The sequence below is a fragment of the Rattus norvegicus genome, chromosome 1, assembly GCF_036323735.1.
Source record: "Rattus norvegicus strain BN/NHsdMcwi chromosome 1, GRCr8, whole genome shotgun sequence".
NCBI lineage: Eukaryota > Metazoa > Chordata > Mammalia > Rodentia > Muridae > Rattus > Rattus norvegicus.
Window position 1 is genome coordinate 168,045,735 of NC_086019.1, and position 105,135 is coordinate 168,150,869.

Below are 105,135 nucleotides of genomic sequence, written 5' to 3' on the forward strand. Positions count from 1 at the left end.
TGTCAGTTAACCAATAGAAGTCTATAGCTGAAGAATTCTCACACAAAAATATAATACACAGAATTAGACAATTTGTTTATGGAAAAATCACTGAGTTTTGTGTGATTATCTTTCAGAGCAAAACAGAACATAGATTTTTCATCCATGATCTGATGGTGGAACATAAAGTCTGTAACCTTACATGCCAAAAACAGCCATGGATGAGGAGTTGTAAATCTGACCTTACAGGAAGAGAGGCTGGACTTTCTTTCTCCTTCAATAAAAAGTAAAGGGGCAGCAGTTGGAAACTATACTCTCGGTTTTCAAATTGACATATCTGAAGTAAGAGAAATAGCAACAGCAGTATAGACACTGACAGGGCAGCTAAGACGCTCTGCGAATCCAAACACTCTCCTGTAATGCTGACCCTACAAGGTCAGAAAGCCAACATTCCCAGAGAAGCTGATGGTTTCTGGGAGACCATCAGTTTTTTTTAAGGATGTGGCCCCTAGTAGATTGATGCTCCAGCAATGGCCACATATTCAAGAGTATTCAGGCAGCATAAATTGGACTCATGGATTTAAAAAGATAAAAGAACACATAGTTGGATTTGCAGGAGTAGAGAAGATGGGTGGACCTAGAAGCACTTGGAAGAGGGTATATATGATCAAATTGCATTGTATATGATTAATAATTAGTTAATTAATTAGTTAATTTAAAAATGTTAAAGGAAAGGTCACATATAAATACCCAGGCTCATATAGGTTTACTGGCAGAGGCCATGGAGTTATAGAAATGTACATTCTCTTGGGAGGGAAGGTAGAAAAATAATAGCAGTCATCTGGGCAGAGACAGAGAGTGGGAGGAGCAAGAGAGACAGTGAACACAATGGTCCCTTCTCTTCTTTGTTTTGCTTTCTAACTCCATTAGTCTTTCATGGAAGCCGTTCGTGCATGTCAGTGAATAGCTATGGGTTTTATTTCCTACCAACATGAATAGAGTGTGTACTTTCAAGTTATCTTAACTCACAATCTGTTTATTTTTTGAGTCCTCAGAAAGCTTTTAAAATATCAGCTCTTAGCTAATCCATGTTCTCAGCAACATGGAAATTACCAGAAAATTGCCTAATACCTGTGAATATTTTTAACAGTCTAGCACAGAAAGCAGAATCCTCATAGAGTATGATGGGCCTTGATTTTTGATGACTAGACTCTAATTGACATAGAATGAGAGGGTGGATACTGTTGGCTAGAGTGGCCAGGGGCAGTAAACAGGGAGATATGACTTTGAAAACAAAGTCTATAGAGCTAGACATTAAAAAGTAAATTCTGGGGGGCTGAAGAGATGGCTCAGTGGTTAAGAGCACTGATTGCTCTTTCAGAGGTCTTGAGTTCAAATCCCAGCAACCACATGGTGGTTTACAACCATCTATAATGGGATCTGATACCCTCTTTTGGTGTGCCTGAAGACAGTGACAGTGTACTTATATATAATAAATAAATAAATCTTAAAAAAATAAGTTCTAGTGAACTCACTGTAGTTATACCGTGCTGTGAAAATAATACATTGTATACTTCCAAATTGCTTTCTAAAGATAGATCTAAAACTAATACTGCTGCAAATACATAAATGAAATAAAATCTGTCAATTACTTTGATTTATCATTTCATAATATATGTATAGCAATGTACATTATACCCTGCATCTATTTATTTCTTTTTTTTCTTTAATCTTCAGAAAAGCTTCAATGCAAGATACATGACATCTTAATTTAAAAAATAGTAACTATACAATTTAAACTTTGAAAAGACACCTACAGTTAACAACAATAATAAAAACAGGCCCTGCAACTTCTGAGCATTTCCCCACCCTTAGTCTAGTTCTGTGACTCTGGGCTCAGTGGGAATGCCACCAAGATTTTATCCCAGCTCCCCATTAGTGAAACTTGCTAAGAACCTTAGAAAGTCTCTTCAAGGTGTAGGTCCTGTTGTTCAGATAATGAGATTTGGATAATGGCGGCTGGCAGAATCTGCTCCTCCTTGCCCTAGAGTGTTTTCCTTGTTGTTTTCCTTGTTGTTGCTGCTGTTGTTGTTGTTGTTGCTGCTGCTGTTGTTGGGAGAGGGAGGAGGCCTATCTCTGCATTTTATTTTCTTTTTGTTGCCTTTGCATAACACTGAGCTACTGCCTTAATTCCTTTCTTATTCTGTCTCATCTGCTTTCATACAGACCCTATCATCTTCTTTCCCCTACCCTACATCTCCTCCACTTAAGACCTCTATTTTTCCCAAGAGGCAATGAAATGTAGATGTGATAAGAAAGAAAAAGAGGTACTTCCAGGAGGATATAGGGAACTAGGTAGAGTACGGAGGGTAACAGGAGCGAGAAGCAACTGAGAACAAATCATAATGGCACATATGTAGGGAAATAGCATCGTGAAATTAAAATTATCCTGTGGAGCCAGGTATGGGGATGCAGGCCTGCAATTGGAGTCAGTCCACTTGGCTAGTGAGTTCCACACCAGCACTGGCTACAGAGTTAAGGGTTCCTCTCTCAAAAGAACAGGAAGCCCTAAGGTAACTATCTGCAGAAGGGGAAGAACAGAGACTGTATCCCAAAAGGAAGGCAGAAAGTGAAACAAGCCAGATGCTTCTCCTCCATAGTAAAGTGTCAACAGATAATAACAAAACTGAACATATGGCCCAAGGAAATATAAGTGGGTCATGCAGAGCCTGGGCTTGTAACTATCAGGAAATACAGCAAACTGCACCATGTTCTGGGGAGCTGGAAATGTTCTGGGGAAGCCAATCGGCTGGTTTTCAAAACAAGCCTTGTAGAAGAGAACTTCATCCGTGTGAGTAACCTGGACTTTTTAAACGTAATTCGATAATTAGAATTAAGGGGATAAGTCTCTTTTCCATTCTCATGACCCCCTTCCTAGTGTTTTTATAGACATACCACACACACACACACACACACACACACACACACATACACACACACACACACACACACACACACATACTTAAAATATTGGATCCACCTGAGAGAAATGCAAGGTTGCAAGGTTTGTCTTTCTGAATCTGAGCAACTTTGTTTACTATGATTCAATTGGTAATTTCATAGAAACGGATCATCGCCCGGCCCGCAGCAGCTCTCTGCTCCCAGACACCATGGGAGAGAGACCCGACCGCCTGGTCAGGTGGGCACTCCTGAGGCTGCAGAGCGGAAGAGACCACCAACACTGCCCACCCCTGCCCACATCCCTGGCCCAAGAGGAAACTGTATAAGGCCTCTGGGCTCCCGTGGGGGAGGGCCCAGGAGCGGCAGGGCCCCTGCCTGAGACACCGCCGGAACCTGAAGGAAACAGACCGGATAAACAGTTCTCTGCACCCAAATCCCGTGGGAGGGAGAGCTAAACCTTGAGAGAGGCAGACAAGCCTGGGAAACCAGAAGAGACTGCTCTCTGTACATACATCTCGGACGCCAGAGGAAAACACCAAAGGCCATCTGGAACCCGGGTGCACTGAAGCTCCCGGAAGGGGGGGCACAGGTCTTCCTGGTTGCTGCCGCCTCAGAGAGCCCGTGAGCAGCACCCCGCGAGCAAACTTGAGCCTCGGGACCACAGGTAAGACCAACTTGTCTGTTGCAAGAAGGCTGCCTGGTGAAATCGGGACACACAGAGGCAGAATTCCTCTAGCACCGGACACGTCCTGTGTTTACCAGAAGTCCCACACCCGCGGATCCCAGCCCGCAGCAGCTCTCTGCTCCCAGACCCCGTGGGAAAGAGACCTCACCGCCTGGTCAGGTGGGCACTCCTGAGGCTTCATAAGCTCCCGGAAGGGGCGGCACAGGTCTTCCTGGTTGCTGCCGCCGCAAAGAGCCTGTGGGCAGCACCCTGCGAGCGAACTTGAGACTCAGGACCACAGGTAAGACCAAATTTTCTGCTGCAAGAAAGCTGCCTGGTGAACTCAAGACACAGGCCCACAGGAACAGCTGAAGACCTGTAGAAAGGAAAAACTACACGCCCGAAAGCAGAACACTCTGTCCCCATAACTGACTGAAAGAGAGGAAAACAGGTCTACAGCACTCCTGACACACAGGCTTATAGGACAGTCTAGCCACTGTCAGAAATAGCAGAACAAAGTAACACTAGAGATAAGCTGATGGCGAGAGGCAAGCGCAGGAACCCAAGCAACAGAAACCAAGACTACATGCCATCATCGGAGCCCAATTCTCCCACCAAAACAAACATGGAATATCCAAACACACCAGAAAAGCAAGATCTAGTTTCAAAATCATATTTGATCATGATGCTGGAGGACTTCAAGAAAGACGTGAAGAACTCCCTTAGGGAAACACAGGAAAACATTAATAAACAAGTAGAAGCCTACAGAGAGGAATCACAAAAATCCCTGAAAGAATCACAGAAATCCCTGAAAGAATTCCAGGAAAACGCAATCAAACAGTTGAAGGAATTAAAAATGGAAATAGAAGCAATCAAGAAAGAACACATGGAAACAACCCTGGATATAGAAAACCAAAAGAAGAGACAAGGAGCTTTAGATACAAGCTTCACCAACAGAATACAAGAGATGGAAGAGAGAATCTCAGGAGCAGAAGATTCCATAGAAATCATTGACTCAACTGTCAAAGATAATGTAAAGCGGAAAAAGCTACTGGTCCAAAATATACAGGAAATCCAGGACTCAATGAGAAGATCAAACCTAAGGATAATAGGTATAGAAGAGAGTGAAGACTCCCAGCTCAAAGGACCAGTAAATATCTTCAACAAAATCATAGAAGAAAACTTCCCTAACCTAAAAAAAAGAGATACCCATAGACATACAGGAAGCCTACAGAACTCCAAATAGATTGGACCAGAAAAGAAACACCTCCCGTCACATAATTGTCAAAACACCAAACGCACAAAATAAAGAAAGAATATTAAAAGCAGTAAGGGAAAAAGGTCAAGTAACATATAAAGGCAGACCTATCAGAATCACACCAGACTTCTCGCCAGAAACTATGAAGGCCAGAAGATCCTGGACTGATGTCATACAGACCCTAAGAGAACACAAATGCCAGCCCAGGTTACTGTATCCTGCAAAACTCTCAAATACCATAGATGGAGAAACCAAGATATTCCATGACAAAACCAAATTTACACAATATCTTTCTACAAATCCAGCACTACAAAGGATAATAAATGGTAAAGCCCAACATAAGGAGGCAAGCTATACCCTAGAAGAAGCAAAAAACTAATCGTCTTGGCAACAAAACAAAGAGAGTGAAAGCACACAAACATAACCTCACATCCAAATATGAATATAACGGGAAGCAATAATCACTATTCCTTAATATCTCTCAACATCAATGGCCTCAACTACCCAATAAAAAGAAATAGATTAACAAACTGGATACGCAACGAGGACCCTGCATTCTGCTGCCTACAGGAAACACACCTCAGAGACAAAGACAGACACTACCTCAGAGTGAAAGGCTGGAAAACAACTTTCCAAGCAAATGGTCAGAAGAAGCAAGCTGGAGTAGCCATTCTAATATCAAATAAAATCAATTTTCAACTAAAAGTCATCAAAAAAGATAAGGAAGGACACTTCATATTCATCAATGGAAAAATCCACCAAGATGAACTCTCAATCCTAAGTATCTACGCCCCAAATACAAGGGCACCTACATACGTAAAAGAAACCTTACTAAAGCTCAAAACACACATTGCACCTCACACAATAATAGTGGAAGATTTCAACACCCCACTCTCATCAATGGACAGATCATGGAAACAGAAATTAAACAGTGATGTCGACAGACTAAGAGAAGTCATGAGCCAAATGGACTTAATGGATATTTATAGAACATTCTATCCTAAAGCAAAAGTATATACCTTCTTCTCAGCTCCTCATGGTACTTTCTCCAAAATTGACCATATAATTGGTCAAAAAACGGGCCTCAACAGGTACAGAAAGATAGAAATAATCCCATGCGTGCTATCAGACCACCACGGCCTAAAACTGGTCTTCAATAACAATAAGGGAAGAATGCCCACATATACGTGGAAATTGAACAATGCTCTACTCACTGATAACCTGGTCAAGGAAGAAATAAAGAAAGAAATTAAAAACTTTTTAGAATTTGATGAAAATGAAGGTACAACATACCCAAACTTATGGGACACAATGAAAGCTGTGCTAAGAGGAAAATTCATAGCGCTGAGTGCCTGCAGAAAGAAACTGGAAAGAGCATATGTCAGCAGCTTGACAGCACACCTAAAAGCTCTAGAACAAAAAGAAGCAAATACACCCAGGAGGAGTAGAAGGCAGGAAATAATCAAACTCAGAGCTGAAATCAACCAAGTAGAAACAAAAAGGACCATAGAGAGAATCAACAGAACCAAAAGTTGGTTCTTTGAGAAAATCAACAAGATAGATAAACCCTTAGCCAGACTAACGAGAGGACACAGAGAGTACGTCCAAATTAACAAAATCAGAAATGAAAAGGGAGACATAACTGCAGATTCAGAGGAAATTCAAAAAATCATCAGATCTTACTATAAAAACCTATATTCAACAAAACTTGAAAATCTTCAGGAAATGGACAATTTCCTAGACAGATACCAGGTATCGAAGTTAAATCAGGAACAGATAAACCAGTTAAACAACCCCATAACTCCTAAGGAAATAGAAGCAGTCATTAAAGGTCTCCCAACCAAAAAGAGCCCAGGTCCAGACGGGTTTAGTGCAGAATTCTATCAAACCTTCATAGAAGACCTCATACCAATATTATCCAAACTATTCCACAAAATTGAAACAGATGGAGCCCTACCGAATTCCTTCTACGAAGCCACAATTACTCTTATACCTAAACCACACAAAGACACAACAAAGAAAGAGAACTTCAGACCAATCTCCCTTATGAATATCGACGCAAAAATACTCAATAAAATTCTGGCAAACCGAATTCAAGAGCACATCAAAACAATCATCCACCATGATCAAGTAGGCTTCATCCCAGGCATGCAGGGATGGTTTAATATACGGAAAACCATCAACGTGATCCATTATATAAACAAACTGAAAGAACAGAACCACATGATCATTTCATTAGATGCTGAGAAAGCATTTGACAAAATTCAACACCCCTTCATGATAAAAGTCCTGGAAAGAATAGGAATTCAAGGCCCATACCTAAACATAGTAAAAGCCATATACAGCAAACCAGTTGCTAACATTAAACTAAATGGAGAGAAACTTGAAGCAATCCCACTAAAATCAGGGACTAGACAAGGCTGCCCACTCTCTCCCTACTTATTCAATATAGTTCTTGAAGTTCTAGCCAGAGCAATCAGACAACAAAAGGAGGTCAAGGGGATACAGATCGGAAAAAAAGAAGTCAAAATATCACTGTTTGCAGATGATATGATAGTGTATTTAAGTGATCCCAAAAGTTCCACCAGAGAACTACTAAAGCTGATAAACAACTTCAGCAAAGTGGCTGGGTATAAAATTAACTCAAATAAATCAGTTGCCTTCCTCTATACAAAAGAGAAACAAGCCGAGAAAGAAATTAGGGAAACGACACCCTTCATAATAGACCCAAATAACATAAAGTACCTCGGTGTGACTTTAACCAAGCAAGTAAAAGATCTGTACAATAAGAACTTCAAGACACTGAGGAAAGAAATTGAAGAAGACCTCAGAAGATGGAAAGATCTCCCATGCTCATGGATTGGCAGGATTAATATAGTAAAAATGGCCATTTTACCAAAAGCAATCTACAGATTCAATGCAATCCCCATCAAAATACCAATCCAATTCATCAAAGAGTTAGACAGAACAATTTGCAAATTCATCTGGAATAACAAAAAACCCAGGATAGCTAAAGCTATCCTCAACAATAAAAGGACTTCAGGGGGAATCACTATCCCTGAACTCAAGCAGTATTACAGAGCAATAGTGATAAAAACTGCATGGTATTGGTACAGAGACAGACAGATAGACCAATGGAATAGAATTGAAGACCCAGAAATGAACCCACACACCTATGGTCACTTGATTTTTGACAAAGGAGCCAAAACCATCCAATGGAAAAAAGATAGCATTTTCAGCAAATGGTGCTGGTTCAACTGGAGGATGCAGATCGATCCATGCTTATCACCCTGTACAAAGCTTAAGTCCAAGTGGATCAAGGACCTCCACATCAAACCAGACACACTCAAACTAATAGAAGAAAAACTAGGGAAGCATCTGGAACACATGGGCACTGGAAAAAATTTCCTGAACAAAACACCAATGGCTTATGCTCTAAGATCAAGAATCGACAAATGGGATCTCATAAAACTGCAAAGCTTCTGTAAGGCAAAGGACACTGTGGTTAGGACAAAACGGCAAACAACACATTGGGAAAAGATCTTTACCAATCCTACAACAGATAGAGGCCTTATATCCAAAATATACAAAGAACTCAAGAAGTTAGACCGCAGGGAAACAAATAACCCTATTAAAAAATGGGGTTCAGAGCTAAACAAAGAATTCACAGCTGAGGAATGCCGAATGGCTGAGAAACACCTAAAGAAATGTTCAACATCTTTAGTCATAAGGGAAATGCAAATCAAAACAACCCTGAGATTTCACCTCACACCAGTGAGAATGGCTAAGATCAAAAACTCAGGTGACAGCAGATGCTGGAGAGGATGTGGAGAAAGAGGAACACTCCTCCATTGTTGGTGGGATTGCAGACTGGTACAACCATTCTGGAAATCAGTCTGGAGGTTCCTCAGAAAATTGGACATTGAACTGCCTGAGGATCCAGCTATACCTCTCTTGGGCATATACCCAAAAGATGCCTCAACATATAAAAGAGACACGTGCTCCACTATGTTCATTGCAGCCTTATTTATAATAGCCAGAAACTGGAAAGAACCCAGATGCCCTTCAACAGAGGAATGGATACAGAAAATGTGGTACATCTACACAATGGAATATTACTCAGCTATCAAAAACAACGAGTTTATGAAATTCGTAGGCAAATGGTTGGAACTGGAAAATATCATCCTGAGTGAGCTAACCCAATCACAGAAAGACATACATGGTATGCACTCATTGACAAGTGGCTATTAGCCCAAATGCTTGAATTACCCTAGATCCCTAGAACAAACGAAACTCAAGACGGATGATCAAAATGTGAATGCTTCACTCCTTCTTTAAATGAGGAAAAAGAATACCCTTGGCAGGGAAGGGAGAGGCAAAGATTAAAACAGAGACTGAAGGAACACCCATTCAGAGCCTGCCCCACATGTGGCCCATACATATACAGCCACCCAATTAGACAAGATGGATGAAGCAAAGAAGTGCAGACCGACAGGAGCCGGATGTAGATCGCTCCTGAGAGACACAGCCAGAATACAGCAAATACAGTGGCGAATGCCAGCAGCAAAGCACTGAACTGAGAATAGGTCCCCCGTTGAAGGAATCAGAGAAAGAACTGGAAGAGCTTGAAGGGGCTCGAGACCCCATATGTACAACAATGTCAAGCAACCAGAGCTTCCAGGGACTAAGCCACTACCTAAAGACTATACATGGACTGACCCTGGACTCTGACCCCATAGGTAGCAATGAATATCCTAGTAAGAGCACCAGTGGAAGGGGAAGCCCTGGGTCCTGCTAAGACTGAACCCCCAGTGAACTAGACTATGGCGGGGAGGGCGGCAGTGGGGGGAGGGTTGGGAGGGGAACACCCATAAGGAAGGGGAGGGGGGAGGGGGATGTTTGCCCGGAAACCGGGAAAGGGAATAACACTCGAAATGTATATAAGAAATACTCAAGTTAATAAAAAAAAAATTGGTAATTTCAAGTTCCATGTTTCTTGAAATTTCTTGTTTTCTTGTTTGTTTTATGTCTGATTAAAAATTCATTTTACTTTTTGGGATTATAATATAATTACTTCATTTCCCCTTTCCCTTTCCTTCCTGCAGCACTCTTCTCCCCAACATGGTAGCATTCATCCACTGACGAAACTCAATGTTCATTCCTACATTTGGTTATCATGAATAGAGAGCAATAAACTACTTGTATAGCTGGTGCCTCTGTAGTAAGGCTTAGCATCTTCTTAAGCCCCAGAATATTCACATGTACAATCTGTAGAACAGAGATCCTCAAGTCCTCTGAGTAGCATGCATGAATTTAGAACTTTAGTGTCAAAATAGATTGGCTTGAGGTCCATGCACTGTGAGAATTCCTTAATCCCAACCAGTTTTCAAGGGTTTTATTCTCCAAAAAAGAATTCTACAGCTTACAATCTGAATGAACCTGGCAGCCCAGAGGCTGTTTTCTCACAGTGCCAAGCAAGCCCCCTGGCACTGTTATGCACGTTAATTTTCTCATCTCTAGCACTGTGCTCAGCTGTTTATGTTGAGCTAAAGGGTTTTGGAATGTTATGGGGGACACATTTTAAACTAGTCAGAAATCTAAAATATACAGTAAATATAACTGAATTTCATTAGAAGTATCCTATTATCTACCTGCTAATCCCTTAAATGAGTGATTTTTCAATTCCCTGTTCCATTCAGTCCTTTTTCTTCAATGTCTCTGTCTTAACACATTTCTCTCATTGGAATTGCCAATTTCAATTTTCAAATCATTCAAATTTCTCTCTCTCTCTCTCTCTCTCTCTCTCTCTCTCTCTCTCTCTCTTTCTTTCTCTGGCAGTGTCATCACACAACAAAAGAGGTTATCACAGATTGTTTTACATCCATGAGACTATGTATTGTATAGTCCTACCTGGTATACAAAGCATCTATAAACAGTTCTGACCATAAATAGAATTCTCTTTTGCTTTTGCCACACTGTTTCATTCTTGCTAAAACTATATGCACTGTGAAATACCCCTGCCTCTTCTGCAGATGAATAAATCAACCTTCTGTGCTCTTGACAGAGAATAAAAGGATGACCTTATCTCTGATCTGCTTGGTTTTCACTCCGTAGACAATAGGGTTCATTGCTGGTGGAATAACAATGTAGAGATTGGCGAACATGATGTGGAACGTGAGGGACACATTGTGTCCAAAGCGATGAGCAAGGATGGAGAAAAAGGCAGGTATGTAAAACATGAGGATGACACAGACATGGGAACCACAGGTGCCCAGGGCTTTCTGGCGTGCATCTCTGGAGGGGAGGCGAAAAACGGCACATAGGATGAGGGTGTAAGACACAGCAATGAGGACCACATCTGAGATGACTGTCATGATGGGGACACAAAATCCATACCAGATGTTGATGGAGATATCTGCACATGCAAGCCGGGCAACACCTATGTGCTCACAGTAGGTGTGAGGTATGATGCGTGTCCTACAGAAAGGTAAACGTGTCAACAAGAATACATCTGGCAAGATGATACAGAAACTTCGAAAGGAGATGCCCACAGCAATCTTGATAATAGTCTTGGGGGTCAAGACGGTAGCATATCTCAAGGGTGAGCAGATGGCCACGTAGCGATCAAAGGCCATGGCCATTAGAATGGCTGAGTCCAGGACAAAGCTGTAGTGGAGGAAGAACATTTGGGTGAGGCAGCCTGGGAACGTGATTTCTCGAGCCCCCATCCAGAAGATGCTGAGTGTTTTAGGCACACCAGCTGTGGACAAGATGAGATCGGTCAATGCCAGCATGGACAGGAAAAAAAACATGGGCTCGTGAAGGCTCCGCTCCGCTACGATGAGGTAGAGAAGGACACAGTTTCCCGTCATAGCTATGACGTAGATCACACAGAAGGGAATGCCAATCCACACATGGAATTGCTCCAAGCCTGGGATCCCCACCAAAAGGAAGGGCCCTGGGTTGTAACTGCTCACGTTATAGGTAATCATAGCAGGCCACGTTGTCACCTAGCCTAAGAACGGAGAACACTAACAGCATTCAGCATCTCTGGAATCATTGTCACTTCCCACCATGTATCACTATGGGTTCCTAAAGTAATTTATCATCCAGGATGACTTTGTGAAGCAATAACTGATGGCAGCAATGAGCTCACAACAGGCTATCACAACCCACCGTGGTTACTCCATCTAAGGAAACATCTTTTGTTCCTCCGGGTACCTTCTATCTGACTGACGTGCTTTCTAGGGAGCTTTCCAGATTACCCTTATTCCACATTATACCCTGTCTTCTGATGTAGATCCACAGACTACAAGACACACGGTTTTACAAGTTAGCAGACTGCAGTCTTTATTGACATATTGGTTAATCCTTGGTTGACCACCATGTCATTGTTCAATATGTACCTATGCTTCGAGGCAAACTACTACTTACTTCAAAGGGGCCTGAAGACTATGGCCCTTAGATTTCTAAGGCCGAAACCTTGTATTGCTACTTAGTAACCTGATTAAGATCAGTAAATTCTAGTTGAATTCCAACATGATGCTGGATCACGTATGTAACTAAAATTTAAGTTAGAAATTTGCTCAGCCGGAACTCAGGGGTCCTTTACCTCAAAATAAGAGGAAGGAGAGAGTTGGTCTCCACCACACTGTACTTATACAAGTATGTAAGATTTTGATTCTTGGGCTTAGTAACACTATATGGGCTAGGGTTTTTGATCTTAAGATCCACCGGCCTCTGCCTCTCTGCCTCTCTGCCTCTCTGCCTCTCTGCCTCTCTGCCTCTCTGCCTCTCTGCCTCTCTGCCCCTGGCTGTGCTAGGATTAACAGTGAGTGCCAAAATCACCTGGCAGAGGAGACCTTTTTAAAAAAGATGTATTTATTTTATTTATATGAGTACATTGTTACTGTTTTCAGACACACCAGAAGAAGGCATTGGATCCCATTACAGATGTGTGGGAGCCACCATGTGGTTGCTGTGAATTGAACCCGGAACCTCTGGAAGAGCAGTCAGTGCTCTTAACCACTGAGCCATCTTTCCAGCCCGAGGAGATTTTTTTAACAACAATCCTTCTGTTTAAACTGAGAACCTGAGTTTAATTCCCAGGACTCACTGACTCCAGCAAGCTGTCCTCTGGGTGCCACATGCACACCAGGTCACTCATGCCTACACACAAGTATACACAGATAAATATTTTTTATCATAATAAAATGAAAGAAATAGAAAGTGAAGAAATTTTAATGTGAACTAAGTAGGATTGGCTATTCCACAGTTTAAAGGAGTCTGTTAATTTCATGCAATGTGCCAAATGTTACAAAATTATAAGACACACATTCAGATGTGCCAAAAAAACTTATGAAAAAATACTCTCACAGAGTGTATGCTGTGGGGACAGAAAGTCAGGTTCTATAATTAACTTTTATCCTACTTCCAAGATTTTATCTGTGAGAATTTGGAAAGCTATTTGAAATACATACTTCTTAGACTCTCCAGTTTTTAAAGGATCTGACATCTCTGATTACCCCGGCGTATATTATGACAAAATAAAGCATGCTTCAAAGATACACTCTCTGGAGCACAGTTAGCTTGTAGGAAGCTTTGTCCCCATATGAGATTGTGTGCACCTCATATCAAGAATAGTTATTAACTGTTGGATGAAGGCAGAAAAAGACAGCTGGACAAAAAATTAACAAGAGCGTCTCTGGGCATGTACATCACATTTGACTCTGGTTTTTAGGTTACCCATGTGTCCCAGCACAGAAGTTGCCTGAACAACACCAAGTGTGGCCATGCTTAACTGCATAACTGTTCATCTGTTTCAAGCTTTAGATGTCCACTTAGTGGAACAATAACACAGGTGCTTGAGAGGTGTCCCCACAGTAATAAGGACACCAGAATAAACCTCTGCCTGTGGTTTATTTTTTCATCTATTTGACAAAACACTCCCCCCCCCAAAAAAAGCCCACATAAGAAAACGACCTGGCTGAGGTGATGCCTCAGTGTGTAAGATCACTGGGTGCTCTGCCAGAGGATCCAGGTTTGAAAGCCACCGCCCTAATGGCTTTATATTTACTCCCTCTCTCTGGCCAAATCCTACTTGCAGACAAACGGATTTAAATGCCAGCACTCACCTAATCTTGGGAATCAGGCCAAACAGAAAGAAAGTATGGTGGACGGATACACAGCAAATCTACAAAGGGGCAAAAATGACAAAAGGAGAAGGCAAGGACTTGCAAGGGGTTGCTACCATACCCCTTTATAGTGTGTTATCAGTCTTCAATGCAGGAGGAAAAAAAATAGGCAAAGCCTAAGGGACACACATACTTTCTCCTCTCAGTCCCAAAGGAACAGTGGAGACGCTTCTGTTAACTCTACACGTGACGCTGCTTCCAGGGACAGAATGCAGTTTTTTGGATTGGGGTTTGCTTGTATATGTATCGCAATATGCACGTGGAATGAAGTCCACACATGTATGTTTTTATGTCATACCACCTAAGTTTCAAACTCAAGACCTCACTCACCAGGTAGAGAATTTAGGATGATGTTCCGGATCTCCCTGTAATAATAACAACATCAGAACAAACCTCTGCCCAGAGGTTTTCATCTACTCAGCAAAATGGCAAAAGAAAAAAAACTAAGAAAAAGACACGGCTGAAGTGATGCCTCAGTGTGGAAGACCGCTGATTGCTCTTCCCGAGGACCTAGGTTTGAGTGCCACCACCCTAGTGCAGATCATAACCACCGTAACTCCAGTTCTAGGGCCTCCAACACCCTCTTCTGGCCTCTCCAGGCACAAGGCATGCATGTGGTACGCAGACATAAATGCAGGTAAAATATACATAAGTTAAACGAATAAATCTAAAACAAGTAAGTAAAAGGCTGTCTGAGGCTGGAGAGATGGCTCAGTGGTTAAGAGCATTGACTGCTCTTCCAGAGGTCCTGAGTTCAATTCCCAGCAACCACATGGTGGCTCACAACCATCTGTGATGGGATCCGATGCCCTCTTCTGGTGTGTCTGAAAATAGCTTCTGTGTACTCATATAAATAAAAATAAATAAATCTTAAAAAAAGGGGGGCCGTCTGACTCCCACTTTTGTCTCTCTGTGTCCTTCTTAGGGCATCAACACCAACAGATGGCTCTAGCTACACGACTATGCCATTTCTTAACTGGAATCTCTCTTTGAGTCCCGTCTCAGAGTCCAGCTATTGGCTGCCTCATCTTCCTTTAGTTAGCTATATCCAGACTTTATGCCATTGCCATATTTTCATTATTGGGAACTCAACTCAAACCGATGTTTCCATATGAACGTTTCATTAATAAAACATAATGCAGCTGTGTGGGGGATGGGAAGATAGAAACCTGGCGAAGGAAGGAGCGGGATGGAGAGGGAGGTGACATAAGTTCCTTTAACTCCGTGAAGAGTCTTGATCCACTGTACACAGTGTATGATCCGACATGACTTCTGGCACATGGGTGAGACAACACATAGGTCCCAAGACCAGGACACTGGTTGCTTCCCCTGTCTTCACAGAAATCTCCAGGGGGGTTAGAACCTCCGCCCCTACAAGCTCATGGACAGGTGAATCAGATTCTTCTAAACAACACAAGTTGAACCCCGATTTGCCCTTGAATACATAAACATACCCTAGTTGGCTAAAGCACTATACATAAGCTCATATAGTAAACAGTAAAGTTAGATCTGCACTCTGATGCTGGTCTCTGAAGTCTGAATCCTGGGCACTGTGGGCTCCGTCTCCACTAACCCCCAATTCCTGGTCCCTGTTCCCACACAATTACAAAATACATTCTAGTGAGAAGATAGGTCAGACTATTGACAGTGTTAGGAATTCCTGAAAGTTCAAGTCTCAAATTTACTTTTTTATTCATTCATCCAGCCATTCATTCACTACTCATTTATATTGAAAAAGCTCTTATTGACCCATTCTTTTATTCTGTAAGAAGGGTTTCCAGATGGATCTGCCCCAGTACAGAGGTTAAACCTATTTTGTTCCAAGTCTCTGCAAGTATATTTTTAAGATTATTTATTTTATGTATGTGAATACACTGTCGCTGTCTTCAGACACACCAAAAGAGAACAGCAGATCCCCATTACAGATGCTTGTGAGCTACCATGTGGTTGCTAGGAAGTGAAAGTCAGGATCTAGGGCTTGGAGAGATAGCTCAGCGGTTAAGAGCACTGGCTGCTTTTCCAGAGGTCCTGAGTTCAATTCCCAGCAACTACATGGTGGCTCATAACCATCTTTAATGGGATCCGATGCCCTCTTCTGATGTGTCTGAAGACAGTGACAATGTACTCATACAAATAAAATAAATAAATCTTTAAAAAGAAATAAATAAACAAACAAACAAAGGAAGGGAGACAGGACCTTCTTGAAGAATAGTCAGTACTCTTAACTTGCTGAGCCATCTCTCCAGCCCCTTTATAGACCAATTCTAGTGGCCATGTCAACATCCCTAAGTTTGGTGAACCCAGTTCGAATCAATAGCTATCTAGTATCTAAAAACATACTCAACGCTTCCTGGTTGCTGCCGCTGCAGAGAGCCCCTGGGCAGCACCCCACGAGCGAACTTGAGCCTCGGGACCACAGGTAAGACCAACTTTTCTGCTGCAAGAAAGCTGCCTGGTGAGCTTGGGACACACGGAAGCAGAATTTCTCTAGGACCGGGCACGGTCTGTGTTTACCGGAAGTCCCACACCCGCGGATCCCGGCCCGCAGCAGCTCTCTGCTCCCAGACCCGGTGAGAGAGAGAGACCCAACCGCCTGGTCAGGTGGGCACTCCTGAGGCTGCAGAGCAGAAGAGACCACCAACACTGCTCACCCCTGCCCACATCCCTGGCCCAAGAGGAAACTGTATAAGGCCTCTGGGCTCCCGTGGGGGAGGGCCCAGGAGCGGCAGGACACCTGCCTGAGACACCGCCGGAACCTGAAAGAAACAGACCGGATAAACAGTTCTCTGCACCCAAATCCCGTGGGAGGGAGAGCTAAACCTTCAGAGAGGCAGACAAGCCTGGGAAACCAGAAGAGACTGCTCCCTGCACACACATCTCGGACGCCAGAGGAAAAAGCCAAAGACCATCTGGAACCCTGGTGCACTGAAGCTCCCGGAAGGGGCGGCACAGGTCTTCCTGGTTGCTGCCACTGCAGAGAGCCCCTGGGCAGCACCCGACGAGCGAACCTGAGCCTCGGGACCACAGGTAAGACCAAATTTTCTGCTGCAAGAAAGCTGCCTGGTGAACTCAAGACACAGGCCCACAGGAACAGCTGAAGACCTGTAGAAAGGAAAAACTACACGCCCGAAAGCAGAACACTCTGTCCCCATAACTGACTGAAAGAGAGGAAAACAGGTCTACAGCACTCCTGACACACAGGCTTATAGGACAGTCTAGCCACTGTCAGAAATAGCAGAACAAAGTAACACTAGAGATAAGCTGATGGCGAGAGGCAAGCGCAGGAACCCAAGCAACAGAAACCAAGACTACATGCCATCATCGGAGCCCAATTCTCCCACCAAAACAAACATAGAATATCCAAACACAACAGAAAAGCAAGATCTAGTTTCAAAATCATATTTGATCATGATGCTGGAGGACTTCAAGAAAGACGTGAAGAACTCCCTTAGGGAAACACAGGAAAACATTAATAAACAAGTAGAAGCCTACAGAGAGGAATCGCAAAAATCCCTGAAAGAATTCCAGGAAAACACAATCAAACAGTTGAAGGAATTAAAAATGGAAATAGAAGCAATCAAGAAAGAACACATGGAAACAACCCTGGATATAGAAAACCAAAAGAAGAGACAAGGAGCTGTAGATACAAGCTTCACCAACAGAATACAAGAGATGGAAGAGAGAATCTCAGGAGCAGAAGATTCCATTGAAATCATTGACTCAACTGTCAAAGATAATGTAAAGCGGAAAAAGCTACTGGTCCAAAACATACAGGAAATCCAGGACTCAATGAGAAGATCAAACCTAAGGATAATAGGTATAGAAGAGAGTGAAGACTCCCAGCTCAAAGGACCAGTAAATATCTTCAACAAAATCATAGAAGAAAACTTCCCTAACCTAAAAAAAGAGATACCCATAGACATACAAGAAGCCTACAGAACTCCAAATAGATTGGACCAGAAAAGAAACACCTCCCGTCACATAATTGTCAAAACACCAAACGCACAAAATAAAGAAAGAATATTAAAAGCAGTAAGGGAAAAAGGTCAAGTAACATATAAAGGCAGACCTATCAGAGTCACACCAGACTTCTCGCCAGAAACTATGAAGGCCAGAAGATCCTAGACTGATGTCATACAGACCCTAAGAGAATACAAATGCCAGCCCAGGTTACTGTATCCAGCAAAACTCTCAATTAAGATAGATGGAGAAACCAAGATATTCCATGACAAAACCAAATTTACACAATATCTTTCTACAAATCCAGCACTACAAAGGATAATAAATGGTAAAGCCCAACATAAGGAGGCAAGCTATACCCTAGAAGAAGCAAGAAACTAATCGTCTTGGCAACAAAACAAAGAGAATGAAAGCACACAAACATGACCTCACATCCAAATATGAATATAAAGTGAAACAATAATCACTATTTCTTAATATCTCTCAATATCAATGGCCTCAACTCCCCAATAAAAAGACATAGATTAACAAACTGGATACGCAATCCTGCTGCCTACAGGAAACACACCTCAGAGACAAAGACAGACACTACCTCAGAGTGAAAGGCTGGAAAACAACTTTCCAAGCAAATGGTCAGAAGAAGCAAGCTGGAGTAGCCATTCTAATATCAAATAAAATCAATTTCCAACTAAAAGTCATCAAAAAAGATAAGGAAGGACACTTCATATTCATCAATGGAAAAATCCACCAAGATGAACTCTCAATCCTAAATATCTATGGCCCAAATACAAGGGCACCTACATACGTAAAAGAAACCTTACTAAAGCTCAAAAAACACATTGCACCTCACACAATAATAGTGGGAGATTTCAACACCCCACTCTCATCAATGGATAGATCATGGAAACAGAAATTAAACAGTGATGTCGACAGACTAAGAGAAGTCATGAGCCAAATGGACTTAACGGATATTTATAGAACATTCTATCCTAAAGCAAAAGTATATACCTTCTTCTCAGCTCCTCATGGTACTTTCTCCAAAATTGACCATATAGTTGGTCAAAAAACGGGCCTCAACAGGTACAGAAAGATAGAAATAATCCCATGCGTGCTATCGGACCACCACGGCCTAAAACTGGTCTTCAATAACAATAAGGGAAGAATGCCCACATATACGTGGAAATTGAACAATGCTCTACTCACTGATAACCTGGTCAAGGAAGAAATAAAGAAAGAAATTAAAAACTTTTTAGAATTTAATGAAAATGAAGATACAACATACTCAAACTTATGGGACACAATGAAAGCTGTGCTAAGAGGAAAACTCATAGCGCTGAGTGCCTGCAGAAAGAAACAGGAAAGAGCATATGTCAACAGCTTGACAGCACACCTAAAAGCTCTAGAACAAAAAGAAGCAAATACACCCAAGAGGAGTAGAAGGCAGGAAATAATCAAACTCAGAGCTGAAATCAACCAAGTAGAAACAAAAAGGACCATAGAAAGAATCAACAGAACCAAAAGTTGGTTCTTTGAGAAAATCAACAAGATAGATAAACCCTTAGCCAGACTAACGAGAGGACACAGAGAGTACGTCCAAATTAACAAAATCAGAAATGAAAAGGGAGACATAACTACAGATTCAGAGGAAATTCAAAAAATCATCAGATCTTACTATAAAAACCTATATTCAACAAAATTTGAAAATCTTCAGGAAATGGACAATTTCCTAGACAGATACCAGGTATCGAAGTTAAATCAGGAACAGATAAACCAGTTAAACAACCCCATAACTCCTAAGGAAATAGAAGCAGTCATTAAAGGTCTCCCAACCAAAAAGAGCCCAGGTCCAGACGGGTTTAGTGCAGAATTCTATCAAACCTTCATAGAAGACCTCATACCAATATTATCCAAACTATTCCATAAAATTGAAACAGATGGAGCCCTACCGAATTCCTTCTACGAAGCCACAATTACTCTTATACCTAAACCACACAAAGACACAACAAAGAAAGAGAACTTCAGACCAATCTCCCTTATGAATATCGACGCAAAAATACTCAATAAAATTCTGGCAAACCGAATTCAAGAGCACATCAAAACAATCATCCACCATGATCAAGTAGGCTTCATCCCAGGCATGCAGGGATGGTTTAATATACGGAAAACCATCAACGTGATCCATTATATAAACAAACTGAAAGAACAGAACCACATGATCATTTCATTAGATGCTGAGAAAGCATTTGACAAAATTCAACACCCCTTCATGATAAAAGTCCTGGAAAGAATAGGAATTCAAGGCCCATACCTAAACATAGTAAAAGCCATATACAGCAAACCAGTTGCTAACATTAAACTAAATGGAGAGAAACTTGAAGCAATCCCACTAAAATCAGGGACTAGACAAGGCTGCCCACTCTCTCCCTACTTATTCAATATAGTTCTTGAAGTTCTAGCCAGAGCAATCAGACAACAAAAGGAGATCAAAGGGATACAGATCGGAAAAGAAGAGGTCAAAATATCACTATTTGCAGATGACATGATAGTATATTTAAGTGATCCCAAAAGTTCCACCAGAGAACTACTAAAGCTGATAAACAACTTCAGCAAAGTGGCTGGGTATAAAATTAACTCAAATAAATCAGTTGCCTTCCTCTATACAAAAGAGAAACAAGCCGAGAAAGAAATTAGGGAAACGACACCCTTCATAATAGACCCAAATAACATAAAGTACCTCGGTGTGACTTTAACCAAGCAAGTAAAAGATCTGTACAATAAGAACTTCAAGACACTGAGGAAAGAAATTGAAGAAGACCTCAGAAGATGGAAAGATCTCCCATGCTCATGGATTGGCAGGATTAATATAGTAAAAATGGCCATTTTACCAAAAGCAATCTACAGATTCAATGCAATCCCCATCAAAATACCAATCCAATTCTTCAAAGAGTTAGACAGAACAATTTGCAAATTCATCTGGAATAACAAAAAACCCAGGATAGCTAAAGCTATCCTCAACAATAAAAGGACTTCAGGGGGAATCACTATCCCTGAACTCAAGCAGTATTACAGAGCAATAGTGATAAAAACTGCATGGTATTGGTACAGAGACAGACAGATAGACCAATGGAATAGAATTGAAGACCCAGAAATGAACCCACACACCTATGGTCACTTGATTTTTGACAAAGGAGCCAAAACCATCCAATGGAAAAAAGATAGCATTTTCAGCAAATGGTGCTGGTTCAACTGGAGGGCAACATGTAGAAGAATGCAGATCGATCCATGCTTATCACCCTGTACAAAGCTTAAGTCCAAGTGGATCAAGGACCTCCACATCAAACCAGACACACTCAAACTAATAGAAGAAAAACTAGGGAAGCATCTGGAACACATGGGCACTGGAAAAAATTTCCTGAACAAAACACCAATGGCTTACGCTCTAAGATCAAGAATCGACAAATGGGATCTCATAAAACTGCAAAGCTTCTGTAAGGCAAAGGACACTGTGGTTAGGACAAAATGGCAACCAACAGATTGGGAAAAGATCTTTACCAATCCTACAACAGATAGAGGCCTTATATCCAAAATATACAAAGAACTCAAGAAGTTAGACCGCAGGGAAACAAATAACCCTATTAAAAAAATGGGGTTCAGAGCTAAACAAAGAATTCACAGCTGAGGAATGCCAAATGGCTGAGAAACACCTAAAGAAATGTTCAACATCTTTAGTCATAAGGGAAATGCAAATCAAAACATCCCTGAGATTTCACCTCACACCAGTGCGATTGGCTAAGATCAAAAACTCAGGTGACAGCAGATGCTGGCGAGGATGTGGAGAAAGAGGAACACTCCTCCATTGTTGGTGGGATTGCAGACTGGTAAAACCATTCTGGAAATCAGTCTGGAGGTTCCTCAGAAAATTGGACATTGAACTGCCTGAGGATCCAGCTATACCTCTCTTGGGCATATACCCAAAAGATGCCTCAACATATAAAAGAGACACGTGCTCCACTATGTTCATCGCAGCCTTATTTATAATAGCCAGAAAATGGAAAGAACCCAGATGCCCTTCAACAGAGGAATGGATACAGAAAATGTGGTACATCTACACAATGGAATATTACTCAGCTATCAAAAACAACGAGTTTATGAAATTCGTAGGCAAATGGTTGGAACTGGAAAACATCATCCTGAGTGAGCTAACCCAATCACAGAAAGACATACATGGTATGCACTCATTGATAAGTGGCTATTAGCCCAAATGCTTGAATTACCCTAGATGCCTAGAACAAATGAAACTCAAGACGGATGATCAAAATGTGAATGCTTCACTCCTTCTTTAAAAGGGGAACAAGAATACCCTTGGCAGGGAAGAGAGAGGCAAAGATTAAAACAGAGACTGAAGGAACACCCATTCAGAGCCTGCCCCACATGTGGCCCATACATATACAGCCACCCAATTAGACAAGATGGATGAAGCAAAGAAGTGCAGACCGACAGGAGCCGGATGTAGATCGCTCCTGAGAGACACAGCCAGAATACAGCAAATACAGAGGCGAATGCCAGCAGCAAAGCACTGAACTGAGAATAGGTCCCCTGTTGAAGGAATCAGAGAAAGAACTGGAAGAGCTTGAAGGGGCTCGAGACCCCAAAAGTACAACAATGCCAAGCAACCAGAGCTTCCAGGGACTAAGCCACTACCTAAAGACTACACATGGACTGACCCTGGACTCTGACCCCATAGGTAGCAATGAATATCCTAGTAAGAGCACCAGTGGAAGGGGAAGCCCTGGGTCCTGCTAAGACTGAACCCCCAGTGAACTAGTCTATGGGGGGAGGGCGGCAATGGGGGGAGGGTTGGGAGGGGAACACCCATAAGGAAGGGGAGGGGGGAGGGGGATGTTTGCCCGGAAACCGGGAAAGGGAATAACACTCGAAATGTATATAAGAAATACTCAAGTTAATAAAAAAAAAAAACATACTCAACAAAATATGTAAAATGTGGAACACAAAATCGCTAATTATTTTCTCCAGGTTGTGTGTGTGTGTGTGTGTGTGTGTGTGTGTGTGTGCATATGTATGTATGTATGTCACAATCAAACGCAGAGCTCACAGATATGGTAAGTACTCCTAGCCAGCTTTTTCTGGAGATCCCATCTCTATCTCATAAAGCTGCAATTACACCCCACGCACCCGCCCAACATTTGCATTGGTTGTGGGGATCTAAATGCTGGTTGTCGCACTTGTGATATTAGCTGTTAAGCCAACTCCCGGCATTTTTTTTAACTTTAATTGAGTTTCCTTTGGATTAAATACATAGTATAACCAATAACTACATTTTAAAGTGCCTATTTTCTATATCCAATATAGCAAGATTTATTATTTAAATGTCAGTCAAATACAGAGGATTTTTTTTTTAAATACACTACCAGCTACGTTTTCTTGGGCCATTATTTTGTATGAATAGCAAGAAAGACTTAAGACTTGGACATTTGTAATTCTTTTTAACTTCTCTATCCCTTCATAAAATAGCCAACGTTCTTTCTTATTCTTTTACACCTGTTTACGTCAGGGCAAGCACAAGTCTGAGCCAAATTTTGTCCTTAGAACCTGAGCCAATATACATAAGCTCCTGGTATATCTAAATGGTGTTCGCTAGACTAAAATAGGCATATGCCTCAATACCCCACTCTATTCATTTGTAACTCACAACTTTAAAATATGCTCCAGACATTTGCCTCTAATTAAATAACATCAAGAAGCTATTGTTTTATACATAAATACAATTCTTTTAGCAGAATCAAGGAATGGGTACTCTGACAGGCAGTTGGCACTGTTCTTCCTTTTACTTGCAGAAGTTCAAATGAAGTAAAATATGTTAAAACAAAAGGTCCTGCAAATTCATTGCCATTTATTGTATTAAGCAATTTGTTTAATTTGAAAACTTGTTACTATTTTTGATGGTTAGGCACCTAAAAGACTAAAATGTCAATTTCCTTATGTCCAATTCAATCTTTCTTGTTTTATTATAGCCTTAATCAATCACTTAAGCTTTAATTTAGCTTTTGTTTTGTTTTTTTTACCATCTAGAATTAAGTTCTTTTATAGCTAGCTCCATGTTTCTAGAGAATGGTACTCTAATAATTTCTTTATCATTTTTCCTTTTTTAAAAAGACTTTTTTTATGTGTGAGAGTTTTACCTGCATGTATGTGCATGTACCATGTGCATGCTGGTGCCCTCAGACACCTGAAGAAGATGTCCAATCCCCTAAAACTGAAATTACAGATGATTGTGAGCCTTCATATGAGTGATAGAAATCAAACTCAGGTCCTCTAGAAGAGAAGCCAGTGTTTTTAGCTGGACCATCTCTCCAGTATCTCTTTCCTTAAAAAAACAACCAATATTGTCCTAATCCTCTCCTAAGAAAAAACATCTGCAATACTGATTAATAATTTCATTAAAATTTACTATGAATTTACTTGATAAATGTTGTTTATGTACCTTGTAGATAATAGGACACATAACTGATGTTGCCTAGAAATAAATAATAACAACCATATTAAAACTCTAGAAACTTGGGCTGGAGAGATGACTCAGCACCTAAGAGCACCGACTGCTCTTCCAGAGGTCCTGAGTTCAATTCCCAGCAACCACATAGTGGCTCACAACCATCTGTGATGGGATCCGATGCCCTCTTCTGGTGTGTCTAAAGACAGTGACTGAACTCATATACATAAAATAAATAAATAAATCTATTTTTTAAAAAAACTGTGCCATCAAGATGACACAGCAAGTAAAGGTTGTTGTCCCCAAGTCAGAAAACCTACCTTTGATCCCCAGAATTTACATAGTAGAAAAAGAGGACTAACTTCCCAACAAGTTGTCTTCTGGTCTCTATGTGGAAACTGTGTCATACACATGCTGATATTCATAGACATGCATACACATATACATGCATGTAAATGCACACACAAATTAACAAATTTAATTTTTTAATCCATAAACCCACAGAATAAGCAGTAACTCCCTACCTTACTATGATGCATAAATATGCAATTAAAGTGTGTGTAAAAAATATCTATGATTCCTCACAAATATTTTAAGTGAGAACAGAATAGCCAATCTCCATTGCTGTAAATGAGTCTTTATTACCTTAGTACAACCGAAACAAATGGCAAGATTCTTGTTTAAGATAAGTTGTTTATCTTCAGAAGTGAAATAAACACCTTTTATCCTCTAAGCTCTGAGATTCTTTTCCTAAAATTAAAATGGTTAGGTAGGCTTCTGCATAAAATAACTGAAGAAGCAAAACCCCAGTGGCTCCATATGTCCTCTCTCGGAGGTGGTGGTTGGTTCAGCCTTTTACCTACTGTACTTTATGAACTGGCCCCAGATCGAAGACTTCAGTCACTGAGATTATTTGGGAAAGAGCAAAAGAACGGCTTTGTCCCGGATCTGCTTGGTCTTCACTCCATAGACCATAGGGTTGAGTGCGGGTGGGATGATTACATACAGGTTGGCAAACATAATGTGAAAAGTGCGGGGGACATTGCGCCCAAAGCGATGGGCGAGGATGGAGAAGAAGGCCGGGATATAGAACATGAGGATGACACAGACATGAGAACCGCAGGTGCCCAGGGCCTTCTGGCGTGCATCCCGAGACGGGAGGCGAAAAACGGCATGTAAAATGAGAGTGTAGGAGATGGCTATGAGGACCACATCTATGATCACCGTCATGATGGGCACACAAAACCCATACCAGATGTTGATGGAGATATCTGCACATGCCAGCCGGGCAACCCCAATGTGTTCACAGTAGGTGTGAGCAATGACGTGTGTCCTGCAGAAGGGTAGACGGTTCACAAGGAAAACGCATGGAACAAAAACACAGAAACTTCGGAAAGAGATTCCCACTGCAATTTTAACAGTGGCTTTGGGTGTGAGAATAGTGGTATACCTCAAGGGTGAGCAGATGGCCACATAGCGGTCAAATGCCATAGCCAGCAAGATAGCCGAGTCCAAGACAAAGCTATAGTGCAGAAAGAATAACTGGGTCAGACAGCCAGGGAAACTGATTTCCTGAGGACCAAACCAAAAGATGCTAAGGGTCTTGGGGACACAGGTAGTGGACAAGATGAGGTCAGTCATGGCCAACATGGAAAGGAAGAAGAACATGGGGGAATGAAGACTGCGTTCCACTGCGATGAGGTAGAGAAGGATGCTGTTGCCCAGGATAGCCACCAGATAGATAAAGCAGAAAGGAATACTGATCCAGACATGGTATTGCTCAAGACCAGGGATGCCTGAGAGAGTGAAGGGGCCAGTGCTGTAGCTACTCATGTTGTACATGGCCACTGAGATCTGAAGAATGGTTAGTTCTTCTGTCCTAACTGTGTATGGTGAGCTTGAGGAATTGTGTGCTCATTCTTTCTCCACAACCTCTCTGGGAGCAGTTCTGTTTCCTGTATTTGAAGAAAGAAAATCCGATTACCATTAAGAGTAATACTCATGGGCAGGAAGGGTTGCCCAGTGGTTAAGAGCACTGGCCGCTCTTCTAAGAGACCCAGGTTTGATTTCTGACACTTACTGTTGTGGGCGTGGTGGCTCACAACCATCTGCTAAATCCAGCCCCAGGAAATCTGATACCCTCTTCTGATCTCTGTGGGCACTGTGCTTACACATAGTGCACCCACATACATGCAGGCTAAACATACAGGCACTAAATAAATAAATAAATAAATAAATAAATAAATAAATAAATAAATAACAAATAAATAAATTCCCCCATCCCAAAGAAAGCCGGGGCCATGACGTTGAGAAAGATCCATCAGACCCCTGGTGTTAATTCCCACATTTCATCAGAAACCAAGTCAAGAGAAATAACTTGTTCAGTGTATAAAACACTAATCCTGTTTAAATGACTGTATTTTTCCTGACTCCATATAATTCATCACTTCATAGATGTGTACAGGGAAAAATATTCTAACTGCTTTCAGGAATAGGAGTACACTAAAGTGAATGTCTCAGTATTGGGAACACAAGGTAATTTAACAATTTTGGATGCCCATTCTACTCCAACATCTCTAATATGTTATCTCATTTAGAAGCCCTCATTAAAAATGTATTTTGTCTGCAAGTGGGGGCGGCCCATGCCTTTGATCCCAGCACTCTGAAGGCAGAGGCACGCAAATATCTGTCATTTTGAGGCCAAAGGATACACAGTAAAACCCTGTTTCAGAAAAATAAAATAAAATAAAAGGATTTTTTCCTCTTTTGTTCTAATAAACTAAAGTCATCCTTCTGGCCAAGTAGCCAAATCATTAGCGTCCATGACCAGCACTCTTTCATGGCGTCATCCTTTACCAGGTGGTGCCTGCAGATTTTGTGGAATGGCAAGAATTCACAAGAAATTTTAAGATGTAAAAGAACAACAATAAGCAGAACCAAGAACTGTGGAAACACCAACCCCACCCCAGTTTCGATCATTGTCCTCCCTGGAACTTGCAGACCAAAAATGCTCTCTGAGACTGGAATACTGATGCCTCCTCATGACGAACTAGAGAAGAAGCTGGACCTCCTGTCTACCTTAAGGAAAAGGAAAACCTGTAAGATTGGAGAAAATTGAGTCTTTGAATTTTTAAAATATAATGCTGGGAGGACCTCTAGTGGGTAAAAGCAGATTTTTTTTTTATTCTAAATGCCGAGTTGAAGTAATATTGACCTCCAAAACAAACAGATTTGTTTTGAGAATGTTCAGTAAGCATTCAACAACAATGGAAAGATTTTAGCATGAAACCTCTTTCATAACTTTTCTAAAAGTCATCTAGGAAGAGTGGGGCCTAGCTTGGATGGTATAATGCTTGCTTGCCTGTAGGAAGAAGCTATGGGTTTTATCCCCCCTCCTCCCGAGTTGCATACATCCCGGCTACCACCACATGTCTTAATCCCAACATCAGGGAAGATCAGAAGTTAGTCATCCTGGGCTAAATAGCAAACTTGAGGCCAGCCTGGGATATCTGAGACCCTCTCTTTAAAACGAACAAACAAACAACAACAACAATGAAGCCTACAAAACACATCATAATATTGTCCATATTTTGCAGATGTAGAAAGTAAACCAGAGAGAAATAAGCTCTCTTTCAAAAGCTATGCAGTAAATTTATGAACAATAAATCTGAGTCAAAATTAAACATCAAGTCTTTTCCAAAACCTCTATGCTCACAAGCAAAATTCACTGGGCAGCCAGCAATTTTATGGAAAACAGAAAGTTCATGTTGTCAGCATAGCAGCAAACAGAGAAGCTGCACACTGCAAAGAACACACAGCAAACCAAAGGGTGCAAAACAGGCCAACAGTGTGACACCGGACACACCACGTCAGCCACAAGGTGGTCTGAACAACCTTTCTATTCTAAATTCTGAGTTCTCCATAAAGTCTTTCCAAATAAAATCCAATTGTATGTGGCTGACATGTGAAACACACAAAATGATGAAGAACAGATAAAGTGAAAGAATACATAAGTGTATGTTGGAAGAATTTAAATGGAACGAAAGAAAGCTTAGCAACTTGGAAATCAGAAAAAGCCACTTATGAGGTTTAACACTGGCCTCCAAGGCCAGTAAGTTAAGTTTGATGACTGGGACCCACAATGTGGGAGGAGAAACTGACTCCTGCAAACTGTCCTTTGACTTCCACACCACACACACACACACACACACACACACACACACACACACACACACACACACCACTAAAGCTACTTAAAAATAGTTTAAGAAAATAGTATGCAGTCGTAAAACAGAGAAAGGGGACCTGTGTCCTGTTGAAGGGAACACCCTTTAGTAAAGATGTAAGTCATGTCACTTACAGGCATTTCCAGAACTTAATTGTGTTTACTGTGCGAGAGCAGACCATTGCACATAAGTGGAGGTCAGAGGCAAAATGTATGCGGTTGGTTCTCTCCTTCCTTCTTTCTATGGGCTTCAGGGGTCCAACTCAGGCTTGTTCGGCAAGCACCTTTACCTATCACCAGCTCACCAATATCTTTGAATCTTCTTTTTTTATGTAATTATTTGAACTAACTGCCTCCTAGCGATGCAATGCCCATGAAGCCACTCTTCCTGTTTTACTATTATCCTCCAGGTAAATCTTCCCAATTTTTTGACATCTATTCATTAACTGTAGATGTCCTCTGTCTTTTTGTTCGTATTTTTTTATTGGATATTTTCTTTATTTACATTTCAAATGTTATCCCCTTTCCTGGTTTCCCCTCTGCAAACCTCCTATTGATTCCCCCCTCTCCCTGCTTCTATGAGAGTGCTCCCCCACCCACACACCCGCTCCCATCTCACCGCCCTGGCATTCCCCTCCACCAGGGTATCTAGCCTTCACAGGAGATGTCTGCACTCTTGTGACTCTCTAAAAACTCTTTTAAAAGACTTTCTTCATCGATTCTAGGAGCCAGAGAGGTTGAGAACACGCCATGACAACACAACCCATAAAATCTACTAAACAGGCTCATGAGACTGTAACAACATAAACCGTGAGTAGGTCTGAGTTAGGTCCTCCGCATATGTGTTATGGTTATTGGCTTGGTGTTCTTGTAGGATTTCTAATTGTGGCACTGGGGTGGGAGGTACCTCTGACTCTTTCGCCTGTGCTTGGAACCATTTTTCTTCTGCTTGGCCACCTCACCCAGCCTTAATATGACAGTTTGTGCCTACTCTTATTTTAATATTTTAACTTGTTATGCATTGTTTGGTTGATATCCAAGGGAGGCCTGCTCTTTTTTTTTTTTTTTAAGGAAATGGAGGAAGTGTGGATCTGGTGGAGAGGGGAGATAGGAGGTGAAACTGGGAGGAGTAGAGGTAGGAGAAATTACAATTGGGATGTATCAAATATAAAGAATAAACTAATATATACCCTTTCTTCATCCTGTGACTGAAGTGTCATATTGTGACTCAACTCCAGAGCCAGAGTCTGCAGCACTGTAACTCAAAACCAATCAAAACTGATAAAGAGAAGTCAAAGTAGATGACATGTGCTTTGCAAACACAGCAAGGTACATGTTGGGGCATGAGCAGTCTTCGTGAGTCTGAGCACATATGCCCCTCCATCTAAAGTGCTCTCCCAGCCCTGTGCTTCCAGCGAAGCTGCATTCTCTCATCACTGCAACCTCAGGCAAGCCTCGTCCACTCCATGCACTAAGAGCACTCATCTCTGGAAACAGTTTCCAGATTTCTCTGGATTAGAAAATTATATTTCTTCGACTATGAAATTCCAAATAATTATATTACATATTTAACATTTCTTTTTCAGGCTAGACCATAACCTCTATAATGACAAAATCATGTCAATTTTATTCATTTTCAATAACATCCTCACTGCCTAGACAACAGTGCCACTTAAGAACGTTTATAAACTGAATGCCATTAATTAAGCCAAATAAAATGAATATTCTCAAAGTCTTAGTGTCTCTGACAATAAATTGTTATATATCAAGTCCGTGTTACTTTCTATGTAGAGCAAAATAACCCTATGCAAATTGGAAGCCAGTACATACCAAGCCACATAAAAACATGGAAAGCATTTTCATTAGATATAAGTAAGGTCATAATTGTCATTTTACTGACACTTCCCAAGAGATTCTCACCAACAACAGAAGACACTTTTAGGACAGATTGCCTTTGCTCATTCCCGTCCTTTTAGCTTAGCTGACAATTTTCCAAAAAAAATGTCTTAACACTTAAGACTCCATGAAGTGTGCCACTGGTGTTCAGCGGCGCTCAGCGCTGTTCTGTTCACTGATTTCAGTCTTCTCTCTTACTCAAGGCTGAGATATTTCCACAGTCACAGCCTCGTTGTCTTACTTAAGGTTCAATTGCTATAAAACACTGATAACACTACGCTGACATTTGTTGACCTTTTCATAACACCACACCTCCATTCTTATGCTCCACTATAATTAAGGGGTGGGTAAAATGAATGTTTGAACATAAAATGAAGTAGAAATGCACCTCACAAGGACATATGTGCCCAATATATGTGAACTCCCAAAGTTTACAGGCACAGTCTCGTAAAGAGAGTATCTTAAAAACCAACTACAAGGGGGGTTGGGGAGTTAGCTCAGTGGTAGAGCGCTTGCCTAGCAAGCGCAAGGCCCTGGGTTCGGTCCCCAGCTCTGAAAAAAAGAAAAACAAAAAAACAAAAAACCAACTACAAGGATTCTGCTCAGCGTCGTTCTTCCTGTCCGGCTGCCATCGGAAAGCTGCAGCCATGGCCCTGCGCTACCCCATGGCCGTGGGCCTCAACAAAGGCCACAAAGTGACGAAAAACGTCAGCAAGCCGAGACACACCCGCAGCCGCGGGTGCCTCACCCAGCTCACCAAGTTCGTGCGAGATATGATCCGGGAGGTGTGCAGCTTCGCGCCCTACGAGCAGTGCGTCATGGGGCTGCTCAAGGTGTCCAAGGACTAGCGAGCACTCAAGTTTATCAAGAAGAGGGTGGGCACGCACATCCGTGCCAAGAGAAAGAGGGAGGAGCTGAGCAACTTGCTGGCCGACATGCGGAAGGTGGCGGCCAAGAAGGATTGATGACCCCTCCCCCAATAAAAGATGGTTCTTAAGAAAAAAACTACAGGCAAGCATGGTGACTATGTCTCGTAATCTGAGTACTTGAAAAGTCTCCATGAGTTTAAGGCCAGACTGGATCAAACAGTGACTTCCAGACCAGCCTAGAATATAGAGTAAGAACCAAATAAATAAAGTAAAATAAGTGATTTTTTTTTAAAACCTAACTTTTGCAGCTAAGTTGGATATGAGTTTGATCTATGTTTCCTACTTGTGTAATATTGAACACATGATTTGATAGCCCCCAAATGCATTTTTTTCCATAGTAGTGGGGAGCTAACAAGCTCTTAAATAGAAAAGCTTGGGGCAGCTGAATGGCTCAGTGGGTGAAGACACCTGACACACGAGTTCGGTCCCCAGTGTCCATCCCCACATAAGGTGGAAGGAGAGAACTGACCCAACAAGTAATCTACTAGCTTCCATAGGCATGCTGTGATACCTACAACACACACACCTTTCATACACACCATCATCCACCACCTTCCTCTCTCTCTCTCTCTCTCTCACACACACACACAAGATAAATTTAAATTTTAATAAATAGCAAACTTATGAAATACTTTAATCATCCCAGACATATCCTAATGTGCATGGATGTTAGAAATGCACAAAACAGGGAAAAACCCTCAAAGCCAGAGTCCGAATCCATCCTTTGGACCCAAGCTCTCCATCTAGCCTCATTGTTTCCCTGTCCCATTTACCCGTAGTCAGTCCATTCTCTGGAACCTTGTAATCTGACCGTCAGCCTCAAAATTTACAAGAACTAGCCTAGGCCCATCCTTCCGGCTTGAATCCATCTTCCATTCACTGCTTAGTCTCCGAATGGCACTCCGGCTTTGCCTTGCCAATCCTGTCTGCCTGGTCCAAACCCAACGCTTCCCAAACCTCAGACCCTTGATAAGGACTGAAGGACAAAGAGAAATAGCACTATTTAGAGGAAATCCTCTTATTTCTTTGCTGTAGACCTCAGAGAGGCCCACACTGAGGTTGCAGGCCCCTGAGGACCCTACCTATGAACCTCACAAGTGAATTGGGGATTGCACAGACACCCATCCCTAGGGTATATAGCTGGTGAGGGCCTGAGATCCCAAGGGCTAAGTCCCCACTGCGGTCTCAGATCTTCCACGACAGATTAGGTCCCAAGAAGAAAGTCTCAGGAGGATTTCAAACCAGCAATTGCTCTCTCCACTTTCACCACTACAACTTTCAGGGGCTCTGTGTGCCATATGCTTTTCTGTGCCTACCTTCTCACACATGATATGGCTCCAGTTCTGTGGAGTTATAAGGGAAAGAGGGGGGAAAGGGTAATATACTTGTTTTCTAATTCTTAAACACTTAGTTTTAGATGACATCAAAAGCTCAGAGCAAGACAGAATAAATAGATCCTAGTTTTTTATCCTCATTAAAACTTTCTCTAATATAATATATAATATAATATAACGTTTTTGAAGCTGATTTATTGATTAACCACCAAAGTTAGAATATATATATATATGTACATATATATATATATATATATATATATATATATATATATATATATAAAGAGAGAGAGAGAGGGAGGGAGGGAGGGAGAGAGAGAAAGCATGACCACTAGCATCTATGTAAGAAAAAGCATTTTTGTCTCTCTGGGTTTAGGTTAGATCATTCAGGATGGCTCTTGCTGTCATTTATATGTTTTTATCTCCATCCATTTACCTGGAGATTTCATAATTCCATTTCTCTTAGCAGCTGAATAATATTCCATTGTGTAACTGTACCATGTTTTCATTATCTATTCATTGGTTGATAGACATATTGGCTATTTACAAATTCTGACTATTATAAACAAAGGGTGACCAAGTATCTCTTTGGGATGATATAGAGTCCATTGGGTATATGCCTAAGAGTTGTATAGCTGGATTTTCTGGGAGGAAATTAATAATCAATCTCACCGAGCTACAACACTGTAAGGAGTAATAATAAGTTACCTGCAAGATATGCCCACTAGTACAATAGTGGCACAAGTGTTATGGGACTAAGCAACTACTTCTTCATTGAGTCTGAGGTCTCCTCCATGAGATAAAACCTGTACCTGATATAACTAACGAAGCTGCGAACCTGAGACCGGACCTAGAGGAAAACCTACTCTTATGCTACTACGTGGACATAACAATGAAATGACTCCTACGAACGAATCACCCTACACTTAGATCAGTGCAGCACTCCACCCTCGTCACGGAGGCTTCTTGCATTAGTTGGTAATTATCAGGGGAGACTCACAACCGGATAACATGCAGGAAAACGAGAGACCTCGAAACACTCAGCCTGAATGTGGGTGTTTCCACAACCGAGCCAATGCCTCACACTAACTCACGGAGACTGAATCAGCACACACAGACCTGCACAAGGTCAAGCTAGACAAAAATTCTAGTACAAAGGAAGCAAAGTGAGGAGAAAGTCCCACCCCCCATCCAAGAAACTGTTATTTACAAATGATAGCTTCTGGGCGATGGAAAATCAGTTTTTTTTTAATGGAGTGACTCTGTGTGTAGCAACAACACTCCAGGGCAGGCCATGTTCAGAAGTAGATGGCCGAAATAAAGAGGACCCCATGATTTTAGTGACTTTTTATTTACTTTTTAAAGAGAAAGACATGAAGTGAGAGGCGAGAGAAAAGGAAAGAATATGAGAAAATATACTGTATACAATTCTAAAGAGTATAAATAAATAAATAAATAAATAAATAAATAAATAAATAAATAAATTGTTTCCCACATCTGATTATTAATCCTGGAAAGGATACACTGAAGTCGAATGCCCTCCCCGAGCCCCATCTCTGGCATAGGCATGAAATGGAGAAAAAAGAAATAAGGAAAAAATTTCCCCTTCTTCTCCACATTTCCCATCCTCGAAGGTTTTTTGGTTTTTGGTTTTTAGGGTTTTTTTTGAGGTTTATCCTTTCCAGGGCTGTGGGTAATGTCTCCATACTTCTAACATCTGGTAAATCAATATCCATATAATTATAAACTAACTCTCAAGCTTTGCTCACAATTCAGCATCCCAAGCTCCTGATGAAATGAAACTTATTCCAGATCAGGACAAATGTAAAAACACTTTTTTTGCACCGCACACTATGTCAAAGATCTAAGCATTCATCTGGGAAGCAGTGGTATCCAATATTTGAGAGCCATGTAAAAAATTCCCTCAAAATCCCTTGGGACTTCTGAAGGATGGGACGAGCCTAGCAGCAACTGGCACGAACTGGTCAGTAGGTGGCGCTAATGGAGCGCTCAGTTAGGGCCGTCAATGCCCATCCAAAGGGGGCGTTGCACACCTAAGAGGGAAATGCTGTGGACAGGCCCTCCACTATAGCTAAGCAGTGCCTGATGGAGTCAAGAGAGAGGAGAGAGATAGACCACTCCCGCATTATATGTGAAATATGAGAAATGTGCTTTGGCTTTTTATCATAAGGAAAGGTAAACTCATACCAGAACACATGACACTAAAAATAACAGCACTGACTAGTACCGCATGTCAGTTGGGAGAATACCTGCCTTGCACACACAAGGCCCCAGGTTCAATCCTTAGTACCTCATTAACCAGGGATGGTGTCCTACCTCTGTAATCCTCCACTTCAAAGGTGGAGGCAGGAGGATGGATCAAAAATTTAAGGTTATCCTCAACTTTAAAGGTGATTTCAAAGCCAACCTGGGCTACATAAGACCCTGTCTCAAAAAAAAAAAGTCAAATGTTTAAATGAACAAAACAACACTTTCTATGTATGAACACACTGCTTAAAACACTGTATTGGTTATCTGGCTAATGCAATAAAATACCAAACCAAAACAAGATAACGAAAGAAGGGTTTATTCTGGCTTCGGTACATGGTGGCAGCTAGTCACATTGCATCCACAGTCATCCACAGTCAGGACACAGAGGGACATGAACACTGGTGCTCAGCTCACTTTTTTGTATCTGGTCTGCGAGGTATGGTGGGTCCTCTCACCTCAATCTTATCGGGCAAGCCCTCACAAACATGCCCAAAGCTGTGTCCCCAAGACCACACTGTATATAGTCAGTACACACCATGTAAGTGTAAGGGATTCTTCAGGTCAGGGAATGGGAAAGAGAGCACTGAAGTGGAGAGTCGGTGGCAGGGGGACGAGAACCTCCACTCAGGTGAAGATGGGAGTCTTGACTTCACCTCAGGAAAGGATTTCAGGACCAATCAGTAGGAAGTGGAGTTAGAGTTTAGCTGGATGGTGTTCTAACACCGATTTAAGCACAAGGGTTAAAACAGACACACTCAGGAGAGAGTTTTAGTTGTTTGTATAACAGCCTGTCTGTTTGTGTGTGTGTGTGTGTGTGTGTGTGAGAGAGAGAGAGAGAGAGAGAGAGAGAGAGAGAGAGAGAGAGAGAGAGAGAAAGACAGAGACAGAGAAAAGGAGACAGAGAGATGGACAGACAGACAGAGGGAAAAATTGGATGGGTTCTGAAGTTGTACCTTTAAAAGCTTGCTAAAAGCTTTAGGTGAAATCATAGGGTACTTCCTAGGGTGTGTTAAATAAAATCATGGCTATTAAGGTAACACAGAGATCAAGAGATTAATTACAAGGGAAGTTAAAATGTTTTTATGTAAACCAAAGTTGATAGTCTTGTTTGTAAGATTCCCAGAGAATGTCCAAGAAATCAGTAAGACATACTAACAGGTCACTGTTATTTTATTATTTTTATTTGAAAATATTTCTACAGAAAAAGAACTGTGTCTAAGGTAGGTAACCTTCCTAGAAAATCTTGTGAATTGTACTGGAATTCTTTACTCTCAGTGGACAAGAAACGTCAACCAGACTCTGGAACTGGGAGTTCCTTCTGCTCATGGCAATCTTAGTTTTCCCTGACTTTTTATCCTGCCTCAAAAGATACAAGTGGGCTTGGAAAGCCATGAGGACAGTGGCTGACAAAAGCCCTGGACTGGAGAGATGGCTTAGCAGTTAAAAGCACTAGCTGCGGGCTGGAGAGGTGGCTCAGTGGTTAAGAGCACTGACTGCTCTTCCAGAGGTCCTGAGTTCAAATCCCAGCAACCACATGGTGGCTCACAACCATCTGTAATGGGATCCCATGCCCTCTCTTCTGGTTTATCTGAAGACAGTGATAGTGTATTCATATGTAAAATAAATAAATAAAAACCCTGGAAGAAAAATGCTTCAGAAAGAATAACAGAAAAAGATGGGATGGAAGATCGAAGTCAGGAAAGAGAGTAATATTGACATAGAAAACCAAACAAACAAACAAACAAACAAAAAACCAAATTAATTAATTAATTAATTAATTAATTAAAAAATTAAAAATCACCAGAGGAGCCAAGAGCCTGAGTTATTACCAGGTTCCTTGCATAGTATGTTTGGCCTGTTTATCAAAAATATTCTGCTCCATTCAGCCCCACGCCAAAGCTACACCTGTGCACGCACGCTCATTAGACACCTGAGTTGAGTGGAACGGCTGGACAGAAAGGCAGCTGAAGCCGAGGAACAGAGGGACCTACAAAAACAGCAGAATGACTTCTCCCAAAGGACAGGAGAGGACAAACACTGTGTGAGTAAGTGAGGAAACTGGAGACCGTATTCATATATTTAAGAAGCCCAAGCTACAGATGAAGTGTGAGAGAAACTGAATCAGAAGGTGCCACAGGGGGAGGTAAGTCTTGAAGAGGTTTCTAGGGTGGAGGGAAGGGTGAAAAAACATAGCAGACGTGGGGTTCTTCAAAGGTGGATGGAGGGTGTGGGAAAAGGTAGCTGGAGTGAGCTGTATTTTCCTGAAAGTGGGTATGGAGAGTAGCTTCTGGGGTCACATTTCAAGTGAGGATGGAGAGACAAGTGGGCAGCCGATCTTAGCTCCTAAGGAAGACCATTTGTGTCAGATAGGGTCTACCATCAAACAGGAAGGAAGAGCAGAGGGACGGGCCAAACTGTGGTGGACCATTCCGAGAGGACACACACCAAGGTAGAAACCAAGCTGGTCCATTGAAGAATGGAATAGCGGAAGTAGAAAGAAAAAGCCATTCCAGCTGAAAGAGAACTAAAGGATGGGGGCAGTGAGGTAGCTCAGTGAGCAAGGGTGATTGAAGTCAAGCCTGAAGACCTGAGCTAATCACCACGACCCACACGGTGGAAGGAGAGAACCAACGCCTGCAAGTTGTCCTCCAACCTCCACATGTGAACTGTGGCACTTGTGCCCACACATTGAAATACAAAAGAATAATAATAATTCTGTTAAGGATAGAGCAGGATAAGCAGGACACAGAGAAAACAAAATAAACTAGGCTGTGACCATGTGACTAAATTTCTACTAAAAGGAGCCCAGGCGCTATAGAAAGAGCTTACTTAGAAAAGAGGGAGGACAGCTTTAAGGCCAATATACAGTAGTTAAGGAATCAATAAGGAAGAAGAGGGTGGCAGAGAAACCCCAGTAACTGCCTACATTTGTAATAGATGAGCTATAAACAGTTATCAAATGGGAATCTACACTCTACAGGAGGAAACAGACAAGAAACAGATTGAGGAAACGTTGGTGCCTGGGGAAAGTGTGAAATCGGGAGCATGCCCACTGCTTACTTCGGGTCTCAGGCTGGCAGAGTGGAAACCTGGAGCTAAGAGAAAGAGAATAAGATCAGTTGTCTACTTATTTAACTCTGCGGGGTTTATCTCTGTTCTGCTTCTACCTGAAGTGACGTGTTTAGGTAAAGGAGAAACACCGTAAGGAAGAGGGGGTTTAGATGTTACAGAAGGAGAAATCGGTACACAAAAGTGTTGGGCACATAAAGAGAGAGGATTTGGAAGGATTACTTGATAGATGTTTAAAGTGAGCAGTGTGAGGTGTGGGTGGGTGGGTTCCTGAAGCAGAGTGCAGGGCTCACTGGGCTGGAGAGGAAGATACAAGGGGCTCAGGATGCTCTCTGGAGCTCCTCATTCAGCAAGAAGAGCGAGCATCAAGGTGGAGAAGAATGTTGGTACAGGTGCTGATGTCACCCACAAAGTGGGCACCCACAATAGAGGAAGATCACCAGTACACTCTGGGGAGAGCAAGCTCACATGGCATCAAGCACAGATTTAAACAAAACAAACTGTTATCATCAATCTGCCAGTACTACGGGATCCATGGGTGTTCTCCTCACTGTGAACTTGGCTGACTGAGGGGAAACACACCTATTCTCACTTCCTCTCAACATAACACATAGAAATTCCATGGCAGAAATGGGTGAAGAAGACACAGTTCTGACTCAGGGAGCACACCATAAAAGACAGCTGAAAGCTGACCATTGGGTTAGGAGGAAAGAAACGAGGGAAGGAGGGGCCGCAGAAGGCAGAGAGAGACTATGAACTCAGGAGTATAAGAGACGATCTAATTCAGTCGCTTTGCGGATGAGAAAAGAGTTTCTGTATAAGAAGTCTAGACTTCCCTAAATAAGACAGTAAGCATGGAGGGGCCATAAGGCAAAGAGTGCTACAGAGGAAAAGGAGAGCAAATTCACTGGCAAAGAATCACAGGGAGAAACTAGTAGGAGTTTGTGTGCCTAAACAGGTAATGACTGCACATAAATGGTTGTGGGGGAGGGCTGGAGAAATGGCTCAGCAATTAAAGTGTGTTCTGCTCTTTCAGAGGACCTGATGCCATCCATGTCGGGCACGTACAACCCACTGTAACTCCAGTCTTAGTGATCTAACACTCTTTCGGCCTTTGGGTGCACATGCACTCACATGGTATACACTCACACAGATACACATTGTGAAAAACAAAGGAGAGAGAATCAGGATTCAGATGGTTGACTTCAAATAATGGAAGAGGACTGTGGAACGTTCAAGGAACCTAATACATAGTTAAAGATAATGAGTATAGATGGTCTTTTCCTTGTATCCTGCCTCTCTAAGCTGAGGGTGAAGCCACTAGACTCAACTGAAGTCTGAGCATGCTCTGGGCTGATGCAGTTGAAATAAACAGCGAAAAGTTAGTGATGCCCAGAGAAGTGAGGGCATCTAGACTCGTGAGGAAGAAAGCACAGTCCTTCCATCTGAGGTCAGGAACTTGGACTGAGTCAGGATCACTAAGGCACAGATTGCTACCCATCAGTAAGCCCCTGTACTCCAGGTCAGCAGGTCTCTATTCAGGCCAAAGAATTCACAAGTTCCCTTATGATGCCAGTGGCAGGAGTCTGGGGATTATACCGCAGGAACAAGACAATAGACCTCCAGTCCTGCACTGGGCAGAAGCACCACAGTGCACTGCGGCCATGCCAGATGCTTTGAGGGCAACACAGATAAAGGAGGGGGGTTTTGGAGGGGAGGCAGGAGGAGGGAGGTTAGTGCTGGAATTAAAGGTGTGAGCCACCACCACCCGTCTGATAAAAGTTAATTTAAAATAATGTCAACAGGGTAGAAATTACGCTCATCTTAGGAATCTGAAAAGTGGGAGCTGGGGAGGGAGCTGAGTTGGTAAAGTGTTTCCTGTGCTAATGTAAGGACCTGAGTTTGATCCCTATCTATCATCCACCTTAAAGAACAGAACAGAACAAAACAAAACAAGAACAAAAAACCCCGGGGCCTGGACAGACAGCTTAGCAGTTAAAAGCACTGACTTCTCTTCCAAGGGGCATGGGATCAATGTGTAACACTCATACAGAGGTTCACAACCAACTGTAACTCCATTCCCAGGGCATCGGACGTCCTCCTCTCCACAGATGCTCACACAGTTCACAGAAGTACACTCGGGCATACATACATACACATAAAATAAAAATGAAAAAATAAACAAAAAATACAACTCAAGGTTTAGAATCCCAGTTTCTATAAGAATTTTTTTTTTACCTTTTGTTTTATCAAGACAAGACAGGGTTTCTCTGTGAATCCCTGAGCTGTCCTGGAAGTCACTCAGTAGACCAGGCTGGCTTCAAACTCAGAGATCTGCCTGCCTCTGCCTCCAGGCTACTGGGATGAAAGGCGTGTGCCACCAACCGCCCAGACAATGGTGTTTTTTTTTTTCATCACACATAAATTTATTTTCAAAATAATGAAGTTCTCAGTCACTCCAAATATTAGGGATGTTCATTTAATTTTATTTTGTATGTATGTTTATTGCATGTGTGTATAAAAGTACACCGTGTGCATGGTAGTACCAGCAGAGGTCAGATGAGGTGGTAAGATCACCTGGAAATGGAGCTATGAATGGTTGCAAACCATCACATGCATGGAAAACAAACCCCGGTCCTCTAGGGGAAGAAAGTAGCGTGCTTAACCCCTGAGCTATCTCTCAGGCCTATCAATGGCTTTTTATCACTTATTTAAAACCTGATGTGCGATGCCTACCTCTGAGATAGCTGCAGCTCTAGAGATTGCTTTCCGGGCTCTAGATGTTGATGCCGTTCAGAACCCATTCAGCATGCCTTAACTCGGTGGCTGCCTGAATGTCTGACAGCTGCATAGAGTTCCCGAGTGAGCACGCAGAGCTGATCTGTGAGAAAGGCCTGCAACGGGACACGGTACGCAGAATCTGTGAGGTCTTGTATGTGGAACATGTGCTTATGTGCGTAGTCGTTGGAGGGCCCATGAGCATGAGCAGGGCTGTGTCTGTTTACAAGCCTGCTTACACTCTGACAAGTGTGGTCAAAACCTGAGTGTGTTTTCCTTCTTTGACACAGGCTCTGCACAATGCCATGGCTTTCTTACCTTCTTACAGTGTGGCTGCTGTGAACAACTCTGACACTCGAGCGACAGGCTGCCTCCTCACTGGCATCCCTGGGCTGGAGCACCTACATGTGTGGCTGTCCATTCCCTTCTGTACTATGTACATAGCTGCCCTGATAGGCAATGGTGTTCTAATCTGTGTCGTCCTCTCCCAGCCAAGCCTCCACGAGCCCATGTACATTTTCCTGTCTATGCTGGCCAGTGCCTACCTCCACGATGCCCAAGACCCTGGCCAACTTCTGGCTAGGTTCTAGCCACATCTCCTTTGACGGCTGCCTGACTCAGATGTTCTTCATCCACTTCCTTTTCGTGGCTGACTCTGCTGTCCTGCTGGCCATGGCTTTTGACCGCTATGTGGCAATATGCTCTCCTCTGCGCTACACCACCATCCTGACCAGGCAGGTCATGGGAAAGATGGCTGCTGCTACCCTGACACGCAGTTTTATAATCATGTTCCCATCCATCTTTCTCCTCAAGAGGCTGCACTACTGCCGGATCAATATCATTCAACATACCTTCTGTGAGCACATGGGTATCGCCCGGCTGTCCTGCTCTGACATTTCCATTAACGTCTGGTATGGACTGGCAGCTGCTCTTCTCTCTACAGGCCTGGACATCATTCTCATCGCTGTTTCCTATGTCCACATCCTCCGAGCGGTTTTCCGCCTCTCTTCCCAAGAAGCCAGGTCCAAGGCCCTGAGTACTTGTGGATCCCATGTCTGTGTCATCCTGCTTTTCTATATCCCAGCCCTCTTCTCTGTCTTTGCCTACAGGTTTGGTGGGAAACGCATCCCACGTTATGTCCACATCCTGCTGGCCAACCTCTACGTGGTCATCCCGCCTATGCTTAAGCCTGCGATTTATGGAGTAAGAACAAAGCAGATACTGGAAGGAGCTAAGCAAATGTTTGCGAATATCAGCAAGGAATTTAAATAAATGCACACAATTTGGCCTCAGCCGACTCATTTTCTGCATCTATCAAATCCCCCGTATTTGCCGAATCCTTGCATCTACACCTCTATGATTCTCGTCCAAACCAACCTCTGATTGCTTTTCTTAGAAAACTTTAATAGTACCCATCCTACTCTCTCATAATCTTCACGCGTGATCTCCTCCCCTACTGCTTCAGTCACGCAGAGGTCCATGATAATTTACTCTGAGTTTACCATCCAAACGGGACTTTACTCAGCAACCATTTGATCCTTAATCTTTCCTTGATTATTTCTGTGTAGTTTTGACATTTGTGTGCTGGTACAACATAATCCCATGGTGACTCCAGAGAACTGTCACAACCAAATTCTTATCGTCCCCTGAGATATTATTACTGCTCAGCAACTGCACAGGACATGAAGTGTCCACCTTTATCTAGTGTCTTTGGGTTCTGTATTATTAGTTACTAGTTAAAGAAATATGAGCTCTGATGTGTGTTTTAGTAACTTAGTCACCTATCAGTAATTATTTTTTTTTCCATATCTCCCACTGTTAGGAGTCTCAGTTAGAGTCACCACCATAGACACCCAGGGGCTCCCACCTCCCAGGTCTCTGGCACGTTCTAGAAATGTGCCCCTAAAGAGACCTATTAGTAATTATTAACACCAACCTAGCCTGCTGTGACGGATAACGACTCACTCTAAATTTTAGCTCAAAACTGACTAACTCATGCTTAAAAACACAGTTCACACCTCAGTCATGTCATTTGTGGTTGCATGCTCAGCCCACAGAGAAAGGCCCATCTTTAAAGATTTTATGCTACCTTTTATCTTAAAAAAAAAAAAAAAAAAAAAAAACTTTATTTTTCTCCCCCCCCCCCACTCCCACCCCTTTTACTGAGACAGAGTAGTCTCACTATGTATCTCTGACTATCCTGGAACTCACTGTGCAGACAAGTCTGGCCTTGAACTCACAGAGATTCACCTGCCTCTGCCTCTGCCTCCTGAGTGCTGAAATTAGAGGCATGTGTCACCATGCCTGGCTCTATTTCTTGTCTTATTAATAACTATTTCATGCATGTGCCTTATTTAGCTCCCATCTAAGCTGTATTCGTTGGGAAAGGTCATTTTGGAAGAATATTTTTCCTCATCCCCTCAAAGCATGACAACCTACTTAAAATGGGGACTTAGTATAAATTTACATATGCACCCAGGCAAATTTCTACTAAAGAATTTGACATCGCTGATTCTATTTTCCAGTCATTCTTCTTTGAGAGAATTCCCAGTTCTTGACTATTTTCCTCTATGATACAGGATCTAGAGAAAGCCATGTCTTACGTACCCCTACCTGCTAACACTAACTGCTCTGAACTCCGAGACTGCTCATCAGGCTGCTCCCTCAACGGCAGCCTTGGGCAGAACACCTGTATGTCTAGTTGTCCTGCCCCTTCTGCACCATGTACATAAGGCAATGATATTACAAGCCATATATGCAGACAGAAACTGGGAAAGGTACCAAGAGATGTGGATCTAAAACCCAGATGTACTGTTTATTAATGAAACTGTAAGTCTGTCAATAAATTTAATTGTCTACTCATCTGTAAAGAAAATAAGGGCTGGAGAGATGGCTCATCGGCTAAGAGCACTGACTGCTCATCCAGAGGTCCTGAGTTCAAATCCCAACAACCACATGATGGCTCACAACCATCTGTAATGGGATCTGATCCCTCTTCTGGTGTGTCTGAAGACAGCTACAGTGTATTCACATACCTAAAATAAATAAATCTTTAAAAAAAGAAAATGAGAATGATGTAGACACAGTATATCTATAGCAGAGTAAACAGTCTGTGGATCTATAGTTGATTTTACACCTTTTTTTGGCCATAATGCTCTACGTCCTTGAGATAATGACATGATTTAAAGAGAATTCCATTATGTCATTCTTATGGGAGGCAGAAAGCTGTAAACAAGTGAGGGCCAAGATCTTTGTTGGGACTCCAACTATTTTTCTAGGAACCTCCCTTAACCTCCCACGAAGAGGTTAAGAGAGCACACGCTGAAGTTCAGGATCAATCCCTACATCTTGTCTTAGCTCAGATCCCTCCCTACCCTTCTAAACCATCTTCTAAAATCTGCTTGCCTTTCCTCCATTTTGTCCTATCCCAGATGGCCTTGGCAGTCTGAACCCCAGTAAATCTCTCTTTCTGCCCACAGACTGGTCTAGTTCTGTAGTCTCTGTGTCATCACGGATAAATGAACCAGGTAATCAGCAAGAACAATAGGCACTCTTGACAACTGAGCCACCTCCCCAGTCCATACAACTGTTTTTTCGAAGCACTGAATATAATTCTTTCTTATTATACCCAGAGATATGCTACCTATTGCACATCAATTTTAGAGCAGTGTCATTAACTCATTTCCAGTCACACTGCCTCAGCAATCATTTCTGCTGCCACCCATCTCACAGACAGCAATCCTATTAACATTCCTAGGGAGCCTGTATTGTAGTTTGCATTTATTCCCACTTCGTTAGACTGGATAGAACACTGTTAGCTAGCACTTGAAAAATGAAGCCTAGAGGCTCAGGAGCTCAAGGCCAGCCTGCCCCTGTTTTGAAACAATTAGAAATACGAACTGAAAATGACTATATTGTATGATATTTTTATGAGCAACATATGACGGGCCCATTTTTTCAGCAACCTCATCAAAACCTATCACTGTGTGTGTGTGTGTGTGTGTGTGTGTGTGTGTGTGTGTGAATTCAACAATGGAAAGACTGCATTCATTAATAAAATACGTTAAAAATCGACCAAGGCAGAGTAGATTTTTAGGATTTTCTTTTTCTTGGAGCTCAAGTTTCAGCCTTTCCTACTTAATGGCTGAGTCCGACTTCCTCAGATTCCAGGGTGCAGATGCTTCTCAGGTTCACTCTCCTAGTTAGACAAAGAAATTAGACAATTATTCTAGATGTTTCTGGTGAACCTTGTGACCCTTAATTTTATAGGTCAGCTTGTCTTGGTATCTGACATGTTTGTGACTTTTTGGTTTCGTTGTTGGTTTGTTTGTTTGTTTTCTATGATGAGACTACCATTTAAATAGGTGGACTTTGAATAAACCACATTTCCCTCTATTATGTGGATGGACGTCTTTCTGAAGCCTAAATTGATTGAAAGACTGACCCTAGACCACAAGTAGGAAATTGTGTTTCAAAGAGGCTTTGAATTTGAGCCTATACATCTCCTTTTCCGGACCAGTAACCGGAAGGTCAATCTTGCATACGTGACCTTACCAGACGTTATAAACCTAAAAATAAATTCCTTTCTGTTGTGTATATATGTTACTATACAGGGGATCTTGATTTGGTTTATTTTCTCTGTCAGTTAAGAATGCAGCAAATAACAGTGAGCAGAATTAGCAGTTATAGAAAAGCTTTTGTTAGAGGTGAGAAGCCATGTACAAAGATGTACATGTAAAGGGTCTTTCTTTAAGACCCTTCACAAAGCATAGGTGGTGGGCAGGAAGCTAAAACTCAGATTCTTTTTTTTTTTTCTTTTTTCCGGAGCTGGGGACCGAACCCAGGGCCTTGCGCTCGCTAGGCAAGCGCTCTACCGCTGAGCTAAATCCCCAACCCCTAAAACTCAGATTCTTGAGGGCTGGGAGTTTTCAAAGTTTCTAAAGGGTTTTCCTCTCCCCACCCAACTCCCATTTAAGTTTGATTAATATGAGGAGAATGGGATAGTTTATTGGTCCACAACCTTGACTTTTTGAACTAGTATGTCATGGAGGACCACCTTGGAAGCTCACCATCTTTAATACCTAGTTGTGGAGAGCTTTTGGGCTGCTTCTAAGAATTTGGCAGGAGTTTGACATTGAGCTACGACAAGGAAGTAGGCTTAAAGGTAATGCAGCCAAAGAACATATTGTATTCCTTGTATCTTGGTCATTCTGATAAACCCCTAGACACAGGACTTTGTTTATTGCCTTGTTTGTTCCTTGATTACTTTGTGTATGTCTCAGGACTAAACATATTCTTTGTATGCACCTGAGATGATATAAAAGCAGACTGGAAAAAAACCCACTTCCGCCTCAGAACTAGCTGGGGTCGTGTTATCATGTTGTCTAATTGTCTTTTTCTTTTCCATCCTCCCTCCCTCCCTCGAGACCCTATTGACTAAGCTGGCTTGGTCACCTAGTCATGGCCTCTTATCTGTCTGTCTATCAGGAAGTCTGCCTAACTGTTCAGCTATCATATGTGCAAGACTTTTCATTTTGGATATCCTTAATTTACAAAATCACATCAGAAAAAGTCCCAACTTGGTCTTTGGCTGAGATCAATTGTGAAAGTCCCAACTTCACACACTACTTGTGTGTCTTGTGCTTTCAAGTCATTAAATGTTCTCAAGTCAGAAAGTCAGGGAAGGGTAGGCATGTATGTACTCACTTAGTGGAGGAAGGGAGAGAGGGAGAGAGGGAGGGAGGGAAGGGTAGAGGGAGGGAAAGAGGGTGGGAGGGAGGGAGGGAGAGAGGGAGGGAGGGAGGGAAAGAGGGAGGGAGGGAGGGAAAGAGGAAGGGAGGGGTAGAGGGAGAGAGAAGGGGAGGGAAGAAGGAAGAACAAGAGAGAGCCACAACACAACCCTTTTTAAAAGTTTGCAATAAACTTCTGTTAGAATTTGTCATACTCTAATCATTAATTTGTCCATTTCTAGTAAATAAATCTATCTTTCCTCAGGTTTGTTTTGTACATTCAGAGCTAAATATCAGGAGTCATCCCATCTTCCCCCTCTTCCCTTTTAAAGCATAGACACCCCTCATGCTGTCCATTTCCAGGTTTAACTGTCTCAGATCCAACCAGAGCTTAAGCTACACTCCCATTGATGAATCTACGTCATATATCGGCACTCCTTGTTAAATTGACTTCTTCTGAATGTTTCCCAGATTTCTGTGATTGTATTAGATTCAGTTTTCAAAGTGTAAGTCTGAAGTTTGACTTAATTAAAAATCCTTTCAATTTTTTGCCATTTTTTAATGTCAAGGCAAAACTGTTAAGATTTCTTTGGTACTACATGGCTAACCTATGTCTGATGTATCATGTACTAACTAACCTCCCCCTCATCATATCCTCCATCACACACACACACACACACACACACACACACACACACACACACACACTCTGCAGGTAGAGCCATCCTGTCTCAGACACAGAGAAAAAATATTTCTAATGCTGCTGATGTAGCTGGCAGACTATTCCCAGACCTTAGGTGAAACCAGAGTTCTCCCCACACAGAAAAGTTCAGTATAGATCACTATGAGGCCATTTTATTATAGATATAAGAACAGGCAAACAGAGAAGGAGGAAAAAGGAATAGAGGGAGAGAGGAGAGAAATAAGATAAAATAAAAATAATAAAAAATAATACTAAGAAAGCTAGTTGTGGTGACACATGCCTTTAATGCCAGCACAGAAGCAGGAAATCATATTGAGTCCCTGCATAGAGAGTTCTGGGCCAGCCAGGAATACAGTGAGACCCTGTCACAAACGAACAAACAAACAACAAAAACCACCGAGAAAGTACAATTAGGGACGATGGTTCAGTGAGTAAAATGTCTCCTGTGTAAGCATAAGAACCTGAGTTTGTATGCCCAATACCTGTGTTAAAAAGCAAAGTGAGGTAGCTCAGTGGTTAAGAGCCCTGACTTATCTTCCAGAGTTCCTGAGTTCAAATCCCAGCAACCACATGGTGGCTCACAACCATCTGTAATGAGATCTGATGCCTTCTTCTGGTGTGTCTGAAGACAGCTACAGTGTACTTATTTATAATAAATAATAAATCTTTTTAAAAAAAGACCTTCAGTGTGCACAATCCACAGTTGTATGCATAACCCATAACCCAAGAACAAAGCCCCATGATTTCCTCCAAGGATAATGGAAAAGGAGAGAAAGGAAGCTATAATTTGACCAGCATGGTGGCTTATTTCTTTAATCTCAGCACTCAGGAATGCAGAAACAGGTAGATCTCTGTGAGTTCAAGTCCAGTCTGGTCTACCAAAGAGTTCCAGGACAGTTAGGGCTGTTATACAGAAAAACCCTGTCCAAACAAATTAAACAAAGTTACAATTCTGAGAACTGATTTGGAATTTGAAGAGGCAAACAAGCCAGAAAACCCCCCTACGAAAATACCAGCAGGCAAAATAAGACTCCACAGCAGTTTTGTGTAACTCAACTACTGTCTGGAGTAATCAAGGCAATGTAGGAACACAGGAATCTGGAAGAACCACACATTCTGAGATCCTTTCATTCTACATTCCCTGACTCTGAGACTTGGCCAAATTCTTCCTCCATAAGGCGATGCCTCCTATTCGTGCTCACTATAAATCTCTTCTAGGGGCTAATCCCATTGGCAGAGTGTTTGCCTAGATGCACAAAGCCCTGGGTTCAGTGCCTAACACTGCATAAACCGGGGCAAGGTGATGCGGCACTACAGAAGCAGAATCTGGACCATCCTCAGCTACATAGCGCGTTCGAAACAGGCCTGGGAGAAATAGGTATGTCACATCACCCTATCTCAAAATCAAATAAACAATGCCCGTGGATGTTAGACGGTCAGTGTCCCATGTTCTTTGTTCTATTTTTCCAAGATTCTTAAGAATGCTTGGAGCATACTTTCCCACTCGTCACACCAAGCATATATTCCTAGTTTGACTTTTCATTTTATGTTTTAAATTTTTCGGGGCAAAAACACTCTGTAGCCCAGGCTAGCTTTACACTTACAGTAATCCTCCTGCCTCAGTCTCCTAGTGCTTGCTGAATTACAACTGTGAGTCAGCCTAGTTCATAGACTCCTGCAGGTATGTCAAACATTCCACCCGCTGAGCCACAGCCTACCCCATCCCCAGCTCCTTCCCAAGTCTTCTCCCCTCCCCCACCTTCTAAGATCAGGTGACTCGGGTTGTCAGTCTCTCAGGCCAGAAAAGTTGGCTTTCTTTTGCTTTTCAGAGTAGCCCTGTCTTTAATAAAACTTACAGGCCAATTCAGTTTGCGTATGTAAATGTGTAAGTACTTCAGTATAAAGGTATGTATGTGGTCTTTTGCTTCCGTGCGTTAAAATTGCAGATACACACAGGTAATTCAAAGTTGGCAGGGTTTTTTGATCCATCAAATGCAGTCACCAATTTCACCATTTAATTGTATGGCTAGACCTTTTCTTCTTTAGACATTTCTATATACTGGTAGAGAGAACAGGTGTATTAAACACACGACGGTAGAAAGCCTAGGTCTGTAATGATGGTATTCTTTTTTTTTTTTTTTTTTTCCTTTTTTTTCCGGAGCTGGGGACCGAACCCAGGGCCTTGCGCCTGCTAGGCAAGCGCTCTACCACTGAGCTAAATCCCCAACGCCTGATGATGGTATTCTTAAAGGCACCAACAATTGCTGTTCCCTGGACTTGTCGAGGGCGGTTTTTTTGAGTTTCTGTCCCCGGGCTTGGTCCCAGGAAGCCCAGAGGGCAGCCCGCCTCCCCCACCAGCCCCGCCTCTTTTGCCTTAGGTCGGGCTTTGGTCCTGGAGGGAGCGGTCTCCCTGGCTGCAAGTCCTCCGCACTGATCCAGGCCACGGATTCCAGGTTAGTGAGCAAACCCATTTTCTGAAAAGTCGTGCTGTCCCACTGAGTCTGTGCCGCCTTACAGGTTGTGTTGGGGCTCACGCGTGGAAGAAGAGTGCGGGACTGCAGCTTTGATTTTCCTTGAGTTTGGGAAGCATTGAATAGGCACGTTTGCGGCATTACTGTAGCAGTAGGCGGGTAACCGACATTGAACCTGGATTCTGGAGGCAAAGGCACACTACTCTGGGATTTTCTCGTTCGGTGTCCCGAGTGGATTCGGAGGTCAACATCCCCTCCCCCAGCTCCAGGAAGTAGGTTTATCCCCCACCCCCCCAGCCCCCCCCAACCCCCCAAGCAGGCCCAACTTCTTCCAGGAGAGTTGGGAGATGAGTTACTTGGCCGGCCCCGCCCTGGTCTACACCGGCTGCAACCAGTCGGAGGTAGGAGCCCTGGGGCCTCTGCTGAGGAAGCCGAGGCAAGCTGGGCGGAGTTAGGAACAGACCCCAGCCAGGATTTCTGACCCCTGGAATTAAAGGCTTCTGTACTTCCTGTGGAGAAGTTTGCCTACGGGGTGCTCTTCATCTGTGGACCTTCTCTAGGGGTGCCTACCGCCCCGTTACTCTCCTGCATCACTTCTAGTGGAGGCGGCCGGGGACAGTGAGGTGATGATTTATTGTGAATTGAGTTGGCTGAGATCGGGAACATTGGATTTATGTACTATTATGTATGTGAACATCTACTCTTCTTTTCTCTCTCTTTTTTAGACGTATCCTTCTATAGTCCAAGCTACCCTATAGCTAACGATCCTCTTACTTCCAACTCTCTTCCTTAGTGCTACAATTACAGGCCTGAGCTACCAACACAGCAAAGGTACATTTATTTCGTCAGTCATTTGAGACAAATAGGTGTTATAGTCAGATTGCATGTTTCAGTACAGGACACTGTGCTCTGAGCCTGTTAACCTCTGAGCTTTAACATTTTAAATATATAGCGTGAACAGAACAATACAACGTGTGGATTCTAGACTTTTGGTGAAAGATAACTGGGGCAGAGTTCTAAATACACGGCGAACCACCGGGCCTGGGAAATTCTCAGACGAAGTTATTATGGACAAGCACCATGCCCGACTTTTCAAAACTGCATTATTAAACCAATTTTGGAAATAATCTGCTAAGACATTGGGGTGTGTGGCTCAGTTGGTAGGAGCTTGCACAAAGCCCTGGGCTGGATCCTAGCACCAAAGAAAAGCAGAAGGGGTTGGGTGGGGGGGTGGTGATGCTGTAGGGTACTTGGGGAGTGAATGAGGGTAGGGTGGGGCAAGGTGTGGTGTGGAGGCGGGGGCGGGGGGGGGGGTCCAAACTTGGAGGTCATCCTCAGTTACATAGTTGCTGACAAGGCTGGGGTGTTTATGAACATGTCTCAGAACAGAAATAGCTAAAGGGGTAATAGAGGTTAAATTTGCCCTTTAAAAAAAGGTTATGGGGGTTGGGGATTTAGCTCAGTGGTAGAGCGCTTGCCTAGGAAGTGCAAGGCCCTGAGTTCGGTCCCCAGCTCTGGAAAAAAAAAAAAAGAAAAAAGAGAACAAAGTTAATGGAGGAAAACAAACAAAAAATAAAAGATATCTGATACAAATCTTAAAAAAAAAAAGGTTATGACCTCTACTTGTTATGTCTACACAAATTAAAATATAAAGATTTTTAACATTAGGAATTCCAAGTGAGATACCACAAGTTTAATACTTGCACAAAATTTATAGTTTATCCTTTAAAAACACAATAGATTATTTAATACTAACTAGAAGAGGAGAGAAATCCATACAGAGTACTGTAGTTTTAGGAATTTCTGGTGTTAACAAGCTTTTAAATTTGTAATGAATGATTCTTTGAAGGTAAACTCAGAAATATTTAAAACTAATTATATGCAAGTTTTATGTCCGCTGAGTGTTATTAGATAAATTCCAGATAATAGATCAAGTTGGAATGTAGTCCTGCATAAAGATAAAATTAGCCGGGTATGGCGGGAGAGGCCTTTAATCCCGAGCACTCCTGAAGTAGAGGCAGATGGATGTCTGTGAGTCCTGAGTTCGAGGCCAGCCTAGTCTATACCAAGTTTTTTCCCCCTTTCCCTTTTGAGTTCCCATCCAGCCTTGCCCCAGTGGTCCCTGAGTATTACTGATTTTTATCCTGATGGCCGTTATGGTACCCACATGAGCTTCTGTTCTAACAGGTACTTAAGATCTGAGTATCAGTCTGTATTCGGGCCCTCCTTTCACCTTTCCAGCTTTTTTCTGCCCTAAATTGTATCCACCCTGCAAATCTTTTTCTAAAGAATCCTGACCACTCTACCCTGCAAATCTTTTTTTTCATGTTTGAGGTCCTACACAAAGTTAAAGTAGAGGCCAGTGACTCTTTTGCCTCTAGTGTAGATCTTTGATCTTTTAAAATGTGTTGGGGTTTTATTTTATGTGTATGTGTGTGATCACACATGAGTCTACATGTCTACATGTATCACGTGCATGCAGGAGCCCACAGAGGCCAGCGGAGGCCATTCAGTTCACGGGAACCCAGGTTACAGGCAGTTGTGAGCTGCCCATGTGCCTGCTGAGAACCAAACCCAGGTCCTCTGCAAGAGCAGCCGGTGTTCTCACCACTGAGCCACCTGTCCAGCCCCTGTTCTTCTGGTTTAACTGGACTCCCTGGTCCTGGAGTCTTTTTCTTTTTCTTTTTCTTTTTTTTTTTTTTTTGGTTCTTTTTTTTTTTTTTTTTTTTTTTTTTTGGTTCTTTTTTTCAGAGCTGGGGACCGAACCCAGGGCCTTGCGCTTGCTAGGCAAGGGCTCTACCACTGAGCTAAATCCCCAACCGAGTCTTTTTCTTTATATGCTGCTAATTCCATCTTTTCACTCCAGAGTGTCCTAATCTATAGAAGAACGGACACCAATTCATTCAAGAATCATTATCTAATGTGTCCCATCAGAATAGGAAATGACGGAGATTGTAATGAAGTAGAAAATGGAGCCACTGTGTAATTTTAAGTATTCTGTTAGCTCCGTTACATAGTAGAAAGTCAGGGACATGTCCACCTACATCTGTAATTTCTGCACATGGGAGGCAAGAGCAAGAAAATCAAGTTAATGTCTAGGTTGGCTAGGGCTCTATAGTGGGATTCTGTTTCAGGAAAACCAAACAAAAAAGATGAAATGGGTAGATAGAGGTTTTTGGTTTTTATTTTTAATTTTTTATTAGATATAATTCTTTTTTTATTCAACTTTTTTTTCATCTTTATTAAATTGAGTATTTCTTATTTACGTTTCAAATGTTATTCCCCTTCCCGGTTTCTGGGCCAACATCCCCCTAACCCCTCCCCCTCCCCTTCTATGTGTGTGTTCCCCTCCCCATCCTCCCCCCATTGCCGCCCTCCCCCCAACAATCACTGGGAGCCTCCAGCCTTGGCAGGGCCAAGGGCTTCCCCTTCCACTGGTGCCCCTACTAGGCTATTCATTGTTATCTATTCATTTGGAGCCCAGGGTCACTTAGTCCCTGGAAGCTCTGGTTGCTTGGCATTGTTGTACATATGGGGTCTCAAGCCCCTTCAAGCTCTTCCAGTCCTTTCTCTGATTCCTTCAACAGGGGTCCCATTCTCAGTTCAGTGGTTTGTTGCTGGCATTCGCCTATGTATTTGCTGTATTCTGGCTGTGTCTCTCAGGAGAGATATACATTCGGTTCCTGTCAGCCTGCACTTCTTTGCTTCACCCATCTTACCTAGTTTGGTGGCTGTATATGTATGGGCCACATGTGGGGCAGGCTCTGAATGGGCATTTCTTCAGATTGAACCCAATACACGAAACAAATTAAGACACACAATCAATTAGAGTTTACAAAATACCTTTTTTTCCCACAAAACTTTAAAAGTCAGTGTGTGTTTCTAACTTGAATACATATTTCTGACAAGGCACACCCCAGGTCTAGGTAGCCATGAATAGCTGTTGTAAGTGTATTTGTTTATGTTCTGACAGCATTTTATTGTATCCTTAGCTCTCCCAGAACGCTGTACACCAGGCTGGTCTGGAACTCACAGAGATCCACCTGCCCCTGCCTTCTGAGCACTGGGATTAAAGATGCGAGCCCCCAAATCTGGGCATTTCCTTAGGGTTTTGTTTTGTTTTGTTGGTTGGTGTTTGTTTGTTTGTTTGTTTGTGAAGGGTCTTGTATAGCTGATGCAGGACTCCCTATTTTGCCCACTCTAGCTTTTAACTCTTAACAGGCCTCCTGCCTCAGCCTCCCTAGTACTGGAGTTTCAGGCACAAGCCTCCACGCCTTGGCGTACCTAGCTGTGTAACTAGCCACAAAGCCCTGATGTCCCTAGACATTTCCTTTACACTTCCACTATCTTTGTTCTGGTGTGCAGTTCATCCCCACTGGAACCCTGGGGCTTCACTGATGCTAATGACCTTGCTCTTACCAGCAGTTCCATTTAATTGGCCTATTGGCTTAAAGCTAGACGCCATCCTGTATTTTAAGTTTGGCTTAAAGGTTTCCTGTTCCATAGTGAACTGAAACCTAACTTGATATGTAAACAGATTGTAGCCTACTCTTGCAGCAAAGAGCCAATCAGAAGGAGCCATGTAAGTAGTGCCTGAATGTCAGTACCAATCTGGCTGTCTCTACCTCACTTCCTTCTCTAGTGTCTCTTCCTTTTCTCTGGATGTAAACAGCTGGCCTAGGTGGTTAAGGTAGAGTATCTATGAGCTCTTTTTTGGTTCAGATTCGTGTTGGATTGTAATACTGCACATAACTCCTTTCGGATTTTCAGAACAGGATGTGGGTGTGTCAGTAATAAAGCCCATGCTAGCAAGTGTAAGCCCAGGATTCCAGCCACAGCATGGTGGGAGGATATACACAATTAAAATTGTCTTTTAGTGGGGCTCAATAGTTATGAGTACTGGCTGATTTTTCCAAAGGTCATGAGTTCAACTCCCAGAAACCACATGGTTCACAATCACCTGTAATTGGATCTGACGCCCTCTTCTGGTGTGTCAAGGACAGCATGCTCATATACATGAAATAAACAAATAAAAAAATTACCTTTTTTAAGTTAGTTTAATGTGTATGAGTATTTGCCTGCATGAATGTCTGTGCACAGCTAGTGTGCCTGGTTCCCTCAGAGACCAGACAAGGGTGTCAGATCCCCTGGAATCGTTAGAGACCATTGCAGGTAGCCATTTAAGTGATGGGAATTGAACCCCTGTTCTCTGCAAGAACAGCCAGAGCTCTTAATCAATGAGCTATCTCTGCAACCCCAGTAATTTTGTCTTTTGATAGTAATATACTATTGTATGGATATACTACAATTTTTCTTGGCAGTTAACATTATCATAAATTCCCTCAGAGGGGTAGGGATTTCCTCAAGACATTAGTGTTTTGCAAAATGTGGTTTTGCCTGAAAGGAAAGTCGAATTTCTCTTGGTGGGGACCCAGGTGTGGTTCTCAGCACTCACGTGGCAGCTGACAACTAAGATCCAGTGCCATCTTCTGGTCTCTGTGGGCACCAGACATACATGAGGCACAGACAGACATTCATGAGGAAAAAACCATATCTATTAAAGGGGGGAGTTTAGTTATAAAAGTTATTGCCTGCATCTGTTCTGGACGTTCCTGTCTGTCAGTTTTCCTGGGAAGAAGTGGAGCAAGAAGCCTGAGTGGAGCAGACTCAGGGTGATAGCTGTGCTCCTGGAGACCAGGCCTGAGGGAATGACCGCCAAGAGGTGCAAAGAGCTCGTGAGAAGGAATGAATCATCAGCTAAAGGAGGGTTGTGGCTTTCCAGTCACCCAGGTCTTATGCTAACTGCTGTGGGTACAGTCATGAACAGAAAACAAGTCTCTGATCTCGGAGATTCCCATCTCTGAGAGGAGGGAGAGCATCAGAGATAAGTGGGTGATGATATGGAAAAAACAAAGGCAGTGAGTTCTCACCAGAGTGCTTGCCTCCTGAAAGACGATATGGAAGAGGTCATTGCTGCAGATGACAGAACGGAGGCTCTCACTTGCCACAGGAGCAGCAAATCCGAAAGTCCTGGCACAGCCATGTGTGCTGACAACCTGCCCAGGTGGGCTGAAGGAAGGCTTGTCAGATGCAAGACACACAAGGCCTTTGCAGAGTCCCCGTTTATCCTTCTATCTAGTAGGAGGGAAAGGAGGCCGATAAGCTTTGTAACAAGAGGGCAAGCTGGTGTTAGATGTTAGCTGAGAGGTAAAGTGTTGGAATTGGGGTGAGAGTATCCATTCCTTTCTCTTTCCTTAGCCTGTGCTTTTTTACTTATTTTTATTTTTCTTTCTACCCAGGATTCTATAAGCAGACCTGGAAAGATAGGAGACAAGAGAGTGACTACAATGACTTCAGCAGTCCTGGTGGACATCCGAGATGAAGTCACTTGCCCTATCTGCTTGGAGCTCCTGACAGAACCCCTGAGCATAGATTGCGGTCATAGCTTCTGCCAGGCCTGCATCATAGGAAACAGTGATAATTCAGTGCTCAACCCAGAAGGGAAGAGCAGCTGTCCTGTGTGCCGGACCGTCTACCAGCCTGGGAGCCTCCGTCCTAACCGGCACCTGGCCGCCATAGTGAAAAGGCTCAGAGAAGTCGTGTTAGGCCCTGGAAAACAGCTCGAGGTCATTTTTTGTGCGCTTCATGGAGAGAAACTTCAACTTTTTTGCAAGGAGGATGGGAAGTTAATTTGCTGGCTTTGTGAGCGATCTCTGGAGCACCGTGGTCATCACACATTCCTCATGGAGGAGGTAGCACAGGAGTACCAGGTAGGTCCTGAGCTTAACCTGACTTCATGTTCTCACCGGATTGCTTTATAGCTTGGGTTTGCTTTCTTCTTCTGGAAGATTGCAAGAGAGAATTTCTTTGTGTAGCCCAGGCTGGCCTCGAACACAGAGATCTACCTGCCTCTGCTTCCCAAGTGGTGGGATTAAAGGTGTGCCCCACCACTGCCTGGCTTTCTTTTCTTTTTTATATCAGACTTTCTTTTTTAAAAAAATAAGGTCCCATATACTCCAGTTATTGATTCAAAGGGACTATATAGCTAATGACGACCTTGAACTTCTGGTCCTACTGCCTTCATTTTCCAGAATTCTGTGATTACAAGTGTCCAGATGATTTGCATGCTGGGCGAACACTACCAACTTTGTAGAACTCACGATTACCTGGAAGTTGACCCTAGAAAGTATGTCTAGGCAGTAAGACAGTTTGAGGCTGACCCCTCTTTAACCGGGTATGTTCCCTCCAGGACATGTTCCAGGAGTCTCTGAAGAAGCTGAGGAGGGAGCAGCAGGAAGCCGAGAAGCTAAAAGCTCTTATCCAAGAGAAGAGGGAATCCTGGAAGGCAAGTAGGAGTCTCCTGAATGTGATCTGGGACAACAGAGGTGACCATGGGACTGAGGACCAGGGTGCCCTAGTGTCTCCTCCTCCTTGATACACTTGCTTCCCCAGATCTGGTCCTTTTCCTTGTACAGGGGAATTGGTGTGGAAGTTAAGTAACATGTCAACAACGTCTTCTTTTGTTGGTTTTTTTGTTTTTTTGTTTGTTTGTTTATTTTGGTTGGTTGGGATTTGGTTTGTTTGTTTGTTTGCCTTTATTATTGGGTTTTTTTTCTTTGTTTTTTGTTTTTATGCTTTTTTAAAAAATTACATTTTATTTTATCTTATGTTTATGGTTGTTACCTACATGCATTATTAGTATGCCTGGTGCGTAAAGAGATCAGATTTCTCCTTACAGACAACTCTGAGCCACCGTTGGAGGCTGAGAATCATACTTGTGTCCTCTGGTAGAGCAACAAATTTTCTTAACATCTGAGACATCTTTCCTGGCCCTCCCAGATTTTTAAGGCAATTGTAAGAGAAAAGTTGGCTTCCCAGACTTAGTCTAACACACCTTTAATTCTAGCACTTGGAAGTCAAGGACAGTCTGGTCTCTATGCATTCAAGGCCATCCTTATCTACGAAGTGATTTCCAAGCTAGTCAGAGTTAAACAGAGAAACCCTGTCTCCAAAAAAAAAAAAAAAAAAAAGAAAGGCCAATCAGTCTGATGTGACCCATAATTTGTAATTCTGAATCTTACTCTATTTCCACCGTGACCTCCTGGAAATGATGTTAATTGTGAGCCAGCTATTCCTCTCAGGACTCAAAATTAGAAGCAGATGGTGATCTAGATGCTTAAGAGGGTAGATGACTTCCTGGAGTCTAAACTCACCCAAGACTCACATAACTCCAAACTTTAGAGAGACAGCCTAAGGCTTAGAGCCTGAGAACAGGTCCTACCAGGTCTGTGTCCTCCGCTCTGACAGGCAGGCCCAGGAAAGCAGTATGCAGCTGCTTCCTGCACCCTCCTCCCTCAGGGAGAACCTTTGGTCCAGCAACCAACTGCCTGTTTTTCTCTGGTGCTGAAGAGTCAGGTGGAGCCTGAGAGACACCGGATCCAGACAGAGTTTAATCAGCTCCGAAGCATCCTGGACAGGGAGGAGCAGCGGGAACTGAAGAAACTGGAAGTGGAAGAGAGGAAGGGGCTGAGCGTCATAGAAAAGGCCGAGGGTGACCTGATCCACCAGAGCCAGGCACTAAAAGACCTCATCTCAGACCTGGAGCACCGGTGCCGGGGGTCCACAGTGGAACTGTTGCAGGTATAGAACTGTGAGGCTACAGGTCAAAGTCTAAAACGGTTCAGATGCAAATGCTAAGGGAAGCCCATTGTTACTTCTTCCTAGACTGGAGTAGCCCAGAAGTTTATCTGGAATTGTGGAGATCTGTTTTAGTCAGCATTGTTCTCCTCGAGCCTCTATGTTCTGATACAGATAAACCTTAGCTGTTAGGGACTCTTCTGTATCTTGTAGGAAATTTCCCCGAATTCCTGGCCCCCTCCCCACTACAAGTCTATGGTACTACCCCAGATAAAGCATTCCAAAGCCCTTTAACATTGTCCGATGTCCCCAGCTAACCCCAGCTGAAAATTTCTGTTCACCAGGCAGCTCTTGTGTCTATTGCTATGATGGGGATTTTCAGTTCCTCACAGGAAAACACATCAAAATCAAGTTAGAGTCGTCACTTCCCAGCCTTTCTCTGCTTTTACTCTCTTCAGTACAATCTCCTAGTGTGCTGTAGCAACAGATACTGTGTCTGCTTTTGTGCATATGCACAGAACATGACGTTTGAGAGAGAACTATGTTTAAAACCTGTGACTGTCTCAAAGCCAGGTACTCGCACACACCTTAAATCCCAGCACACTAGAGGCAGAGGCAGGCAGATCTCTCGAATTTGAGGCCAGCCTGGTCTATGGAATAAGTTCTAGGACAACCAGGGCTATACAGAGAAACCCTGTCTCAAAAAACCAAAAAATAAAGTAAAACCTGTGATTGTCTCAAGGATAGAAATTAGTTTATCATAACTGCAGGGTGCTGCAAGCTAAATTACAGGTGATACCTACATACATACAACACATACATACATGGGCCTAACATTAACATTTCAAACAGTAATAAGGAGATAGCTCAGTGATGGGGATTTGCCGACATAAAACCTTGGTTTCAATCCCAAACATTGCCAAAAAACAAACAAAACCCACAGTTAATAAAAATAAAGGAACTTACACAAATTTATACATGGGCCATTAGGAACTTTTGTTTTGGGGTTTCGTGTTTAGGCCTTTTGAGATGAATTCTTGCGGTATACCCCAGGTTGACCTCAAACTTATAGTCTGTTTGCCTCAACTTCCCCAGTGCTGGGGTCACGGGCGTGCACCGTGCAGGCTGTATCTGGCTGGCTCCAAGTTCTCATCTCTACTCTTTTGTAGCCCTCGGGCCTTTGTTTGTTTGCTCCTGGTCACTCCATGGGGTGGTAAAGGTGGAAGAAGATATGATCCTTAATCTGTCTTTTTTCCTTCCTAGGATGTGGGTGACGTCACAAAAAGGTATGTGAGAATACTAGTTAATTCCCTTGGGCTTTCCAAAAGTTCTTGACCCCTGTAGAATAATCCCGTGGGAACAGGGGAAAGTCAGAGGCGTGAGAGGCTTGAGACTGGTATATTAAGTTGTGTGTGAATTTAGAGATCTCAAAAGTAAAAGAGTGGGCTGGCATCCACGGTAGTAGAATTGGTATGGTAAGAGAACGCTAAATGCTAAAAGGAGACATGATTCTTTTTCACCAACCTCTTTACCTGCCTTTGACACTGGTTTTCCTGTTCTTGACTGTGCGTCTTAGAGGGAAATCACTATCTGTGTATTGTCAAGGCTTGAGAACCGGCTCTCCAGACGCTGTCTGTGAACTTTCCCTTCCTCCCCTGCCTCTCCAGTCCTGGTCTTCCTGCCCCATGTTCAGATTTCCTTATATGTCCGTTCTAGTAAGAACGTGGACCTGAGTCATGAGAGGGATGGCTTTGGCCCTGGGATAGAACAAGGTCTCTTCAGTAATGAAATCTACAAAGTCATCACGGAGGTGATATCTGAAGTTGCCCACAGACCCTTCAGGCCTCTTCGATAATGGACCTGGGTTTCTGGTGGCGAAACCAAGGCCCACAGCCTTGAAGCAAGCCCTTCTATATGTATTCTTTCAGTGTGACAGCAGGGTTCCTGCTCAGTGTGGGCATCTCCAGCACCCCCTGGTGGACATTCTGATGCAGCGCTGACATTTTTAAACATTTTGTTTCCTTTTTACATGCAGCAAAGCACTCCACCACCATTCCTCTTCCCAGTTGCCTACTGTCCTTTGGACACAAGTATAAAAAGTAAATCCACTGTATATTATAGAAGTTACAATAGGAAAGAAAATAGGGCTGGAGAGATGGCTCAGCAGTTAAGAGCACTGACTACTCTTCCAGAGGTCCTGAGTTCAGTTCCAAGCCACCACCACATGGTGGCTCACAACCATCTGTAATGAGATTTGATGCCCTCTTCTAGTGTGTCTGAAGACAGCGAGTGTACTCACAGACATAAAAATTATATTTTTTTTAAAAGAAGGAGACTAAATGAGGCTGTAATAAGTTAACATTTGCTGAAATGTATGGGGATAGTGAGCAGCTAGTCCAGGTCTTCTGGTCCAGGGCAGGGCCCTTGCTGCCTTTCCTCAGGAAAGAATGTTGAAATTCATCATTGGTTCTGAGGGTTGGGGAGACAGAGGCAGCACCCTGAAGCTCTTATAAGGTCTGTCCTCAATAGGAGTGAGTTCTGGACCTTGAAGAAGCCCCAAGCTCTCCCCACCAAGCTGAAAAGTTTGTTTCGAGCCCCGGATCTGAAGAAGATGCTGCGAGTCTTTAGAGGTAAGTTTGGGGGAAGTGGGCGTGGAATCACTGTAGAGGACATGGTTATGTAGAGAGCAGTAGTTATGAGTGTAGACGCAGAGGGACTGATAATGCACGGTGCCAAAGACGACAATGTAGTCCCTGTATCAGGGGTGATGTTCTTTTACATGTTTTACTTTTCTTATAGAGCTGACAGACGTCCAAAGCTACTGGGGTGAGTAGAATCCATGGCCTCTCTCGTACACCCCTTTCACACGCTTCTCAACAAACATGCATGGTCTCTCAGGTCTTAGGTGTCCACAACTCTCCTTTCCCTGCTACTCGGTCCCCCCACCACCACCATTTCCTTTGTCCCCTCCTCCCAGACTCATGGGACCCATGTGCCCATTCTTATTTGCTACTGTCGTGCCTTCTCCTACAGTGGACGTGACTCTGAATCCACAGACGGCTAATTTAAATCTTGTCCTGTCGAAAAACCGGAGACAGGTGAGGTTTGTGGGTGCCAAGCTGTCGGAGCCGTCTAGTCTGGAAGAACATTATGACTGTAGTGTCCTGGGTTCTCAGCACTTCTCCTCAGGCAAATACTACTGGGAAGTGGATGTGACCAAGAAGACGGCGTGGATCTTGGGTGTATGCAGTACCCCTGTGGAACCCATGTTCTCCTTCAGCCAGTACTCCAGTAAGCAGGGTGCCTACTCTCGGTATCAGCCACAGAGTGGATACTGGGTGATAGGTTTGCAGCGTAAGCACGAGTACAGAGCCTATGAGGACTCCTCCCCATCCCTGCTCCTCTCCATGACGGTGCCACCTCGACGCATAGGGGTTTTCTTAGACTATGAGGCTGGCACGGTCTCCTTTTATAATGTCACAAACCATGGCTTGCCCATCTACACCTTCTCCAAGTATTACTTCCCTACTGCCCTTTGTCCGTATTTTAATCCCTGCAGCTGTGTAGTCCCGATGACTCTGCGGCGCCCAACTTCCTGAGGCCTGCTGCCTCTTCCCATAACGAAGCAGATTCCTTCAAACACATTACTTTCCTCTTCGAGCCTCTGTTCTCCTAGTAGAACACTGCCCATTGCTGAAGTGATCACTCTTGACCCATCTCATAGGAAAGTAGTGTTTTGGGTTGGTTTTTGTTTGTTTGTTTTGTTTTGTTTTTTTGAGGTAGGATTTCTGGAACTCTCTCTCTAGGGCAGGCTGACTTTGAACTCAGAGAGATCCAATTACCTCCCTTCTGAATGCCAGGGTTGAAGTCATGTGACACCGTCCCAGTTTTGTGATTGAGAAAGTAACTGAAAATTGATCCAGAGTCCTAATGCACATGCCCATACTTGGCTGCGATTTTGTTTTAATGTTAAGATATAGGCCGCAAAAATAGTCCAAGCTGGCCACAGACTCCGTCCTTCTGCCTCACCTCCCAAATACTGAGTATAGGTTTATCTGACAACACCTGGCTAAGCATGATATTTGATGTGTATGGTCAAATGTAAAAAATTCTCTATAAATTAGATGGGAGGTTTTTTGGTTTGGTTGGTTTTTTTGTTTGTTTGTTTGTTTGTTTTTGTTTTGTTTTTTGGGTTCTTTTGTAACTATTGAATTTAATAGATTTTTTTCCCTATAGTTATTTAGAGAATTGTGTACCCTTTTTATTCTGCTCCTGGGTCAGCTACACTGAGTAGTCTAGGTTGTCAAGTTCACCACTGATTCCTGAAGTACATGTGTTACATTCAGTACTTCTTTTTTTTTCTGACTCTAGGTTCGGTTTTCATCGATCTTTCTAAACAAAACTACCTCTAACTTTGCATTCTCGTGCTTTCTGGTAATATATAAAAAAGAAATTATGGGCAAGGGATTATATGTATATTTAGGATTATAATAAAATAATAAAAATCGACTGACCACTATTCTTTCCATGGCTTCCAGAAGAGATTGTAGCTTTGGTTTGCACAGTAAATGCTACCACAACCTTCAGCCTTCGTCATAAAAATTTAAGAGTGGTAATAAAAAAATGGAAAATGCGCTTGAAGGGGAGATAAAACAAGAGGAGGAGAAAGCCTCAACCAACTGGTATTAGTTATTATCTAGGAGGAAGAAGAAATGCAGTTAACCACTTTCAGGGTGATTCATTCTGTCCTTCAGCCCCTCTTATTCCTTTCATAGCGCTAGGGGTTGAACTCAGGGCTTTTTATGTCAAGCAGAAACATTTTAGCACCAAGATTGGCAACCCCATTGTGTGTGTGTGTGTGTGTGTGTGTATGTGTGTGTGTGTGTGTGTGTGTGTGTGTGTGTGTGTGTGTGTGTGTTTTGTATTTTGTTACTATTGGGTTCTTTGTCTGGTTGGTTTGTTTTGCTGACACAGGGTCTTACCAAGTTCCCCAGGCTGGCCTTGAGCTTGCTCTCAAGTCCAGGCTAACTTTATTTTAAGCTTGCTTCAGCATCCAGAGGAACTAGGTGCATAGGCTAATGCTGACTTCATCTCAGCCTAGAACGTCTCTTTGTGCTCAAATTCAAATTGTAAAAGAGCGAGCTGCCATGGCTATGCTGAGAGGTGCTATAGGCTTTCCTGTTCAACTGGGAAAGCAGTTCTAGATGTGAAGATGGAGATGAATGTCACAGGAGACAGGGCTGGACTTCTGACACTGCAGCTAAGGGTCACTAGTGGCTTTTGGGTACTCTCCAATGTATTGCAACTATGAAATACACTCTGGATTTCCATAAAAGCAATGTAAAGTAATCTATTATCTTAACGATGATGACATTTTGGATATATTTAAATAAAACTTTCTTCAGTTGTTTTTGGATTTATTTGGGGATTCAGTCACACTCTATAGTCCAGGCTACGCTAAAATTAACCCTGTAGCCCAGACTAGCCATCAAACTGTAGTGGTGGCTTCCTGCCTTAGCCTTCCAACTGCTGGAGTTACAGGCATAAGCCACCACACGAAGTCTTCAGTTATGCATTGGCTCCTGTTACACTTCTACTGGATAACTGTCAAGATGAACTTTCCGTTCTTGAGGAAGCCCTAGAAGAAAACAGTCTTGGACTAGAGGAGCCCGGGAGACTGGAGGTACAGGAAGTACCTATTTATAAAAGAACCTGTCTGTACACTCATCCCCAAACCGTGAGGGCTTTTTTTTTTTTTTTTTTTGGTTCTTTTTTTCGGAGACCAAACCCAGGGCCTTGCGCTTCCTAGGTAAGCGCTCTACCACTGAGCTAAATCCCCAGCCCGGCTTTTTTTTTTTTTTTTTTTTTAAAGATTTATTTATTTACATGAGTACACTGTAGTTGTTTTCAGACACACCAGAAGAGGGCATCAGATCCCATTACAGATGGTTGTGAGCCACCATGTGGTTGCTGGGAATTGAACTCAGGACCTCTGGAAGAGCAGTCAGTGCTCTTAACCACTAAGCCATCTCTCCAGCCCAGCTTTTTTTTTTTTTTTTTTTTTTTTTTTTTTTTTTATGGAGGGCAGATTTTAAGATTTTGTTTTTCAGTCAGGTACATAGGTGTTTGTATGAGTGAGCACACCTCTGGAACTGAACCATGGGGCTGGGAACAAAACTCAGGTTCTCTGGAAGAATAAACCATTCCCTTAACTTCTGAGCCATCACTCCAGAAACCCAAGACTGGCAATAAAGACCACAATTGAACACAGCTGGGAAACATGGGCTTGGGAAGATGATTGGAAAGAAAATCGTGTCTGGAAAACATTTCTGCTCTTGAGCATTCTGGCCTCTGGTAAAAGCCTAGTGTGCGTTTGTTCTGGGACATGGCATATCTGTGGCATCCCAGAAGTACAGGTTCCACATCCTGAGCTGCCCTGAAGAGAGTGGGAAGATGGGCCAGCACTGGCAGAAGTTCAGAAAGATAGAAAGATCTGTCAGGGTATTTCCTCCCTTCCCTCTCTCTTTTTTTTTTTTTTTTTTTTTTTTTTTTTGTCATTCAGTAAGTTCCAGGTCAAAGAAGTTAGTCCTAGCCTCTAAAACCCTTAATTAAATTTGCTTGAAGGCTCCAAAGAGGCAACCAGAAAATGACCCTAGATACCGAAGTAACTGAAAGCCTCCAGAAAGACTGACACAGACAGCTAGAGCAAGCTTTTGGCCCCAAACCTTTTCCAGAAGAACTTAAGGTAGAAACTCAACCGGATGCTGTAGTGAAAGCTTAGCTCTGAGAGGCAGAGAACTCACCCAGCTGACCTTCCTACCCTACTGACATTCCAGGAGGAAGCTCCTTCTCCAAGCTGTCTTAAACATCATTCAACTCACAGACCTTCCCTTTTACTTCCTTACGTTTGTTTTGCTCCTCTCAACTGGTTGCTTGCTCTGCCCCTTGACCTATTCTTGACTTTATGTAGCTCTTGTTTACAGAAAGTTCTTGGACTAAAGGTGTGTGCTAGGGCTGAGCCACACCACAGCCAAGTTTTTTCAGTTCACAATCTTGGGGTTCACGATGTAATCAAATATCCTGCAACACCATAATTTCATGTAACTAGTTCCAGGGGACTTGACACTTTCTATAGACCTCCCTGGATACTGCATTCTCATCCACACACAAACACATTTATACAAAAAGAAAAATAAAAGCCCCTTGACTTTAATTCCAAATCTTGGGAGGTGAACACAGACAGATCCCTGAATTCAGCACCAGCCTGATCTGTATAAGAAGTTACAAGGTAGAAGGGATACATATTAAGACCCTTTCTCAATAATAAAAGAAATACTTTTTAAAAAATGTGTATTATTTGAAAAAAGTTACTTTATTACAGTGAGAGTGACAATTACATTTTATCTAAATCATGAATGTTGGTCTGGGAATTGCCACACAAGCCATACTTAAACCAATCTCAGTTAAGCAAGAATAATCTATTGGACGTGCACCATAACACCAGACATCCAGGACTACAAGAAAGAAAAACCTAATTCTGGCACCAGACTGTCCTGGGGCAGACTTTTTATATGAAAAACGAGGTTCAAAAGTTTGAAGGTAAGCAATGAAGTGGTACATTTTTGGCTAACTAGACAAAGTATTATCAGACAACCTTTAAACTGATTGGTCCTGAGTGAGGTAAGGAGTGGTAGACAGTGAACAGGAGAATTTCAGAACATTGAGATAACTGGGTACAAGTGGGTCTGGAGAAATGGCTCTGCGGTTAAGAGTACTGACTGCTCTTCCCAAGGTCCTGAGTTCAATTCCCAGCAACTATATGTTGGCTCACAACCATCTGTCATGGGATCTGATGCCTTCTCCTGATGTGTACTCATACATAAAATATGTTCTCCTACAGTGTACTCATATACATAAATAAATAAATAAATCTATAAAAAAAGAGAAAAACCAGGGTACAAGTGCTTCAACCATAACTTTTCGGCTTATTAGTAACATTCTTTAGTGTCAGCTATAAAATATTAAGCACCTGAACTTAATTTCACCTTATGAGCAAAATGGAGACTGATTACAAAATGGCTACAGTTATGTTAAAAGGAGCCTCAATGATAAGATAATTAAATGTGAAGAAATCTTAATTTTAAAGCAAAAATGTTTATTATCCTACCAACAGTAATAGTTTCTTATTTTAGTTTATTGACATGCTAAATGATTAAAATTTAATCTCAGGGGGTGGAGAGATGGCTCAGCAGTTAAGAGCACCCGACTACTCTTCCAGAGGTCCTGAGTTCAATTCCCAGCAACCACATGATGGCTCACAACCATCTGTAAAAGAGATCCTATGCCCCCTTCTGGTGTATCTGAAGACAGCTACAGTGTACTTATATATAATAAATGAGAAATTGAAGCTATAAAAAAATTAATCTCAGGAGAAACTCAAAGGTGAGACTTAATCATGTACAAGGCCTCGTACTCAATTCTTTGCACCAACTAATTGGATATTCTCTTCCCTGACAACACTATAGTTTGCTTTTTTAAAAATGAATTTTTGGGTGTTGTTACACTCAGTGGATTTCAGATTTAGCGTCCAACATTAAGTTTTATAAATTCCTGGCTTATAATTTCAACCATTTCTCCTCCTCATATTGACCATCTTTGTCTTCATTCCTGTTAAGGTCTAGGTAAAATCTTTTTTTTTCCTTTGGAGCTGGGGACCGAACCCAGGTCCTTGTGCTTGCTAGGCAAGCGCTCTACCACTGAGCTAAATCTTCAACCCTGTCTAGGTAAAATCTTAAGGCCTAGGCAACTGTTACCTGGCTAGCCTGCCATTTTGTGCTGTAACTAATATTATGAGGACACTTTCTGATGTTGTTTCTACTGTTACTAGGAAATTTTCTCATGCTCAAGTTGTTTGCATATTCAATTATATTCCGTGTCCTTGGAAACCAATCATAATAGAATTTAGTAGAACTCCTTTATATAATTACCCACAATAAGTGTGAACCCAAACCAACCATCCAGGAGCACTTCCTGCACCTGTGTAGAAGCTTTTATGGCATTTGCTCTTATGAGCTGCCCCTAGGATGGACCCCAACATAAGAAAGACACCTGCGCCAATATAAGAAACTATTTGGATTAAGACTTCTATTTTCAGTAGGGTTCAAGTAAAGTTTAATCTTAACACTTCCCTGGGAACTGACATCCTGACTGGTGAGATAAGACATAAATTTTAGAGAAGGTGTAATGGCTATTCCTGGTTGTCAACCTGACTATGTCTGGAATGAACTACAATCCAGAATTGGAAGGCTCTTGAGGCTGGGAGATACAAGTTTCGGATCTGGATCTTGGTATGGAGATCTTGAGGCAAAGTGGCTATGAATCCCTGGAGTTTAAGACAAGGAGATCTCTGAGTTCAAGGTCACCTGGGACAAAGCAAGCCCCAGACTGTGGCATGGTGGTACACACCCTTAATCTGGGACGCACCTTCTGTTAGAGATTTACATAAGGATATTGGAAGAAGGAAGAATCTTTTTTTTTTTTTGCCTGCCTGCCTGCCTCATGGGACTGAGCCACTGGTAGATCTTTGGACTTCCATTCACAGCTGCTGCTGAACATTGTTGGAGAGTTGGGCTATAGACTGTAAGTCATCAACCAATCCTCTTACTATATAGAGACTACCCATAAGTTCTGTGACTCTAGAGAACCCTGACTAAGACACAAGGTAAGTCCCATTCTGCCGGACAAGTTAAGGCATAAATGTTAGACAAGGCAAATCCCCTGCCACAGTTGAATACCCAAACCAATGGGAATGGAATAAGTGTACAGCAAAGACCTGTTCCTAATGAAATCCCCTATCCCTAAATCCTGAATAACTTGGCACAGATGCTTACAGATTTTAGACTTAAAAATACTGTAGGGTCGTAACTCAAGGTCATGTTTCAGCTTCTGAACCTTAATCATGTCCCTGATCAACCAGTCTTTGGAGTGTGACATTCAATAAACCATCCTTATTTGACTGAGATTAGTGTCTGGGCAATACCCAGACCCCAACAATTCCTGTATTTCAATGGTACATGTAGCCTCTAGCATTCTCTGGTTCATAGATAAGCTTTTCTTTTCTTTTGCATTTGACATTGGAGAATTTTAGTTGCCATCTCTTCAAGTTCAGAGTCCTCTTTGCAAACTCCCATTGCATTTAGTTTGGCCATGTCCAACCTGTTGCTAAGGTTTGGGTCATGATACTGAAAAGTACAATTTTTGCTTGTTAGTTAAGCTAGGTAGTACCACTGATGAGCACATTAGTGGTAGTTTTCAGTATCTAACCCTTTTCTTTCTTAAAACCCTCATCTCTCTGCTAACATTCTACAACTGGCTTTTCATACTTTTAAAGTTCTAGTCTTTGACATATTGGTCATTGTCAGTAAAAGTTAAAGGGAAGCTATACTTCCGGTTGAACCTTGCAAGGCTGATCGATTACCATGTCAGTGAGTGCTGCAGGTTTGGTGAAGTGGTTAGTGGGGTTTTCCAGAGGCCAAAGAGAATGAGAACTGAGAACTGTCTATGTGATTTGGCCAACATGTAACTTAGAGCCTTGGCATGCTCCCCAAGCTGCCCTCCTCTCTTCACAACCTTAGTTCCATGACCTGATAATTTAGGATATCCAATCACATTGTATGTTACCATATATGGAAGACACAGAAGCCAAACTTGTAGAAAAACAGTAGTCCCATTGCACTTAGTTTGACCTTTGAATACTAATGTATAGAGCCCTCATGCAGGCACAACAAACTGCTTCCAGAAGAAAACATTTCCATGTCTCTTTTCCTCAATCAGAAATTGCAACATTTGAATGCTACAAAGTTCATTGTCAAATTATTATTTAACCCTGTACTGCTCTCCTCTGCACATGTCTTTGTGTTCATTACATAACTAATTTGGAAAGTGCAAACAAGCACTGGTTTTCTAACCAAGCAACAGAGTGTCATTAGGTAGCATCTGAGGCCAGAAGCAGAGATTTCCCCTCTGATTAATCTGCCCACTTGTTTCCACCAATGTATTTGAAAATGTATTGACTTATTATTTTCTTTTTTGCTGTTACTATGAGAACTTTATCAAACTGCTTCCACATTAAAATATGGAATTTGGGGTATCCAAAAGTGATGTTCTTGGGCCAAGGTCACTTATAATTGGTTCCCGAAAGAACTCTTCCCTATCTCCTTTGTATCAATATCAAGGCTACTTTAAATCTTCTGCATGAAAATTCCCAAATGTCTGTCGGAACTGAGCCTCATGGTACTTCTTTTCCTCTCTTGCTGTCTTTGAGTCCACAGTAAATTTCTTCTATGAATGCCACACAACACCACCTTTTTTGTTGGCTTTGTTATAGTGTGTGTGTGTGTGTGTGTGTGTGTGTGTGTGTGTGTGTGTGTGTGTGTGTCTTCTTCAGCTCATGTTTAAGCAGTCATGATGGTGAGACTTTTCGGGCGTAGCTTCAGATATTGCAGAGAGACACAGTCCCACTACAAACTCCCTGGTCCTCTGGCTCTTAAAATCGTTCTGCCCCCGCTTCAGCTATGTTCCCTGAGCCTTAGGTGCAGGAGTGTTTGGTAGATGTATCAGTTGGGACTGGGCTCCACAACTCTGCATTTTGATTAGTTCTGATTTTCTGTAGTGGTCTCCATCTGTTACAAAGGGAAGTTTCCTTGTTGAGGGGCGAGTGTTAGGTCTCAGGCAGTTCACATATTCAAAATGACAGTCTTAGCCCAATTCAAGCTGAACTCTAGAAAGATTTTTGTTGGTTCAATAAAAGCCAGCACCCCTCACTAAACTTCTGAAAAGGACTTATTTCCATTGCCTCTAATAGAAGGGACAGATACCTGTGGCTGCATATCAAAGCCAGTGCTAGCCTCAGTGTTCCTATAATCCCTATTCACAAGTACTTTTTAAACATTTCAAAGCCCTCAAGTCAGCATTTCAGCTCTTTTCACTTCCCCAGGCCTCCTCTTTCTCAGAAACCCCTTTGTTTTCTATATAAGGACAAACAAGGTTCCCCTTAATATCCGCTATTCTTTCCTACTCTTCCCACTATTCTCCTCATTGGCCAAGGTAGACCTGGCCATGTCCAGTCTGTTTCTGCTCTGGACTCTTACAGATGCCTCTGGATGTTCTCTCATTCATACTTTATACATTTTATGTATATATACTATGTATTATATTGTAAATCATATTATACATTGTATTGTATATACTATATATTATATTGTAAATCATATTATACATTGTATTGTATATAATATATATTGAATACAGAATATTATATACACACATAATTAATATATGTGTGTGGCCAATAAGGAGAATAGTGAGAACAATAGGAGAGAATAGTGGATATCAAGGTAGTGGTGGAGGGGAACCTTGTCCATATATATATATATATATATATATATATATATATATATCTCACATATGTGAAATAAAAAAAAACCTTTGCCTTAATTATGGAGCCGCCAATTTGGTGGTTTCTGTGATGGTTTGCATATGCTTGGCCCAGGGAGTGGCACTATTAGAAGGTGCAGCATTGTGGGAGGAAGTGTGTCACTATGGAGTGGGCTTGGAGGCTCTCCTAGCTCCTCCTGGGATGCTGATTTTGTTCCTGGCTTCTTTCGGGTGAAGAACTCAGCTCCTCCCGGGCCATGCCTGCCTGGACTCTGCGATGCTGCCATGCTCCCGCCTTGATGATAATGGACTGAATCTCTGAACCTGTAAGCCAGCCCCAATTAAATGTTGTCCTTTATAAAACTTGCATTGGTTATGGTGTCTGTTCGCAACAATAAGACCCTAACTAAGACAGTTTCTTTACTGCACCCCTCATATACAGCAAGGACTACATTTATCTGTGGGTATAACAAAAAAGTTTGGATTGGATTGGTCTGGTTGTAGATTCTCCTTTAAGGTCTGTGACTTTGAGAAAGCTAGGCTGATTCCATGACAGACTTCAAATTGGCAGTTAAGGAGACTTGGCCTAAGAACTGGGCAAGCCCAGGCAAGTCAATTACTGATAGAAAAAAAAACCCAGGCTCCAGTCTTCACACCCAGGTAGTGGAATGTCTCAGCCACCCGGCCTGAAGCTAGGACAGTGGGTCAGCAGCAATTTCCAGACTCCCTTAGCTACTGCCTCAGTAACAGTCCCCAGACCTCCCAAGCAAGTTCCCAGCCCCCACACTCTGGTAATAGAACAACCATAGAGATGGACTCAATAGTCTAAGGTGGAAGTCACCTATCCCAGAATTCCCTAATGCCTTTTAAATCAGCTCTGCAAGCTCACTTGGGTGCCTCTCTCTTTGTAATAGGAGACCCCAGCATGCTGGACTTCTACAGAAAACGCTTTCTGCGTTTTATCCATCAGTCAATCATGGACCCTTACAACTTCACTAGCACCATTTCCTGTTTCAGGCATGGTTTCCCTCTCTCTTGTTGATTGGGTTGATTTGGTAATTCTTTATATATCAAGCTGCTTTTGCATTTGGCAGCCTCCCCAGATTGGGGGTGAGGGATGGAGAGAAAGAGGTCTGTCTATCTATCTATCTATCTATCTATCTATCTATCTATCTATCTATCTATCTATCTATCTACGGTAGCTTAGGAGAAACCCTGGCCAAGCAAGTAAGTGAGCTTGCTTTACTCAGGTAGGCCAAGAGTTATGCCTGTTTGTTAAAAGGTAAGGTGTCTTGGGTGGTTTTTTTGATTGTTTTGTAGGGCGTGGTATGGGGAGGCATGAGGGGTGCTTCAGCCGGCCCATGCTGAGGCATCCCTCCCCACAGAGGTATCACCCATTCAACCCATTTTTGGGGGGCATGGGAAAGGTGGTTGAGAAGGGAGTGGGAGAGCCCAGAGAGAGAGGGAGAGGGAGAAGGAGTGGAAGAGAGAGAGAGAGGGAGAGAGAGAGAGAGAGAGAGAGAGAGAGAGAGAGAGAGAGGCAGCAGGAAACTCTTGGAGGAGAGGGATTGAGGGGGGAGGAGAAAGGGTAAGAGGGAGAGAGAAGAGTCAGAGAAAGCAAGGAAGGAGGGGCGAAACAGTCCCTTTTATAGCAAGCCAGGCCTACCTAGCAGTTGCTAGGTAACTGCTGGGCGGAGCCTAAAGGAATGCTAATGCAAACATTGGGGGAAATAGGGGTGGAGACACTTGAGATTGTCAAAGTGGACAAAGGGCAGGGCATGCTGCAGATTCTATTTTCATAACCAAAGGACTATTGTTATTCACAAATTAAATAAAAGCCCATTCTTTTTTTTTTTTTTAAGTGTCCTCCTATGTGTCTTTGGGTTCTCTATTCTCCTAACTGAACACCTTTCAGGATTAAGGAACTCAGACCACCCTCAGATGGTGACTAGACAGAAATAATACTACAGCTACCTGGCGCTGTAAGGAACTGTATAGCTTGTTGGGCCATTTGTTTGACTTTCGGCTCACACGTTAATAAAAGTTTCTCCTGTTTCTTCTGAGTTCGTGGCTGCCTTCCTGCTGAGTGGAATCTTCCCTTAACAAGACCTTTACCCACCTGATATAAGTGACAGCCCTCAACTATGACTACCAAAAAAACTTCTTGGCCGCTGAAAACTTCACCTCTAAGTCAAGACTTCAGGCAGCCCCTGGATCACCAGTGTCCCTGCATCGCCCTCTATCGGTGGCCTAGAGTTTTGCCGGCCCTTAGGACTCAAAAGTTTCCTCCCCTTTTCACATATCCGCTGGTCTGGAGTTTCAGTTTCTTTTTCTCGGCATCCAGAAAGGGGGGCGCTGCTGGTTGGCTGATTAAAGCCTGCCCCTGGCTTTTCCTCACCGCCCGCTTCTGCAGGGAAGAAAGATTTCACCTTCTGGGCCTGAGGTGAGGGTCCTAAGGCGAGTGCAAAAGTTTTTCCAGGGCGGAGGGAGGGACAACTTGGAAGGAGGGAACTCAGGGAAGCTTAGAAGAGGCTTATTGCTCACAGTTCACAAACCGCTGTAGAGGAAGAGTTTCAAGAGGAAACAACTTGAAAGTTGAGCAGGAAGGTCTTTTCTGGAGAAGCCCCTTCTTTCGCCGGGCAAACACTTCCGTGTTCCTTCTGCTCCGCGGCAGTGATGCACCTTGTAAACAGTTCTGGAATCTCAAGAGCTCCCCATGTCCCCTTCTCTTTTCTCCCTTGTCCTAGTTCCCTCTCCCCTCTGCCTACTAGATACTGTAGAGTTTCAGGGGCTTTCAACTAAGAGGAGTCTTTACCCCCTCTCCCCCGTTGCAGCCACAGAGGGGGTATCAGTCACCTTAACATCCTGAGCCCTTGATATACCTGAAAACAGGCAGGCTGGATAACCCCAACCACCCCGCCCAACCACCTCCCCCCGCCCAACCACCTCCCCCCGCCCAACCACCTCCCCCCGCCCAACCACCTCCCCCCGCCCAACCACCTCCCCCCGCCCAACCACCTCCCCCCGCCCAACCACCTCCCCCCGCCCAACCACCTCCCCCCGCCCAACCACCTCCCCACCCTCCCACCCCCCCTCCAGTCACTTTTTAACCCCATGTATCTCTGGAGCCCACTCTTAGTAAATATACCTAAACATTTCTTAAAAATTTATTTAACGTATTCATTATTTATTTTTGAGACTGGTTTCACTGCATTACTGGGTTGACCCTGGCCTTCTGGGGCCAAATATCATCCTGCCTCAGCCTTGTAAGTAGCTGGGAATGCAAGCCTGCTTGTTTCTGTTTCAATAGCCATAAGAGACCCTAGTGTCCTCATCTGGCTTAGGCCTTATTGGTCATTCTTCTTGCCCTGAAAGCTACGTCGGTTCCTTGTTTGCTCACTCAGACAGTTAACAAGAGTTAGCTATTGCTGGGCAGAGAGGTGTTACGGTTCTTGGTTCGATATTGATATTTACCACGTTAGGCTAACATATGGGCATTTTGCACCGTGATAGATGGATTAAAGACCCGCCATTGGCCAGTACCCTCCGGTTTCAGAGTTCACCCACCTGCCTTGTTCTGAGTCTGCACAGGAATGCTGGAGAGTTTAGGCTAAACACAGACGATAATTGGGGGTCTCTTTTATATTTATGAAAAATGTCAATGGAAATAAAGCTTGTTTCTGGCATGAAAAAAAAGTGTGCTAAAGCACCCATTCAATATTTATTTAATATGAAATAACTCTACAAGGTTACACTCCAGCTAGGAAGGACAGAAAAAAAAAAACAAAAAACAAAAAATCCATAAGTAACTTATAGACTATACTAGAGGATAACTAGTGCCCTGCTTCACAGGTTTAGAAAATTAAATTGAAGCTTTTCAACTTTAGCTTTTAGATAAGCAAGCTGTTCAGTAGAATCTCTTTTTATATTGTTTTGGGTTTTGGGTTATGGAGATAGGGTTTCTCTATGTAGCCCTGGCTGCCCTGAAACTAGCTCTGTAGAGCAGGCTGATCTTGAACTTGAGATTTGCCTGTTTCTGCCTCCCAACTGCGGGTTAAAGGTATGTGCCACCACTTCCTGGCTTTTCAGTAGGTTCTTAAGAATGTGAGGAATTTAAACGTTGGGGGGCGGGGGGGGGCTGTTTTCCTTAAAACTGAAAGGAAGCTGTTCCAGAGGTGCTTCAGAGAAAGGGACAGGAGGTAGGCTTGGAGCAGTGTTGCAGTGAGAATATGGGTGGGGGTCTCTAAAGAGAGGGCTAGGAAGAAGCTGCTATCTAATGCCTTTGGAGTCTTTCGGTCATAGGAGGAAGAATCCATAGAGGAGACTCTGTGAGGAGTTGGAGGACTTTCTATGACAGAGAGCATGTACACACTCAAGAGGAAGTGTGGGTTTCTCAAGACAGTTCAGTGGTGTGTTACATGTGGATATTTTGAACACTTGGAAAGTGTAGGCAGGACAATCAGAAGTTAGTTCCAGGTCAACCTTGCTTATCGAGCCAGTTTGATGCCTGGCCTGGGCTACATGAGATCTTGCCTCAAAAAATACAATTTAAAAAAAATTAATAAAGAAAAAGAAAAACGAGAATGAGGGAGAATGTGTATGCCATGTATGTGTGACTTCAGAGGTCAAAAGAGGGTTTCCTGTTCCTGTGGAATAGGAGTTATGAATGTTGTGAGTCACCATGTGGGTCTGGGAGCTGAACTTGGATCCTCTGGAAGAGCAACAAGTGTTCTCAACCACTGAACCATCTCTCCAGACATCATAGTGATTTTTAAACTTTTTTTTGTTTTGTTTTGTTTTTTCTTTTCTTTTTTTCAGAGCTGGGGACTGAACCCAGGGCCTTGTGCTTGCTAGGCAAGCGCTCTACCACTGAGCTAAATCCCCAACCCCTAAACTTTTTATTATTACCAATCAACTGTTGGTTGAATATCATCTTTCAGTGTTCACTAGCTTTATTCACTTTTAAAAGTAATATCTTTCATTCTTTTAAATTGCGTGTACGAATACAGTGAGTACTGATCATATGCATTTACCCCTCTTTTGGCTCATTTGGTCAAGAAATTGTCAGTCCTGTTTATCCTTTCATTGATCCGTTTTAATCTTTTAGCTTCCAGATTCACTAATTTCAGTTCTTACTTCTTTCTACTAATTTTTGGTGTTGGTTTATTCTTGTCTGTAGTTAGATCTTGATTTGAAATACGTGATTTTTAAAAAATTTTATTTTAACTTTGATTTTTCAGGGCAGGGTTTCTTTGTGTAGCTTGACTGTCTAGGAGCTCACATTGTAGACCATGCTGGCCTCAAACTCACAGAGATCGACCTAATTCTGCCTCCCTAGTGCTGGGATTAAAGGTCTGCACCATCATTACCCAGCTATTTTGTTTTGTTTTGTTTTGTTTTAATAATGGAAGCCAGAAAAGACACCCCTAAACTTGCCAGGTCCCAATAAAAGGACTGTCACAACACTGTGGCCAACTACTAGGAAGAAAATCAAGACTTTGTCCATTATGAGTGAGCTATGCAGATTCCAGGACTTTTGCTGTTGGACTGCACGTCTGCACAGTGCTAAGGCCTATGTTAACATGTTTTCTGTTCTTTCTTCTACACTTCGCTGTGCGACCACTGCATTCTTCATGTGTAGTACTTCTGTTCTACTTACCAAATATTACTGGTTTGTTCTTTGTTTCAGATTCTGTCTGATCACGGCTGAAAACTGAGTGCTTTCAACCATAGTATTGTCCACTTTGAAGGAGTCTTAGTGGCCGTGTTGCCTTGAGTTGTCTTTGAGGACTGATTCACCATTTGTTTTATAATCCTCCTAGCCATCCAGTAGCCCTTAAGAAAGAAGAGCCTCAGAGGTCAGGACAGGAAAGGACAGGGGGCAGCATAATGGCCTCAACAGATCAGACAGATGTACAGAAGGAGGCCACTTGCCCTGTCTGCCACGTGCTTTTGATAAAACCCTTGAATCTAGGCTCTGGCCACCATGTATCCCAAGCCTGCCTCACCGTGAAGAAGACTGCAGTGACCAACCCCAGAGGGAAAAGCCTCTGTCCTATGTGTGGCAATAGATTCTCATTTGAAAATCTACAGGCTAATAAGCATCTGGCAGATGTAGTAGAGAGACTCAGGGAAGTCAAGTTGAGCCCTGACATTGGGAAAAAGGGAGATCTCTGCGTACACCATGGAGAGAAACTCCTTCTCTTCTGTCAAGAGGACAAGAAGGTCATTTGCTGGGTTTGTGAGCGTTCTCAGGAGCATCGTGGTCACCACACCTTCCTCCGGGACGAAGCAGTCAGGGAATGTCAGGTAAATCCATGATGGAGGAAGACAGGGCAGAAAGTGATTCTTGGTAAGAAATATTCCTTCCTGTTCACATCACCACTAGATTCCTAACACCTAGAAATGCCTTTTCTTTCTATTTAAATATTTAAATAACGGGTTGGCCTGCAGTACACAGTCTTTTAACCAAGAACACAAGGTTTCCGGTCCCTTTCCCTTGCATTGCTTTCGTGGGAATGCTTTCTGAGTGTAGCATTCACTGCTCTGCTCAGCAGGGCAACTGCAGGGGACCACTATGAACTGAATGTGAGGAAAGGGTTGCCTGGCCTCGTGATCTATACTTACATTAAGGGAAGACAGCGGGTAGGCAATGACTTTATTCTTCTAGGGATAAAGAATGCATTCATTCACCTCCTTAGACTTTCTCCATGTTGTAGGCATCAACCTCATAGCTTTTATGAACTGGTCTTTTCTGGGATCAAAGTGGTTTCTTTGTTAGTTCTCTGTGCAGGTAGAACGCATGACACGTATGATTCCTTTCACACAGGAGAATCTCCAGGAAGCTCTCAAGAGGCTGAGGAAGGAGCAGGAGAAGGTGGAGACATTTGAAGCTGACATCAAAGAAGACAGAATTTCCTGGAAGGCAGGAATCGTTCCCTGAGTGGTGCTGAGAGCTGTCTTAGGACGACCTTCTTTGATCCCGAACCAATTAGGCCCTTCGTCTTTGTTTCCTTACATTCATTAAGTCCAAAGCTATCCAACAAGTTACTTTTTAGGGATGAGGGATGGGAGCATAATGTTGTAAATACATATACGTATTTGAAATTGAATGCAAAAATAGCTGTATAGGGGTTGGGGATTTAGCTCAGTGGTAGAGTGCTTGCCTAGCAAGTGCAAGGCCCTGGGTTCGGTCCTCAGCTCCGGAAAAAAAAATGTATAAAAAAAATAGTTGTATAATGTCAAAGGCTGAGAGACACCATGCAAAACAAACAAACAAACAAACAAACAAACAAAAAACTCAAACAAATAAACAAGTGAAAATTCCCCCAAAAGTAAGAGTGCTAATGTAGGAAGACATGAGTGCCCAAGGCATCCATCTACAATCTGAGCCCCTTCCTTGTCTTACATATTTTCAGATGCTCCTTAGATAAGACAAGGAGAGGGCTGTTTGTTTATTCTTCTTTGCGTTTGTTTGTACTAAAGGGAAAATAGAAGATGAGAATAGCATCCCTCAGATTGCTGTTGTATTCCTCTGTCTCCCTTGGTCTGAAGTCCTACTTACGCTGACATCCTCCTTCAGCCTGGCAGACTCATTACACCTCTCTCTCCATCCCCACAGCACCAGATCCAGACCGAGAGACAAAGGATCCAAACAGGCTATAATCAACTTAGAAGAATCCTGGACAAGGAGGAACAGAACGAGCTGAAAAGACTCAGGGAAGAGGAGCAGATGATACTAGACAGCCTGGCAGGGGCAGAGGCTGAGCTGGCTCAGCAGAGCCAGTTGGTGGAGGAACTCATCTCGGATCTAGAGCGTCGGTGTGAGTGGTCAGACACAGAGCTGCTGCAGGTAGGAAGGAGCAGATCACCTCAGAGTGCAGAGACATTTTCTCTTTCCTTCTTGGTGCTAATAACACAGCATTGGGTGGAAGTCATGGGAGAGAATATTCTCTTCTCCTTTTTCTTTTCCTACTTTGGGGGAAAACATTCCATTTTTCCCCATTAAATATGATATTGGCTGTTGGGGTTGAGGCGGGGGTGGCGATGTTACACATCTTTGACTGACAGGCTGCAGAATGTGCCTTCTAATCCTGCCTGCTCTCCTCTTGTTTTTACAGAAAAGCATGTGGAGGTGTGTCAAATGCTTGTTCAGGTTTTCACCACTATTGAGATTGTGTGGTTTTTATTCTTTATTCTATTAATATGGTCTGTCACATTGATTGATGTCTTTATGTTGAACCAAACCTCATTTATGGGATAAATATTTGTTCATGACTATAATAGCCATGGGTTTTCATTTTTGTTTTGTGATTTAAAAATTTTAATTACATGTATTTTATCATGTGTGTGTGTGGGGGGGGCGTGTGTTCACGTGTGTTCGTGTGTGCATACATGTATGCATGCACACAGGCCCCAGCCCACAGGTATAGAACAAATGACAGCTTGTGGGAGTCTGGCCTCTTCTTTGACCATATGGGTCCCAGGGATTGAACTTGGGTCACCAGGCTTGGCAGCAGGCGCCTCTACCCACTGAGCCCTCTTGACTGCCATTTTTCATTTCTGTTCCCAAGCACTGTAGTGGCAAACTGTATCCTCATTCTGGGGTGCTTTTGTTGCTTTGTTTCTTCCTGTGTTGCTTTAACAGTTTTGGTGTTGTTTATTCTTTGAACTTTCAGAACAGCTCAACAGTGAAGCCATGTTGGCTTTTGTTTGAACTTTGACTTCCAGTCTAATCTTTTTACATGGTTTGTCTTTTCGAATAAGTTTGGTTGGTTCTGTACTTCTGGGAATTTGTTCTTCTCCTCTAACTTATCTAAATTTTTTATAACACAGCAAACTGGGGTGGGAATTCAGAGCCTCACGCTTGCTAGGTAAGCATGCTACCACCGAGCCATACCGCACATCCTCATGGTTCTTTTTAATTTTTTTTTTCTTTTTGCTTTTGTTTTGAGATCGGGTCTCACTACATAGCCCTGGCTGGCCTGGGACTCATTATGTAGACCAGGCTGGCCTTGATCTCACAAATTCAAACTCCTTTCTCTGCCTCCTGAGTGCTGGGATGAAAGGTGTGGACCACCATGATTCTCTTTAATTTCTTTAAGGTCAGTAGCAATGTCTGTCTCATCTTTTCTTCCTAGTTTGAAAAATTTACCTCTTCATTTTTTTCCTAGTGTGTCTAGCCTAAGGGTTGCCAGTTTTGTTGATATTTTGGCATAACTTTAAAACAAGAAAAACGGTATTTTTAGCCAGTTTTCCTGGGGACTATCTGTAACCTCGGCACTTGAGAGGCTGAAAAAGGAGGTTCAGCACCACTCTGGGCCACGTTAGAGAAACTATCTAGAAAAAAATTGAAATAAAGTAACTTACTCTTGATTCTCTGATTCTATCTTCTTCTCCTTGTCCTTCTTCTTCCTCTTCCTCCTCCTCCTCCTTTTTCTTCCTCCTCCTCTGCTGCTGCTTCTGCTTCTTCTGCTGCTTCCTCCTCCTCCTTTGTTTTTTCCACTAACACTGCTCTAATTCTCACACGTAGTGAGTGACCTGTGTTTTTCTTTCTTCTCCTCAGGATGTAAGCGGTATCTTGAAATGGTGAGTATGGGTGACCCCAAGGGGTGCTTTTGTGTAATAAAGATGAGTTGTAGCTGTCCTGATTAGTTTTACCACATTAGTAATACAAGCTAGCTAACCCATTAGACTGGCCTGTAGGCAAGTCTGTGAGACATTTTCATGATTAGTGGTTGTTATGGAGGGCCTATTGTCACTCTGGGCCCACGGTCCTGGATTGTATAAGAAAGCAGTTTGACATGACAGACCAGTGATAGCAAGAGAGATAGTATCAAGATTTATTGAGGTATCATAGTAGCTAATACAATGTTTCCAACATATTTTCTAGTAATTCCTGACACTTTCACTAATTGTTCATGACGTGAAACATGAATGTAAGCTTCCAATAAAAGACTGTTTGGAGGAATAAAAAAAAAAAAAAAGAAAGCAGTTTGAGCAGGGTATAAGAAAGAAGCCAGTGAGCAGCACTCCTCCATAGTCTCTGCTTCAGTTTCTGCCTCCAGGCTCCTGTCTTGAGTTCCTGCCCTGACCTCCCTCATGATGGATTGTGATCCAGACATGTAGGATAGGAAAAACACTTTCCTCTCCAGATTGCTTTCAGCCATAATGTTAGCACTAGAAACCCCAACTAAAACAGGAACCATGCAAATGTTTTTATACCAGTGGGAAAAATATGTCCCAGATCAGAGACCACGTCAGCATCATCTAGAACTGCTAGTCCCAGGTGAAGACTTGATTGCTTCATCCTCACTGAGAATGAACCAGATTCAGTGGTAGTGAATGTGACAGTATAAGTCAATCAGGGCCACTCAGGGCATTAGAGATTTCAGAGACATTTTCTGTGACTTCATGTCACTGTTTCACACTCCCTTTCTGTTGCCAGTCCGGGATCTCCTGCTTCATAGGTGTTTCTTACACAGCACACCTTAAGAAGGCCCAAGGCAGGCCATGGGGACTGTTTATCATACACACTATGCTTACTGAGAATACAAGATTTCTACTGACTTAAACACACACACACACACACACACACACACACACACACACACCTTGGGATTTGTGGTTCTGACGCAAGTTTCTGATTGTCCATCTCTTGCTTGGCATGTTTTACAAACTCCTGTGTTAAAGTATATTCCCCGAACATGTCGTTGTCAATCTGATAGCATCAACTTCCTTTAGAAGCACATGAAATTAGAAGCAGGCTCATTTGAGGTTTGTTTTTGTTTTTCTTTATAAAGACAAGGTTCCACGGAGTCAAGGCTGGTCTCGAACTTGCTAAGTAGATGAAGTTGGTTTTGAGCATCCTGCCTCTGCCTCCTGAGTGCTAGGTGTACAGACAGGAGCCACTGAGTCTGGCTGACCGCATTCATTTTAAGCCACAACTTTTCTTTTGCAGGATTTTTCCCCATAATGATCTGTTATCTCTGATGTGGGCTATACCTGGAGTTTAGGTTTTCTTCCCCCCCCCAACCATCTGTTATCTCTATGGGACGAGGGTCGGGGGCAGTTAGCACTGGAACCCAGGCTTCAGACTACTCACAAACTCACAGGCTAACTGTGCAGAGCCCTACATTGCAGCCAGGATTTTCAGCCTTGCTCTCAATTCCCTTGAGAACTAGTATGTCCTCACCACACCCTTGGTTCTGTGGCAAAGTCTTCCTGATGCTTGTCATCCACATATATATTACTTTCATGAGATTTCAAAAGAGATGAAAGTCCCCTCCCCCCCATATTTAGAAGAGGCAACTGTGACTTTAAGAGGTGTATATCCGGGCTGGAGAGATGGGTCAGCGGTTAAGAGTACCCAACTACTCTTCCAGAGGTCCTGAGTTCAATTCCCAGCAACCATGTGGTGGCTCACAACCATCTGTAAAGAGATCCGATGCCCTCTTCTGGTGTATCTGATGACAGCTACAGTGCAGTTATATATAATAAATGAATAAATCTTTAAAAAAAAAAGAGGTGTAGATCCTTCCAGTGTCACAGGGAACATTTCACAGGCCTGTGGCCTCTGATTCACAGCACTTTCCCTTAGTCTCCTCAGGAATCAAGCACATCAGTGATGTGGAAGAGATAAAGGCTGTTGTGTTAGCGAGACAACAAAGTGACAGATGTAAAGGTTAAAATATTTCTCCATCCCTAGGAGTCAGATCTGGACACTAAAGAAGCCAAAAGCAGTTTCTAAGAAACTGAAGATGGTATTCCAAGCTCCTGATCTAAGTGGCATGCTACAAAAGTTTAGAGGTGAGGAGAGCAGTGGGAGAGTGCCTATGATACAGATAGCAGGAGAATCAGGGAGGTGGGCATTCTGTGAGGGGGACGATGCAGCTGTGTCTGAGGGAGCACCGCAAAGTGTTCTTGCTTACCAGAAAGGACCTTTAACCTTCATAAAGGTCTCATAATACCTCTTCTTATACCACCATTTCTTACCTCTAGAGCAAAGTATTACCTCTTTTAAATTTTTGCTCCTAATGAAAGTCACCAAATCTTTTATCATTTCAGAGCTAACAGCTGTCCGGGCCTACTGGGGTAAGATGTTGCAGATGTTCAAATCACTGTGCTCTGACCATCTTTTACCAAGTGTTCACTGAGGCCTCATCACCTTCATCTCCTATCTTACCTCGTATACATAACGTATTCCTCTAAGGCTTCTCGTGGTGGTACATGCTTACAATCACAGCAGTAGGGAGACGAGGCAGAAGAATCACAAGCCTAAGGCTAACCTGGAACACTTAGCAAGATCCTGTACTAAACAACAATTACGTAACATTCTTGCATTGTTTTACCTTCTCCCACAGTCAGTCAGTATTATTTTCCCCCAACCTTTCCATTGGCTTTTCACAATGTTTCACAAACAAGCTACTTCCGGATCTGCCATCTGATCTTTTTCTTTCTTTTCTTTCCCCCTTGCAGCGGACTTCACGTTTAATCCAGAAAACCTAAATTTGAATCTCATTCTTTCAGAAGATCATAGACAAGTGACATCTGTGCCCATTTGGCCCTTTAAGTGTTGTAATAATGGTATCTTGGGCTCCAAATGTTTCTTGTCAGGAAAACATTACTGGGAAGTGGATGTGTCTGAAAAGAATGCCTGGACCCTGGGAGTTTACTCTAGAAAACGTACTTTGAAGTTTGATGTTAGACGATGCAGCAAAAGTCAGCCAAATGGTTACCACAGATACAAACCTCAGAATGGCTACTGGGTTATAGGGTTACAGGATGGATCAAAGTATAGTATCTTTGAGGATTCTTCCAACTGTGGCCCTACAGTTCTGAACCCCTTTGTGGCCACCCCTCTCCATCGGATTGGGGTTTTCCTTGACTGTGAAGAGGGCATAGTGTCCTTCTTCAATGTCACAAACCACGGGTCACTCATTTACAAGTTTACCCAATGCCGCTTTTCCCAACCTGCCTATCCATACTTCAATCCTTGGGACTGCCCAGCCCCCATGACCCTCTGTCCTCGGAACGCCTGAGTTTTCTCATTCTCATCAGTTTCTGATCTTCCTGCCTTGACCCTCACCTTCTGGATGTACCTGTGGGGTTTGGGCACCTCTTCCCATGGTCTCCCTTCTGTCATGCTTGGATGTGGTATATCCGACATCATTTAGAAAAGATGCTTACCACTTACTCTAACTCATATTCTCAAAGACAGTGAGTCAAGTCTAAAGCTGGGTCAGTATAACATCTGTGCCCTCTGACTTCCATATTTCCCTTTGTCTTGAAGAAAGTTGACAAAGTCTGTTCGGCACTAGCTCATCCCTGCTGTTTAAGACATTCCGTAAGAACTGGCCCCTGGCCACAACTAATGAATTTTTAACAATGTGTTGCTCAGGATATGTCATGTTCAACAGGAAGTCAAGGAATAGGTAACGTGAACAGCAATATGTAGCCTAGAGTTGAGGATATGTCTAGTATCAAATTCAAATGCTGCATCTTGTAAACTAATAAATTCTGAGGTTCTTAAACTAAAAATTAAAGTGCATCTGACTTAAGATCATTGTATGAAACTAGAGATTTGTAAATATAAAATACCCACTTGAGTGCCTGGTCCATAAGAAACATGGTCCTATAGTCCTTTGTACTCAATGAAATATCTTGTTGGAGTATTTTAAATACCTGTTGTCTTCAAATGCTAGTTTTTCTTCCTTGCCAGTTTGATTTCATATGTATAACCTCATGTGGAGTGTGTCTGGTTTTAAAAATAAAAGGTTGGTCTTCAATGACATTCTAATTCATTTGCAGGTAAAATGTTAGTATGTCCAATTCTGTTTGGGGGAAATAGATGGAAAGTCATGTAAGTAGAGAAATGAAGTTATAATGGTGTTGTGTTGAAGAATTCATTACCAACACAACCGTTCTTCCCCCTTTATTAGGTACTTGTCTCATTGCTAAGACATGATAAAAGCAACATTTGGGTCTGTCTGTAGTTGGTCCCTCCCACTGTGCCTTAGGTTTATTCTGCATGTTTATGGATCAAGGAGGCTTAGACAGTGATCAGCACTCACAGACACCTAGCTGTCTGGCTGAACCAGTGCTACTTAAGGCCATTTCACCATCTGCTTTGCTGGTGGGCTGTTGCATGAGCTGGAGGGTTTATTTCTCTGACAACCACAGCACATTGTGGTGGAGAGGACAAATGTCTCTTCTCTTTGGCGTTCTTATGAACAAGAGTTTATACAGTACTAAAAAGGCCAGGGTTGCAGTGCAGAGTTAGTATTAAAGGAATGGAAGAGAAAAGAGATGTTACCAAAGAAATGCAAGCTCTGACCAGATGCTCTGAAACAAGAGGACATCCACCAGCAGCTCAGAATAAAGCAATGGACTATCAACCACACCAGAGGAGGTGGGAGTAATATCTGAATCTCAGAAAGAACTCAGCATACACTCAAGGAGGCAACATGGATGGTTGGGCAGAAGGGCAATGATCTGACAGTGATCTAAGTAACTTTCCTATTGAAAGCAGATTGTCCTTCAGATTTCATGTTCAGGGGCCAAAACCATAAACAAAAACACAACAAAGGTCTTCAGTGGGGGTATGCCTTACTCCTTGAGAATATTTTTTTGAGAAGCCCACACCCATGCTCTCAGATGTGTCTTCTCAGGGCTTCCCCCGACCGCCTTGTATAAACCATCATTAAAATATCTATATTGAACTGCAGCTGTTGTGAACATAATGTCAAAGCATGTGCTAAACCACCTGTAGACTAACAGTAGTCTGTCTACAGGTAGACTGGAGGTGAAATGGGAGCAAACCTGGTCTTAAAACTTCTGGCTCCCATATCATAAGAAAGGAAGTATCTTTAATTCTTTTAATCTACGTGGCTGGTAGTATCTTGTTACACGTTTCGTGATCACAGTCCCATCAGACTAGTGTATTACCTTCAGAATGAAGATTGATGAAGAACTTGAGAAACTCTATGGATGAGCATTGTGGAGAGAAGCTCCCTGACAAAATGTGCCTTTCCCCGAGTAGCTCAAAACTGTTGGGAAGAGCTGGAAATTAAAATACATGGACAACCATCAGCCCTGCATGAGCTTTTCTGCAGTCACAATTTTCCTGACTATTTAAGATTGAACAGACTTTGGGCTACAGAGTTGTTGGCTCGTCAGTTAAGAGCATATGCTTTTGGGAAGGACCTGGGTTTGATTTTCAGCACCTATATGGAGGCTCACCACCTTCACAGGCACCGGGCATGCGTGTGGTGCGCAGACTTATACACAGGTGCACATTTATACACTCAATATAATAAAATCTTTAAAAAAATAATTTAAAAACTTAAAACAGACTGGGTCCTTTCAGGTCTGCTGTCAGCCTCTGACCTCAGTGAGAAGGATGAAGGTGACCAGGTGAGCGCACATTGGCCACACTGTTACTAAACAGTGCCACCATGTGTGTGATTCTGTGTGCAATACACACTTGACATTTATTTCTAACAGGAAACAGACTCCCATGGAACACAATTATGGAAGAAGATTGGACAGCTATGAAGTTAACATTTATTTTTAGTAAACATTTATTTACAAATTGTGAAAACGACCCAAACCCTGCAATTCTGAAATCTAGTTATTCTATTTCTTAGAACAAAATAGAGTAGTGGTTTTTATACATATTCTTGATTATTTTTTTTAAGCAGGCTCTTAACTCTATACAAGGGTGGCTTCAAATACACAGCAATCTTCCTGCCACAACTTCCCAGATGCAGGATGGCAGGTATGAGCTCCCAGGCAAGACTGATGCACAGTCTTAATGATCACTTAATTTAGTCACAGTGATAAGGCTTCTTGTGATGCTTCTCCTTCATTCTTTGGCCTACAGCTCAGGGTGCATTTCTTAAGCAGAGACTCCTATATATAATTTTCAGCATGAATAGACAAGTTGTCGAAGAACCTTCTTTAATCTTTCATTGATGGGCCGAATGAGGTTATAGGGACATGACAGCTGAAGCAAACAGCTCAGCGGTGGAGCACATCCTCACCGTGCACAAGGCCTTGCCTTCCATCTCTGGCATGAAGAATAAGAGGAATTTTGCATCGGTGTTATCTTACGCAGTGAGCACTAGACATTTGTCCTTGACTATATGGGAAGTGATTTGTTAGTCTCACCTAAAAACAAAACAAAACAAAGACAAAAAATACCCCAAGAAACTGAGAATATGGCCTAGAGAAATGAATATATTTTCCAATGAAAGATTAGAGACATGAACAAAACGATAAAATAGTGCTGATGAGCTCAGGCACATGACATACACATCAGGACCAGAGACCATGCACAGAGACAGTGAAGATTAAGAGTCTGGCCAGCATATTGTCAATGGCTCTGAACTTCCCATGGGGTTAAAATATGGAAAAACCCTATCAGGAAAGGAACCTGCACAGAATCTGTAGATAAGAGTGCCATGGTTGGAAATATTGTAAAACGAGAGGGTGCCAGCTGCACAGTCGAGGAAAATACCGACACGACAGGGTCGGACCATCAGAGAGAGGGTCAACACACTGGGCTTGCCTGTGAACGTACACTCCTCAAAAGCATTATACACAGAATTTCCCCACAGCCCTATAACCCAGAAGCCATATTTAGGTTGATAATGTGAATCATTACTAAGACTCAAACGAGAATGTGAATCATTACTAAGATTCAAACGAAATAAGGGGGGGTTTGGGGGTCTTTCTGCATTTGAACGAAATATTGGATTAAAGAGGTAGCTTCCATCACTTAATCCCAGAACCCAAGAACCTTTTCCAGACACATCTACTTCCCAGTAGTGTTTTCCTGATTGGATAGCTGGGTATCCCAGGACACCTGCATGACAGTTTTCAGTCGGACGGGCAAAATGTCTTGCTTGGTGGTCTTCATATCGTATCTGTCTTTTGTCGGCGGTAATGAAAATGTTTGGATTGTTGCTTTCAACCAGCGTCACTTGAACTGCACAAAACAACAGGACTGTGTGTCATGAGAAAGACAGGAGACAGCCTTATCTGTGATGTTATTAATAGAAGTCTAAGAAGAAAGCATACAAGCACTGGAGAGAACGTTGTGCAGAAGTCACAGGAGAGGCAGAACACTGCAGGAGCATTACTTATTTTGGGAGAAGCAACATGAGGCCGAAAAGAAAATTAAGTTCGGCAAGACAGTGTGAAGTGGGTAACTTACGATGCTATAATTTTTCCTTACCCCAGTAGCGTTGGGCCTCTGTGACCTCTGAAATGGGGAAAAAATTTACAATATTAAATGCAAGCAAAGACACTGTAAAGTCATTTTCTTCTGTGGATCAGGGGAAAAATTAGAAACCATAATAGGGTCAAGGATGAACGGTCATTTCCCATCTGAGATGGTCAAATCACCAGTAGCTGGTGTCTACTCTTCCCTGTTCCTATCTAGAAACCCCTAGAATCCCACAGCCAATTCATGTAGCATAACTCTCTTCACCTTGTAACACTTGCAGCATGCCTTGCAGATCAGGGGCTCGGAACACTCTTCTTTGTTCCTTGGGGATGGTTTTGGGCTTCCTCATCGAAAAAGTATGACTCCTAGGGATAAAAAACAATTGATCTACAATCCCTCCCATTGACCCCCAACTATCTCTGACATCCTCTCATTTCAATTCACAGATGAACTTGAGCTTTTTCAAGGATGCTGAAGAGGTAGAGGGATGGCAGATCATACCATGAATACAATCATGTCTCCTTCAACTTACTTTCAGTGTCGTGTTGGGAAGGCCTTACATTCTTAGACCATGGTTCTTGCCTTCTAAAATTAAATAGTTATTTTCTCTCACTCTGCCTCCTTGAACTCACTAGAGATGATGAAGTAATAAATCTTAAAACAAACCAAAACTAATGCCTGAATAAAATGTGTGGAAGGTATTCCCATGTGGGAAATATGTCTTAAAAAGTCCAATGTCTTCAAAACCTTTAGCCAATATGGAGACTTGCAAATAACATCTGATTTTTCAGGATCTCTTGAAGAAATTACAAACAGTTAGAAAAGATGAAGACAACAAACTAAGACTAATATGATCCCAGTGTCTCAGGAAAATCCTTGATGTGGCCAGCTAGATGTCCCCTTTGGACACAAGGATACCCTCTACCCACATGCCCATAGAGTAGGGGAAAGAAAAGGATAGTTGGTCAAATCTGTATCAAAAAGCCTTATGTGCACAGAGTCAAGACTATTTTTGTATATCTAAATACAACAACGGAGAAAGACTGAATGTCTTCTAGTCTCAGAAGAAAATGATATGAACATATAGGAATTTTCCCAATGAAAAATTCTGTGTATGCTGCAGACATACAAGACACACCCATCTACCTAAAACAAGGATCTGTTAAATCCAGATCCACAGCCACATGCAGGTACACAGGGTGAACTACAATGGAGGTAAGAGTACCCTAATCTTTTTATCCCTAATCTAGCTACTGAGCTAAACTCCACTTCCCCACAACCCATCTCTCTACCATAGAATTGAATCTATTCTCAATATTTTCAGTATTGATTTTTGATCAGAAATTCAGTACTTCCTCTAAATTGCCCCAACCTGGGAGAAAGTATGTTCTACTTGAAAACTAGATCATTCTTACCACATAGAAAGACTGGAAGCCATACATACCGTTTTATGGTGTTCTCTACACCCTAAATAGAAAGAGAGAAAACAGAGTTAAGACTTCTTATGAAGATGAGGGGGTGAGAATCCTCACAACTGAAACTGTGTGAAAGAAAAGTCATGACAATACACAAGGAGCTGTTTCCTGCAGGGGATAGTCTATAAATGAGTTTATTAAGGCAGCAGAGATCACTGTAGGGGAAGCAGGCAGGTTCTCCACAAATGGACGCCTAGAGCCAAGTCCTCTGGAGTGCACAACATGCTGGAAAAATGAAACTGCTTGTGTTAAGGCAGTCAACACTACCAGGAAGTGCTGCTCCCTCACATACCCTAGGCCACAAGACCAGAAGACACCATGTAGAGTGTAGGGGTCTGAGGTAACCACTTGGAAAGGACTTAGAACCTATCCTCCTCACATTCTGGAATACAGGGAATATGGGGGCTATAAGGATCTACATAACCCACTAGCTATCCTACACAGTACCAAGTAGAGCCTTCTAGGGTCAAAGGGATCTCTCTGAGAAGTTCATCTTTCAACTCTGCACAACTGTTTTAGAATTTCATTACAACAGTATTCTTTTTACTTTTTTTTATTATTATATACTCTACTTTTTTTTTTGTAGAGGAATTTTAATCCAGCAACATGGATGCTCTGAGTTCATTCAAAGACCTTCTAAATCTATGTGATTAGGACTGAATGCAGACACTTCATATACCTTTAATTCTCCTGGCTGGAATACAGACTGGATACACTCTAACTACATAACTTTAATCCCAAACAATGACATCTAATTGAGGGGCAGACAAAATGATGAATCAGAGAAATATTTGACAGAATGAGTCAGAAATAGGATATGCCCAACTCTCGTGAGAGCAGACAGGGAAGGGAGGATCTTTAAGAGCAGTGCAGGAAAAGAGTCAGTGGGGAGTTAGGGCAGTGTGTGCAGTTCTAACATATGCCTCACTATGGTTTTGCTTTTGTCTATGACTTGCTCAGTTAGGCTTTGGAATGGCTGATTTTCTGCACAGTCTTTACAAGACTTTTCACACATATCTCATGAACTTCTGTTCTTAGCCCTACATTTTTTTTCTCTCTCTCTCATTATTATGTCTCCTTTTAAAACTTTTGTGAAGGTTTGTATATGCTTGGTCCAGGAAGTGACACTGTTAGGAGGTGTGGTCTTACTGGAATAGGTCTGGCCTTGTTGGAGTAGGTGTGTCACTGTGGGTGTGGGCTTTAAGACCCTTGGCCTAGCTGCCTGGAACCCAGGATTCTCTTAGCAGCCTTCAGAGGAAGATGTAAAACTCTCAGCTTCTCCTGCACCATGCCTGCCTGGATGCTACCCTGATGATAATGTACTGAACCTCTGAACCTGTAAGCCAGCCCCAATTAAATGTTGTCCTTCTAAGATTTTACTGGTGGGGCTGGAGAGATAGCTCAGTGGTTAAGAGCACTGACTGCTCTTCCAGAGATCTTGAGTTCAAATCCCAGCAACCACATGGTGGCTCACAACCATCTGTAATGAGATCTGATGCCCTCTTCTGGTATATCTGAAGATAGCTACAGTGTGCTTATATATAATAAATAAATCTAAAAAAAAAAGTTTACTGCTGTATGTTCACAGCAGTAAAACCCTAAAACAACTTCTTTAAATTTTATATTTATATTTCTTTTATATCAATTTTATTTTATGTATGTTTTGCTTGCATGTATATCTGTGTATCTCACGTGTGTCTGTTCCCAAGTAAGTCAGAGGGTGTCATATCTCATGAAACTAGAGATGGTTGTGAGCCACTGGGTTCTGGGAACTGAACCCGGGTGTCCTTAAAAGCTAAGCCATCACTCTAGACTTACTGTTTTACTTCCTTTTCTTTTTTAAAAGATTTATTTATCTTATGTATATGAGTGTTCTATCAACATGTACACCTGAATATCAGAAGAGGCAGCAGATCCCAGTATAATTAGATGAAAGCCACCATGTGGTTGTTGGGAATTGAACTCAGGACCTCTGGAAGAGCAGAATGTGCTCTTAACTGCTGGGCCATTCCTCCAGCCCACTATATTACTTCTTAGTTGTAGCACTTAATAGCTTTAATAATGAGAAGGTGTTGGATTCCCTAAAACTGGAGTTACTTTGAGCTGCAATGTGGATGCTGAGAATTGAACCCAGGCATTCTAGAAGAGCAGCCAGCGTTCTTAATTACTGAGCCACTGCAGATGAAGAAAGCCTTGAACTATTCTACGATGGACAACATAAACATCTCTCAGTTAGAAGTCCCTTTGTTTGCCAGTGACTAACTGAAGTAAAATGCACTTGAACCAAACAGAGCTCTGTAGAGAGTTGGTGCCATAAATGCCCATGGATCCAATAGTTCTCCTCCAAGGTTTAATTTTTGTGCTATCCTTGATAAACTAATGAAAACAGAATTCCACTCTTTGCTGTTTGTGTATGCAATGATTCCTCCAGCCTCCAAAACTGATTCAAGAAAGAGTTCAGGAAGAGCTCACTATCATCACCAGGAGGATCCCAGCAGCAGAGAGGGAGGGCAATGGCTTCCATGTTTCCGGACTCTCAGACCCTGGCAATTCATGCAGTCTTACCTGCAGCATTTCCGTGGCTGAGCATTGTAACTGATGTTCCACATCTAAGATGAGGTCTCCTAGCAACTTACTCTGCTGAGAATACTCATTTTCAGACTCTTCCAGGCTGCTCATAATGTCTTCCTTCTCTTGCATCAGCTTCTGCAATTCCTTCTTCTCCTCAGAGTCCATGATATCTCTCATTCCTTTAAACTCTGACTGGACATTTTCCACATCTTTCTGTATTTGATTCTTCAGAGATAAGAAAAGGGAGAATTATTCAGTTTGTGAAAATGTGCAATGTGTGAATTGTTTTTTCTTTGGTTTGGTTTGGTTTTTTCCCAGACAGGATTTTTCTGTGCAGCCCTGGCTGTCCTGGAACTTGTTTTGTAGATCCCCCTGCATCTGCCTCTAGAGTGTTAAGATTAAAGGCGTGCACTATCATCTCCCAGGCTTGTGTGGGAATGGAGACCGGAAGAGGAAGGAACACTTTAGTGTCTGTTAATGACCTTCCAGCACAAAAACCTTTTGGTCAGCTTTACAAAGACCACCTAAACCAAAATGGAACGCAAAGCTATGATTCATCATTCATACAGTTGTCTAAGACACTTGTTTCTGCTTGTAACATTCCTCATTCTATTTCTAAAAAAGACTTTAGTGTTGGAAAGATAACTCAGAAGTTAAGAGCACTAGCCACTGTTCTGGAGGACCAAGATTCAATTGCCAGCACACACACGGAGACTCACAACCACCTGTAACTCTAGTTCTAAGAGATCTGATGTTCTCTTCTGACTTCCATGGGAACCAGACACACATATGCTCACAAAGACTCATATACTTAAAATAAAAATAAATAAATATTTAAAATATTTTTGATAAAAAGCACTTTAACAATATATTTATTTAAAAATTTATTCTTATTCTCTCTCTCTCTCTCTCTCTCTCTCTCTCTCTCTTTCCCTGTGTGGTGTGCATGCGTGTGTGCGTGCCTGTGTGTGTGCGTGCCTGTGTGTGTGTGTGTGTGTGTGTGTGTGTGTGTGTGTGTGTGTGTGAGAGTTTTGCCTGTCTGTATCAGGTATTGGGACCTCCAGAACTAGAATTATGGTTGGTTATGATCCTCTTTGTGAACGTAGGGAACCAAATTCAAGTCCTCTTCAAGAGCAAGAAGTACTCCTCATTACTGCATCATCTTTCCACTCCTCCCTTGGCTTTTTTTTTCTTTTCCATCTACCTTCCTACCTATCTACTGATCTACATCTGCCTGACTGCCTACCTACCTACCTAGACCAGGTCTTACCTTGTAGCCATAGCTGACCTTGTCCTTGCTATGTAACCAGACCATACTTTAACTTACAGATATCTGTCTGTTTCTGCCTCCAACTTCTGGGATTAAAGGCATACGCCATCATACCTGACATCTCATTCTGCTTTTAATACCCCCAGCAGAAGTTAAATGCGGATTACATAGACATCATCCACCCATTCCCAAGTATCTTCCCCAGTAAAGTCACAATTTCAGAAGGCATCATAGGAGTGAAACCCAAGACACAGTAACCATTCTGACTAAGTACCCTCCATGGTGCCAGCTCTTCACAGAGCCCAGATCAGTTGTGATACACTGACTCTGCATCTCCATCTCCAGGGGAACCAATAGGGAGGAGTAATCAAGGCCTCTTGGCCTCATCAACTCCCAGGAGGTAAAAACCCCAGGTCTCTCCTGAGCCTCAGGCTGACTCCCTTAGGAAGGGTCCCCACTTGCCTGCCAGTAAGTTCTCTCCTTTTGAAGGTCATCTTTCCAGTTCTCAAATTCTTTCTTGTCTGCCATCAGCTTTTGCAGAGCTGCCTGCAGCTTCTCCTGTGAGAAAGGAATTATAGCAGAGTCAAGCTGTGTGCTCAGTAGAACTGCTGTTCTATTCAAAGGCCAATACCTTCTAGAAAGGAAGAGAGCCAAGGACTGCTACCTTTCTTTAAAAGATTGTGATGTGAATTATTTAATCTATTAAGAATAATTAGATAAGAAACTTTTAAAAAGGCAAACAGGGATAAAATCAACTTGGTCTCAGCAGAGTTTACAGAAACCCAGGGAATAGCAATCATAATCTAGGATTAGGAAGAAAATAATAATGTCACCACCTATTCAAAAGGATTTCCCATCTTCTTTAAAAAGGTGGTCTCAAGCCATGCCAGTAGGCGGTGGGGGGAGCTGTTAAGCTCAGCACTCAGGAGGCAGAAACAGGCTGATCCCTGAGTTCAAGGCCACCTGATTTACAGATCAAGTTCCAGGACAGCCAGAACGACACAGAGAAACTCTATCTTGAAAAACAGGCAAATGAACAAACAAAACGTAAGGTAGTCTCACTATGTAAAGATTTCTTGTCCCCTTTGCCTCAGAAATGTTGGAGTTACAGGCATCTGCCACCACACCCAGTTAAACTGATTTTTAAAAGCACTAATAGAGGAAACTACTATCAAGGAAAGAATTGGTAATTACTCACCTCTTTTAGTCTTTTTTTTTTTAAAGATTTATTTATTTTATATATATGCGTACACTGTCGCTGTCTTCAGACACACCAGAGGAGGGCATCGGATCCCATTACAGATGGTTGTGAGCCACCATGTGGTTGCTGGGAATTGAACTCAGGACCTCTGGAAGAGCAGTCGGTGCTCTTAACCACTGAGCCATCTCTCCAGCCCTCTTTTAGTCTTTTTAATGAACTAATTAATTTTGTATGTGGGTGTGAGTGTGTGTGCATATGCATGTGCATGCTTGCATATACATACATCCATGCCAGGTATGCAGATAGCAGAGAATAATTTGCAACTTGCAGGAATCAGTTCTTTCCTTCAGTGGTCTGGTTTCTTAGTTCAGACTCAGGCCATTATGCTTGGCAACCAGCCGTCTCTGCCACCTCTCATCTTACTTGACTTTGATATCTAAAGAATAATCTCTTCTTGGACATAAAATCTCAATAATATACAACAAACTGTAAAAACATTTGCTCTAGTTCTAGGGTCTGTAGCCCCAGTAGATTCGATTAAGCTGGGTGGATAGTCTCATTCTTTCAGACCTCAGTAGTTAACAGGATGGAGTGAAATCCTAGGCCTGGATTCTGTGGCGGTCAGATAACTGAATGAGATTTCCTACCTGGTACTGTTTCCTGCTAGGTTTACCAGCCCACCCCAACCCCCATCCTTACCTTATACTCCTGGACCACCTCTTCAATGAGAACTGTTTGGTGTCCACGGTGCTCCTGAGATCGCTCACAAAGCCAGCAGATGGGCATCATGTCCTTCTTACAGAAGAGCTGGAGTTTCTCTCCATGCCTTGCACAAGAAAGCACCTTCGGCTCCTCTTCTGGGCTGGACTTGAACTCTTTGAGCCTCTGCACTATGTTGGCCACATGTCGATTGGGCCTCAGGTTCTTAAACAGGTAACTAACTCGGCACACAGGGCAAATGAACTCATCCTGATTGCATTTGCTGGATTCATAGTTCAGCGTGATGCAGGCTTGGCAGAAGCTGTGACCACAATCTCCACTCACAGGTTCTACCATCAGGTCCAGGCAGATAGGACAGGTCACCTCCTCTTTTAAATTCATCACGAATTCTGAAGCCATAGTTGCTGTGATCCTGTGTCTGACTCTACTGACTCCTCACACGTCTGCTCAGGTGCCTACATGATTGGGATGGTGAAAGCGGGCCAAGTAAGAAACAGAGGGTCACTCCATTTTCTGGCTTCTTCTTCACCTCTATCAGACTTTTGAACTATACAGTTAAGCTTCCCTTTCCCACATATCTCCCCTGCTCTCTGAGCTCTTGGGTCCAAGCCAACCTGCCCTGAGCAGCCTGCTATTCCAAGGGGACCACCACTCTCTTACCACCTCTCCTCTACCTCCATCAGACTCCTGAACCATATAGACAAGCTCTCCTTTCCCCACCCATCTTCCCTGTTCTCTGAGTCCTCTGTGCCAAGCCAAGCCACCCTGAGCAACCTGCTAGCCCAGGGAGACCTCCTTTCTCCTGCCCCGTCTCAGCCCAACTTCATTGGACCTATTCCTGAACTATATAGAACTTCAGGTCCAGAACCATAGAGCCCAAGTATATCCACCAGAGATCTGCCACACCAGGACCATTGTGGTTGATACTCCCCCCCATACCTACTACAAGAACAACCTGGGATCAAAATCATCCATATGGCTAAAGGCCCTGGAAGGAACACACTCAATAAGAAGGCAGTATGACACTTTCAAAGCACAGTTACCCCACTACAGCAGGCTCTGGATATCCTAACACAACTGACACAGAAGAAAATGGCTTTAAGTTCAACCTTTATAAAGATGATAGAGGTCTTTAAAGAGGAAATGGATACATCTCTTACAAGACATAAAGGAAAATACAACCAAACAGATAGAGCTCTTTAAAAACGAAATAAATAAAAATGTCTATGACCTGAAAATAGAAGAGAAGCAATAAAGAAAATACAAACTGAGGCAATCCTGGAGATAGAAAACCTAGGTAAGAGATCAGGAACAACAGATGCAAGCATCACCAACAGAACACACAGGAGATGGAAGACAGAATCTCAGATGTAGAAGATACAATAGAAGAAACGGAAACATCAGTCAAAGAAAAAAAAGCTAAAACATTCCTGAAACAAAGCATCCAGGAAATCTGGGATACCATGAAAAGACCTAACCTAAGAATAATAGGAATAGAGTAAGTTTAAGAGTCCTAGTTCCAAGGCTCAGAAAATAATCTCAAAATCACAGAAGAAAACTTTCCAAACCTAAAGAAAGAGATGCCTATAAAAATTCAAGAAGCTTGTAGAACACCAACTAGACTGGATCAAAAAAGAAAATCCTCCTGGTACATATCAAAACACAAAATCTACAGAACAAAGAAAGAATATTAAAAGTGACAAGAGCATGTGATCTACTGAGAGGCTCCTCCTAGCAGCTGACTCAGACAGATACAAACACCCACAGCTAAAGAGTGGATGGAGCTTGGGATTCATATTTTTGGTTGTGAGCCTAGTCTTTAATGGCTGAGCCATTTCTCCAGCCCACTTGGGGTCTCCTATGGAAGAAAAGGAGGAAGGATTGCCAGCCCTGAAGAGAATAGGAACTCCACAGGAAGACCAACTGAGTCAACTAACTTGGACCCTTCAGCTCTGAGTCTGAAACACCAACCAATAAACATACACCAGTTGGACCTAGGCCTCCTCGCTCATATGTCACAGATGTGTAACTTGACTTTCATGTAGGTCCTGAACAACTGGAACGGGGGCTATTCCAAAAGCTGTTGTTCTACTAGCTGGGCTGCCTTGTCTGGCCTCAGTAGGAGAGCAAGTGTGGGTGGCAAGTGGGTATCTGTAGCTCATCTGTGCCTTGAACTGAAGGGAGCTCTGTGGGTGTCCTGGCAGTCTAGACATCTCTATCTTCCTTCTCTACTTCTCCAATGAGTGGTGGTATGTAGGGCTCTGTGTGTCTATGGCCCATCTCTGCCTTGGGGAGAAGTGTAGGTCTTTGCACTTGTGGCATGGAGGAGCACAAGTCTATGTCTTCCCCTTTCATGCGGCACTGCCTGGAATTCATTTGATTTTTTTATGTGACATGTTTAAAACAGCTTTGGCTACCAAGCCAGGTATCACGCTAGAATGAACAGATTAATGACTACCATCCACTCTGCCTCCGACTGAGAGACTGACAGAAACACCAACACCACCAACAAGGTGTCTCTTTGACCACTGCCAAGGGTGGTGGTGGGGGACTACTCTACATTCAGAGCTGTATGGATGTGGTCCTTGGCAATAGGGTCCACAATGTTTGTTTGTGGAGAACAGTCCTCTGTCCTAGCATCAGCCTGGGCCTGTTGGCGAACAACTCAACTGAATAAAATCCAGTCCATCAGATGAAGCCTTGCCTGACTACAAAAGATGGCCAGTTCAGACTCTGTATCCTCTATTACTGAGAGTCCTTACTAGGATCACCCTCATAGATTCCAGAAAGTTTCCACACCACCTCCCAAATGCCCTCTAATTCCAACTGTCTCTCCCTGTACTCTATTTCTTCATCCCTCCCCCACAACCTGACCCCTCCTACTTCTATCCCTACCAGCTCCCTGTCCACCAGAAAATTCTATCTTATTTCCCCTTCCCAGGGATATACATGCTTACCCCTAGAGCCCTTTTCTATATCTAATCTTTCTGGGTCTCTGGATTATACTTCAATTATCACTTATTAACAGCTAATATCCACTTATAAGTGAGTATATTCCATATTTGTCTTTCTGGGTCTGGGTTACCTCACTTGGCATGATTTTATTTCTAACTGCATCAATTTCCCTGAAAATTTTATGATGTCATTTTTAAAACAACCAACTAATACTGGATTGTGTAAATGTACCACACTTTCTTTAATCATTCTTTTGTTGAGCGGCATCTAGGTTGTTTCCAGTTTCTGGCTATTATGAATATAGTTGCAATGTACATAATTGAGCCAGTGTCTGTACGGTATGGTAGAGCTTCTTTTGGGTACACGCCCAAGTGTGGTTTAGCTGGGCCTTCAGGTAGATCAATTCCCAATTTTCTGAGGAACTGCAATGTTGATTTACACAGTGGTTGTACAAGTTTAAACCTCCAACAATGGAGGAATTTTTCTCTTGCTCCGATCCTCACCAGTATATGTCACTTGTATTATTGATAGCCATTCTGACAGGGATAAGATGGCATCTCAAAATCGTTGTAATTTGTATTTCCCTGGTGACTAAGAATGATGAACATTTCTTTGATTTCTCAGCTATTTGAGACTCTACTATTGAGATTTTCTGTTTAGATCTGTACCTTATTTTTAATCGGATTATTTGGGTATTTGATATCTAATTTCTTGAGTTCTTTATTCTATATCTAGCATATTAAACCTCTATGAGATGTGGTGGCAGTAAAATCTTTCCCCAGGCTTTGTCCAACTGATGATGCCCCTTGCCTTACAGAAACTTTTTAGTTTCATGAGGGAGGTCCTATTTATTAACTGTTGATCCTACACTATCCATGTGTTATTCAGAAATTTGTCTCTAGTGTCAATGTATTCAGGGCTATTCCCCATTTTTCTCTTCTATTAGATTAGGTATGTCTAGTTTTTTATGTTGAGGATTATATTGGATCCATTTATTAGGTGTCCATAAGTGTGTGTATGCACGTCTGAGTCTTCAATTCCATTGACTAACGTATTTTTTAAAAAAATTCTGGAGGCTGGGGATTTAGCTCAGTGGTAGAGCGCTTACCTAGGAAGCACAAGGCCCTGGGTTCGGTCCCCAGCTCCGAAAAAAAGAAAAGAAAAAAATTCTGTAGCTCTACAGTATAGCTTAAACTCAGGGATGGCAACACCTCCAGCAGTTTGTTCAGTGTTCAGGACTGTTTTAGCTATTGTTTTTTCATATAAAGTTGAAAATTGTCCTTTCAAAGTCTGTGAAGAATTGCACTGGTGTTTTGATGAGTATTGAGTTGAATCTGTAGATTGCTTTTGTTTAGTGAGATGACTCTTTTTACTAATTTATCCTGCAAATCCATGAGCATGGAAGATCTTCCCATCTTCTGATACCTTCTACAGTTTCTTCAAAGACTTGAAGTTTTTAATCATACAGGCCTTTCACTTCCTTGGTTAGAATTACCCCAAGATTATTTGAGGCTATTATGAAGGGTTTTGTTTCCCTTATTTCCTTTTCAGTTCATTTGTCATTTGTATAGAGTTCTTCCTGAATCTACGATAGTGCTCTGCCCTGGCCTGCTACAGAGTCAGAGCCGTATGTAGCTACATTCCTTCTCCTTGGACCTGAGTTGCTATGGTGTGCCTGAGGGTCTCAGGTCATGTTTTGTGGTAATTTCCACCTACCAGCAGTTTGGTGGTGGAGATAGGATATCATTAAGGAACTGATCTTGAACTACCCCAGCCTCACCCAGGACATTCCCAACCAATGACAGCAGCATACACATGGGAACATTGTTCTGGAAGGATCTTCTGAAGGGCCCTAGGAGAGATTCTAATAATGTAAGAAGAGTGAAATGACATGAAGTATTTTTAACCACAATGGTATGAAATTAGAAATCACCAAAAGCGAGATTTGTAAAAAAAAAATTCACAAACACGGAAATTAAATAACATTCTCTAAATTAATGAGCAAAGAAGGAATGAAAGGGAGGTTTTTTTGAAAACTGAAATGACAATGGATGTACACACCTCAGCATTCTACTCTGTGCTCCAGACAGTCTAAGAGGAGAGCACACACCTCAGCAAATTCAGTATTCTACATAGTCTAAGAGGGAAGTCTGCCCAGACTATGTTAAATAAAGAAAGAGCATCTCAAGTAAATAACTTAATACTTGGCCTCAGGGAAGTAGAAAAAATAAACTAAACCAAAAGTTATCAGAAGGGAAGAGAATGCTGTTGAGAACGGAAATACAAGTAGAATAGAAAGATCCTAGGAAAAATGTAATGAATAATCTGAGTTGTTCTTGTTCTCTGTCTCTCTCTTCTGTCTCTCTCCTCTCTCTCTGTCTGTCTCTCTCTGTCTGTCTGTCTCTCTCTCTCTCTCTCTCTCTCTCTCTCTCTCTCTCTCATTTCCTCTTTCTTTCATTTTGGGGGCAGGGTTTTACTATGTAGCCCTGGCTGTTACAGAACTCTCTATGTAACCAGGCTTGCCTAGAACTCACAGAGTTCCTCTTGTCTCACTCAGCTTTCTGAGTATCAGAATTAGAAGCTTGTGCCCACTACTCCAAGTTCTTGTCTTCAAAACAATATGTAAGGAAGTAAAGTCAACAGATTCATAGCCATACTAACTTAAAAAAATAAAGAAGAGAAATAAGTCAAGCAAATTCAAGAATGAAAGCAGAGGTACAATAAAAAGCAATCTTTAGGGGCTGGAGAGATGGCTCAGCGGTTAAGAGCACTGATTACTCTTCCGGAGGTTCTGAGTTCAAATCCCAGCAACCACATGGTGACTCACAACCATCTGTAATGGGATCTGATGCCCTCTTCTGGTGTGTCTGAAGACAGCTACAGTGTACTCACATATAATAAATAAATATTTTTTAAAAACAGCAGTCATTAGAGACCCAACTCATTATATAACTTAAAGGAAATACAAAGGTCATGCTAATGTAATTTTGCAAAAAAAAAAAAAAAAAAAAACAAACAAACCAAAAAACAACATAGGAAATCAAAATCTGGGACAAATTAGTTACAAAAAAGGGTTCAAAGTAAAACTGAAAACCTCCCAACACAGAATCTACCAGGTTTCCAATACACTAGTTTCAATTCTTCTTAAACTCTTGCAAAAATATTACAGGAACACATATTCAGAGAACATTTTTTAGGCCAGGACCATTCCCTACCACTGACTTCTGATCAGGGACAAGAACCAATTGTTGGGAAAGTGAAACCCACAAAATCAACACTGACAGGACAAAGTTTGTTGATGTCCTCTGAGAGCCTAGATTAGCTTGAGTAAAGCTATATCCCTGATCACACTGGTTTTTTCCATGGCTCTCTCAAGCTCTTTTATCATTTGACATTTTTAACATCAATCAAGAATCTAATTTTTATCCTTTAAAGGTCAAAAGAGGGTGTGGCAGTCAAGTGCTCCTATCACTCCAGAGGCTTGGGGGTTGGGGGTGGGGGTTGGGGTGACTGAAGAGCTGGAGACCAGTCTGGGCAACACAAAAGGCAGTCTCCAAGAAACCTTGAAAAGCTGGCACTTCTGAGAAAAATCTTCAGATGTGTTACTCTAGCATTCTCATGGTATTTAGTTTTCCCTTCTTCAAATACCCCTTCCCCTCTCCTTTGGAACTGAACCCAAGCCTTGAAAAGTACTCTATCACTGAACTAAGTCACAATTTTTTTTTAAATTCTATGAATGAGTCTTATTGAGTTGCCCATAATGTCCATCAATTTATAATCCTCCTGCCTTCTGGGTAGCTGGAATCTCAAGTTTGGCTGAAGTCTACATTGGTTTGGAGAAAATGGCTGAAGAGAAAGGAAATAACTGCAGTCATTCCCAAGCTTGGAGCTATCAAACAGGGTCAGTAACTAAATAATAGGCTCACAGACTCTAGTACTAAACAAAGAAAAACTCTAGGTTTCTTAGAGTAGTGGTTTTCAATTTTCCTGATGCTGCAACTCTTTAATACAGTTCCTCGTGCTGCAGTGACCCCTGACTATAAAATTGTGATCGTTGTTGCCCCATTACTATAATTTTGCTACTGTTATGAATCATAATACAAATATATGATACAAGAGATATCTGAAGTGCAACTCCTGTGAAAAGGTCATTCAAATCCAAAAGGGGTCGTGAACCATAGGTTGAGAACCACTGCCCTAGAGTATTCGAAAATACCCCCCCCCCACACACACACACAGTAAAAAGTAGAGGCTCTGACCTAGCTCTGCTGTCAGGAAAGTGACTGTCTTAGAAAACAACATTCTGGATCTCTCTGACAAGACATAATTAGAAATAACAGATTATGAAACCACGGGGGTTGGGGTGGGGTGGGGTACTTGATCTAGATAAAAGCCTTCTTAAAGTAACACTTTTTTAAGAGGAGGCACCTCCCTCAAGCTCCTCCGTTTGCATTTTCAGCCTGAGACCGGCAGCCCCTCCCCCCACCTCTTTTTTAAGACTATAAACTTACCCAAGCAAAAGCAATGTTTTCCTTCCAAAGTCCTCAAAACTTTGCTCCCTAAAATTGTTCCACCGGCTTTCAGACACCGAGAATTCGTAAATCACAGAAAATTAACTCGCTAATCCAGAATTTCAAGATACTTAAGACCCCACTCTAAGAGGAACCAAAGTTTGAGCGCTGGAAATGAAAGAGAAACCACAACTCGACCGACCAATGAGCTGCCTCCCCCACTCGCTGAGGACGTTTTCTTCAGGCCAGCATTGGCTGTCTCCGGGGAGCTAGTATGATAAACTCTCCCACACTTAACTGGTTTTTTTTAGAGGTTTCTAGAATTCCCTAAGACAGTTGTTCAGGCTTAGGGCAGAATCACTAAACAAGTTCCTGATCCTCTGGAAACCTGCCTGTGATGGAAAGAAAGCCTTCCCCATGGTTTCTCTTGCACCAGAGCTCCAGACTGGGTTTTGCCTTGGTGGCAAGTGTGGCCCAAAGGGAAGGAAAAAGGTTAGGGACAGAAAGTTGTAGTGTTCCCCTGAGGTTGGAGCTGGACACTTACAGGATGAGAACCGAAAGGATGATGTAGTTCAGGGCAGCTGCCACACCAGCAAGATTTCCCACCCAGCAGGAACCGGATGGGGAGGAGTCATGGGCAGAGCCATGCAGAAAACCACCTGACCACACTCACAGTAGACAAGTAGTGAGCTGCAGAGGGCTCTCCAGCTGCCCCATGGTCTCTCCAGATTATGTACTCTGTGGCTGAACAGACCTAGTCCTTTCACAGTGCTGATCTGATCTATCCATTTATTTTCTCCTTTCCAGGAGTCACTCGCCAGAATATCTTGGAGGTCCCATTTGATTTAGGATTTGTATTAAAGACCTCTGGTGACTCAGTCAGCGTTCCTTGAATTAGAAGATGAAATCTGTATAGTTGGGAATTCATCACCCTCCACCCCTACATTTCATGCTAAAAGGTAGAAGAGTCCTGCTTTTCTGTCACAGGGACCCTGATGCCCTGCCCAGATCCCTCCATTTAGTCTTCTCTGGTATTGTGGCCTCAACTTCCCTGGGAACCAAAATCTATGATGTATTCTCTCTGTCTGTCTGTTTATGACACTATGAGTCTTTAAATAAACTCCAGTTCCCCAGCAATCCTTCATAGTATCCTCTTTAATCTCCTTGCTTATCGAAAATCTAGCACATTCTACTTTAAAAGTGGTGAGATTTGGCCTGTTGCTATGTATTGTAAACCTCAACATAAGAGCAAAGCAAAGCAAACAAGCAGGGTCTTCCTATGTACTGAGCCTGACCTCAGACGCACAGAAATCTACCTGTCTTTGCCTCCTGAGTGCTGGGATTGTATCAAAACCATCATGACAGGAACTATTTATTAATCTCAATAATACTTTACTCTAGCTGCATAGAAAGGAAGACAGAACAGAAACCATATTGGGCACAACTTACATTCCAGAAAACAGGTTCTAGGAACATTCTGTTGTTTATATTTCACAGCACAGCAGAAGGGAAGGTTATTGTATCATTATCATCATGATCATTCACTGTAAAATGAAAAGTCAAAGAGTTTAACATATTGATAAAACTGTAGCTAAACAGCAAATACCCTCTCAGAAAATAAGTGTGAAATAAAAAAAATAACTCATAGATATCTACCACATTTTACAGTAGCCTTCAGGGCAGTTCCCAGGGCCTAAGAGGAAGACATGAGGAGAATAACATCTTAGTCCCCCCAGTCACCCACGGCTGTGTGGAACACCAGTACAGCACATCTCCCCAGCAATTAGCACAAACACCAACTACTGAGTGTACAGTGGATGATCCATGCCTACTGAACTTCTCTTCTCTTACTAAAAACTACATCATTCATTTTGCACTTAGGCATGTGTTTAGTCCTATGTGTCCTGCAGCATCTGTGTGAAGGCATAGAATAATCTATAAGAGTTGACTGCTTTTTTCTATCCTGTGGGTCTGAATGATTAAACACAAGTCATCAGGCTGGAAGAAAAGGACTTTTACCCTTGGAGACTTCTAAGGGTCCCAAGTCTGTTTTCTTGCAATGACCTACTGTATAGTGCACTATTTATTCAAAAATTAAAAAAAAAGGAAGGAGAGGTGGTTGCAGGCTTTACAGGATGTTGTTCAGGGTTATATACACTATGTGCAGAGTTGGGTCATGTGATGTTTTTCTGGAAACTGTC

The 105,135-nt window shown here is 42.5% G+C and overlaps 5 protein-coding genes and 2 pseudogenes across 9 annotated transcripts; 4 read left to right on the forward strand and 3 right to left on the reverse strand.

Moving 5' to 3' along the window:
* Positions 1-10,903: 10,903 nt before the first annotated feature.
* On the reverse strand, positions 10,904-11,854 carry Or52h1 (olfactory receptor family 52 subfamily H member 1). Its single transcript, NM_001000166.1, has one exon. It carries the CDS (start codon positions 11,852-11,854, stop codon positions 10,904-10,906), a length of 951 nt encoding a protein of 316 aa, NP_001000166.1.
* Positions 11,855-25,433: 13,579 nt separating this feature from the next.
* Or52h2 (olfactory receptor family 52 subfamily H member 2) lies at positions 25,434-26,366 on the reverse strand. The gene has a single exon (NM_001000739.1). The coding sequence runs from the start codon at positions 26,364-26,366 to the stop codon at positions 25,434-25,436; it is 933 nt and encodes a 310-aa protein (NP_001000739.1).
* A 4,860-nt stretch (positions 26,367-31,226) lies between these two features.
* LOC108348458 (60S ribosomal protein L36 pseudogene) lies at positions 31,227-31,633 on the forward strand (annotated as a pseudogene).
* Or52b6-ps1 (olfactory receptor family 52 subfamily B member 6, pseudogene 1) lies at positions 41,332-42,298 on the forward strand (annotated as a pseudogene).
* On the forward strand, positions 49,885-63,075 carry Trim6 (tripartite motif containing 6). The gene is made up of 8 exons (NM_001170461.1): positions 49,885-49,911; positions 56,229-56,699; positions 57,179-57,274; positions 58,339-58,569; positions 59,830-59,852; positions 61,096-61,196; positions 61,366-61,392; positions 61,600-63,075. Exons 2-8 carry the CDS (start codon positions 56,277-56,279, stop codon positions 62,163-62,165), a joined length of 1,467 nt encoding a protein of 488 aa, NP_001163932.1. The 5' UTR covers positions 49,885-49,911; positions 56,229-56,276; the 3' UTR covers positions 62,166-63,075.
* A 10,233-nt stretch (positions 63,076-73,308) lies between these two features.
* Positions 73,309-84,810, forward strand: Trim34 (tripartite motif-containing 34). Of its 2 annotated transcripts, NM_001276491.1 has the most exons (8): positions 73,309-73,444; positions 76,691-77,310; positions 77,831-77,926; positions 78,623-78,853; positions 80,567-80,589; positions 82,709-82,809; positions 83,068-83,094; positions 83,479-84,810. In NM_001276491.1, exons 2-8 carry the CDS (start codon positions 76,891-76,893, stop codon positions 84,039-84,041), a joined length of 1,461 nt encoding a protein of 486 aa, NP_001263420.1. In that variant the 5' UTR covers positions 73,309-73,444; positions 76,691-76,890; the 3' UTR covers positions 84,042-84,810. The 2 variants fall into 2 exon arrangements, with proteins under 2 accessions (NP_001263420.1, XP_038959663.1); XM_039103735.2 differs by lacking the exons at positions 73,309-73,444; positions 76,691-77,310; positions 77,831-77,926; positions 78,623-78,853 and adding an exon at positions 79,017-80,105 and having other exon boundaries at positions 83,479-84,788.
* Positions 84,811-86,542: 1,732 nt separating this feature from the next.
* Trim5 (tripartite motif-containing 5) lies at positions 86,543-103,529 on the reverse strand. Of its 4 annotated transcripts, none has more exons than XM_006229912.5 (8): positions 102,935-103,136; positions 95,448-95,923; positions 94,010-94,105; positions 92,272-92,502; positions 89,676-89,698; positions 88,496-88,596; positions 88,241-88,267; positions 86,543-87,991 (listed from the first exon to the last, which is right to left on the reverse strand). In XM_006229912.5, the coding sequence occupies exons 2-8, from the start codon at positions 95,865-95,867 to the stop codon at positions 87,354-87,356; spliced, it is 1,536 nt and encodes a 511-aa protein (XP_006229974.1). In that variant the 5' UTR covers positions 95,868-95,923; positions 102,935-103,136; the 3' UTR covers positions 86,543-87,353. The 4 variants fall into 4 exon arrangements, with proteins under 4 accessions (XP_006229974.1, XP_038934094.1, NP_001014045.1 ...); NM_001014023.1 differs by lacking the exon at positions 102,935-103,136 and adding an exon at positions 103,479-103,529 and having other exon boundaries at positions 86,559-87,991; XM_063262980.1 differs by lacking the exon at positions 86,543-87,991 and having other exon boundaries at positions 88,239-88,267; positions 92,343-92,502; positions 102,935-103,143.
* Positions 103,530-105,135: the final 1,606 nt, after the last annotated feature.

What these genes read in the sequence shown, in the direction of transcription:
- Trim34 (NM_001276491.1), top strand. Translation starts at nt 76,891, where the DNA reads ATGGCCTCAACAGATCAGACAGATGTACAGAAGGAGGCCACTTGCCCT. An exon ending in CAGACACAGAGCTGCTGCAG is followed by an intron (nt 78,854 to 80,566) that starts GTAGGAAGGAGC and finishes TCTTCTCCTCAG; the next exon opens with GATGTAAGCGGTATCTTGAA. An exon ending in GTAAGCGGTATCTTGAAATG is followed by an intron (nt 80,590 to 82,708) that starts GTGAGTATGGGT and finishes CTCCATCCCTAG; the next exon opens with GAGTCAGATCTGGACACTAA.
- Trim6 (NM_001170461.1), top strand. Translation starts at nt 56,277, where the DNA reads ATGACTTCAGCAGTCCTGGTGGACATCCGAGATGAAGTCACTTGCCCT. An exon ending in AGGTAGCACAGGAGTACCAG is followed by an intron (nt 56,700 to 57,178) that starts GTAGGTCCTGAG and finishes TGTTCCCTCCAG; the next exon opens with GACATGTTCCAGGAGTCTCT. An exon ending in GATGCTGCGAGTCTTTAGAG is followed by an intron (nt 61,197 to 61,365) that starts GTAAGTTTGGGG and finishes CTTTTCTTATAG; the next exon opens with AGCTGACAGACGTCCAAAGC.
- Trim5 (XM_006229912.5), bottom strand. Translation starts at nt 95,867, where the DNA reads ATGGCTTCAGAATTCGTGATGAATTTAAAAGAGGAGGTGACCTGTCCT. An exon ending in AGGTGGTCCAGGAGTATAAG is followed by an intron (nt 94,106 to 95,447) that starts GTAAGGATGGGG and finishes CCTTTCTCACAG; the next exon opens with GAGAAGCTGCAGGCAGCTCT. An exon ending in AGGAGAGAACTTACTGGCAG is followed by an intron (nt 92,503 to 94,009) that starts GCAAGTGGGGAC and finishes TTATCTCTGAAG; the next exon opens with AATCAAATACAGAAAGATGT.
- Or52h2 (NM_001000739.1), bottom strand. Translation starts at nt 26,366, where the DNA reads ATGTACAACATGAGTAGCTACAGCACTGGCCCCTTCACTCTCTCAGGC.
- Or52h1 (NM_001000166.1), bottom strand. Translation starts at nt 11,854, where the DNA reads ATGATTACCTATAACGTGAGCAGTTACAACCCAGGGCCCTTCCTTTTG.